The following is a 142,612-nucleotide window of genomic DNA, read 5'->3' as shown; positions in this document are numbered from 1 at the left end:
CCACATGGCTAGGCCCTGGGGGCGTCTTCCCGGCCCCTCCTACAGGCTGTCCCCGACCAGGCTGAGCCAGGCCCTGCACAGTCTGAGGAATGTGCCCGGGATCAACCGGGATTCCATAATTGGACCGTTGTTCTTTCATTTTGCCGCGTCGTAGCATGCGGATTACAGACACCGCACGCTATAGATTTCCTGTCAGACCTCATGAATCAGGCCCCACTGTCTTATTTACCACTGGCCAGCGGCTATGAATATCATCGCCCTCAACACTCACTCACAGGCCCATGCTAGTGCACCACTGCCCACAGAGCTGGCCTGTGCTGGGTCTCCAGCCACCTCGACTGGGGAGGTAGCAGGAGGGAGCCTTTCCCCTTCTGCCTCCCCGCCCCTGCCCCGTTCCCTTTGGAACAAGCTAGAGGCCTGGTCGCCCAGGCAGCAGCCTTGCTCTGGAAGGAGATGGTTTCGTTCAGACTTTATTTTTTCTCATCCAACTTGGGCTTATTGTCTGTGGACTTAGGGAGGGGTCCAGCCTCTAGACTAGCCTGCAGTCAGTCTGTGCCCGTCCATGCAGGCAGTGAGAAAAGATGAACATTGTGCTCGGGCCCTGGGGCCAGAGAGATGGGGCTTAAATCCCAGTGAGGTCCCTCACCACTTATGCAACCCTGCCCTGGTTACATGTTCCCTGAGTCCTAGTTTCCTCATCTGTAAAATGAAGTAATAATAGCACTCATTCATGAATGTGTGTGTGTGTGTGTGTGTGTGTGTGTGTGTGTGTGTGTGTGTGTGAGAGAGAGAGAGAGAGAGAGAGGGAGGAAGAAAGAGAGGAGAGTAGGGTGGGGTAGGGAGAGGGGTAACTAAGAATTCATGTGAAGCACTTAGCACAGTAGCAGGATAGATGCTCTTAGCTATTATTATGGATGCTTAATGCTACTGCAGGCATGTCATAGATACTGAGCCAGCTCACTAATCTGCCCAGCAGCTCTTCTAGGTGGGTATGGCTCCATTTTGCATATAAAGAACTCAAGCCTCGGAGGGGCTAAGTAATTTGTCCAAAGTTGCATAGCTAAAAAACCAAACAAACAAACAAAAACAAAAAATTAAGGGCTTCCCTGGTGGTGCAGTGGTTGAGAGCCCGCCTGCCAATGCAGGGGACACGGGTTCGTGTCCCGGTCCGGGAAGATCCCACATGCCGCGGAGCGGCTGGGCCCGTGAGCCATGGCCACTGAGCCTGCGCGTCCGGAGCCTGTGCTCCGCAACGGGAGAGGCCGCAACAGTGAGAGGCCCATGTACCGCAAAAAAACCAAAAACAAAAACAAAGTTGCATAGCTATTAAATGATGGAGCCCGGACTCAAAGCCAGCTCCATCTGGAGGTGGCTACGTGCCAGGGTATGTCCATTAGGCCCACTTTGAAGTGAAGGACTCCAAGAAAACAGTTCAGAAGCAGTCTCTTTGCCCCACTGAGTCACCACCCACTCAATTGCCAAAGCAGCGGCTCCTTCCCTCCCCTCTCCTGCCCATGCAGGGGCTGTTCAGATGGACGTTTCTCCTCCTTTGGAGCTTAAACCCTGATCTTGTTGCTCAAGGCTAGTGGGGGGTCAGGGGTGGAGCTTATTAGATTTTTGCTTTTTTTGTACAGAGTGTCTATACGACTTATAGCATGTGCATCAGGCTGTGAGCTTCAGAGATTATGCACTATGTGTGTCTAGTTCACTGATCTCCCTACACCTGAAAACTCAGCAGGAAGTATCTGGGTGGTTGGATGGATGGATGGATATGTCCCTACCAGCTTCCTAAGAAAAGCGTCTGGGTACTTTTTAAACTAAATATGTGCCACATTTCCCATTGGATCTTTCTTGTCCGATATCCTTAGTAACAGCCACTTCAAGGTGGCACATACCTGGAAAAATCATCATTAAAATGCAAATTTCTCTGCTTCAATTTATCTTTCTTTCTGGCTGCATTTGGTCTTGGTTGCTGCGCGTGGGATTTTTCTCTAGTTGCGGCGGGCGGGGGCTACTTTTTGTTGTGGTGCGCGGGCTTCTCATTGCAGCGGCTTCTCTTGTTGCGGAGCATGGGCTCTAGAGCGCAGGCTCAGTAGTTGCGGCACACGGGCTTAGTTGCTCCGCGGCATGTGGAATCTTCCCGGAGCAGGGCTTGAACCTGTGTCCCCTGCACTGTCAGGTGAATTCTTAACCACTGTGCCACCAGGGAAGTCCCCTCTGCTTCAATTTAAACAGAGACGCTGGCTCCCGGCAAAGAAAACACCAATGACCTTCTCCGACCCCTCCTCCCTGGCCCGAGTGCAGGGCTGGACTGGCCTCCGGGGAGGGTCTGGATTGCTGGCCCCCAGAGACTTGCAAGGGGCTGGACTTGGAAGACAACAGGAGTCCTCCCAGCAGAACACTGTTCCATCACATCCCCACAGGCTGATTTCTCACTTTTCTCTCCTCATGTCTTCAAAACACAAGTCAGGAAAGGGGACTAAGGCTTCCATTTTTTCTGGGCTGGTCCCCAGTCACCTGTGCTAGACCCCAGAATCATTTTTAGCTAACTTCATTTTTAAAGGCGGTGCGGTTCCTGAGAAAGCAGGTCACTTTGTCTCTCCGAGCCTTGATTTCCTGATCCATAAAATGGGACTAAAAATATCTGTCTCATGGGGACGTTACGGAGCTTGGAGTCCTTGATGCTTCCCCAAGTCTAGGATAAAGGATCATATTCCATGTCTTTTGTGTCTTCCCAGGCACATAGAGTGTATTAAATAAGTACGGGTGATTGATTACGGAGCTGTTAGTTGCCACCTGGAGCTTCGGGAGTTCTAAGCATAGGTGCTTTGGCTGGGGCCTGGATATGACCCCGTCAATGTGTGTATTAGGCCCCTTTTGTCTGGGAAGGTAGACATATTCCTTCCTTCCCCCGAGAAGAGAAACTTCCATGGAGTAATAAGATCGGCCTGGCAGATAATGTTTGAGTGAGAGGCATCCTCACCTCAAGGCCTGTTTGGTGAGTCATCTCCAAACAAGCCCCCTCCCTGCTCCCCCGCAAAAGCTTGTTCTGTGCCCAGAGGAAACGCTTCATCCTCAAATGTAATTGTGTCTGAGGAGGTGTCCTCCTCGACCAGGCGGGTCACGGAGCCCACGAGTGAGTCAGCCCATCCGGGCGGAGTTAATTAAAGCGGGGAGGGCTGGCAGGGGCCGCCAGAGGGGTCTGCTGCAGCAGGAGATGACTCCCAGCAGGCACTGGGCCCAGTGCAGCTGGGCTTTTGGCTGTGGTCTGCTGGGCTCCAAAGGGTGCAAGGGGGCCATGGTAACAATGGGGGTGATCCAAGTCTAGGCAGGGAGATGAATCCAGGGGGCGATGGAGGCCTCCTTGGCTCTCCAAATTAGCTCAACACTTTGGCTTAATATTGGCTGTTTCCACTGTCCTTTGGATTCTGTACACAATATTCACAAATAATCAAGAATTCCCTGTGCGTTCTCTGTGCCCAGAGAGATGGACTGGTCTGGCGGGGAGGGGGTAATTCTCTTCGACTGCTATTCACCCACGGAGGTGTGGCCTCCTGACAGATGCCCAAGATGTCCAGGGCCTAGAATGGTACCCGCACATTGTAGACACTTAATTGACAGCTTTGAATGAATGAATGAGGTTTAGGCTCTCCAGTTGGGGTTTATCTTGGCTGCCAATAGCTGGGTAGGTTGTAAGAGAGGAATGAAAGAAAAGAGTTGTTAGAGGCAAAGAGAGAGACGCATCCTCTAGAATGTAAGTTCCACAAAGGCAGGATGTTTCCTCTGTTTTCTCACCACTGGGTCCCTTAGCACCTAGAACAATACCTGGTTCAGAGTAGAACTCCTTAAAGGTTTGTTAAGTGATGAGTGAACCAAGAAGGAAGGAAGGGAGGGAGGGAGGAAAGAAGGGAAGGAGGGAGGGAGGGAGGGAGGGAAGGAGGGAGGGAGATGGGGGGAAATCCATGCAACAGGGTAGGCCTAATGAAAAGCGGCAAGCTTGGTGAGAGCGGTACCATTCTTCCTCTATACCATCCTTCCATCCTCACCCCATTCCTTGGGCACCTGTTCGTGGGGAAGACAAGTGTTCTCTTAGCAAATGATGTGGAGATTTCTTATCTGCCTCCTTACCCTTGCTGCCACCCACCAACCTGCTCTGATTTCTGAAATATCCACCCCAGGGGAGGTTCCAGCCAAGAGCTGTCCCCAGTCCCAGGCGGACACGTAAATGGAATCTCTGCTCCTTTCCTTCCCACGTAAGGTGGGCGGGACAATTCGGAAGGACCCTCTACTCCTCCCTGAAGCATGTGTTCCCTCAAGCCAGCTGGGGCTGCGGGCAGGGCGGTCCACGTGCCCAGCTTCTGTTGACTGAGGAAGGCATTGTGCTAGGCCAGCCCCACCCTGCGAAGTTAGCTGTCTCCTGGAGCTGCATCTGAAAACCTGTCTGCCCAGAAGGGTTTCGCTGAGCTGCAGGGCTGCAGGGAGATTCAGAGCGAGGGCTGCCGGGGCCCCAGCCTCCCAGGATAGCAGAAGCCACTAGGCCCGTATGTATCGGCAGCTTCACAGTGGGGGACGGGGTCCCTCGTAGTTTTCAGATCTGGCACTTCGTGCGTTTCCAAACCAGAATATTCTAAGCCAAGAGAGTCAATATTCTGCCTCCCAGAACCTGGAGCTCTCAGGTGAACCAGGCACAATGACGGCTGTCTGAAGGCACTTTGTAGGGCGGCTGCTGAGTGAGAGGGTCTGGGCCACATGTGACTCCCCATGAGGCTCGGGCCCTCTGTCTGCCACTGTCGTGGGCCACCTGGACACAGCTGGATGGACTGGCATGATGCCGCCTCTCCCTCTGCCCCTCCCCTCTCCAGGAATCAACGAGCGGTACAGCAGTAACTCGGGGGTTTGGCGATGCTGAGTGAGGCTGGCAGAGCTGGGGCTGGCAGATGAGGTGCGGGCTCCCAGGCACACCTGCCTGCTATCTTCCCTGCTATCTGCCAACTGGAGGCACCTTTGCCATCCTGGTGGGAGCCGTGGGCTAGTTCAGACAGGTAGAGGACAGCAACGCTGAGACCACAGGCTTGGGATTGATGCCATCGCGGCCAGTGAGCTCTATACCAGGAATACCCTGACCCTGATAGTTGTGAGGGTGGAGTGAGGCAAACAGTGGGCGGATAAGCCAGGTTTAACCCCATTAATGGAAAAAAAAAGAGTTAATACTATTATAGTAGTTTCCTAGGGCAGTAACAACGTACCACACACTGGGTGGCTTAAAACAGCAGAAGTTTATTGTCTCACAGTTCTGGAAGCTAGAAGTCTGAAATCAAGGTCTCAGCAGGGCCATGCTCTCTCTGAAACCTAGAGGGGAGAATCTTCCTTGCCTCTTCCTAGCTTCTGGCGATGGCCTGCAATCCTTGGAGTTCCCTGGTTTATAGCTGTAGCGCTTCAGCCTGTGCCCCCCCGTCACATGGCGTTGCCCCCTCATGTGTGTGAATGTGTGTGTCTGACTGTCTCCTCTCTCCTTATAGGGACACGAGTCATATTGGATGAGAGCCCATCCTACTCCACTATGACCTCATCTTAAGTTGATTACATCTGCAAAGGCCATATTTCCAAATGAGGTCACATTCACGATACTGGGGGTTAGACTTTCATATATCATTTTTGGGGACACCATTCTACCCATAATAACCATCCATGCCCTTCATTCCAGGTGAAGGTCAGGAATATTATCTCATATATGGCACCCTATGCAAAAAGCTTGATTTCCTTTCTGTTCAGTTCACAATTCCTCTTCTCATAGGGCATCTAGAAACAAGAACTAAGTTAATGTCACTGGGGACTCCTATAGCTGATGGGGAATGTCAGCTCCAAGAAAGAAAGAGTCTTTATCTGTCCTGTTGCCTATTGAGTCCCCAGCACTTAAACAGTGCCTGGCACAAAGTAGATGCTCAAGAAATGTTTTCTGAATGAATGAATGAATGAATATGGTGGTGGGAAATCCAGAGGCTGTCAGGTTTTAACTGTGTGACCCCACGAAAGTCACTTACCTCCCTGAGTCACATGTAAAATGGAAATAAGAATGAGGACACACAATTCACACATTATTGGGAGTACTGTATGGAACCGATGTAAAGGCATTAATTTGGTTCCTGGCACATAGTAAGTGTTCAATAAATGCTAATTAAATCAGAATCTGTTGGAGGCCATGGTGTGGTCTTTGAGTTTTACAGCTGGAGTGATGCCAACCTGCTGAGTGGAAATGTAGCTACACACTCCTTTTCCACAGGGAAGGGTTGAGCTGCTTTAACCAGTGACCTGCTAGTGAGAAAGTGATTAACCCTCAGGTGGAAGGAGGAGAATGGATTGCTAGGGAGATAATGTGATAGAGTGACCCATTAGGGCACAGGCTCTGTCTGTGGCTGCCCCTGGAGGTTCAAATCCCAGCTTTGGCCTTTGCCAGCTGTGCTGAGACTCAGTCTCTCCAACTCTAATGTGGGGAGGTAATAGCATCTATCTCCTGGGGTTCTAGTGAGGATTGAATTGCAGTGACTGTGGCACACAGTGAGAAGTATGTACAGTTAGTATTATTAGTATCACTTTTGTAAGTACTCTGCCCTGATTGCTCGCGGCTAGATCCTTGGAAAACCTGACCCTCGAGTTCCGGGCTGACTTCTGGGGACACGGGCTGTCTTTCTGCTTTTCCTCACCCCCAGCGCGCGCACGGCATGCACCTGCCCACCCGCGTCAGCGCCCACTCGCGCCTGACAGCTCCGCGCGCTGTGAGATCCAGTGCGCCCTCTGGTGGCGCTCGGCGGCCGCGCTGAGAGTCATCTGTGGGCACGTTCAGGGCTCTGACGCTTCCTGTGCTCTGAGATGCCCTTGACCATGGCTTTCGTCCCTGCGGGGGGTCTGTAGGAAAAGCTATGTCTCTCTGCGGCCTCTTTCACGCACTTGCAGCTGTTCTGGAGGGTCCAGGAGCCGAACCGGCCTGGAGAGCACGGAGGGGGCGGACAGAGGGCACCCTCCTCATCCAGAGAGCAGAGCTAAGGGGCTCTTTTACACTCCCCCATCACACTACTTTTTTCCTTGGTATGATGCTGAAACTGACTGGACAGCTAAAAGGGCCTGATATCTATAAATTTTCCCCTTTGGGGGTTCACCCCATATATCTTGGAATATCCAGCCATCTCCAGCCCCTAAGACTAGGGGATTAGAGTTCCTGCCCTGTTATGTTGGACCTATTTTGGCATCCCAGCCTCAGGATTTCATTGTCATCATCTCTAACGTTATTTGGCACTAAGCCCATGCCAGGTGGGGTTCTAAGTGCTTTATGTGCATAACTCCTTTTTTTTTTTTTTTTTTTGCGGTACGCAGGCCTCACTGCGTGGCCTCTCCCGTCGCGGAGCACAGGCTCCGGACGCGCACGCTCAGCGGCCATGGCTCACGGGCCCAGCCGCTCCGCGGCATGTGGGATCTTCCCGGACCGGGGCACGAACCCGCGTCCCCCGCATCGGCAGGCGGACTCCCAACCACTGCGCCACCAGGGAAGCCCATATGTGCATAACTCCTTTTATCCTGCAAAGAGTCGGACCTAGAGGGACGGTAGCACCTAGGAGGAAACAGGCTCAGAGAGGTTAGTGATTTGTGGAAGATCAAACAGAACAAGGATTTGGATCCTGACAGTCTGGCTCCAAGCTGATGTCACCACCAACCGGTCCTGCTGACCCCCTGATGAATTCTGTGTTGTGGTGCTGCACCCCTACCCTTGTATATGTATGCCCCGACCCCTCTCTCTAGAATTCCCCTCCTCATCTCCAGGATGCCCACTTGGCAAACTCTCCTGTGAGTTCTTCCCTGCCTCTCTGTGGGTCCCCTGGACCCCCACTCCCAGCCCCATCTCTCCATATGCCTGTCACCTGTGTTACTTGTTTGCCTCTGCTACTGGGCTCTGGAGATGCTGACAGCTGGGACTATTTGCTGTTTGTCTTTGCTCTGTCAGCGCCAGGCACACGGCAGGTGCTCATTAGATGAAGCGAGGCTCAAATAGCAGCTGCCTTCTTCCAGGGACACATCTCACCATTGCCTCTGAAGTGGGGAGGAAACGTACATTAGTCCCATTTCAGAGATGGAAATGCTGAGAGGGTAAGGGATTCAGCCAACTGCACAGAGTGAACCAAACAGGAGATGTTCTTACATAGTCCCTTGTTCTGTGCTCAACTTCTCAGGTCAGAGACGAGTGAGAGACAAGGAAAAGGTGAGGGCCTGATGGAGAGTGGAGGTGTTCGTGTGGGGAGGTCCTGGGCTTTATCTGCCTAGGCCAGGGAGGAGAGAATTTAAAATTAGCACTTGTCTTATTCTCCAGGGTCTCGCCTTGAAAGATCTTATCCTTTGGGTCCATCCTCCTCCCTGGCATGTCTCCTTTCCATGTAGACTTCTGTGCAGGCTGAAGCAGGGACCATGTGACCAAGGCAGTGGGGACCCAAGTAGGGGCTGGAGGAGTTGAGAACCCAGGGCAGCTGGGGGCTGGGATGCTGGGTGTTTGCCTGCTGGGCCCTGGCATGTCTCACTCACTCACTCCCTGTTTAATGACTGCAGTGCTTGCCTCACTCCCCTTTCCCCGCATCCAAGCCTCACCATGTCTCTCTTGGCCACATTACTGTTTGTTTCCTCTGCTCCACTCCCATCGCACTCCACTGAGCCATGTCACTGAGCACTGAGTTTGTGTCTGTGTGGACCATGTCAGGGATTTCTGGGCTAGTCTTGTTTCTCCTGTGCCAGTGGATGCTTCTTAAAGAGAAGAACCAGGTCTTCTGTCCTGTTTGCCTCCCTTCAGTGGCCAGCGCAATGCTGAGCACTAGTAGATGCTTAAGAGAAGGCAAGTTGCTTAACTCATCTGAGCCTCAGTCTCCTCCTCTGTAAAATGGGGATAATATATCCATATGTGTGAGACTGGGTATGTCAGTGTACCTAGTACAGGGCCCAGCACACAGGAGGCAAACATTCAATGTCAGTTTCCCATCTTCCCTGTCAAATCAGGCTGGATCAGCCCCCGGCTTCCTGCTCTGACTGGGGGTGAGTAGCACCTTCCACCTTGGGCCCTGGTGGCTGGTGTTCAGAGGTTCAAATGCCTTCTCCTTTGTAGTCTTCTTTGCAACCTTGGGGACTAGAAGGGAAGGGCTGGGGACTCCCTGGCCCCAGCAAAGTGGAGGTTGGGTCTCGGTTGTCGCCCCAGCATCCAGCTGGAACACTGCGGAGCTCAAGGTTGAAGTTGCCAGTGTGACTGTCATTGAGTTGACCTGCTTCAGAGCCCCATCCCGCCTCCACCAGAAATGGCCTAATGAATGAATGGGTGGGGGGAGATGGGGATGGGGCTTGGATTTCTCGCTGGGTTCGTGAGTGATGGCGCGAAGGGCATGACAGACACGTCTTACCCTTCTCCACTGGCTGTGTCTTTAAGCCAAAGCATAGGCTCCCATGGTGTGGACAGGTTTATTGGATGTGTCTGAGTGTTTCCTCATATTAACTCATTTCATCCTCACCATAACCCTGTGAGCTGGGTACTATATTTCTCACATGTTACAGATAAGGAAACTAAGAGAGTCTACCTCTGGAAACTGTGCTCTCTACCACTGTTGTACTGTCTCCGGGTTGACAGGTGAACATTTTAATTTAAACCCCACAGCCTGATTTCTTCTAGTGCCAGCCCACCTTTTTGGCTCATGGCCTGGTACCAGGGCCTGCCAGTGTCTCATGGCCCCTGGCGAGTGCTCTCTGCTCAGACCTCCCAGCCCTAAGCTCCCTTGAGACTCATCCTACCCTCCTGGCACTGCCCAGCTCTCAAGGGGAAGAGGAGAGTCCCCAGGGGATGTGAATAAGCAGCTCATGAATAGGTAACACTCCTGTCCGTCCCCCCCCCCCCCGCACAGCCCTGCGATCGCTCTGGGTGGCTGGAGGACACTCTCTGTGGGCTTAACTTGGCCTTATTCTTTTGTCCAACTTGATACTGCCTCACTGTACCGCCTCCACCATGATTTCTGTCTCTCCTGAGGAGAGGAAAGGGCTTTTTTTGGACCTCTGATGGCCACTAAAAGCTTCCTGTGGGGATCCCCAGGGAAGGCTTCCGCTATCCTTGAAACCCCCCTCCTCCCCGCATGCACGCCGTAGGGGGGGGTGTTGTCCGGGCTCCTGCCTGGTGTCGCTGCCCAGCTGCAGAGCCTCTAATGGGGCCGGGGGGCGGGGGGGGGGGGGGGGGGTGGGGGGGGGTGGCGCACAGCGGACGGTAATTTACTAGCACTCACCACTCCTCTCCAAGGTTACCAAAAGTATTCTTCTGAGTTCACAGGAGGATGGGAGAGAAGGATCTCTATCCAGAAATGTAAGATGCTGGGAGGAGCTCAGAAATGTGCAAAAGTATTACGCAAAATGAAATGGAGTTTGTATTTAAAAAACAGTACAAATAATAAAGAGCCCTAGTAAAACATTCAGGGCCTTTGACTCAGTAATTTCACTTCTGAGAGCTGATTCTAAGGAAATCATTCAGAGAAGAAGGAAACATGAAGCCTAAAGGGGTTCATTACAGAAGTGAAAAATTAGAAACAACCTAAATATGGGAGAATGGTGAAATAAATGGAGACTTTGATGTGATGGTAGCATGTGAGACCCTTTTAAATGATGCTTATGAAGAATATGTAACAACTGGGAACATGTGTACAATACATTGTAACTACATAAAATACAAAACTACGTAAAATGTATGTGCTAAAGGGAATGAGCAAAGCTGTCATAATTCCAGTGTAAGTGAAGTGACTAGGGTGGTCACTTCCTTTAAAATAATTTTCCTTGCTTGAAATACTCCTACAATTGAAAAGAAAAAGAAAGAAATGAAAGACGCAGGGGTAGTGATTGGAAGGGGGACACCTGGGGTGCCGGCAGCGTTCAATGTCTCGATCTGGGTGCTGGGTACGTAGATGTGTTCATTTTATGAACATTTTGTGAACTGTACACTTGGGATATGTGAACATTTCTGTATGTGTGTTACTTCAACGAAAAGTTGAAAATAAAAGAAAAAAATGAGATTTTAAAAACAGAAATGGCGACTACCTCATGTTTTATTGGATACACTCTGAACTGTAGCCTACACAGTTAGTAAGGGTTTTCTTTTTTCCCTAAAAGGCCCTCTTATTAAAAATTAGTAATGACTGTTTGAAAACAATTTTTTTTTATTTTGGAGTATAGTTGATTAACAATGTGTTAGTTTCTTTTGTACAGCAAAGTGATTCATTTACACATATATCTATTCTTCTTCAAATTATTTTCCTATTTAGGTTATCACAGGATATTGAGCAGAGTTCCCTGTACTATACACAGCAGGTCTTTGCTGGTTACCTATTTTAAATATAGCAGTGTGTACATGTCAATCCCAAACTCCCAGTCTTGTCCTCTCCCCCATACTTCCCCCCAACCCCCGGTAATCATAAATTTGTTCTGTAAGTCTGTGAGTCTTTCTGTTTTGTAAATAAGTTCATTTGTATCATTTGTTTTAGATTCTGCATATAAGTGATATCATATGATATTTGTCTTTCTCTGTCTAACTTCACTTAGTATGATAATCTCCAGGTCCATTCCATCCATGTTGCTGCAAATGGTATTATTTCATTCTTTTTAATGGCTGAAGAATATTCCATTTTATATATGTGTATATATATATATATCACATCTTCTTTATCCATTCATCTGTTGACGGACATTTAGGTTGCTTCCATGTCTTGACTATTGTAAACAGTACTACAATGAACATTGGGGTGCATGTATCCTTTTGAACCATGTTTTTCTCTGGATATATGCCCAGGAGTGGGAATGCCAGATCATGTGGTAGCACTATTTTTAGTTTATTAAGGAATGACTGTTTTTAAAAGTCCTTTTCTCTGGGATTGTTTGAAGCTGGGTAGCAAGAAGATAGGCTTAACAACCTACATGCCCATCGACAGACGAATGGATAAAGAAGACGTGGTACATATATATAATGGAATATTACTCAGCCGTAAAACGGAACAAAATTGAGTCATTTGTTGAGACATGGATGGATCTAGAAACTGTCATACAGAGTGAAGTAAGTCAGAAATAGAGAAACAAATATCGTATATTAACGCATGTATGTGGAAACTAGAAAAATGGTACAGGTGAACCCGTTTGCAGGGCAGAAGTTGAGACACAGATGTAGAGAACAAACGTATGGACACCAAGGGGGGAAAGCCGCGGGGGGGTGGGGACGGTGGTGTGATGAATTGGGCGATTGGGATTGACATGTATACACTGATGTGTTTAAAATTGATGACTAATAAGAACCTATGTATAAAAAATAAATAAAATAAAATTCAAAACAACAACAAAAAAGAAGATGGGCTTAAGAACTTACAGTGCCTAATCTCTGTGAAACCTCAGTTTCATGGTTTCCAAACCAGAGCATGCATCTGAACCTTCTGGATGGCTGGACTGCTTGTTAAAACATAGATTGTTAGGTCCACCTAGGTCTGGGGTGGGGTCTGAGAATTTGCATTTCTAACAAGTTCCCAGGTTATGCTGCTGGTTTGTGGAACCCACTTTGAGAATCACTGCCCTAAAATAACCATCTGGAATCCCAAGCTTAGTGGTAGGGGAGGGCTAAGACATAGTCTTTTTAAAAAAATTTTATTTAATTTTATTTTTTTTATACAGCAGGTTCTTATTAGTTATCTATTTTATACATATCAGTGTATACATGTAAATCCCCATCTCCCAATTCATCCCACCACCACCACCACCTCCACTTTCCCCCTTGGTGCCTGTACATTTGTTCTCTACATCTGTGTCTCTATTTCTGTCTTGCAAACCGGTTCATCTGTACCATTTTTCTAGATTCCACATATATGCGTTAATATACGATATTTTTCTCTTTCTGACTTACTTCACTCTGCATGACAGTCTCTTCATCCATCCACATCCCTGCAAATGACCCTACTTCATTCCTTTTCATGGCTGAATAATATTCCATTGTATATATGTACCACATCTTCTTTATCCCTTCATCTGTGGATGGGCATCTAGGTTGCTTCCATGACCTGGCTATTGTAAATAGTGCTGTAGTGAACATTGGGGTACATGTGTCTTTTTGAATTACGGTTTTCTCTGGGTATATGCCCAGTAGTGAGATTGCTGGGTCATCTGGTAATTCTATTTTTAGTTTTTTAAGGGACCTCCATACTGTTCTCCATAGTGGCTGTATCAATTTACATTCCCACCAACAGTGCAAGAGGGTTCCCTTTTCCCCACACCCTCTCCAGCAATTGTTGTTTGTAGATTTTCTGATGATGCCCATTCTAACTGGTGTGAGGTGATACCTCATTGTAGTTTTGATTTGCATTTCTCTAATAATTAGTGATGTTGAGCAGCTTTTCATGTGCTTCTTGGCCATCTGTATGTCTTCTTTGGAGAAATGTCTACTTAGGTCTTCTGCCCATTTTTGGATTGGGTTGTTTGTTTTTTTTAGTACTGAGCTGCATAAGCTGTTTATATATTTTGGAGATTAATCCTTTGTCCATTGATTCATTTGCAAATATTTTCTCCCATTCTGAGAGTTGTAAGACATAGGCTTGAATGTCAAGACATAGTCTTCCTTCTGCAAAACCAAAGCTAGTGTTAGGTCTTGATGATCTTGATTCTACCACCCCAAAAGATGTCAGTGCCTCTGGTCATCGATGCTCTGCTCTGTGCAGAAGGAATTGATTTTGATGGGCCTTACAGATGCCTTCCAAAAATTCTAGCCAAGGCTGGTATTGATGTGAAAGGGACACAGAGTCAAAATCATTCAAGAATGGGGAACAGGGCTTCCCTGGTGGCGCAGTGGTTGAGAGTCCGCCTGCCGATGCAGGGGACACGGGTTCGTGCCCCGGTCTGGGAAGATCCCACATGCCGCGGAGCGGCTGGGCCTGTGAGCCATGGCCGCTGGGCCTGCACGTCCGGAGCCTGTGCTCTGCAACGGGAGAGGCTGCAACAGTGAGAGGCCCGCGTACCGCAAAAAAAAAAAAAAAGAATGGGGAACATACAAATTAGAATGCCTGGCATTGTATCTTTAAACTCAAATGAGTGCCTTTTTAGGGGGTGAAAAAACAGTCAACATTTTTTACTGTTTTTTTTACTGTTATTTTTACTGTTTTTTACTGTTACATTTTTTACTGAGCAATTACCCTAGGCCAGGCACTACGCCGAGAGCTTTATGTTCTGTGTCTCAGTGCATTCTCAGAACCACCCTCCGAGGTCAGTACAATCATTGCCCCCATGGACAGCCCAAAACCGTGGTGTATACATAGATGTGTGGATGGAAGCCCAGGTGCAGAGCGTGTGGCCATGCGCGGGGAGAGCCGGTGGGCACCCAGTAACTCCCCCTTGGGACCACCTGCAGCGGTGGCCAGGGAGGAGGGATGCCTGGCGGCCTGCACGGGCAGATCAGGGAAAGGATGGGTTTTGTAGGAAGGGGTGGTGGAAGAGGTAGGCTCTGGGGAAGCCTGGCCTGAGAAGGCGGGGAGGAGGAGGATACATTGTGCAGGGAAAGATCCAGGAAGCAAGGCACCATGGGCTCGATTTGGGGATGAAAGAAATGCAAGTCAGAGAAGCAGAAGCCCCAAAGGATCACTTATCTGCAGATCCTGCCCTCAGGGGTTGGTGGATCCACCAGGGCTACCAGGACTCCACCTCTCCTTAATTTCTGACTTTTCTACAAGGGACATAATAGGAAAAGAAAAAAGGAGTGGCTACGGTCAGGTGGCCAGGGGTCTAGTTTTAGTGGCCTGAAGGTGCTGCTGAAGTGCTTTGAGGCCTCCTGGTGGGGAGCCCTTCCAGAAGCTACTCTTCCCCCCTCCTCTGGGTGAGCGTGGCGGGCTGAGAGTGCCCTGCTGGCACCCCTGTCGCACTGTCGTGGTGCTCTGCTCTGGATGCAACCTGGTGTGTGAGGGGGGCGAGCCCACCCTGTGCAGCCACTCCCGATGCTTGCATGACTCTGTAGGGCTCTTGTTGGTACCCAGATTTCCCCCCATAGGTGCTTGTTCTTCACCCCTGCTCCCTGCCGCCTCCCCATGGACCCAAGGCACCTGGGTCTCTGCAGCAGACCCTGGCCTTCTCACTTGCAGGCATGGGGAGGGGGCTGAAGGTCTCCCTTTCTCTCTCTCTCTCCTTTTTTAAAAAATAAATTTATTTATTTTTGCCTTCGTTGGGTCTTCGTCGCTGCATGCGGGCTTTCTCTAGTTGCGGCGAGCAGGGGCTACTCTGGGTTGTGGCGCGCGGGCTTCTCATTGCGGTGGCTTCTCTTGTTGCGGAGCATGGGCTCTAGGCGCGTGGGCTTCAGTAGTTGTGGTTCGTGGGCTCTAGAGCGCAGGCTCCATAGTTGTGGCACACGGGCTTAGTTGCTCCGCGGCATGTGACCTCCTGGGCCAGGAATCGAACCCATGTCCCCTGCATTGGCAGGCGGGTTCTTAACCACTGCACCACCCGGGAAGTCTCTCCCTTTCTCTTTAGTGTACAGCATTCTATGAGTTGAGGCACCTCACCAAGTCTACTGCTTTGCAGACCACTTTATCATGAAGCTCTGTTGTGTTGGCTGGCGTTTTTATAACAAGACTTAATAGATGATCAAGATTCACTATTGCTCTGTCTCCCTGATCTCAGATCTGATAGCACCTGCCTGCCTTTCTGGGTTGTTCCATCCTGAACTGTAAGGACATGCTATTCATCTTTAATATCTGTTCATTCCACAATCCACCCACCCCCACACTAGGAAGGGACCCAGGAGTGTCACCCAGAGGGTGGGTTGACTTTATTTATTTCCCCCTCACCAGATGGAAGGTACTGTTCTGCCTCTGATCATGAGCTAACAAGAGCCACGAGACAGTTTCCAGGAGGGGCTTTGAGATGGCAAGGCATCTCTCTCTCTCTCTCTCTCTCTCTCTCTCTCTCTGTCTCACACACACACACACACACACACACAGCTTCCACCATACTTGAAGGGGCTGCTACCTGGCCCTCCTGCAGTCTCTCTCACATTATTGGTCATGGTATCATGAAAGGACACATTTGAGAAGCTATTCCAGTGTTCTCATTACACTGAAACCATCCTTCATTGGAGATGGTCCCAACATATCCCAGATGACTTGGCTACCCAGGACCAGACAGGTAGGATCAGGGTCTCACACATTTCTCTGCCTGGGCTGCTATCTGAGGCCATTCAAGGTGGCTGCGTTGAGAGTTCCCTTGAGATGGGAGGCTGAGGTGTGAGGGGCACCTCAAAGTAGTCAGCTTCTTCTCTGCCACACAGTGAGGTGAAGTGAGTCCAGCCATGGGAGACTAAATAATCCTTGTCTCTTCATTACCTCCAAAAGGTCCTTTAGAGAAGAAATAGCCAGTATTTGGATTTTTACATATTGATGACTCTTCTTCCAAGATTAAGAGATGGGAGTAATATATACGTTTCTGAGGGTTGCCTGGGCAACACCCGATGCTATCAACAGGTGTGTAGGAGGATTTCCAAGCATGGAATAAGCCTCAGAGGCTACAGGAATGGCAGTTCCTTTTACCCTTGTTGGAAGACTCAGATCCCAGTGGAATGTTAGGTCAGCATGAAATTCCATGTTTGAATCACAACAAAGACTCACAACAAAGACCCATCTCTAATGGGTAGTCCTAACTGTGTGGCATTGACCCTGATATTGCATGAGGACCAGGCATTCAACACCTGGGTTACGTGGTTGGCAAGCTCATGGTGAGGTGGGCAGAGGGTGGCCAGGCTAGGAAGAGCTATGCTCCCATCACAGCTGGGGGCTCTGGAGCAGCGATAGAGCAGAGAGGGAAGCTGTCAACAGGACTCTCAGTGAATAAGTTTAGCCACTTCAGTGGTCCTCTTCTCCGGAGGGCTGAACGTAATGTGGACAGTGGATGTGTTATGCAGAAGGTCACTGTGAGAGTGGAGCCAGTGTCTGTTGAACACAGATTCTGTGCCAGCTACTGTGCAAAGAGCTCTACCCACACTACCACGCAACAAACCAGTTTAAAGACTGAGGAAACACGGGCAAGGAGGTTACATGCTGCCCCAGGATCATGGAGCTAATGAAGGGCAGAGTGAGGGTTTGAGCTCAGGTCTGCCAGCCTCCAAAGACAGACCCTTTACTGTGCTTCTTAACTGCTTCCCCCAGACACAGATGGCAGGAGACTTTTACCTGGAGACCGTCTCCCAACAGCATCAGAGTGTTCCTTGTAATTCCCAAAGCATTCGCTGTATCTTGATTCACCCCTTTTGCTCCCACTCAAAAAAAGCACATCCCATGCAAGTGAATGAAAGTGGTATCATTAAATACCATTTGATAGTACTAAGTGCTAAATGAGAAAGAATATTGTGCTTGCAAATTTGGGTGCTTTACCAATATTAACATTCCTAGTAACTGACTTCTTACCATACCCGATTTGAAATCCACCTGTACATCATGACGCTGTTTGAGAATCACCCAGCTATACTACCCATGATGGTGAGTTCAGTCCTCGCTCACGTGTGCTGCAAGGCCAGCCACCTAAATGGGGCTGGTCTCATCCTGAGTGGCAAAGGACATCGATACAAAAAGCAAGGATGTTTAGGCAGGTTGCTACCTTTCAACCAAGTCCTCCTCTAACGTGGCCCCCGGGGTTTCCAAAGGGGCTGCCGTTCTAGGCATGGGTCTGATTTGTAGTAGTGACGCTTCTTATTTTATTTATTTATTTACTGGTTGATTGATTGATTCGATGCTGCTTAGAGAACACTGATTTTAGAGATACTGTTTTGATTTTCATCAGAGCATGCTCCAGTGGGGCTTAGAGGTTCCATAGATATGGTTCACGGACTTCTTGGAGGTGTTGGTGAAGGACCTAGGCTGGGAACGACTTACCAAAGAGAACAGCTACTTTTTTGCGCTTTATGTAACAGAGTTCTACGTACAGTTCCATCTGAAGAAAGACTTTTTGGGGATCTTTTTAAAAGTTCGAAAGCCACTGCTTTAAAATGATGCTTTTGCAATCCCATAGGCAATATCATTCCTGCTTATGGGCGAGTCCCTCTCCTGTGAACCCACTTACCAGCTGGCAGGGAAGAGTTGCTCAGGCACTAAATCTATGTAAAGACCCATCCTCTGGCCTATCCTTTGATAATGGGGCAAGAAGTGAGTCTCCCTTGTGGAGTGGCTGGGCTAGCTAGGATCCAAGGAACAAAAGGAAATGTGCATTGGTGGATGTTGGAAGAAACAGGAAAATAAAACCACCTATTCGGTCTCATGGTGGCCTTTCAGACTGGAAGGGGAAGGAATATGGGGTAAGGAGCCCTCCTTGTTTTATTAGGGAACGTATTCTACCTCCAGAGGGGGCCTCCTAATTTCTCGGGTGTTTGCAGAAACCATTCGCGTGCATCCAGGCTGTTTCAGAATTGCTGCGCGTTTGAACCTGCTCCAACCAAGCAAATTGACCCTAATGGGGAAATTTTCCTTGGCAGTAGATCGTCTTCCTTTTCACCACTCCCTCTGTCGTCTTCCGGCTGCCCTTCATCTTTTCCAAGTCATAGAAAGTTAAAATTCACCCTTTGGCATCATTCCATAAAGTCAGTTGGTTTCTTCCCCAGTGTTATTCTTTCTCTCACACACACCTCCTTCTGATTTGAAAGACCTTCTCTATTATGGATGAACATGTCTTGCTAAATACATGTACAGTGGAAGTAGGTCTGACCCATATTGACTTCCCAGGGCTATGTCCCTAAAGTACTTTTATAAATTGGTTGACTGGACCTAAGCACACATTTTCCCATCCAGCCATTGGCCCTGGGTTCCCAGGCCTGCCCACAGAAGCCTCTTCTCTAGCCATGGGACGCAGCGCAGGTGTGGACTCTCTCAAGGTGACATGGTGGAATGGACAGAGAACACAGGTTTGGGGATGAGCTAGAATTGGGTTCAAATCTCAGATTATCTTCTGGCTTTGAGCCACTTACCCTTAGAGCTACAATTTCCTCCTCAGTAGATAAAATGAGAGTGCTGACACCCACCTCAGATGTAAAGTAGGCTTGATTACCTTGAGTTAGGGCTAACTGGCAGAACAGTTCTGAGTGCCCAGCACAGAGTGGGTGCTAGGTAAATGGTACTTCCCTATCACCCCTCTCCACCGCCATCGTTGAGTCTGAAGAGTCGTACTAGAATTGGCATTCTTCAATGAACAATGAAAAAAGAGGAGAAAATGAAAATGCTACAACATTAGCGATGCACCAAAACAGGGAATCGATCATATCATGAATAAGAAAGAGAGTTTCTGTCTCTATTGCTGGTATTAGGTAACAGGCAGAATTATTCAACTGGAGGAAGATGGAGTAGATGGAGACAAGATGAAGACGCTGAGAGGCTGTCTGGACAGTTTCTGGGCTCAGGGCTGGTTACTGCTGGCCTGTTTGGAGGTGAATTCCCTTAAAAATATCCTAGGGGAATGTGGTCAGTTGTCTTTCTCTGTTTCTCAGGACTGCCAGTCCAGCTGGGGGTAGGAAGAGACAGAACAGCTGGGCAAGAGGAGGGATGGTGGACAGACCCTGAATATTTGATGCCTGGACCCACCCTCCTCTACGACAAATTTCTACTGAGTAATAATCATGTAATGATTAATAGTAATCATTATTTTCCTGATTGTTGATTAATTTAAAAATAAACACTTTGAGGGCTTCCCTGGTGGCGCAGTGGTTGAGAGTGGCCTGCCGATGCAGGAAACGCGGGTTCGTTCCCCGGTCCGGGAAGATCCCACGTGCCGCGGAGCGGCTGGGCCCGTGAGCCATGGCCGCTGAGCCTGCACGTCCGGAGCCTGTGCTCCACAACGGGAGAGGCCACAACAGTGAGAGGCCCGCATACCTCAAAATAAATAAATAAACACTTTGAAACCATGAACAAATTTCAATGTTAAAGATATTATTCAAACTCAGTAAAATTTATCATGTAGGAACTAATATTTGAGCTTACAAATATCCCATCTCACAGTTCTGCTCTGTTTCACTGTTTTAAATTTTAAATGCAAATAAAAATTTCACATAGAATAACAAGATTGAAGTAAGCTGAGTTCTTTCTCTGTCTCTAGGACACCGTGCTATCATTGTTTACTTTGAACCTACCGTTTGAACACAGGGATATGTTTAGTAAGTACCACAGTGACCAAGACACAAACGGGCCATAAGTGAGCTTGAACAATTCTGCATTTTAAGAATGGACTTTTTTTTTTTTTTTTTGAGAGTTATGTTTTATTCGGCAGGAATTTTTAGGACTTCAAGTCTGGGAGGCAGCATCTCAAGTAACGCTGAGAGAACTGCTCCAAGGAGGCCAGGCAGGGCGTCAGGTTATATAGAAGTTTTGCACAAAAGGGCAGGTCGTCTGACCTTCAAAAGATTATTGTTAATTAAAAAAAAAAAACATATCTCCAGTTAAGGAATCTAGTGCTTTTCTATGCATGGGAAGATGCAAGAGTCTGGGCTCACTGAAATCATCCCTTTGATATGCACCTCAGCTATCTGGGGCCAGTATCCTGTGTTTTCACATCCTGAGTTTCCTCAGGGCTACCCGTAGGGAGTAGATGGCAGGTAAAGTATGGACTCTTGAAACACCCAGGGAGCTAAGGGGAGCTAGGTTTGTGTGTGTTTGGCTGACTTCATAACCTCCAGGTGGAATGTGATTTTTATTAAAGAACAGGTAATAAGAACATGCTAATTTGAAGCTTATGTATATTATTAAAACTCAACAACAACTGCAGCAGTCGTTTAGAACTTAGACCAATGAGAGGTTTTCTTGGGGAGGGGTATTTTATCACTGACATTGTTTCGACTTTCTAGAGCAAGACGAGAAAAAAAAGTAGCCTGACTGAGAGTCAGTTTTATTATTGTTTTTACATCCCTACAGACGATGAACCTCTTCTTCTTCCCATCCCATCGGTGGCCTATCGCCACGGCCCTGCCAACGGTAAGGCCCAGGTGTGGCAGGCACTGTTTAGTGCTCACCCACCATCCATTCCTACTTCCTCCTCTAACAGGAGTCCATCTTGTTTGTCACTGAACGTTAAAAAGTGAGCCTCTCCCCCAGCTTCAGGGAGTAAACATATTTTAAACCAATCATGGCAATCCATTTCTCCTCTGACAGTGATTGCTTCGGGGTCAGTATGTTTCTGGATTCTGGCCAAGAAGATGTGAGGATAAGTCTGCTGGAGTGGGAATGGGGAACTTCTGGGAAAGATTGTCCTCCGGAATCATATCAAATCAAAACAAACAAACACTGAAAAACAAACTAGAGACATAAGGGGTGACATTTCTCCCAGCATAAACACACATATGCATACATCCGCTTCCTGGCTTTGGACACACTCGGTGAGGAAGTGGTGCTTACGCCACAAGACGCAACTTCATCCCTGGGGGAACAAGGCGAAGGTGACAGCCAGTATGCTAAGGACGGCCCACCAAAAAGATGAAACCACCTGCCCCCGGAGTCTTTGCCGTGTGAGATCATAGACTCCTATCCCTGAAGCCACTGGACTCTCCTGGTGCTTGAAGCCAAAACCAGCATAGAGTTATCGTTGAGTGGGTGTGCATGTGGGGAAAGACGGTCACCCAAGGAAGTGGCACAGCTCAGTATGGAGAAAAGCAGGGAGAAGGGAGAGCACAGTGTGTACTGGGCCTCCCGTGGTATGGGGGAGAAGGAAAAGAGGGGAGTGGAGAAGAGACATGGGGCCAGGGGCTTCTGATCTTGGCTTTGGATGGTACCACTGGCCTGAACGTCTTGGCAACTGAACCAGAACCAAGGTATCTGAGTGGATGAGCTGGGGGATGGATGGGGCAGGGTGCACATGGGCATTTGTGAGCCAGGGAGGCTGTTACTAGTGCAGTGACCACCCATGTAATCCATCAATCATTGCACTCACTGTGCTTCTCCTTCCCAAACAAGGAAGGCATAGTAAACAATAAAATAGTGTGAACTGAGAGAAAGTCAGTGGCCCTGAGCCATTTGCTGATTCAGTCTTTATCCTAGCCTTGGTCCCCTAGAAAACAGAGCCTGAGGCCAGCTTTGAAATGCTGATACTTCATTGGAGAGGTACAAGGCCAGGGAATGGAGGGTGATGTAAAGGGGAGGTGGGGGGGAGGACAGATGCCAAGCAATATGACATGGTGTGTACTGTGCTGGCCACCACGTCTCATCTGGCCTCAAAGAGACCTAGCAGGTTGCTTGGGGTGCATGTCTCTTCTGGAAGGTTTATAAAGAGAAACCACACCATGAAACAGGGCACAGAGGGCAGAAAAAAAGGGAAGAACTCAGGGAGCTACCCTCCTGAACTTCTGGCGTGCATCGTCCGGCCCCTCAGTAAACCAAACCTCATGCACCAGACGTGGAGGTGAGACTCAGCCTGAGTGGGTGTCGAGCAAGAGAGAGAAAAATGGAGACAGTCGAGGGAACCTGCAATGACACCTACCGTGTGCACGTGTGGCTCGGGCTCTGGAGCCAGGTAATGTCCTTCAGTGTGCAGGAGCAAGCCATCCCACCTTGTCCCACAGTTGTCCCTCTCCTTGTGGGGCTCAGACACCCTTCAGGAGGCCTTGACGTGTTCTCCACCACTCTTCCATTCCTTTCCTCATCACCCTTCCAGTCTGCTTTCGAAGCAAGTCCCTCAGGGCTGAGCATAAAATTCCATCAGTGCCTTTAGTAAGGGAGAGTAAAGAGGAATTATGGCTGTTCTCTGCTCGGCTGGGTTTTGTAGAATTACCCCAAAGCAGTGTTTATCATGCCATTGAGCTGGAGGCCCATGCTTAATGTGCTATCTGTCCTGACCCCAGATGTCTCTCTGCATCGCTGCTCTTCCACCAGCTCTCCTACAGTCTGGCTCATTCTAGGGTCATTGCTGACAAGTGTATTACCCGTGTTTATCCATATTAAATCTTGTATCGTTGACTGCCCTTTACCCATTTCTGTAAACTCTCTTTGGTCCTCCTGCAGTTTCCCTTCCTGCCTTGCCATGTCCTTCTTGGAAAGGCAAACCCTTCTAAGTCAGGAGTTCTAGTGAAGCTTGTTCCTAATTGTTTACGAAGGATAAAGCCGTTAGAGGTGGCCCTGCTACAAGGCTGGAGACTTCACCTGGAATTGGTACTGACCCACTCATAATTACATCATTCAGAGCAGTGGGGACTTCACCGATGGAGCTGGTTTCATTACAATATACATTTGGGAAGCTAACAGTTGGCCAGCACTTTTCTCATGTAAAAACACAGCCGAAAGCTATCATCTTAATCACGTTTTACATAGCTAGAGCATTTGACAGTTTATAAAACACGTTTGACTTTTCCTAAAACCTAAAAGCATTTGCTATTTTTCCCTCTCCATAAAACATTTTACTAGAACAAAAATAAAATGCATTTTATTCTGAAAAATAATGAAATAAGTTTTACCTTAACTGAGCCATTAGGAAATGAAAACACAGTTCAATGTTCCCAGGGTTGACTTTTATGTCATTAATGCTAGGGACACAGGCTCAGCCAACATGTTTCTTTGTTCCCAGTAGATAACAACACCTTACATGTGTTTGGTAGTTTAGAATTAATTTGCCCAAAGTTTCATGTATTTCGTGATTTCTTTAAGATGATTATCCCTGAGAAGAGAAATGAACTAAGAGGCATAATCTGTGAGTTTGCAAAGCAAATTCTTCACTCTTTCTGTAGCTAGTGTTGACTGTGAGATTTTGGCAGTTAAAACCATCATCAAAGAAAAAGTTTGCCTTCTACCAATGACGAGGCCCTAGAAACAAATTGTCTGCTTGGTATTTGAAATCAACTGTTTTATGCTTAAATTGATGCAAAAGCCACAAAAAATTAGATGATAAATTAATATGTGACAGATGAAAATAAGGTCAAATCTCTTTGTTATTAGTTACGGAAAAAACCCACAATCCAGGGCTTCCCTGGTGGCGCAGTGGTTGAGAGTCCGCCTGCCGATGCAGGGGACACGGGTTCGTGCCCCGGTCCGGGAAGATGTCACATGCCGCGGAGCAACTGGGCCCGTGAGCCATGGCCGCTGAGCCTGCGCGTCCAGAGCCTGTGCTCCGCAGCGGGAGAGGCCACAACAGTGAGAGGCCCGCGAACTGAAAAAAAAAAAAAAAAAAAAACCCTACAATCCACTGTAATGGAAAATATTTCATTAGACAGATCATTCATTCAGTTAATCGCTGGTTGTTTAATGCGTCCTAGGTAGCAGGTACTATCAAGGCACATTCTCCTCCCCCCTCCCCCTCCCCACATCCTTCTCCTCCTTCTCTGCCTCTCTTCCTCTCTTTGTACTCCTTCTCTGGATCATCTTTCTTTCTCCCCAAATTTGGCAGGTGACAAAGCTCTTAGAGTCATGATGTGTTCTTATTCTCCTGGTGATGAGGAAGGAAAACGATCTTTGTTTCTATGGAGAGAGATGTCTCACCCTCGTGACCCCACAGCTGGCCCACTCACTGCAGTCCCCATCTTGCACAGGGCAAGGAATCTTTTTGGCCAGCAGAGAACTTCAATATGCCATTCAGCTGTGTTGGTGAGAATGGGATCTTGAGGCTCAGGGAAAAAAAAAAAAATGGAGCTTTGAAATATCTGGAAGTTATTCCAAGGCCCCTGGTAAGGATTTCAGATGATGAAACGGCTGATAGTGGTGGTGGGAGGGAACCCAAGCATTTATCCACTCAAGACGTCATCCCCTTCACATTTTATCTTTGGTGTCATGGCGGCAGCACTAATAGGACACGAGCCTTCTTGCCCCAATAATGGCCCATTACAGCTTCAGGAAAAGCCATCATGTTTCCGCAGCATTTATCTGTCAGCAGGAGACTATTATGGGAGCACAAACTCGCATTGTATTAGCGTTATCAGTTCATTATGATTCTTGGGACGCGTGCCAGCCAGTGGGCTGCCAGTCTGCTGACCAGCGCTCGGGGATATAACTCCACACCCCAAATTCAAGCACTGAGAAGAGAGTGGGCCCACAGGGGTGTGTGGTTGGGACATTGTCTCTGGCCAGGAGTCCATGGAGCCCTGGCCTGATCAGCACAGTATCCAGAGATGTCCAGGTTAGGCTGACTCTCCAGGCTGGGCCCACCTTAGTCCTCATGGACCGTCAATGGTTGTGCTTCCCCGACTCACCTCCCCCAGCGCTTACCCTGGGGTGGAACAGAAACAGGCTTGGACTGTGATTCAGACAGTTTCACGGAGGCATCCTCTCCTTCCTGGGCTGGTGGTAAGAATTAACTATACACCTTGTGTTTCTCAAGGCATCATTCTCACCTGGAAACTTGGTTTGGGGAACATGGATAAGGTTGAGGGACAGGGACGCTGTAACCAAACAAGCAGTGTCCCGCATCCACCATGCTTAGGGGGCACGTGGTGGAATTGCCAGAAATTCTCGTCGCTCTTGTCTTTTAGTGATGAAGCCATTAGGTCCTCCTGCTAGGTTGCCTGGCTTGAAAGATGAGAAAAGCCTCCCCATTGTTGAGCTGGAAGTAGCCCGTCCAGGGAGGGGATTCAAGAACCCGAGAGACACCGCTCGCTGCTGCCTTGCATGTGCAGAAATGAGCAGTGTCAGGGGCAGCGGGGCGCCTCAAGACAGGGACATACACACCAAGACCAGTGCAAGGTGGCGATCTTCACCACACTTGTGGCAAGGGGTGCTGCGCTGGGGTCAGCCGCATAGATCATGGCAAGACAGCTCGAGTGGCCCTCGAGATCCAGGTGCAGGCGTTCGGACAGCCCATTCTAAGGACTTAGCCAGGCTGGGATGGGAAAGAGTGGGTGGCTAGTGTGGACCTGGGTTCAGCTATGCGTGAGATACCTGGTGCTTTTTGTACCCAGAGGAACATAGATTTGGGGGACAGAACACTCCGAGCTGTGTCTGGGTATGTTTTCCTACTTATCTGCCTCCCGGACCCCACCCCAAGGAGACCACTTGGGGAAGGGTGTGGACACAGAAGTCTGGGTCCCCACCATCTCCCAGGTGATGTGTGTGTGGAGTGTTGTTGCCAAGGGCATGGTTCTGGTTTGTCTTCGTATTCCTTAGGAAAGAGCTTGAACTTGGGCAAGCAGGGAGGAGGGAAAGTGAAGAGACTTGTATACAGAGAGTTAGGAGTTGAATAAGTAGAAACCCGTGCTTTGCCAGTTGTTCGCCATGTGACCTTGGGGAGGTCCCTTCACCACACCGGGCCATTTACGCATTTCCGTATTTATAAAGTCTGCTGATGATTCTAAATGATTCCCTGAACCCTCCCCACCCACACTCCCCAGCCGTAAGGTCCTACGAATGTAATAAATATCTATTTAAAGGAATTTGTCACAAGAGAAAGTCAGCTGCTGTCCCCTTCTACCCTCCACAATTACTGTGTCTAATACATTTTGTTCCATTCCCTTTGGGCTGACTCGCCCACCTAGGCATGCCAGTACTGGGACACGGGACAGTGAAGGGGTGGCTTAGAGTTTTTTGCTGGGGTGGATTACCAATAGCCCCTGCTCCAGGGGAGCAGTGGAAGATTGAGATGATGACTGGCTGAATGAATTTCAAGCTTGAGGGAGCACAAGAGCCTTGCCCACCCCATTCTACCCCCTTTGTTTTCTGGAGAAGAGATGACATCAGCAAGGCCACGCGGAGTGGTCAGGACCAGATCCCGGAGTCCTCTGCACGCTCCCACACTACCGCTTCTCCAGCTACAGGTGTGGAACCCACTCTAGCTTCGGGAAGGAAATCCATCCCCCCATGAGCTGGCTGAGGACAGAGAGGGAGAAAAGCTGGTACCATGAATAGTGTGTGTCCTGGCCATGTTTGCCTGGAAAAACCACAGGAGAAGCCTGGGTCTGCCAGGCTGAATCAGGTCGCCAGGATGTCTCCACTGGTGGGTCCTCTTCTCCCCTGCAGTGGAGTCCACAGGCTCACACTTGCCAGGGAGGGAAAGGAGGAAGAACTCTGCCCCAGGGCCATGTGCAAGGGGACTGGACAGGCACCGCTGAGGAAGACGGTCAGAAGAGGACCAGATCTTAGGGACCTCATTCTCGCCCTGGAGGACAATCTGCTTGTGCCCAGGGATGAGGCCCTCAGTTCCTGCATCCCTGTGCCTTGGATGCAGACAGTAGTTGTGTGGGCGTTAGCCTAGCTTTTTTTTTTTTAATTAATTTTTATTAGAGTATAGCTGAGTTACAGTGTTGTGTTAATTTCCACTGTACAGCAAAGTGAATCAGTTATACATATACATATATCCACTCTTTTGTAGATTCTATTCCCGTACAGGTCATTACTGAGTAGAGTTGCCTGTGCTGTACGTATTCTTATTAATTATCTACTTTATATAATATATAGTAGCGTGTGTGTGTCTTGAGCCTGTTTTCCCTCATTCGCCCCCAGTGGCTTTGCACCCACTGCTCCGGGCTGTGAAGTTGTCTTTCTTTTCATGCTCCATCGACTGTGCTCTGTCTCCAGTTTAAAAAAAGGTGCACCCACCCAAAGCAAGGAGCCAACAGATCTCATACAACCTGTCAGGGACTAAGCCCCTCCAGGGTAGCCAGCCTGTGGGCTTTGCCCACTCCCACCCTCCAAACTGCTGTGGTCTAACATTTCATTCAACAAAGTCTTTATCAAGCAACTGCTGTGTGCTAGGCACCGGTAAGCACTGGGGTTTCTCCAGTGAGCAAAGACAGACAAGGTCCCTGCCCTTATGGAGCTTACAATCTAGTGTGTGTGTGCCGGCGTAGGGGGTATTATTCATACCAATATGCGTATAATTGCAAACTAATAAATTACCTGAAGCAAGGCAAATAGCAGAAGGTTCTGGCGTGATCTGGAAGGTGGGGCGTTCTAGGTGGCAGGGGCAGAGCCTGAGGGGGACACGGCACGGACTGAGGAGAGGTGGGGAGACAACAGGAGCCTGTCATCTGGGGCTTGCCTTGTAGACCACAGGGAAGGACTGGGGCCTTTTTCCTGATTGCAACAAATTGCAAAGGAGACTTTGGGTGTGCATCTGACAGTGCACTCCCTGGCTGCTGTGGCTTGGAGAGTGGATTTCCAGGGGCCAGAAAGGATACAGAGAAACCAGTCACTGAAGTCTTGGCAAGAGATGGTGGTTGTGTCTCTGCACCTCTCTTTCCGTCTCCAACGTAACCAAGTACCTATGTGATTAAAACAATCCGGGCTGCCAGGGGTTCTGCTGACAGAGTCGACATCTTCATCCATCTCTCTGTGAGCTATCTGCCAGCGCCCCGAGCCTGGAGAATCCCATGCGTTCCTGCACTTCAGCACATAGGAAAAACCTCAGCTTTGTTTCCCAGCCTGCACGAGCTTCCATTTATCCAAGTCAAGCATCATCTGCTGTCTTGCTGCCCATTCCCCAGCCCCTCCTGAGTGGCCAGCCCCTCCTGGGGTTGCTCACAACCCCCCTGCTTTTATTCCTGAAGTGCTTGGACACTGCCTGCAGTTACACTCCATTTAGACATTATTTGGGTGATAAAATGAAATTCCCCCCCCTTGGGCTCCTTGTCTTTTGCAGAATATAGGAGAATAAGGTGGTGGTCTCTCCTGAGGGCTTTTCCCCCTCTTTAAATAATTCTATACCTGTCCTCTCCCCACACTCATTTGAATCATCAAATTATTATCCCTGTGGCTGTCACATCTCAAAAGATGACAAGCCCCAGAAGAAGGATTGGGGCTCGACGTAAAGCTGGTTTTGGTACAGTGGCAGCCCGTAACATTCAGGTTCATGGAGGGAGCAGCAGACAGGGATTGCAGGTGTGTTTGTAGCTGGGGATTCAGGTGTGTATGTTGAAGTGTCTACTTGTGCCTCGAAGTGGATGTGGCAGGTAAGTTGGTTGTTTAACCACAACTGTGTTTTTCTAAGCAGACAGGAATTTCTTTGCTCGTGTCTGTGTCCTGGGTACCGTTTCTGAGAGTTGCCAGTGAGCATCATTTTTATACATCTAGAGAGCGTCTTATAGAAGCGTGCCCTGCGTCTCACCATATGAGGGCCTTTCAGAACCCACTGGCCCAGGTGATGAGAGCTGGGAAGGGAATCAGTTTCTATCCTGTTCTCTCTTGCTGGGCCTCGCCTGCTGGCCTGACCCTTTGCACTTCTGTGCACCAAACACCAGGTTTGAGGCTATGAATTTCTAAGGCGCTGGCCTCTTCTCCTTGATATGAGGGAGGAGAAATGTGACTCATTTTTAATTTGTAAAACAGACCCCTTCCGAAAGGCTGAGGGGTGAGTTTGCTAAACCTGCCAGTTAAAAGATAGGATGGGGGTGAGAAGATATACAAGGGGCATATCTTTCAACCCCCCAAACCCACCAGCCAGTTGGACAATTTTTTTTTTTCTTTAATGGCGAGAGGACAGGCCTTGCAGCTCTACAGCACAATTCTACTCCTCAGGAGGTGGGGACCTCGCGCGAGCGTCTGATTCCATTGAAGTCTCTCTGGCTCACCCCCCTCCCCCCACCCCAGCTCGATTCTGTCACTTTAAGTCCAGCCCCTGAGAGATAGCCAATAGGAGCCAAACCATACATCAGTCTCCCAGCCTTAAAGCTACAGTAGGGTTAGTGGGCTCCAAGTCTCTGGTGCCCGAGCCTCCTCCACGGCTTCCCATCCCCTCTGCCCGCTCGGAGTGTGTGCATCAGTGGGAGCGCTGGGCTGGGCGCGCAAGGCTCTCTGCCTCCCTCTCGCCCCACCACGGTGCTTCCTTCCACTCTGCCTTCTCCCGCTCACCGTGCCCCTGCCCGGACTCGCACCTCGCCGGTGCCCTTCACTCGCTCTTCCGCGTGATTTCCCCGCCGCCTTTCTCTACCAACTGGGAATGCTAAAAGGGGACTGATGGACGTGTCAGAACTCTGCATCCCGGACCCCCTCGGCTACCACAACCAGTAGGTCCTCTGCTTCTCCGTCTGTGTCTGTCCTTCCGTCTGGGTGTCGCAGTTCTTCTTCTAGGCATTCTTGAAGTGGCAGGGATCCTGGGGGCACTTGGGGGGGTGGGGAGGTTGGAAAGGGAAAACCACCCACTTCCTGGGTTTCCTTCTGGGGATAAACCCGACTCTAACTTTTCCCTCACCCCCTTTTACAAACCCTCACTTTTAGGTAAGAGCGGAGCTTTCTCATTCACTCTTTCTCTCAGACCTTCCCTGCGGGGAGAAAATCTTTGCGTTTCTGTGGGTTGGGGAGGAGCAAGCCTAGAACAGGTGCGGGAGTGTCGCAAGGATACCGGGTCCCATCCGGGAAAGCCTCCCTGCGAGCCCTTTGACTTTAATGTTTATTTCCATACTGGGGACCAAAAACGATCCCGGCAAGGGGACGAAATCGAACGTGCCGCGCAGGTTTGGAAACTGTGGGCGGCCAGCGCCGCCTCGCACCGCAGTCCCAGTGGGGCGCCCCGAGGGCACGCACGCGGCGCAGTGGACTCAAGCCACCCCAGGGGTGCGGGCGGCGCGGCCCGGGCAGACTGCGCCCCGCACGCCCCGCGAGGGGAGCCCGCATCCCGCTGGGAGTGGGGACAGTCGGCTCAGCGCAGCGGCGGAGGCAAAGTTGGTTCGCGGCTTTAGGAGAGGCTGCGCCCTGCGAAACAGACTGGCGTGATTTCCGTGCCCCGGGGCGGCTTAGCGCTCGCCTCCCTGGAACCCGGGGTTGTCTGAGCGGCGTGCGCGTGGGTGACGGCGGGGACTGCAGGAAGCGACTCGCAGTAACCGCGGGTCCCCGAGCTTGGGCAGCGTGCCGAGCGCGCAGAGTGAGGAAGCGGAGAACTGATTCCCTGAACGGTGGGAGGCTGCCCCGCGCGGCCAGCCTGGGCTCTCCGGGGTCCTGCCCCGGCCACCCGCGGTTTCCCTCCCAGGGCCCTCCGCGGTTGTCGTCCCACCTGCCCGGGTACCTGCCCTGGTCTCCCCGCGGGCTCTACGCGTGCCGCCGCGCTCCGGGCTGGTGTCCCGGCGTCGGGGTGTGGGCGCGTGCAAAGTGGTCCCTCGGAAGGCTTCAAACAATAATACAATGAAAACTCTAGGTTCTCGCGGAACTGTTTAACTTCTTCCTCTTCTTCCTCCCCCTTTTTTTTCCTGAAGCAAACAGAACTACCAAAGTCAGTTCTCGTACCGCCATCCTTTCATTTTTGTACCACCCCTTCCTCCCAAGAACCGCGACATCCCTACAACAATACTCTGGATAACGTGGGGTCCCAGGAAGTGTGATTACATCCCCCTCGCTGCACAGAATACCTCCACCCCAGGTGGACCACGCGTGAGAGAGGAGGCAACTTCACAGCAGCATCTCCTGGGGGTGACCGGACTGTCCAGCCTCCACGCTGACCTTTTTGCTTGTAGTTTTGGGGTTTCCCTCGGCAGAGGGTCCTTTAGATGCCGCCAGAATTTAGACAGAGTGTCAGAAGAAGGCGATTGCGCTGGGAGATGAGGGGAATCTTTAATTATAATGGATTCAGATTTCCATCAGTTTGAAAAGTGGCTTTTCATCCTCTTTAAAGGTTACACTGATCCCAGCTTGCGTGGCTGGTGGGGGTGGAGTGAGGGGTAGTTTCACGCTCCTTCCGTAAGAGAGTGGGAGCCCCCAAAGGAACCTCCGGCGTGGGCGAAGCTGTGAACAATGTAGGATGTTTGTGGGGGCATTTCCTCATGTAAAACTACCAAGTACGACAAATATTGGATATTTAAATTATTTAGGTCACTCTCTCCAGAGGTGCCTTCTTCAGTTGAGCTTGAAATATCTATGTATTTGTCCCTGGCTCAAGTCACAGTCAATAAATAGGAAATTTCCTATGGGGAAGTACATCTTTTGATTATGTTGACCAAGAAAGCAAGGAGAGATGGGGGATTTAGCAGTTGGGTAATTCATCGAGTTGACGGCAACCCTGGCTTGAGTTTGAGGAGAAATATGGGCAAAAAAGGAATGTCGGGGAAGCGGCAAAGGGGAGAGAGGGAGCTGAGGTCCTGGGTGTCTGGGAAATGTTTGAAGTGGAAATCAGTTATAAAGTAAGCCTGAGAGTGGTTTGGGCTCCCTAGCCTTCTTGGTTTCTTTGCAAGGAGTTAGCTTCTCACTCCATGGGACAGAGGAAAAGCCAGGAACATGCCTGCTTTTTCTACGGAGGAGCTAAGCATCCCTGTGAGATGCTGTTTCTCAGAGCCCAGGACCTGCTGGGCAACCGCCGAAGCATTAGTGAGCTGGCCCCATATACAGGTGTGTGCCTCCTGGCGAGGGTTTACCTCTGCTGTAGTCACAGGGGTCCAAAATTTCCAAGGACGAGCTTGTGGAGGTCAGAGGCTGGTTTGGGGGGAGGCGTCTTTCTGACCTCAGCCCCGGTGCTTCACAAGCAGCTTTAGAGCCACTGGTAGCAAAGTAACAAGACAGAGGACTGCATTGTTTGGTCTGTTGGAAGGACCATAGAATGAATCCATCCATTACGGTGCCGATGTTTCTTGGGGAACATATACAAGAGTGGGTTCGAGTGCTCTGTACACACAATTTCTACCTCTTTGGCTTAGTTGATATCCCTGGACTGGAAAAAACCCAAGGGTGCAGGGACCACAGTCCAGTGAGAAAGAACTTCCCATACTTCCTTCTCACCTGCTGATACACAGAGAGCATTTTTTTAATGCTTTAGTGTTATTTTCACTTTCCAGGTGAGAAATTAACACACACACACACACACACACACACACACAGATATACCCGGACCTTCGTACCTTTCTCTCCTTCATTTTCATTTTCCTGTAGCCAATCCTGTAGGTGACTCCATTACCAGTTCTAATCAATATTTTATGTACATGTATAATCAGCCAGAGTGGGAGTGAGTGTGCTGGCCTGTGTGGGATTGTGTACAAATGCGTCGGGGACGGACCTGATGGAGACCCTCAGCATAAAATCCAGGGAGCAGGGGGCGCTGCGTCACCCAGCGTCCGATGACCACTTTGCTGATGTTAAAGAAACAGAGAACAAACTGTCCTGAAGGTAAAATATGTGGGTTCACACGTAGGAAAAATGCCACATGGTAATTCAGAATCAGTGACCCAGAGAAAAACAAAGGGGAAAATTAATTTTTAATGGTACATGTAAAAATAAATCAGAGTGAGGACATTAGTCTTGGTTTTCCGAGGGAGGGGCTCTAGGAAATAAACTTTTACGTGCCTGCCACACTTCTGGAGGTGTGGGCTGCCATGGAAGAGGGTGGGCTCGTTCAGGCCTGAGGGTGATAAACTAGGAGGAAACAGTGGGTCAACGCAGAGGGCCCCAGTCCCTGGTAAGGCCCTTTCCAGCTCAGTGAGGTCTTGACATCAACTGGAAATTTCCTCTCGGAGCTTATTTCCCCAACTCCATTTTACAAACAGTCCTTGATTTTACCAATAATTGGGACATATAAAAATATGTTTCTTAAAAAAATATATATGAAGAAACAAACTGACCCACCAAACAAGAACATTTCCATTCTATTGATTTGGAGTAATCAATACCTATTCCATTTAGTCTAAGAGAGGAGGGACAGAGGGGACTTTCGGGGAAAGCTCTGTGAGGGAAGTGGCTGTGATAGAGATTTCATGTCACAACCCTGCCTTCTCAGAGTGCCCCCCCCCACCCCGGCCCTAGCCCAGGGGGCCTTCGTGACCTTGTCCTGTGTGTTTGATCCGTATTCCTGATAATGGGACATTTTGCCAAATGGTTTTTATTTAAGATAATCCATACTCATTGAAAGTTTGTCACCTTCCTCAGTGCTCTGCAAAATGCCTGGTTTCTTTTGAGCAGTTGGAACTGGGAAGCTCTGTACAAGTCTGGCAGCCCCCAAAAAGAGGGGTGGGTTATGAGAGAGACATTGCAAGCGTGTTTGCCTGGCGGGTGGGCGATGGAGCTGGCTGTGTGAGGATTCAAAAGGAAATCAAGTTCAGTTCGGAAGACAGCCGAACAGTTAGATAAGAGGCGGGATGCTTTTGACATGGTTCTGCAGCGCTGTTCCCTAGAACTTGTCTTCGCGGATGCTTTAAGTGGTTTCCTCAAGATGAGTAAGATTATTCGTGGTTCTAATTTAAGGGGAAGGAATAGCAGATACTTAGACCGTAATCCACTCCTTCAAAGTAAAGTCCAGAGCCCACACCCTGCACACCCCAGGCCGGTGCCTTTCCACACCTACTAGCCATCATCTGGCTCTGTCTTTTCTCTCTGCAAGCAAGGCCCTCCCAGTCTCTTCCAGCTTGACCAGGAGGTCTGCCCAGAATTAGTCAGGACTCCTCACAGCTCTTGCTGGGAGCTTCTTTCTTGGTATCGGGTGGCTTTTGGCTGAATGATCCCATGGGGGACCCCAGCATGGCTTGAGGGCTGAGCCTCTGATGTCCTCCGCAGTGGCCGTGGTTCCCAGAGGGAGCGTGGGCCCAGGAGGGGGCTGCTAGTAGGGGGTCCACAGACCATGCCAGGAATCCTGGAAGGGCTCAACTTGGGGATGCTGGGACCAGACAAATCTGAGCCCACCTCCTGCCCTTGAGGTCATTTGCTGATTTCTAGGGATAAATCAAAGGTCTTTTTAACACTGTTAAGTGCTGGTGACCCCTGACTGGGTTTCATCTCTGGTGAGCATCCCCTTTCTCAGTCCCATCAGCCTCAGACCTCCGGGGAAGGGTCACATGCATGGTCATTCCTCGGAGGAGAGGCCCATAGGCTTCTGCTGGCCCCGGTGTCCCGCGTGGCTGGGGTGGCCTGCGGCAGGATCACATCCCGGTTGTCCCATGGGCTGGTATGGCCAGGTCCCTGCGCAGGGAGGTTGCGGTGTTTATAATTGCAAATGTAATTAGCAGACCAGCTCTGGGGGGACTGGGAAGCTCAACTTCTCTGCACATCACAGTGACCCCTGTGCTGGCTGGCCGGCAGATTAACCCTCCCCGGGCCAGCCTGCCCCCGCCCTCCCTCTGGTGAGGCCGCTGACCTTTCACTGATAATGGCAGGGCTGTCCCGGGGGAGGGATGGCAGGGCCAGACCCCTTCCTCGGAGAGGTTGTCAGGGCAATGCCTGGGAGAGGTCAGTCGCTGAGGGTGTAGTTTTTCCCTAGGCCACTGGGCATGTGACCCTTACCACTAGTGACAGTGTGACCCCACATGGCAGGCTGCCCTGGGACATTTCCTCGTGCACTTCCTGGGCCACGCTGGAAGCAGGTCACCAGAAGACTTCGGGTGCGTGCTGGTCTGTGGCTCTGGGCGCCTTGCTGGGGAAAGCAGGGCTCTGGAGGGGGCGTCCTGTGGCTTCGGAAGACTGCTCCTGGGGCTCAGCGAGCAGAGGGGAGTCAGTGCCTGCTGGCCCCCAGGTTCTGCGGGGCTGCCCCCACTCCGGATGTGGCACGGGGAGGCACGCCATAGGACAGCGTGGGCTCAGTTTGTCCCTAGGAGCAGAGAACGCCAAGCAACCATCCAACAAAAGACACTGACAGGGCTTCCCTGGTGGCGCAGTGGTTGAGAGTCCGCCTGTCGATGCAGGGGACACGGGTTCGTGCCCCGGTCCGGGAGGATCCCACATGCCACGGAGCGGCTGGGACCGTGAGCCATGGCCGCTGAGCCTGCGCGTCTGGAGCCTGTGCTCTGCAACGGGAGAGGCCACAGCAGTGAGAGGCCCATACCGCAAAAAAAAAAAAAAAAAAAAAAAAAGACACTGACAAACGAGGTGAGTGGGAAACTTGGAGCCGCCTGGTCCCTAGCCCCAGCTCCTCCTGTGAGTGTACTGGTCTCTGCCCACTTAGAGGGCCTTTCTATACCGATCAGGATTAGAACAGAAAGGATTTTTAATAGCACCTTTAGTTGTAAGCATTGGCTTAAGGGAGTGTCAAGACCTTTCTTGTTGCCGTCAACACCCTTGATATAGAGGATATCTCTGAACCCCGAAACGTCAAGAGCCGCATCTGTTCCTAGGAGAGTGTCTGTGTGTGTACGGGTGTGAGAGCGTGCTGTGGTGGGGTCCCTTTTCAGATGGGCGTCACGGGGGCGACGGGCTCTGCTGTTTAAACACAGCCCCGGCCACCCTGCCTTTTACCCCTTGCCTAGACTGAGGTCAGGCTGTGGCCACATTTCCATGAGGGGCTGCTGAGGCTTGGGGTTTTTCCGTGGTGTGAGAGGGAGCGCAGAGAGACTCAAGGGCTGGCTGTCCCTGCTGCCAGAGGAGTTCAGTCTTTCTTTAGAGGCTCTCTTGAGTTTTCTGGGCCTGGGTAAGGCTGGCAGACCCCAGAGAAGGTGAGCAGGCCGTACTGCCCTTCTCCAGCAGAACAGATGGCCACGCTCAAAGGAGCATTGGGATTTCTGCCCCAGGTCCCCGACTAACCCTTCTCTCCCTGGATAGGGCCATTGACAGTCTATCGCTAAAAAGGTCAAACGTGTTCTTAAGGAAAATCAGACTGGTTTTAATCTGCCCATGGGATGTTCAGTATGGAATTGGACAAGATGGGGGAAAAATCTATTGGCAAAATGTCTTAAATTCAGAGTTGTGTGTGCTTGGGTTAAAATAAGCCCCAAGCAAAAGTTTTCCTGGGGGTTACAGACATAAGTTTTTTCATCTTCATTTTGCCATGCTTTTTAACCTATACACATTGTAGTCCCAAAGAAGTTTTTTTCCCCTTCTTTTCCTCTCTCTCTCCCTTCCCCCCTCTCTCTCCCTCTCTCTCTCTTTAAATTTCTGTCCTCTGTTCCTTGGGACTTTAAAATATCCTATTCAATATTGTCATTTGGTGTCCCCGGGATTGAGCCTTTTCTGGAAATGGTTTTCTGGATAATGTTATTTTGTTTCTCAATGTCATTTCATCCAGAGGTCAAAAGGCAGTTAAACAAACTCCAACAAGCTTTTGTTTTTATCTTCTTGTTTCAAATGTGATCGATTTTCATTTAAAACTGTATCAGAATCCTCTCCTGCCAATTACAGCAGCAGTCAGCCTCACGCCTCATCGGTGTTTACTGAAACACTACATTAAAATTGCACAGATGTGAAGGGCCCAATTAGAGTCAAGCTTTTCTATCTAGGAAGCCGTGAGTTTCAAAACCCCAAATGCTAAGTGTTATTTTAACGTGGCTCTTTATTTTTTTTAATTGCTTGAATTAACTTGAATTCATAAATTTGGGTTTTTTTCTTCTTATTGTTAGAAAATTCTTAAAGTATTATATTTACTTAGATTTATGCTTTCGGTTTTTTCACCTGGCTTGTATGTTTAAAAAGATACCCGGCAAAAGGTTTTTGATCATCACTGGTCTTTTCGTGTGTTCTTGGTTTCTAAAGGGCAAAGAACAAGGAAATACAGTCGTAAGAAAATGCTCTAGGGGAGGGTGGAGGATGTGAAGGGTGATGCTTCAGATGAAATTCTCTCATGTCTTCTACAATTTAACATTTTCCTTTGTCTTATTTTTTTCCCTCTATTTTCATCCCAACTTGCTCTAGTTTGCCTTTGTCCTTTCATCCCTCTTTGGTTTTATACGTTTTGGAGGAAGGAGTGTAGGGTGTGTGCGTCTGTGTGTGTGTGTCTACCTGAGCGTGTGTGCATGTGTGTGTGTCTGAGCGTGAGGGTGTGTTGGAGCCGTTTTGAGCTGCTGCGTGCGATTAGCCGAGACAAGTCCCCAAGCAGAACGGCTATTGTGGGCCACCCTGTTCCGATTCAGCCATCAAGGTCTTGACCCACTGTCAATGGCCTGCTCGCATTTGGTGGGGACACCAAAGAGGGTAAAAACCGTACGTTCCAGGTTGGTTGTCTGTTACCTGAGGAGGTACAGGTGAGAGGGTGTCAGGACGCACCAAACTTTATTCGAAGTCTATTTTTCCATCTCTCTGCTCTCTTATCTCACTTCCTAGCACGTTCAGCTCTAGTTTGGGATCCTGGTGTTGCTGAGTGAATGAGCTAGCGTATGCTTTTGTTTTTGCTCTCCTAATCGATCGGCAGAAAACATTCCCTTTTGATGGTGAGACATGTCTTCAGCATGCATGCAGAGTGCAGTATTTATCCTTTTCCTTTTAGCCTCACTCTTTGTCATTTGTCCCTTGGGTGTGTTGACATTGTCTACCTAAGCAGTCAGGCTAACAAGCTTTGGCAGAAACAACACCGCTTTCACAGAAATAATAGCAAGAATGTGATGGTTGTAATAATTATAACAGTAATAACAGCTTGCAGCTTTTTCTTCCCCAAAAGCGCAAAGCAATTCTCATAACCAGTTTCCTCGTGGTAACTGGATTAGGGTTGCTGTGTCTTGCCTCTGAACATAAATGTTTTTCTGCAAACATAACTTGCACAGGCTTCAGGTTTGCATGTCTAAATTCATCCAAGAGCAAAAAATGCCTGGTGTTTGAAATTTGAACAGACTGATGAAGGAGAATATGGTGTCAGCCACACGGTCCCCCTCAGAAATGCTAGGTGTGTTGCCTTTGAACTGGGAAGGGAGAAATGTTTCTTGTAAAGGACACTGGGTTGGGTCTGACCCTCCTGTCACAAGCATCTGAGGTCCATGCCAGGCTCTGCCTCTCCATGCCCTCAACGTTCCTTGGTTCCTCTGGCTGCAATCTCAGGAGAAGTTTGCAGACCAAAGGCACACAGAGGACAAGAGGGGTTATGACTTGGCACATGTGAATAGCTGGGAAAAGAACTGGGTGAAGAGAGAGGCAAAGTCACCTCACCACCCTTGATCACCTTCTTGGCCATTCAGCGTCTCCCAGGGCTGCTGTCCCTGTTCCTGGGTACCTCAACCTGTTCTCTGGAGGCAGAAATTAGAGGGAGGGCACCAGGGAGCCACCCCCTCTGGATCCCTGAGACCCCTCTTGTGACTTTTCATGCCGATACCCAGGCCTGGACCGGCTCACCTGCAAACTGCTCATCAGCGCATTACTTTTGAAATTGGTGCTGCCTTTGTTATTTCCTCTCTCACCACCACCCCCTATTTTTGTATGTGCGACTTGGAAATAGGAGACAGCCTAATATACCAGCCTAACATAACAGGAGACACCTAATATACCAAGGTCCCACGACTGTATTTTTTTTCTACTTCAGTATTCTTACTCGTGTTCTTACTCAATTTCCCCCCCCAAAATACCCAACAACCTAAATTTTTGGGTTATTAATTGATTATTATCTGATTTAACAAACAAAACATCCTACCCCACAAGGAATCCCAGCAAGGATCTGGCTGTGTTGCTGAGGCTGAGATCTGCTTTTTTCCCCCTCAGTCGGTGAGAAATGTTATAGCTTCAATTCCCTTGCTGGACCCTGAGTAAAAAATTAATTCATGAATAATAAAAACCAATCAGTCTTGTTGAGTTAAGAAGGATTAGGAGAAAGGGTGTTTTTTCTTACAGAGAACATTTGGAATCTGCGTGTCATTGTCACCGAGTGTTCGGGGTGGCTTGAGCGTGCCTTTATTCACAGCAAATGAGCTGTTTATTATCCCGAAGTGTAACACGTCTTCCTCAGTTGTAAGGCCAACTTACTGAAGATCGTTATGGGTTTCCCTCCCAGTTCTCTCCCACGATCCCATACCGCAAGTCAGTGATCATTCATTGAAATTAAGACAGTTCCCTGTGTAAGTGGCACATAACCAAAGAGCAACAGACCCGGCATTGCATTATGAATAAGCCAGTTTGTTGATGGAATGGAGTCTGTCTCTGGATTTCCCTCCCCTTTCTTTACCTGGGAAGTAATTGACTAGAAATTTACATGCCTTTGCAAGAAGTAGAGAAATTAGACTTGTAGATACTCTTTTTAGTTTCCAGAATACTATCTTCCTCCCAGGGTTATTGTGAAGATTAGACAGAGGTAATTCACAAGTGTCAGGCACATAGTGGGTGTACATTAAATGTTTGATGTTCTTGTTAATTTTTTGATGCTATCTTATTGGAAGTTACTTTTCATTCCTTTGATATAACCTCACAATGAAAGTCCTTCCTACTCAGCAGTGAGATTGAGGTGCTTGAACTGATTACTTTGTTTAATGCGATCAATGTGGCTTGGGTTTCCATATGTAACACAAGGGGATTACAGAGGGAATTATGATTTGGGGCCGAGGTGATGAATAGGAAATTTCCTCTGAATGAATCCCTATATCCTTGGACCATGAGTAGAGTTGCCCAATAAAATACAGGACACTCAGTTACATTTGGATTTTAGATAAGCAACAAATAATTTTTTAGTATAAGTATGTCCCATGTGATATTTGCTAAATCTGGCAACCCTACCATGGGTGTTTTTCTTAAATTGGTCTGATTAAAAAACACATTTCCCTTATCTTTTCTACTTTCGACAAAGCCCCAAAAAACAATTATGTGTAGTTTTTTCAAAGTGTTTTTAAAATGACTATCTTTAACTTTTTGCCAAGATTAACTTGTTAGGTTGGCCATGTCCTTAGAAGTTAGTGCGTACAAGTGATTTCTGTCATCCAGATATATCGATAGAGTTGCAATCAGGTAAGCAGATCTGCCGAATGAGGTCTCCTAGCGTAGCACCCAGAGCTTCTGAATTTTGCCTTAGGGAGAAACAGGGTAAGCAGAGTCTTTTCGGGAACCTGCCTCTACGTGATGTTTCCCTGACAAGCAGGTTGAGGGGCTGGATTGTTAGAACCTGACTTCCCAGCAATTGGAAGCTACCCTTGCTGCACCTGGGAGGCCAAAGCAGCGGCCTCTCCCTGCCTTCCCGCACAAGGACAAGAGGCTGACCTTTTGGAGGCATCCCCTAGGGGGCTGTGAGGGAAACGGCCCAAATTAGTGTTAGATGGTGGAGTAGGAAGACCAAGGGGCTGAACCTGATACAGTCAGTTGGGGGCATGGATGAACTGGGGCACACGAGGGACCAGCAAATCCCAGCTTCTCTTCACTCACCTCCCAGAGCAGCATAGTTGCTCAGCCCGGTAAACACAACCCATTGTTTTAAGCGTGGTACCCTCGCAGCCCAGAATATGGGAAATGGAAGAGCTCTAGAGCCCCCTGCAGGCCATCAGTGGCACTGCACCTCGTGGGCGACTCCCACTTACAGAGCCTTATGAGGGTGGGAAGGAATGTGGAGGATCCCAGCAGGTGAGCCTGCAGCAACACAGGATCCTGGAGGAGTGGGTTAGGGTTAGGATCCCGGCTTCAGAAAGTAGCTCTGGTTGCGGAATCGCCTTTCGGAGCCATGCTCCATGCTTTTTAGCACTGCAGTTGCCTCCTTGTGTGGTATGCCAATGCCCTCCCCCCACGCACACATACACACGCAGGACTCTGCCTCCGTGGCTTGCCCTGACCTCCCGACAGGCTGAGCAGTGCTCAGGCCTCACTCAGCTTAAGGAATGCCCTCCAGGCGTCACCGCAGCCGGTGCTATTTTCAGAGCCCAATTGACACTTGTGTCCAGACTGTCTTCTCCAAGACGCCTAACTCCCTGGGGATCATTTAGGGTTTGCTGGAAGAAAAATTTTGGGGAAGACAAGAGAGCTGAAAATAAACTGCAGGGTCAGAGGTGGACAATTGTAATACTACTGATAATAACAGTCGTTAACATTTATCGAGCACTTACTGGGTGCCGGGCTTTGTCCTAAGAACATTTCTTGTATTAACTCACTGCTTTCTCACAATAACCCTATTGGGGTTAATTAGAAAATAGGAACTAGGTCCAATTACTATCCCCATTTTACAGGTAAGGAAACTAAGGCACAGAGATGCTAGGTCACTTGCCCAAGGTCACACAGCTGACAAAGCTGGGATTTGCTCAGGAGCAATCTGGCTGTGTGCCTGCACTCCAGCCAGTGCTATATGTGTTGTATGTCACTCACTGAGTCTAGAATTCTAGCTTTCTAACTCCAGCTTTTACACCACCCCTTCTTAGCTGTGTGGGTCGAACACATAGGTAAAGTTTGGGGTGGAGGTGGAAGGGGAAAATTGGGCCTCGTGTCTTGTTCCTAGAAAAGCAGAGGGAAGAATGGCCACAGCGGGTTGGGCCCTGTTCCCCCTTAGCCTGTGTCATGGGCAGAAGGGAAGGCTGGAGAAAGGAACTTTTAGTCTTCCTGACCTCATCCTCCAAGAGCCCATGGCCAACCTCCAGGGGCACCCCCTTCGTGCCTCCCTCTGAGACTGTCATCAATGTATGTTGAAGCTGTAATTTTCTCTCATCTCACGCCTTCCCCTTGTTTTCTCATCACCCGCTCTCCAACAACTCCTAAGTCTGAATCTCAGGGTTGGACTCTGGTGTCCAGCTTGGGCTCCTGGCTGGACCTCACTCCAGCACTTGCAAAAGAGAATTGCAGCATCGCCCTCCAAACTGCTTCTCCCCGTGTCTCCCTTGTCTCACCCTCCCTTGATGCAGGGGCCCCCAGCTAGGATATGGAGCATCTATCTAAATATACACCTCAGATCTATTTCCTATTCGTGCTATTACATACCTGCAACCCCCAGTCTGCCTGGCGAACTTCTATTTATCCTTTATTTATTTTTTTTTAACTTTAATTTTGTAAGTTTTATTGAACTTTTTGAAATTTTTATTTATTTACTTATTTTATTTACTTATTTTTTTTGGCTGTACCACGCAGCATGCAGGATCTTAGTTCCCTGACCAGGGATCAAACCCGAGACCCCTGCAGTGGAAGTGCACAATCATAACCACTGGACCACCAGGGAAGTCCCCTCTATTCATCCTTTAAACCCCGCTCATGTGTCCCCCTCTGAGTGAAGCCATCCCTGACGCCTCCCAGGGGGAAGTAATCTCGCTCTTTTTGCAGCTACAGTCTGGCCCATGCCCTTGACTGGGTTGTAACCTGTTGGATTTGAATATATGCTTATCTTTTCCCACAACTTCATGAGCCCCTAGAGTACAAGCTAATCTCTGTCCCCACCGCCTAGAACAGCACCTGGTATGGAGAAGGTGCTTAATGCATGTTGGTGGGGCTCACCTAGGGAGATCAGATATGGGTAAAGGGGAATTCTGGAGGCATAAGAGGGAGGTAGAAGGCCATGGAAACAGTGGCCAGGAGGGGCCTGGCTCTGCAGCATCTATTGCCCTGTTGACCAATGAGGGCAGATCTGGCTGGCTAGGTGGTCTCCATGCCCTTCTTGGCGGCAGTATAATGTAATGGTTAGGGGGGAAAGCGCTGGCTCCAGAATGACTGAGTCTAAATCCTGGCCCCAGTGGTGTGCTGGAACCAGCTCAAACTGGCTCGGGAGAACCGACCATTACATTTTCAGGAATTTTGTAGCTGATTGTTAAACACAATCATCATTAAAAGTGAAATTATATAAACTTACTAGTAAATACATTGTCTTAAAAACAAAGGTAGGGCTTCCCTTGTGGCACAGTGGTTGGGAATCCACCTGCCAGTTCAGGGGACACGGGTTTGGGCCCTGGTCCGGGAGGATCCCACATGACACAGAGTGGCTAAGCCCTTGTGCCACAACTGCTGAGACCACGTGCCGCAGCTGCTGAACCCCGCGCACCCTAGAACCCGTGCTCCAAAACGGGAGAGGCCACCGCAGTGAGAAGCCCACGCACCGTGACGGAGAGTGGCCCCTGCTTGCCGCAACTAGAGAAAAGCCCGCATGCAGCAGCAAAGACCCAACACAGCCACAAATAAAAACAAATAAAATAAATAATTTTTTTTAAAAAGCTAAGTAGAAAATAATTGTTTTTACAAAAACAAAACAAAAAAACCCAAAGGTAATAAATACTCAAAACTCACTACTTTAATATTTTATTACCTTTATGTTCTTGAACTAAATTTGCATCTAGTATGTCTGCATGGTAGTAATACTATATGACGGATTGTTAACTGCCCATCTCTTCACAGTAACACGGCATCAGTGATGTCACATTGGTAGCTTGAAGCTGGCCACGATGGTATTTACACTATGGAAGCAGGCAAATCATTCCCCTTCTTCCATCCAGTTCTTAAACATTTACTGTCACACCACTGCCTGGCTGTGTGACATCCCAGCTCTGTGACCCCGGATAAGTTACTTAATCTCTCTGTGCCTCCGATTCCTCATTATCAGTGACGGCCTTCATTTCTGTAAAGATTAAAAATTGATCAATATAAGGTACTTAAAGCAGAGACTGGTACACAGTAAGTGCTCCAGAAATTTTGACTCTTTTCAGTGTTTCTTCCTCACGGTTCCAAGCATGTCCCTATTGAAATTCTATCAAAACTAATGACTTTCCCAGATAGCAGAGTGTGAGTTTTATCCTTAGAGTGTAAGGTTATCGTTTTTCCCTGCTGGACCCTTGTCCATGGGGTTTAACTGTGGTAGCCAAGAGCAGGAAGCAGAAAGCACTAATCTTCCAGGGGGAAAGGCCCCTGTGGAGAGGCACACTCAAGCCTCCGGGCCAAGAGAGGAACTGGGACCACAGCAGCCACCAGTGTGGCTGAGCAGGTGAGGTGGGCACAGGTGAAGTCAGGAGAGAAACAGAGCAGATGCAAAGAATAGCCAAGCGCCAGGGTGAAGGGAGGCTGTGCAGTGGCTGCAATGGGTCCCTTAGATCACATGAGGGGGCAGATCGTCTCCCAGGAAATGCTGGGCAGTGCAGCCATGCCTGCGGAGGCAAGGGCTCCCTTGGTTTGGGAGTTGAAGGAATATTCCAGACCATCCCCAAGTTAGCACACATGCTGTAATCAGCTTGAGCTGGAGTTGCATGGGCCGTGCTGCAGTTGCTGGGGAAGCCGCAGGAAAATCCACAGCTCTCAGCACAGCAGAGGCCCAGGAGAGGCCAGAGTGGGCTAGGCTCTCCTGGACTCTTCCTCGGCTGGATTCTCGGGCCGCGGTCAACTCTGGCCCCAGAGGAGGTCTCTGCACTGGCAGTTCCCTGGAAATTGCTTCTGGCTCAGACCTTTGGCATCAGGAGTTTCAGCTCAATGACTCAGTCACACACGGCCCCCAGGCCAGGCCAGGCCAGCCCGCTTTCAGTGTTGAGTGGCCTGCAAGCCTGCAGACATGGGTAACAGCTAGATCTGCACAGCTTTCCAGGCCAGGGGTGCATCTCATCGCTGGGGGCTCACTTCATTCTCTGAATCCCTGTTCTGTAGAGAAATGCCCTTAGAAGTGGCCTTGTCAAGGAAGAGGCAGCCCTGAGAATCAAACCCTCTTTCCCACATCTCCATGAGTGTTGCCCCATCACCCTGAGCCCCTTAAAGGCCTGGGTCCAATTTATTTGTGAATCTGCAGTGCAGGGCCAGGCATGGAGGAGCCTTCAGTAAATACGAGGTGAAAGCTTGGATACAATTTGAGAAAATTTGTGTGCTGAGTTGAGCTGCTGATGGGCCACCTGTACAGTTGTACAGGTTGTTCACTGACCAAGAGTTCCTGGTTGAGGGTGTGGGTGAGGTCTGAACCTAGTTGTTCTAATTAACCCCAAGATGCACATGGCAGGGAGGAGAGGCAGTGAGTATTCAAGTTCAGGGCCTAGAGGGGCTGAGGAGTCTCAGGCTCTGACACACAATGGGAACAACCCCCCTAACTAGCATATGCCTTGGTTCTCTAAAAGCCGCTGTGTTTTTAGAGCTGCTCAGCACCATCCTTGCAGCCTGAAGTTAGAGCCTGATAAGGTCTTCAGAAAGCTTTCTGTTTTGTCTAACTGCAGTTCTTAGTGGGCCCCCAGAGCTCTCCATAGGCAAGACCAGGAAGGGTCACCCAGGCCCTGTTCTGTTGCTGCCCAACACATTGGGCCCCTGTGTTCCCAGACTCAAGGGGCCGGGTGGTGTGTGGATGTGGGCAGGCGGGGGCCCTGGCTGGCAGGGCATGTTAGAGGGAGAGTCTCACATGGTCCCTGGGCTCCAAGGGCCTCGGTGAGTAGATTTTGGGGAGCGCTGGAGCTTAGTAACTTGAAAGGGAAGGGAACTGCTGTGTTAGCGTTTGATCGGGTGCTCACAGGCATGATCTCTTTAAATTTACAGTGACACCTCAGTAAAGTAGGGGGTCCTATCCCCCTTTATGGGAAGAGAAACTGGAGGTCCAGAGAGATTGAGTGACTTGCCCAAGGTGACATGTGGGTCCACTTTAAAGATCCAGGCTGCAAATCCAAGCCTCCCTGAAACAGTGCAGCACTCCAGACCAGCCCTCCTGACATTTCCCCTGTCACGATAACGTGGTCCCGAGCTGCCCCTGGGCTCAGGAAGGGGGAGCAGAGCCCCTGAGGAGGGCATGTAGCTCTTGAGCTGCCCGGGGCACCTGAGCAGAGGGTCAGGGCATCCGGAAGTGTGGATGTAGGTGCCTGTGGATGTCTGTGCTGGGCTGAGGGAAGTGCCTCTTCTCGCCAAAAAGGGAAGAGGAGGAATGAAGTACCACCCCCTCGTGGCTTCCAGGTCAGCTGCCTTGGAGCTGCTGAGAGCAGAACTCAGGCCTGTGGCTGGTGCCTCCAAGGGCCTCCATGCAGGTCTGTGGGGGAGGGGATGTGCCAGAGGCCAGGGTCCTGTGTGTAGCCTTTAGGGCACAGTGGAGAGGGAGCCTGCATTGGCTTGTCTGTGCTGTGGCCAGTGTTTAGCAGGCCTGGGTTTGGGTTTGAGGTTTTCTCTCTGCTGTATATCCAACCTCCCCATCGCCGCAGCTTCATCCCGACCAGCAGAGCAGTCCCAGGATTGACTTGGGGCGATAGTAGGGGACCCACCCTGCCCTCCCTGGGGACAGGCACCCCTCAGCAAAAAGGCTCTCATCGCCTTGGGAAGGGCCCCAGCTTGGCCCAACTAGACACCCGCACGTGTGCTCATGGCTGTCAGCCTTGCCCACCCCTCCTCCACCCCTGCAACCTCCTAAGTCTTTACTCTGCCAGGTACTTTCCCCCGGTAATAGTAAAAAATATAGTTACAGTGGTCCGCAATGGATCTTTTTTTATTTGGTCTGTAAATATATTTATCTAAAAAATGTTACATGTTGTGACATCTAGATATTGCATGAAATACCTTTATGGCAGAGGTTAAAGTAACCTGAGATCAGAGCAGTCCCAGAAAATAGGGACCCCTGGCAGCCAAGCCAGGCCCACAGGGAGTGCAGAGGTCACGACGGGAGGCAGGGGTCCTGGCAGTGCCAGGTCGTCATCGTGGGTATGGCCGGTGTGGGCCGCTGCTCATGGGTCGGTGGGTCTACAGTGTTGCCGAGCAGGGGCCCAGCCAGCAGCCAGTGGCCATGTGCAGCAGGTACCTGCAGGATCTGAATCAGAGGCCTCTCCACGGGCATGCAGGAGGACCGAGGGGTGTAGAGGTGGGGACTCGGGCAAGGGACGCCATAGCCGCAGTCTTCTCGGCGGGTCACTGGATTCTGGTTTATTCAGTAATCACAACTCCTGGCCATGCAGGTGAGGCCAGAGATGGTGCCCATGACCGGGAGACCCAGCCACTGCAGGCTAAACCACTTTCTCTCCGCGTCTGCAGCTCTTTTCTGTTTCTCCATCATACTTGCCTCCCAGCCCTGTAGTCCTGCCTCTGTTATCCTAGGCTTGTTTCACTGTATTTTTCTCTTCTTGCTGCTCATGGCCACAGTCATCATCACTAACATCTGCTGAATGCCTGCTATGAGTGAGGCACCGTGCAAAGCGCTTCCTGTGGACACTCGCATCTTTTCCGTCCTCTCTTTCCAGACCTTCTGTTCTAAAGACTCAGCCCTGGGAGCCCCTGAGCACCATACATGGGTGGCGTGTGGGACTCCCTACTTCCCAGAGGGAGAAGGCAGAACCTGGGGGCTGGGGAAGACCCAGGAGGCTCATGGGCGCCTCAGCCCTCATTTGACAGATGGGAAACTGAGGCCCTGAGCGGATGAGGGTCTTGTCTGCAGTCCTGCAGCTCGTGTGCAGAATCCAGCCCAGGCCCCACCCAGCGCCTGGTCGTGCACTGCCTATCTTTCTGGATGGAAATCCTCTTTGCCCTCAGCTTCAGGGAGGGCCTCCAGGACCCGAACTGTGAGCCTCAGGGCCGAGCAGTGCTCGTCACCATCTGTCTCTTCCACTGTTACCCTGTGCGTCCACCCTAGCCAGGCCGGGTCAGGCAACAGCAGGAGCCGGTGGGAGCCAGACAGAATCATAGGGGTGCTGGACAGACTGACATGAACAATTCCAATCATTTTAAAACATCGAAGGGTTGAGAGAGTTTCAATAGTTGGAAACTGGCAGGAAGAGAGATGAGCTGGTGGTCCTGGGCAAGGAGGCCCCCCCCTCCTCGTGGTTTCCCTGCCATCCGTCCCCGATGCACGCCTGTGAGCTCCTTCATGTTTCCCTCCCAGGGCATCTTAGACTGGTCTCTGCTCTCGGTGACCAAGGTGGAGACAGCAAGGATCTCCCCATGTGGAGGAGAAGGTGGGAGATTTGAGCCACATGACAGTAATGACCACGTGCTCTGTCTGGCTCACGCTGGCCTTCCTCGTGCCTCACCCCATGGCTGGCACCAAAAAAGAACACATTGCCCTGCTGCCAACACTGTGGGCACTTTCAGGCAGCATCCAAGCTGCCGCAGCCCATGTCCAAGGTCAGCACGTAACTGGCCATCCCTGATCTGAGGTCAGCGTCAGGGTCTGTAATACTGCCGTGTACATAAATGCACCCGGCTGGGCTGGCGAGGATAGAGAAGGGCCCCTTGGAGGAAGGAGAGGGTACCCTTTCCTGACTCCTGACTCACACTAGCAGACATGCAGGAATAGACCAGCCCTGTGTGATGTGCTGGAGAGGGTGGAAACTTTGACGTCAGACCGGTCTGAATTCACCTGGTAATTCTGGCTCCCCTTGCTGTGCAGCCTTGAGAGAGTCATCTAACCTCCCTGTGCCACGCTGGCCTCATCTGAAAAATAGAAATAATAACCCTTCTGGGACTTCCCTGACAGTCTAGTGGTTAAGACTCTGCGCTTCCACTGCAGGGGGCACAGGTTCGATCCCTGGTCGGGGAACTAAGATCCCACATGCCACGCGGTACGGCCAAAAAATAAAAAAGAAATAATAAGCCTTCCCTTAAGGGTTGTGAGAAGCTTTAATGCAATAATGCTTGTAAAATGTTCATACAGGACCTCACAATGTCCATTATGCCCCAAGCATTCTCTGTAAACATTCTGCGGTCATTGAAAGGAAATGTGCAAATTCATTTTAAAGTATGACTGAATTGTGAATTTATTATGTATTTTTCCAACTGATGAAGAATAAAGGTACCAAGATTATGATACAGGGGAATCAGGAAATGTTTTGATATTAAAAAACCATCCTAGGTCCATATGGACTGATGCAGAAATACAGACAGCATAGAGTTAAGTGAAAAAGCAGATGGCTGAGCAGAATATATAGTAAAATTACATTTATGGCTTTTTAAGTTCCAAATGCTGGGCATATGCTTTGGGAATTTTGGGAAGGAGACACAAAAAGCTGTCATTTGAGTTACCTCTGGGGAGTCGGCTTGGAAATCCTGGAATTGGGAAAGATTTTTCTTTTGACCTTACCCTTTTGGTCATATGTGAGTATGGGTTCTATATGAAAACAATTGTAATTTAAAAGTTAAGGAAACCGACTTAAGCAAGCACATTGGCAAATGCTCACAAGAAAAACATCGAAATAAAAAAGGGTCCTCTACAAGCTTGGAAGCCAGCGCTCTGGACAGACAGACTTCCAGAAACGGGGCTCTGTCCTTGCCGGGCTCCCTGCCCCCCTGCTCCCCCTTGGCCCCTGCAGTGCACGCCTCACCACGCAGGGGTGGGTACCTCTGCCCGCAGCAGCCGCAGAGACGAGCCTGGGTGCAGGTCCGCCCGCAGGCTGGGCTCGCAGGCGTGGTGCTGACAGTGGATGAGGCAGCCGGGCTCCCCCGGGTTGGCAAGGGCTGACCTCCTCACCACAGCCTTTCTCCGCTTTACACCTCGCAGAGCCAGGCCGGGGGAGTCGCTGGAGGATCTTGGCTGGATGAGTGGGCGGCTGCCCCACTGCCTCAGAAGCCATTAATCTTGTGTCTCCTCGGCCTCCCACCCCCGCTGCCCTGGCACAGACGGACTCGGGAAAGGACATGAAAGGGGCCCTGGGCTTCTCTCTGTGGTGGACCGTGACCCTGGAACATACCATCTGGCTTTTCTGTGTGTCTTCTGACACGAATTCCCCAGGTCGGGACACATCAAATAGAGCTGTGTCTGGTGACATTTCTCATTGTTATTCCTTTGGCGGGGCCTTCTGATTCAAGGTCACAGGTAGGTGCAGCCTCCAGAGGCTGCCTGCGGGACCAGGGGCCTCCCGTCCTGTGGATGCCTCAGGAGGGGGCAAGACCCTACTCACCGCCCCAGGCAGGCCAGTCCCACGGGGCCAGGCCTGGCCCCAGAACTTCCTGGTGCTACCAGCTCTGGGCTTCCTTCCCTGCAGTCTGACTCTTCCCACACAAAATAGCCAAAGTGCCAGGTACCCAATCTGGGGTGTCAGCAAATGTGTAGAGTTTGACCTTGGCCCTGGGAATATCGGCTTTAGTCTCAGATCCGTATTTGCTTTAGGAAGGCAGAGGTTGCTGGCTTTAGAGTAATTCCAAAACAGAGTGATTTGGGGTAAAGTAATTTTGTGCAAAGGAGAGGGTCTTTTTTTTTTTTTGGCTGCGTTGGGTCTTCGTTGCTGTGTGCGGGCCTTCTCTAGTTGCGGCGAGCAGGAGCTACTCTTCATTGTGGTGCGCGGGCTTCTCATTGTGGTGGCTTCTATGTTGCGGAGCACAGGCTCCAGGCGCGCGGGCTGCAGTAGCTGCATCACGTAGGCTCAGTAGTTGCCGCACCCGGGCTCTAGGGTCTGCAGGCTCTAGAGCGCAGGCTCAGTAGTTGTGGCGCACGGGCTTAGTTGCTCCATGGCATGTGGGATCTTCCCGGACCAGGGATCAAACTCGTGTCCCCTGCATTGGCAGGCAGACTCTTAACCACTGCACCACCAGGGAAGTCCCAAAGGAGAGGGTCTTTGGTTAACCTAGATGTTTGGTACTCAAAGTTGGACTATCTTCTGAGCAGTGAGTTCTCCATCACTAGGAGCATGTAAGTGGAAAGGGGACCTGTTTGGATTGAGCTTGCTGTTGTACACTTTGCTCTTTAGCAAAAACCCCTTCGTTTCATATCGGTGGGGAGGAGACGGTGCACCTGCACGGGGCCACATTGGACAACATCTCACTTTTTTACTTCTGATCTTTCCAGCATGGGGCAGCACCTCCTGAGCTACCTTGCACTTACTGGAAAGTTGGTTCAATAACCCTAATAGCTAACACATATCTATGTGTTTAACTATGTGCCAGGCACAGCACTACATGCTTTTACCTACTTTTCGTCTTTGAATCTCAACAGTACTGCAAGGTAGGCACATATATTTTTCTCATTTGACAGATGAGAAGGCCGGGGCTCAGAGAGGTTGAGTAGCATCCCCAAAGTCACAGAGCTAATAAAAGGCAAAGCCAGGATTTGAACCCAGATCCACCTCGGAGTCCACTCTGCTGGACATACTTGTAGATGACAAATGGCTCCCTCTGTATTCTTTGCTCCCCGTTGGAAATTGTTTGGTTCTCCTTTTTGTCACTGTTTACGCTATCAGAGTTTAAAGTCAGTCAAGAAACTGGGTGGTCTCTGCTTTGCTGCTTCCTGCCTTGGCAGGCCTAATGGCTGGGAGGAGGGCAGGGCTACAGGGGAGGGGGTCTGAGAAGAGGACTCTCTGGGCAGCACTCTTGCCACATGAGGGCATTCACCTGGGGTAGGGGGTGCTTAACGTCAGGCACCTCATTCAGCATCAGCCTTCCCAGGCCCCAGATACACATGCTCATCCAATCGTTGCAATAACGCAGTGGAGCAGAAGCTCTCCCGTGCCTCGCTGCACAGACACTGAGACTGATGCCCAGATTGGCTGCGTGGTTGATCAGCTAGTGGACAGTGGAGTCAGATTCAGATCAGATCAGGATCTACCTGATTCCTAACTCAGTCTCTCCACCGCCATCCTGCATATTATAGAGATCAGTCTCTGCTCTCTTGTTGAGGGGATATATGGGGAAACAGAAGAGATGCAGTTCCATAGGTGAGTGAGGGATTATTCTAATCCTCCTTTTCCAGATCAAGACCGTGAGGCCCCAGAGTGTCTTGTTGAAGTCAGAAGTTGGGGACCAAAGTTACCACCAGGCCCCTCCTTGTCCCCCGTCTCCGGTCTGTTCTCTTTGCAGAGGGGTCCACACAGTAGATGCTGGTCATTTGGAAGGAAATGGTCACATGGCTGTGTGCAAGGGGAGGAAACTGGATGATGTGTTGGCTGGCTGGTTGTTTTTTGCTTGTTTTTAAATCAGTACTCACATCCTGATTTAAACAGGTGGAATGCTTTGGCCAGTCCAACAGGAAGTGCCCTGTGGCGGAGTCTGAGGCCCTAGCTTAGCCCCTTTGGTAGATCTGTCATCTTAACTAGTCAGCCTCTGAGCCTCCATTTTCTCATCTGTATAATGCGGATAATATCACCCCAGCTCACCGGGTACATGTGAGGGTTAGGTGAAATCAAGTCTCCAACAACGGTGAGATTCGACTCCCTGGGAGGTACAGCCTAGCAGTGCCTCCATCCCTCACTCCTCCTTGGTGGGCCCCACAGTCTGCATCATCTCTGAATTTGCCCGCTGGTGGAGAGTCTTCTTCCTACGGGGGTGATGTCATTTTTAATGTAGCCAAGGTCATATGGAGGCAAGTGTAGGGAATTAACTGGGTGACGAAGCGATTCTTGATTACAAGGAAAAGTGAGGATGTGACTCTGTCTCAGGTAATCTAGCTCTCAAGGCAGTTCCCAAGAGGCGTTTTAAAAAGGCTTTGACCAAAGACAGCATCGCTGGGAACTGGGAAGGGATGCCCAAGGTGACCACGTGGAAGGGGACAGCACTCTCCAGGTGTATAAATATCGGTTGGTCTCCTGACTTCACAGTCACACTCCGTTGCTTCTGACGAGCTGCCCCCGTTGGCAGAGCAGACATGGGGCGGGGGGGGGGGGGGACGGGGGGCTCATGCAGGCATCCAGGGGAACTTGGGTAATTGTGGCAGCCACGGGTCAGTCTCAGTCCCTGCTCCATGCAGAATAAGTAACGGCCCAGCAAGATGCCTATAACTTTCTCGTTTTACCAGCCAAACCTGCAAATTACCTAGCAGAACCCATGCTGCTTTGGCCAGGAAGGCCAAATGAGCCGGAGCTTTGGAGAGTCTAGCGGGAGGCAAAAGGGAAAAAGGACACTCAGCCCCTCCCGACCCCCAGTACATCATTTGCTCTTGAGAATTAGCCTGGCAGTGGGAGCCCTAAAAATGGGCACTTAATTCCCCTTTTCTTGTACTGCCATTCCCTGGCATTTTGCTTCTGGGAAAACTTCCAGAGAAACTGTTCTGGGAAACGTAGAAATTCGGAAGTTTTGAATAAGAAAATAGCAAGCCAAGAACATAACTTGGGGAGAAAGGCAGAGTACGGGGGCAGAGAACCCTGAATAGTGGCAGGTGGACCTCAAATGCTGGTCTGAAGACGGTTAGAGATCAGAACAAAATGGGAAAGGAGCAGTACCACGAACCTCCCACTTCAAGGGCAAGATTGTCCTTTATTGTGAGATTATTGCTTTCCTCATTTGGGGTGCTAAAATGGCTTTTCTTTTTTCATTTTTTATTTTTAAATGGCTCTTCTTTTATGAAATGATGGTCATACTAGGTTCTTTTTTTTTTTTTTATTAACATTCTTACCTGACAAAATAGTCAACCTTGTACTGATTCCCAAATTTGGTGGTAGTAGGGTAGAGTGAGGTTCATTCTGTGAGACTGAAAGACGGGGAACCACTGGCCTAGAACACAGAACCCAGACACCAGCTGTCCTCAGGTTGGACCACGGGTTCTGCAGGGAACCTGGGGCAGCAAGTGCAGACACGGGAAACTAGTGCTCGCACCTGATGTTTTTCAAGGGGAGGCTCCTACGAGATGGGGCTCCGTCCACCCAGGAATCTTCTTCCCCCTTGAAGCTCTGCTCTTTGTGCTGTTCAAAGGGCAGCTGACTAGAAGTCACAGAGAGAGGAGATTTCTTCTCGGCTGTGGCCAAGTGCTGCTGAGAACGCTGTCTTCACCCTCCCTGGATTCCACCCGAAGGTCTGGCCTCCTGCGAGGCATCGGCAGCTGTGTGTCTGAGAAGAAAGGCTCCTGTTACCCTTTGTGGTAATGGCAGTTCAGGGCCAGGCCACTGTTGAGGCCAGCATAGCCCCAGATATTCACGTGGGAGGATCGAGAGGAGAAAAGCAAGCAACTCCTTGCGTCAAAGGAGAAGGGAACAATAAAGGAAAATCTGAAACAGACTGGGAATTGTCATCCATGAAAGAGCATGTCTTCTTAATCCCCACTCCAGCCTTTCCAGCTTGGAAGACTTCAGATTAAAGGGCCATGGTGAATAGTGACCACAGTGACACATTACTTCAGAGAGCACCCCAGGATTTAGGTTGGGGGTGGCTCCACTTTCTGGGCAGTGGGTGGGAGCAGATCCTACAGCCCTCTTCGATTCTGACCCTCAGCTACAGCACTCCTTGAAGCATTCGTGGAACTTAGGGACTGCAAGATGCTCTCGGGGAAAAAAAGGTTTCTGTGGCTGTATTAGTCAGGGTTCTCCAGAGAATCAGAACAAATAGTGAGGGTGTATGTGTGTGTGTGTGTGTGTGTGTGTATCACACATATAGATACAAGATACACACACACACACACACACACACATATATATACATATATATGTATATATAAAGAGATTTTAAGGAATTGGCTCATGCAATTACAGATGCTGACAAATCCCAGCAGTCAGCTAGTCCAAAGGCCTGAGAACCAGGAGAGCTGATGGTGTAGTTCCAGTCCAAATGCCGACAGACTGGACACCCGGGAAGAGCTGCTGTTTCAGTTTGAGTTTAAAGGCAGGCAAAAGCTGATGTCCCGGTTTGAAAGCAGTCAGGCAGGAAGAGTTCTCTCGTACTTGGGAGAGGCCCTTTTTGTTCTATGCAGACCTTCAACTGATTGGGCGAGGCCCACCCACATAAGGGAGGACAATCTGCTTTACTCAGTCTACTGATTCAAATGTTAATCTCATCCAGAAACACCCTCACAGAAACAGCCAGAAAAATGTTTGACCAAATATCTGAGCACCTTGTTGTCCAGTCAAGTTGACACATAAAATTAACCATCACGTGGTCAGAAGAACTTGGGATACTCTGTATACTATAGCTGTGTCTTACACCTTCCAGTGTGTGTTAGTATATTAAAGGTTCTGAGAAGTTCTGCAGTTAAAAAAAACCTATTTGACTTGTTCACCCAAGTGTTCTGCTTATTTATTTGACAATGATTTTTTTCTTTCTTTTATTTTTGTGGAGGTGGTGTGGGGAACAGACAAGATACCTGTTAAAATCTCATGTAACTAGATTCTGTGGACCAGGCAGTGGGAAACACTGCCCTGGAGACATTAGTTGAGACATCACTGGTCCTCAGAACTTCCTCTGCCATAACTGCATCCCTGCCAATATTTGATTTTGGCTTCTTGGGCTTCTCTTCCCTGCTCTCCCCCATGCTGTGCTGGCACAAAGGTGGCCTGTCCACGATTGGGGCTATTGTGCATGTAGAAGATTTCACGCACTATCGTGGTCAAACTGCAACCAAAAGTAAAAGGACTTAGGAGAGAACTTTCTGAGAGTTCTTAATTAGGTGGCTTTTCTTAGGTACTTACCAGTGCTGGCTTGCTGCTAAGTGCCTTATTTATATGAATGATCTCATTTAATTGTTCCAACCACCCTTTGAGTTAGGAACTGGTATCTCATTTTACAGATAAAGAAATAGGCACGGTGGGAGTTCCCTGGCAGTCCAGTGGTTAGGGCTCTGCACTTCCACTGCAGGGGGCATGGGTTCAATCCCTGGTTGGAGAACTAAGATACCGTATGCCACGTGGCGCAGACAAAAAAAAGAGAGAAATAGGCACAGAGTTTCCATTACTTTCTAGCAAATGGGAAGTCAGTATTTGAACATGGGTTCTGGAGCCCATGTGCTCCAGAACCATGCCCTTTACCACCGTGCTACCCTGATTTGCAATGTGTGACTGGGAAACCTTTAGGAAAAAAGGAAGCAAAGTTCTCACAGGCATGTAGTTTGAAATCGGTCTATTGATGGCAAAAGAGAAAATTGGAGAGATTAGGGAAGGGGAGGAAGATAATGCCAGTTAGGGAAGAGAGACTGTGTTTGTAAAATGTGCTCATGTTCCAGAGGGAAAGGCAGAAGCGCCGCAGCTTAGAATGTCCTGGCCCACGGTCCCCCTTGCTGGTGACAGACAGACCCTGCTCAGCTGTGTGTTTCACTTGGTGCAGGAACGGCCTGGTGCCCTTGGAGATGATCCCTGAGAGCGCCAGTGGGCTGAGGTGGTAACAGGCAGCAAGGTCCTGCTAACCGGGAGCAGGACTTCTGGTCCAATCATAGGCCTGGCTTGGACAAGCTGGGTGCTCCCAAACATCTGGCGTGCTGTCTGCCTATCTGCTAAGTGAGCAAGGCAGCTGCATCCGATTTGGCACAAGGGTATTCCACGGAGGAGGAGCGGTGTGTGTGCATGCGTGTGTGACCATGTCTGTCTTCAGCAGTCGGTGCCCATCAGGGAGGGGCTGGCTCCTGCCACAGAGGTGCCCACAGGAGTGTGTCTGCATACTTGTGTACACACCACACATAAATGTGTTCCTGCATCACCCGGTACTTTTAAGTTATTTCAATTATATTATAAGTATGTATTATACTGTATTATATCCTTGTTAATCATCTGTCCCTCCCAAGACAATAAAAGCTGCCTGCGGTCACAGACCTTATTTTCACTGCCAGGGAGTATCCAGAGCACTGAAGTACCCAAGAAATATTATGAATGAATGAATGGATGAATGGACAGACCACTAGGTATAATCTTTTAGTAAATTGTCCTGAAATTTACACCTTCATGTGGACTGCGCCCCTTCAGCAGAGCCCTTCGGAAACTTCAGTTAGCTCTCTCAGCCTTCTTCCCCTTCCCCTCTCCTTTCCCCTCCCCACCCCTCCCCTCCCCTCTCCTATCCTCCCTTCCTCCCTTCTGTCTCCCCCCCACCCTCTCCCTCCCTTCCTCCTCCTCCCCTTCCCCTCCTTCTCCCTCCCCTTCCTCCTTCCCTTCCAGTTCTCCCTTCTTCCCCTCCCTCTACCCTTCCCTCTCACCCTCCCCTTCTCCTCTCTTCTGTGCCCCCTCCCTCTCCCTCCTCCTCTCCCCCACCTCCTCCTCTCCTCTCCTCCCCCTGCCACTCCCCCTCCTTTCTCTGTCCCCTCCCTCCCTTCCCCCTCCTTTTCCCCCTCCCCTCCCCCTCCTTCCCTCCCTTCCCCCTCCTTTTCCCCCTCCTTTTCCCCCTCCCCTCCCCTCATCTCCCCTTCCCTCCCCCAACTCCTCCTCCCCCTCCCTCGTCTCCTCTTCCCCCTCCCTCTTGCTCAGTTTCCCCTCCAGGTCCCTGGTGCTCAGAGTCATCTCTGGCTTCAGCCCAGCCTCTTGAATATCCTTAATGACGATTTTTACCTTTTTTTCTAAGAGACAGAAGTCATTTGGAACCAAGCATATGAGCTGGTTTGTTGGCCAAGTTGGTCACTAACCCAGAGATGATAAATGAGTGTAGTAGTAATCAGACTAATATATTTTTGACTCTTAATACCTTTTTGAAGACGGCCCAGCGCCCAGAGGGTGGGATGAACTGCCTTCTAAGTTTCCTCTTGAGGTGGTTTGGGAGCTTGGATGCTGAGTTTATGGGCATGACCAGAAGAGGGTAGAGTCTTCCCAGCAGTTTTTCCTAGTGAACCTGGGGGTGAGGCTCTGTGAACTTCAGCAAACAGATCCCAGAGGGGAGAGGGAAGTGGACAAAGCCCAGAATCTCCAAGGGCCTGCTTTGGTCAGGTTGGTAAACCAAGGTTAATTTAGCTCTTCCTCTCTGCCAAGCCTTCCCTCCGCCTTTGATGTGTCACTGTGGGACCTCGGCAGCGACTCCTCCCACTCTGATTTCCTCTCTCCTGGGCTTGCATCTTATTCCACCCTGTGCTCACTACCTGCCTGGGAGAGCAGCTACCCAGGAAGCCAGGCCCTTCTCCTGTGATGGATGGACCCCCACAGAGGCAGAGGTTGGCCCTGCTACCCCTGGGCATAGTTAGAGTGGGACAGAATGGCTGTGCCCTGCCTCACAGACTACCTCTTGCTGGGCAGGCCCTTCATTCTGTCTACAGCGCTGGCCCTTGAGCTGCATTGCCACTTTCTGCCCAAGCTCCGGGAGCCCTGATCCTGGGGCACTGGGCACTGAGCCTGGTTTGGAGCCATTGCCCCTGCTGCTGCTCTCACAGCTTAGCACAGAGCCTTGCACGCTCCCAGCCAAGGCTGTTTGAGATCTTCACAAATCCATATCAAAGCATCCATATTAAATGCCTCATTAATATAATTTTTATTGTAAAAATTACTTGGAAAGGTTGAAAAACATTTGGAATTTCAGGAATGCAAATAACTCATTGAATTTACAATAGACTCTGATTTCTTGGAAATCATTAAGCCAACTCAGATATTCTTACTAAAAAAAAACAATCTAACCTACCGATTATTTTCAGATGTGATGAAATGTTTATGAATAAATCATTAACGAGGCAAGTTGACACCATGTTATGCTTTGTGGACATTTAATTAAACATTAAAAATTTTTTGATTTTGCATTTTTTTCCTTTTCATATTTGGGGATTAATAATATTTTGCATATTTCAAATATATGAAGGTCTTTGAAAAAATTCACAGGCCAGAGGCTCTGTGTATATAGAGCTGAGTGGACAAACCGACCCTGTTCCACCCTTGGGAGTTACAGGGTAGGGAAGGGGCAGGAGGGGGAGGTGGGGAAGGGGAAGGTGATGGCTGGAGAAGCCCAGGGTCTCTGAGAGCCAACTGGGGTGGAGCTAGGGCTAAGAGTCAGGGCTGTGTTCTGGAGTCTTCTCTGATTGTTAGTTGATCTCATCTGTAAAAAGGCATTGAAGCCTTGTTCTGTTGCCTGGGGTGCTTCTCCTCTGACCTTCCAGACAGCCATTTAACTCCCTCCCTCTCTTCAGTCAAGACCTTACTCAAATGTCATCTTAGTTAAAATGGTACCTCATCCTTCTCCAATATACGATGCAGTGTTAAGAAGCCATTAATACTATGAAGACAAATAAATCAGGACAAGGGAGTAGGGAGTGTCCATTGTCGTGCATTAGTTTATTTACTTGCGTGTGGTCTGTGTGGACCCTTTTCCTGAGTGGGACTGTGTTTTGTTCATGGCGGCGTCTCCAGCTCCTTGGACAGTGTCTGGCACCTAGTAACTCCACATGGTAAATACTTGTTGGCTCCATAAATGAGCGAATGAATGATCTTTGTCTGCCTGCCTCCAGTGGCTGTTAGGAGAATCAGGTGAGAAGAGATGCACTCTTCAAATGATAAACTAATGTACCAGGGGCCCCAGGAGTCAGAGCACATTTTCTGTTTGCAGAGGGCTTTCCAGGTGTTCACTACGTGGCTCACAGGACAGCAGTTCTCAAACTTCCATCTTGGTAACAGTCACTTGGAGAACGTGTTGAAGTGCAGGTTGAAGCCTCACACCCAAAGATTCTGATTCCACGGGTCTGGGGCAGAGCCCTGGCATCTGAATTGAACAAACTTTCTGGGTGATACTGATGCTGCTGGTCACCAGACCACACTGAGAGAAGCCCTCACCGAGCACTAGCTGTAACTTTCGCTTCATTTCGCAGATCAAGACAAGAACCCAGAGCCCCTGGGCTGTCTCAAGCTGGAATGCAGTGTGACTCCAGAGCCCATGGTTCCAAAGTTGTTGGCAGGTGGGAATGGGGCTGCCCCTCTGAAGGTCCCAGGAGCCTGCACTGAGAACCGTGACTCTGGCTTGGTACCCCTGGGTGCTGGAGTTCTAGTTGGCCTATTTCTTCTTTTTAGACCAGAGGATTTGGGAGCTGCCAACCACACAGGCAGCTCAGGGCGTACACCAGGTCCTGCGAGGCCAGCCAGGCCACTGGGCCTGATTCACACTCAGCCTGAACATCGATAGGGGCTGAACTGTCTTGGAGGAGCAGGTCTGGGTGCGCCCAGGAGGTCAGAGGTAACCGGTTGCTGCCTGAAGACCTTGGCACGGGGCACAGAAGTGCTGGCATTAGAAGCTGAACAGCCCAAAGCGAATGAGCCCAGTGTGGATGGAGGCAGCTGATTGGCTGCTTCTCTGAAGCAGGACAGATCCTCCCAGCCTGATCTGCTTGCGCAAAGGGCCCGTGAATTCCTCTGGTGCAGGCCCTGGCTGGGTGACTGTTGACACGGGCCTGTGGGTCCTGGCTGCCCAGCCCTCTCACAGACACCAGGTAGCACGTGGTGTGCAGGTCACAAATGCACCAGTAATCTTCGAGGACAGGGTATCTGGCCACAGTTACTCACATCTGCAGAGCAGACTTGGGACCCCCGAGTCATGAGGCCTGTTTGAGGGGCCATCAGGACTTGGCCCAAAAAGAGTGCAGGTGGCCGTTGCCAGAACTCTGGCCTCACTCATTGATTCGTTCTTTTTTTTTTTTAATAAATTTATTTATTTAATTTATTTTTATTTTTGGCTGCGCTGGGTCTTGGTTGCTACGCCCAGGCTTTCTCTAGTTGCGGCGAGCGGGGGCTACTCTTCGTTGCGGTGTGCGGGCTTCTCATTGCGGTGGTTTCTCTTGTTGTGGAGCAGGGGCTCTAGGCACGCGGGCTCAGTAGTTGTGGCACGCGGGCTCAGTAGTTGTGACGCACGGGCTTAGCTGCTCTGCGACATGTGGGATCTTCCCAGACCAGGGCTCGAACCCGTGTCCCCTGCATTGGCAGGCGGATCCTTAACCACTGCACCACCAAGGAAGCCCCACTGACTCATTCTTTTGTTCATTCCACAAAAATGTATTAGGCACCTTCTATGAGGACACCAAGATGAATAAGACAGTCCCTGTCCTCAGGGAACTTAACCAATAAATGATGCCCCAAGGCACAAGCACTTACAGAGCAGCAAGCAGCCATTGAGTGCACAGTGCTACACGCAGCAGACACCCAGTAAATCTCTGTTGAAGAGAGAGGTGCAGGGGAACATTGAGGAGGGAGTGAGAATGGCGCAAGGGAAGGCTTCTTCTCTAAGGACAAGGGAAAAGGCATTCCAGACAAAGGTGTGAGAGTCATAAAATATTCGGGGAGTGCCAAGAAATTTGGTGTGAGTGTCAGTGTAGAGGAGAGAAGTAAGAGCTAACTTTTATTAAACACTGAGTCCCAACCAGGCAATGTTCTTACACATGCTCTTAACCCTCAGGCGATGCCAATGTATAATGGGAGTGATAGCAATCTCTTTAACCCTTGGAGATTGCTATCACTCCCATTATACAGTTGCATAGCCCGAGGCCCAGAGAGGTTAAGTTAATGCTCCAGGCCATGCCGGGAGTAAGTGGTAGAGCCAGGTGTTAAACCACTCACCAACTGGTACTTAATCAATCTGAGCCTGGATTTCTCCATCTGTAAAATGGGATACCCAGGCTTCTCTTGCAGGTCTCCTGGAGGGATTAAGAAAGCTATGCATGAATGCACATGGAAAATCTGTGAAAAGATACAAGATTCACAAAAAAAACTTGGTAGCAGGGGTTACTGTGGGGAGGCTGTTAGGGGACCAAGAATTAGGAGAGGGGGAATAACATACTAGTCTCTGGATCACTTGTTGGGCTCTAGTGTGTAAAGGTTAAGTGAAAAGGAACCTTAAGGGGAAGGAGTTGGGGTGAGGGTTCAGTCTGGGAGGAGAAAGAGAGTTGAGGCTGGTATCCCTAGAGCAGGGATGGCATTTGTCTGCAGCGGACAATCCCCCTGCACCCCTGCCCCTCTCCTTGAGGGGCAGGACACTGTGGCGACAGGCCTCCTCCTTCGTACAGTGTGTACATTTTATCTCTGCAGACTTCTTGCAGACTTGGTTTAAAGATCTCAGCTCAATACCATTAGTGTATATCTGCAGAGGGCCCTTTGTAAAATTGATTAGAAAGTGGGCTTTTGCATGTGGGGTGGGAGTGGGGGGGACCTAATCGGATTTGAGCACTAGATGGTATCTAATTCCCTGCATCTAGCAACTGGCTTGGGGACCTCCCTGGGAGCCAGGGCCCCTAATTTGGTTTGCGAATACATTAGCCAAACAAGCTGAGGGGGCTCCTTTGGGGAGAGGGTTTGGTGGGGACGAGGCAGGGAGATGGTGGGAAGGCTGAGGAAATGAAAGAGGTGCTTTCTGCGCAGGTCCTGGGTGTAGCTGTACCCAACATTGCCAAGGGTGTGCATTTTTGATGGTTTTAGCCAGTCCGGGAGAATGAAGCCAACTTTTAAAGGGACTTGCATTGCTTGCCAATTTATCTTGTTTTCATTTTACAAATTTTTTTAAAAGTAATATTCACATGTATAAGCAAGAAAGTCAAAGAGTTTGCGAGTATAGGCAATGACTGGTAAGTTATTCTTTCTCCCATAATCCTTGGTTCCACAGACAGCCTTCCCAAAGTAACCACTGTTACCAAGTTTTCTATGAATCTTATATGTTTTCTCAGATTTTCCATGAGCATACAGAGCTTTCTTAACGCTTCCAGCAAACCTGCAAGGGAGCCTGGAGAAATTGAGGCTCAGATTGGTAAAATGCCAGTTGGTGAGTGGCAGGGCCAGGATCCAGATTGTCAATGGTCTGGCTTTAAATCCTGGAGTCTTTTCATGGAATCGTGTACCAGTCCTGAAAAGAGAGGGGACTGCTTAAAGCTAAACCCTTGGATTTTTACTTCTCCAGCTCTTCTCTTGAGTCCACTCATGTGCTGTCATTTGGTCCACTTTTACTCAAGAATCTTCAAAACAGGATGGAAACTTGCAAGGGCATCTTGGTGGGAGACTCCAATTCGACAGCCCTCATGAGACTGCCTTGAGTGAATCCTTGTCTGTTTTATCAGGATATGGTGGGCGGCCTCCTTCTGTCCCCTTCCCTACCAGGCACTTGTGTGTGTGTGGAGGAGGGAAGAAATGTGTGCAAGTGGCAGTGTGGGCTGTAAAGTAAGTGTGGCTTCAGAACCCAGGGTCAGCGCCCAGCTTATTACAGATGGTACTGGTGCCAACCTCATAAGGTTCTTGGGAGGTCTGAATGGTATGATGGCATGGCACCTGGCCCATGGTAATGTCTCAATAAATATTAGCAATTATTAGTAATACTACCTAGGTAAACTTTCATATATTACTCATCTACTCTGTACAAGTTACCCCAACCAAAATATAAGAATAGTACTGTTCTTATACTGTTATTTACTATTACTTAATAGCTAATATTAATTAAATTATAATTCTGTTTACATAATAGAGCTTTTAAAGAACAGAATTAGTGTAATGATAGGCATACAAGAAACGCTCAATAAATGTGATTTTGCATTTTTTTCCCTTCCCTTTACCAGTTTTAAATCGAGATCTTGGTTCTCTTTTATCTCCATTCTGAATCTAATTTCTCTAGGGGAGAATGAGAACAGGGGAGTCAATCGCAGTCCAAGCTGTTTGGGGGGGACTGGGAAGTGCATGGGGTAAGGGGGCTAGGCTCCCTCTCCCCACAGTCTGTAGGGACCAGAAGACCTCAGCCCTGATGCTGAAGTGTAAAACCCAGAAGTATGTAACAGCTGGATTACGGGGCGATTATTAGCTTTGCTTAAAGATTTGCTGCTTACACAAGGATTAGCTGCGGGGTTCCTTTAAATAGCTGGCTTTGCTAATGCATTTGTACTGCAAAGAAAGGGGGTGGGGGAAAAAGGGGGACAGGACTGTGAGGCAGAAGGTCTTCGTTCTACGCCTGCTGCGTGACGGGCATTTTACCTCGTGGAGCCTCAGTTTCCTTGACGGAAATGAGAAGCGTCTGCCCTGAGGTGCCGGCAGGAGGACCGCCAACCGCTGTGTCAAGGCTGCGTTGCACAGCTAAGGCGCCCAGCTCGAACCGCAGCAGGGGGGACAGACCCGCCTCACGCGCTGTGGGTGTGATGCACCAGCCCAGCAGATGCTCCAGAGCCCCGCAGCTACCCCGCAAAAGCTCAGAGGTCCAGACGCCCTAACGTAGCCCCCAGGGATTTTCTGGAACTAGCCGCTGCCCACCTCTCCATCCAGATCTCCTGTCGTGCCCTCATTTGCCCCTGTCCTAGACTTTCCAGATTCCGATTCCTCGATGTATACTGCTGTTTCCCATCTGTGACTTGCACGTGGTGGTCCCGTTACCTAGAGGCCATTCCACACCCGCTTTCCGTATTGGCCTAGCGAACGCCTTACTTGTCCTTCAAGACAGCCTAGAGGACACCGCCTCCAGGAAGGCTTCCCTGACCCCCTTTCCCCTGAGGAAGGTTAGACACCCTTCCTCTCTGTTTCAGGAGTCCCCGTGCATAGGCATGTGTGACTCTATCAGAACATTACTGGACACTTTACTGTCAGCGTTCGCTTGCTTGTAGCTGCTATGAGCTGCTGAGATTAGGGGCAGGGTCCTTGTGTTTGACTCAGTAAGCTTGTAGTAAATGAAATTTTTTTTATGTGAGGTAAATGTGCTTCATCCCCAGGCACCACATCCCCCAGGAAGCATACAGCATGTCCTTAAGAACCAAAGCCTGGTGTTAGACTGTGGGAGTCGAAATTAATCCTGGCTCTACACCAGCTCTGTGACCAAATTACTTTGCCTCTCAGGTTCCCCACCCTTCATGTGGGACTGTAATAGTTCAGACCTCTTAGGGCTGCTGCTAAGATGAAGTAAGTGCTGCACTTAGAACAGGGCCTGGACGTTGTTCTGTGCCGGGCAGTGGATTTCATTCCGGAGGGCTCTGGAATCCTGCCCCTGCGGATCCTCCCAGCCCACCCTCACCCCCTCCCACGCCCCCAAGTTGCTGAGCTTGCCATTTCTCTCTCTCCCCTCGCTCCGGTGAACTTTCTCACTTCCCTCCCCACCACAACCAGTCAGCACGGAAGTAATCCAATTTTACTTGATTATTAGTCATTACTTTCTGCTGCTGTTTTTGTTTATTACTTTTTTAAAGCCTTCGAGATTTAATTGAGTTGATTGATTAGCACAATCACTGATTGGAAGGAGATACTCTGTAACCCTCTCCTCCCCCAGCCTGTACCTTTGCCCAGAGAGGACCTGGGCTGGTTGTTGGGGTCCAGGGCTCCTGCCCTAGGGACGCAGTGGCATGGCTTGGTGGGCTGGGAGCCAGGCACCTGACCCTACCTGGCTGAGTGATCTGCGGTGAGTTCCTTACCCTCTCTGAGCCTGAATTTCTTCCTCTGTAAAAAGGGGATTGAACTCAGTGAGCCTTCTGATCCTTTCCTGCCCAAAAATGCTATAAAAACTCTACATCTAAGTACCACCATCCCCCGCCCCTGCCCCCGCTCCCGCCTTGGTCTGTGAATCATTCATTCATTCAGCATCACTGAGACCCTGTGCCCAGCACTCAGCCAGGTGTTGTGGGATCCAGATGTGAGTGAGACCAGGGCCCTGCCTTCCAGGAGCTGGGGTGGGGATAGCCTGACAAGCAGCAGATTCCAGCATTTATAACTTACCTGTGTTCTAAGTTCAACAGGGTTTTGAGGGGAGTCCCTAACTCTGGAAAGCGGTAGAGGGGGTGACCTCAGTGCAAAGCAAAACAAAACAGACTGTGATGGGGGGCAGTGACCTTTATGGAGGTCACCCCTCTGTGCCAAGTACTGTGCTTAAGCCCTTTCTTCTCATTTCCTCTGTAATCCTCACAGCAAGCCTGTGACTACGGAAATGCAATAGCAATTTTACAGACGGGACACTTGAAGCTTGGTGGGGCTAAATGGCTTGCCTAAAGCCACACACCAAGTAAATGAGGTGCGAATGATATGAAAGCATGTCCTCTTTATATACTTTTCTACCATGTACAGTGTTCAATAGTTTGAGAAAGGGTTTTAAAATGTTCAGCTAATTTCCCCAAATATCACTTCTCTTTTCATTTTTTTGTACATTATCTTCCACGCATACCCTTTTTATGTTGTGAATATATACATCTCTCCAGTGCAAAGGCCCTGAGGTGGTGATGCCCTTGGCGTGTTTGGGGACGAGAAAGGAGGCCAGGATGGCTGCAATATGGGGAGAAGGGTGGAAGGTGAAGTTGGAAAGGCAGCCAGGGCTAGGGCATGAGGGCTTTGTAGACCTTGGTAGGGGCTGGGTTTTATTCCCAACAGGTTTTGCCATTGTCTTCCAGTTCCTGTTGTTTCAAAAGTCAACCCAGTGGATGTGACATTATTTACCAACACTGAGGTTGTTTCCAGGGGGCAGTGTGTGTGCATTGTGTGTGTGTGTGTGCACTCATGTGTGTTTGAAGTGAACACTACAGGTTGCATTTCAGGCATATGGCTATTGGCTTCTGGAACTTTCTTAGTCTAAAGCAGTAGGCATTGAGGTGACTGGTTTGGTGATTGATCATTTGTGTGACTAGACCAGTACGGCCAGGCTGTGACTTGTGGTGCAGAGAGGGGAAGGCACTGCAGCCAGCGGATGTGTGAGTGCAAAGGAGCAGAGCCAAGGAAGAGTAAGTCTTGTCCGGAGGCCTCTGGCCCTGAAGGAGCAGTGGGCGATGGGAAGGTAGATGCCACCTAAGGACAGTCAGCACGCGTGGCTCTTCACCTTCTCTTCAAGAGGCAAAGTTGGAGCTTTTACATTTTTTCCAGTTTTTTTTAAAAAGTAATTTATTTATTTTTGGCCGTGTTGGGTCTTGGTTGCTGCACGCAGGCTTTCTCTAGTTGCGGCGAGCGGGGGCTACTCTTCATGGCCGTGCGCAGGCTCCTCATTACGGTGGCATCTCTTGTTGCAGAGCACAGGCTCTAGGTGTGCGAGCTTCAGTAGTTGTGGCTCGCGGGCTCTAGAGTGCCAGCTCAGTAGCTGTAGCACACGGGCTTAGTTGCTCTGTAGCATGTGGGATCTTCCCGGACCAGGGCTCGAACCCATGTGCCCTACATTGGCAGGCAGATTCTTAACCACTGCGCCACCAGGGAAGTCCCCATTTTTTAAAAAACTTTTTATTAGGATAGTTTTGCTTTTGCAGAAAAATTGCAAAGATAGTGTAGACAGTTCCTGTATACCCCTGTCCAGCTTTCCCCGTCACTAACTTCTTACAACGTTATCATGGTACGTTTGTCACAATGATGAAAATGACATGGGGACACTACTATTAACTAAACACTGAACTTTGTTCAGGTTTCATTCATTTCCCACTGCTGTCCCTTTTCTCTTCCAGGACCCAGCTCACCACCCCACCCTGCATCCAATTGTCATGTCTCCTTAATATCCTCTGGTCTGTGACAGCTTCTCTGACTTTTCTTAGTTTTCATGACCTTGACAGCTTTGAAGCTTGCTGGGGTATTTTGCTTTTGCATTTTTAAACTTTCTATTTCCATCTGAAATCGTGACGTTGGGAATGCAGGAGTTGGAAGGGCCTGGGTTCAAATCCTGGCTGTGCCCCCAACCCAGGAGGTGACTGAGGAACCCTTCTATCCTCCGTTCCTCCCCCCTTACAGTGGGCGTGAGTTGCCTCCCGCTGGGACCTGGTGAGGGTTCACTGGATGGTTGCTTAAGTGCTCAGAAATTCAGGTTTCATTTTCGTTTTCATTTCGATGGACACCTGCTGGGACTGATTGCCCTGAAGACCTTGTTCACTTCCTCTCCAGGAGCCAGGGTTGTGAAATGCCAGAGCGAGCAGGATGGCCGGGAAGGTGTGACAACTTTGTCGGAAGCTGACACTTTGCAAAGCTTTTGAAACTAAGATCCTGACTTGATCCCCACAGTAACTCCATGAGGCAGCAAGATGGGTTAACCCTGTTTTATTTTATTTATTTATTTTTAATTAATTAATTTATTTATTTGTCTGTGTTGGGTTTTCGTTGCGGTGCGCAGGCTTCTCGTTGCGGTGGCTTCTCTTGTTGCAGAGCACGGGCTCTAGGCACGCGGGCTTCAGTAGTTGTGGCGCACAGGCTTACCTGCTCTGTGGCATGTGGGATCTTCCCACACCAGGGCTCGAACCCATGTTCCCTGTATTAGCAGGCGGATTCTTAACCACTGCACCACCAGGGAAGCCCCAGGGAGTGTTTTCATTTTGTAATGCGGGTTTGTTTGTTTTTTTTCTTTAAGTGATTTCATTTTTAACCCTTGAATTACCTGTGAAACTGGGATGAGCCAAAAGCTTGTGACTGGGGCCTGCTTCCTGGGGAAATCTTGGGACCAGTGGCTCCAGCTTCCCCCCAGAGGGCCCACTGTGCTACCTCCTGTGTCATGTGTCTTCAGGCCTCTCCTGCAGATGGCTAGGCTGTCTCCATTTTGCAGAAAGAGAAATGGAGTAACTGAGATCAGACAGGGCAAATGACTGTCTCAAGAACACACAGCCTTGGAGCTGGGGCAGAAGCCTTATTAGTCACTGGGCTCTTTCTACCTGGCATAATAAGAGCTCAGAAGACCCTTGTGCTGTTTACTATTTCTTTAAAAACCTGAAATGTAAACTACAAAATGGCAATTCCACCCTTGAAAAGGGAGCTGGAGGGCGTGTGTGTGTGTGTGTGTGTGTGTGTGTGTGTGTGTACGCACACTATGAAGACAGAGAACAAAGCAATTTTGGCATTTAAGCCTGAGAGCCAAAATGTACCCTCTATTCCACCAAGGCACACAGAGGGTGGAGGGGTGGGCAGTCCTTTCTGAAAGGACCTCTGGGGCCTGTGGCTGCCATTCCCTTGATATTTGAGGTTCCCATTCCATCCTCTTTGAACTTTCTACATTCGGGGCCCACAGGCTGCCCCCACCCCCTTGTAGTTCTGCACAAGGATGACGTGGACCTGGCAATTCTTCTGGTTCTAAGTGACATCTCCTCTGCGTGTCCCCCATCACCAAGGTGTGCCCAGGTTTTCAGATCTCTGAGAAGCTTAGCGTCTCACGGAGCGGGCTGAGTGTTCGCCCGCTCCCTCCTCCTCTTGGCCCTGGTGGTTGGCCTTGGGACATGGGTCACCGTACCTGGGTGATCCAGAGAAGAGTTTCTGCTCAGACCTGCTGTCTTAGTCTGTTTGTGATTCAATAACAAAATACCGTAGACTGGGTGGCTTATGAACAACAGAAATTTATGTCTTACAGCTCTGGAGGCTGGCAAGTCCCAGATCAAGGTGCTGGCAGATTCGGTGTCTGGGGAGGGGCCACTTCCCGGTTCATAGAGAGCTGTCTTTTCCCTATGGCCTCACGTGGTGCAGGGGGAGGGGAGAGAGCTCTCTGTGGTCTCTTTTTTTTTCTTTTTTTGCTGTACTCGGGCCTCTCACTGTTGTGGCCTCTCCCGTTGCGGATCACAGGCTCCGGACGTGCAGGCTCAGCGGCCATGGCTCACGGGCCCAGCCGCTCCGCGGCATGTGGGATCTTCCCGGACCGGGGCACGAACCCGTGTTCCCTGCATCGGCAGGCGGACTCTCAACCACTGCGCCACCAGGGAAGCCCTGTGGTCTCTTTTATAGGAGCACTGATCCCACTTATGAGGGCTCCTCCCTTATGACCCAGTCACCTCCCATAGGCCCCCCAATACCATCACAATGGCGGTTAGTTTTCCACATATGAATGTTGGGCTGAGGACATACACGTTGGGTCTATGACACCTGCTGTCTTCTTTCTGGCTGTCAGTAGCCTCTGCCCCTCTTCCCAGCCAGACCCACTAGGAGGAGGAAAGAGTTTCTCTTCTGCCACCTTTAAAGACCAGACTGGCCAAGAAAGGGAAAAAGTAACTGTTTGGAGTCATCACACTTCTCCAGAGACAGTCCTTAATCTTTGGAAGGGGGCAGGTTGGGCAGAGTGGCTGAACCCCTCACCGTGGGTGTCAGGTTGGATTAACATTCAACCTTCAATGACCCATAGAAGCTGTGTGGCCTGTGAGGCTCACCATCGGTGCCCCCATAGACTTTCCCGTTTTCCCAGTAAAACAGGACTAAAAATCCAGAATTATTGGGAGGATTAAATAAGCTTGTATGCGCAGAACGCTTCGTACATAGTAAATGCCTGCTAAACAAGATAGGAAATTTAGTATAATTACTGCGTTAAATAATACAGCAGCATTATTATTATTTTTTCCCTTAAAGGGCTTCCACGTCTATTTTCTTACTGAGTCTTTACAACCACCCAGGAAAGTAGGGTGGTTTTTCTTGGATCCAGTTTACCAGTGCAGTACCTGAGATGCAGGGAGTATAGTGACTTGTCCAAGGCCACTCAACAAGGCAGTGGAGGCACTGAGGCCTGACCCTGAGGTCCCTAGGGGTATCCCAGTCTGGCATACCTGCAGCCCCAAGGGCCTTTCCTGTCCGGAATGACAGCAGCCCCTGCCCCTCCGGGGCTCCCCTCATGAAGGAAAAGGACAATTTCCTGTCATCCTCCTGTCTCGCCTTCCTGGAGCAGCTGTCTTCCCCACCCCGGCTGTGACTTCCCAGGGAGAAGGGCCCTAATCCTTGCTTAGTACTGGCAGGGGGTGGCTCCACCTCTCAAGCCAGTGGCAGGGCTGGTGTCATTGCCAGCAGCATCTTGGCGGGATGAAGGTTGCATTAGCGAGCAGTAATTGGAATGCAAAATAACATTTTGATCGAGCCAGCAGGCTGTTTATTTATCAGATCAATAGTCAAAATGCCCCATCTGGAGAAGTCCGCCTGATAAGTGACAGCATTTCCAAGGGCAAGCCTGGTGAATCCAGCCCCTCACTCCCAAAGGTTTAGATTAAGGAGAGCCAAGGAGCCTGGGAGTGACCCACCACTGCTTCCCCCTTTCCTCATTTTCTTCTTATATCCAGTTTATAGAGGAGACGACTGAGAGCCAAATTGTCAGACCATACCTGCCATGGCTGGAAGGACCTGCATCCCAGAGACCTGAGGAATCATAGTAACAGCTCACGTTTATTGAGCACTTACTATGTGCAGGCACTGGTGTCAGTGCTTCCCATTTATTGTGTCATTTAATCCTCAGAACACTTCTCAGAGGTAGGTATCTTTATATTACCCATTTCGCACATGAAGGAACTGAGGCATGGAGAGGAAAAGCAGCCAGTTGTACAGCCCGTAGGTGACAAAGCCAGGATTTGAACCCAGGTGATCTGGGCCCAGAACCCTTGTGCCTGGGCCTGGTTCTGTCCCCTCTAGAGGGCAGGGAGAGGCAGTGGCTTTTTTTTTCACTTATACAGAGTCGGGGTCCTGGCTCTGAAGTCAAGGCAAGCTTTTTCCAACCTCACTTCCCACAGGTTTTCATTAATTACATTGCCTTTTGTGTTAAAATATCTTCTTTAACGTTTCAAAACTAGATTTCTTGATAAGTGGGTCTGAGACGCTAGCTTCTCTAAGTTCCTTCCAAACACATGACAGGCATTCGGGTGCTTAAAAAAATAAATAAATAAAAGTAAGAAAAATCCATACATCATAAGCAAAGCTTTTTCCACCAGGATTGGTGGAATTTGATGGGAACTGGGGGCAGGTTTCAGTGGGACTGTTGGCTGGGCCTCTGCTCTTGAGGTGCTGGCTGACTCCCTTGCCCTGACTCTGGCCCTGTCTTGTGGCTCAGGCCTGTGACTGTCACAGCCCAAGGCGGGGGCAGGCCTTGGGGCCTCGTATCCCACCCAAATCTCAGACCTCCTGCTTCATTTGTTCACTCGACAAATCTTTTCTGAGCATCTGTCGTGTCTGGTAGCGTCCTAGACAGTGGAGAGCAACAGAGAAGAAAGCAGAGGCAGCCTCTGCCTCCTGTGCGGCGGGCAGAGGCCCCGAGGTGGAAGCATGCGGTCTAGTCCAGAAACAGCCAGGAGGCCGGTGTGGCCGGCCCGGAGTGACCCCGTGGGGGAGTGGGCAGCTGCGGAAAGGACTCCTGCTTTCCTGGGGGTGTGATGGGAAGTCCCTGGCTGTCTGGAGCAGGGAAGTGTTGTGACTTACTCCCCTTTGCTTTGTAACTCACTCCAGCACTTTCTGGCAGTGAGACCCCTGCCAAGATATTTAGCCCCTCTGGCCTCTGTTTCTTCATCTGCAAAATGACGACAGGTTGTTGAAAGGAATCGCTGACCTCGTGCGTATAGTTTCGTGCCCAGTGCAGAGTGAGCCCTCTGTCGTCACCATTATGGAGCTCAGAAGCAGGTTCCCAGTTGGCTGCAGTGTCAGGTCCCCACCTGTTCACCCGAGTTAAGATGTATCTTTGTCATCTGCCCAGGCTGCCCATTGGCACAAAGACTGAAAAACTGGGTCAGGAAGAGAAATGGATTCTGGGAGCCCCAAGCTTCCTGTGTCATCCCTGCCGTGCATAAGGCCACATGGAAAGGGCCACTGCTGTGACCAGGTGATATATGAAAGTGTGGTTCCTCTCACTGGGTTTGCACACTGCCCTGCAGGAACGCACATAAGAAGCGGGTGGTGACACCCAGGAACAGCACACATGAAAGAGACTCAGGTGTGTGATTGCATAAGGAGCCGAGGGGAAGTTAGCAGTGTGAACCAAGGGCCTTAAACGCTGATCCCGTCTAGGGTTGCATCAACAGAGGTACAGTATCAAAAAAAAAATTTTTTTTTTTTTTAAAACAAACTTAGCTTTAGAGGATAAAAAAAAAAACCAGAAGTATAGTATCTAGGACGAGAGAGGTGTCAGAACTGCTCTGCACTGGTCAGAACTCACCTGGAAGGCTGTGCTGTATTCTGATGCTTCTTTCTGTGAGGAGTAAACAGAGCAGATGGACTGTTCTCAAAGGAGGGCAAAATGTTTGCGGGAGTGATTCTAGGTCCAGGAGATGTGCTCCTGGTGAAGACGGGGCTCAGCAGGGAGCAGGAAGCTGCCTTCAGCAATCTAGAGGGCTGTCAGATGGAAGTGGGGGGTTAGACTTGTTCTGTAGGTCTTGAGGGAGAGAGCTGTATAAACTATAACTGAAAGTTCCAGAAAGAAGAAATATTTTGGCTCTTGATAAAGAACTTAAAAAAAAAAAAAAGGGCTTCCCTGGTGGCACAGTGGTTGGGAGTCCGCCTGCCGATGCAGGGGACACGGGTTCGTGCCCCGGTCCGGGAAGATCCCACATGCCGCGGAGCGGCTGGGCCCGTGAGCCATGGCCGCTGAGCCTGCACGTCTAGGGCCTGTGCTCCGCGGCGGGAGAGGCCACAGCAATGAGAGGCCCGCGTACCGCAAAAAAAAAAAAAAAAATCTAAGTTGTCCAAAGATGGAAACAGCTGCTGCCTGAACTAGTGATCTCCTTATCACTGGGGTCTTTAGCAAAGGCAGGCAGCCTATGGGACAGACCAGGAGCCCTTTGAGGTCCTGGCCTGGTCCGAGTGCCCCTGGCTGGGACAGGGCCCTGCCCGCCTACCTCTCCCTGTCTCTCTGCTATTCCTTCAACACGGAGCTCTCCCTGCATGCCTCCTTATCTGTTTTTCCTCGGGCTTCTGCTTAAATGTCACGCCTTCAGAGAAGCCTTTCCTGGCCACTGTGTCTGGACACTCCTCCACTCTGCCGTCTGTCCGCAGCCCTGATCTTTCTTAATAGTGCTCATCACTAACTGAACTTATACTATTTGGTTGTTTGCTTATCGTATTCGTTAGGGTGGGTCACACTAGCTATTGTTACATACAACCTCAGTTTTTCAGTGGCTTAGCATGACAGGTTACATCTTGCTCACATAACATTTTGGTGAAGGTACTTGGCAGATCACCTTTCATGAGGTTTTTCATGGGCCCGGGCTCCTTCCAACTTGTGGCTCTGCCATCCCCCAGGGCCTTGGAGGGCCCTCCTGGAGCCTCTGCATGGATCTTGTGTGGCCTGCAGATGGGGGAGGACAGAGAGAGGGAGGAAGTGGGGGCGGGGAGGGCCATGGGAGATTTTTATGGGCCAGAGGGAAGACTGCCTTACATCCTTTTGCCCACATTCCATTGGTCAGGACCCAGTTGATGCACACAGCTCACTGCAAGGGAGACTGGGAAATGTGGTTTTCCTGGGTCTAGAAAGAACACGGAACTGCTTTTGACGACCTCGTGGCAGTCTCAGCTCTACTCATTATCATATTTCATTGAATCTTTGACATCATAGACACCATTATTTTTGGAACCACTAATTAAATTAAACTATGGCAAGCCATCCACTCAAGATGCATTCTGATTGCCAAGATGTTAAAAAGTGAAAAAAAGGGTGTAGTTTAGAGTCAATGAAATATGGTGCTGTCACTCCTTGAGGAAAGGCACGTGTCCACCTTGGGCACCAACCATCCCCAGGGCTAGAACGGTATCTGGCACACCGAGGGTACTCAAGGAATAGTAATGGGATGAATGAGGGAGGGAAGGAGCGAGTGGATGAACGAATGAGAGGGCGTGTCAGTTGGTTAGCTGCCAGAACCCCCTTGTGTGAGCTGCCACACCGGGGAGTCAGGCCTCGTCGCTCACCCGAGCAGAGGTGCTGCCGCATTGCCGAGCAGCTGCCAACTAAGGCTCCCGGGCCCCTGCCCCTGGCTGGCACCCTTCTCTGCTGCCAGCTTCCGTACTCTTCTTTCTTGGTGTGAAGTATGACCTCGCTCACACTTGAGCTGTCCGTCTTACTGCCTCTGTCCCTGGAGAGGCAGCCACGACACCAAGGTCTCATGGGGGAGACTCACTGCCCAGCCTGGGTCAGTTGCGCAGCCCTGGGTGACGCTGCTGGGTAGCAGGTGGAGATACATGCGAATGTGGCGATTCCTGGGGGAGCTTGGCGTGCACACAGGAATAAGAGAGAAAGGAGGCTGGAGTCGGTTGTCAGCTCCTAGAAGAGAGGCTAGTTAGTTTTAATAGTTGGTTCTAGTAGTGCCTGAATAAGGAACCCCTTTGTCTGAAAAGGGACTTCCTCAGTGGATGTTCCAGCATGCAGAGAGGCACACAAATGCATGATTAAATGGTGGATGGACGGATGCACGGATGGATGAATGATGGGAAGGAGAGAGGGAGCAAGACAGTCTTGCTTGCTGTGGGAATGGACTTTTTAGAGACTGAATGGAAGCCATCTCCTCATTACCAAAAAGGGTGCTAGTAACAACTGCTAACGTATTCATTGAGCACTTTTGCCAGGCACAGTTCTAAGCTCTTTTCTGTATTAACTCGCTAACCCTCAAGACCACCCTATAAGATGAATACAATAATTATTATCATCCCTATTGTACAGATGAGGAAACTGAGGCTCAGAAAGGTTAAATAACTTGTAAGAGACAGAACTGGAATTCGGACTCAGGCAGTCCAGCTCCAACCACTCAGCTCTACGGCCCAGCATCTCAGCTCCTCCAGGACTGAATGCCATCTGGAAACTGCTGAATTTGTTCAGTGACAGTAGGTGGTATGTTTATGCTGTATCACTGCTTGATATGGGGTAAAAATAAAACAGATTCAAGTAGAGTTAAGATAAATTCACAGATGTCAGATCTCCAAGAGATATTGAAAGGAAGATCGCTAGAGGTGTGTTTGGGGGCATCTTCTGAAATTGTGAGCTGTCCTTCCTCCAGACACACCCCTTTGTGGTGTCAGAGGCTAGAGTTGGCCATATGGGCTAAAGTAAGAGCCATCAAGTACCTTTGGCTCCTGCATGAGGACACTCCCTTGAGAGGACCGAGGTGAGGGCTGAAGTTTTGAATTGGTCTCCCCAGAGGGGGCCCCTCTTTCTAATCCACACACAGCCACAGAATGAGCCAGCAGCGGCTGCCCATTGTGGGCTGGAGCTTTGCGGGGGGGCTGGGCCCTCCCAGCTGTCCCGTGGCAGCCACTTCGCTTCCAGTGGTCTCCTCCTGCTTTGGCGAGCCTCTCACTTCTCATGATGATGGATGCAGCCTGGGACATCATGGATAAAAAGCCCCGATTGAAAGGCACTAATTACCCATCATTATTTTCCATGCTGTAATTTGTATGGAACGAGATTTCAATCAGTTGTCTGGGATCAACCTGGTTTTGACTAATCTTTCTAACGACAAGATGCTTAATTACAGATTTTTGCCTGAGTTCTGGCGTACAGGGGGAGGCAGCTCTCACTGAAGCCAGTTTGCTATCAGGTCATTTTGTAGTCTTAAGTCCCAGAGGGTCCCCTGAGGGGAGAGAGAGAAAGAAAGAATGAGGAAAGTATTCCTGAGGAGACCAGACAAAATCGAACCAGCACAGGACCGGTGCTGTGGTAGTGACGTGGTGATGGAGGGTAGCAGGTGGGCTGAGTCAACCTGCTCCCCTGCGCAGGTCACCTACCCACCGTGTCTCTACACCCCCAGCCAGCCCCCAGCCAGCCCCCAGCCAGCCTGGCTCTCTAGTGAGTGTCTCTGAGTGAGTCACGACTTCTAGGGCCTTCAGCTCCTCATCTGAAAGCCACCAGGCCAGGCAGGAGAATCTCTGAGCACTTATGATTCACTGACTCCCTCTGTGCTCTGTCTGTCCAGAAAAATAGATCCACTGATGAAAGATACTCATTGCAGGATTTCACAAGGAGTGATAAAAACACTGTTTATTAAAACAGGTGATTCAGACCACTCCGAGGGAAGGTCAATTTGAATTAAAGAAATATCTGTGTTTAAGGAAAGAATATATAACGAATAGACTCAGATGCATGGAAGTGGATTAATTATAATCCTTGGTTCGTAATACTTTTCATCACTGGCTTCCCATTTCCACTCCTTCCTTCCCCCTCCCTTCCCTTCCTCCTTCCCTCCTCTCTTCCCTCCCTCCCGTGTAATAAGTACCCATGGATCCGTGTCCCAACAGGAATACTGGGACCTTGTCAATTTAGCCATGCGGTCCCCCCCATCCTATACGTCCATTGAAGACCCATTGTGCATTATCTACTAATATTTTTAAAGGAAGTTTAGCTGTGTTACTTTCAGGTGCCTGAGGGTCTGAAGGTCTGCTTTAATGAATAGCTCAGTGACCCCTGGTTAGCAAATGAATCATGGAAATGTACACAAGAGTTTTTCAAGTGTTCCAAAACCATTTTTCTTCTGTAGAGTGGATTCCCATTTCAGGCTTATTTATCCTCTTAATTCACCTAACCTGCTACTTTCTTTCCTGGTAAATGGCAAGTTCCTCGTGGAATTATTATACTTGGCTGAGCGAAGAACTTTGCTAGGTTTAACCACAGGCCGCCGCCAGCTGCTGGATTTTCTGGAAGGGGCTTCCTGGGAGAATCACAACAGCAGCCACTGTCCCCTGAGAGCTTGCTGGGCTCTAGCACGTTCTAAACGTTTTGCTTGCATTAGCCTCTGCTCGCCCAGAACAACCTAGGAAAGAGGTGCTGTGGTGGAGCCCATTTTACAGATGAGGACCCTGAGGCCCAGAGATGGTGACCTGTTTAACGCAAAGTCAGCAGCTACTGTGAACTGCAGTGCTCATCTGACGTCAGAGTGATGGCTCTTAACCGTTAAGTGACTCAGTGGCTTGTTTCTGCTGTTACAGGGGCAACCCCAGCACAGAGCCAAAAGGCGGCTGTGAGGGCAGCCCCTCTGCATGTGATCTGGCTTCTGGCGTGTTGTAGGGTGGACTCTACTCAGTAGACGACAACAAGCCAGGCCCTAATCAGACCATCACATCCCTCTTCCCTCCAGGAGCCTCTGTTCCTCCAGAAGCTTCTCTTCTGCTGCCTGCCCACCAGTAGGTAGCCTTGAGGGGGGTAGATCCCTGGGATTCCAGCTCAGATTTTTATAATTTTTTATAAATTTATTTTTAAATTTTTTAATTTCTTTTTATTAAAAAATATTTATTGCAGTATAGTTGTTCCAACCTAAAGATTTATGACTGTCTCTTGCTGATATCCTGGAGTTTCTCTTCCTCTAGAGGTCCGTGGCTAAATAGCTGAAGAGTTTGGGTTTCCTTCAGAACTTCCAAGATTCTGTTGTATTCGGAAAAACTTCAACCCACTTCACTGGCCAGCAAGGGGATGTCCAGCAGAGGCAGAGAGTCCCCAGTAAGCTCAGGAGGTCAGGCCGCTCTGGGGTAAGGGTCCCACACTGGACGCTAAGAGGGGCAGGCCTAGGTGGGGGAGGGGACTCACATTAATCAGATGGTGACATTGAGGCCAGAGCAGCTCTGGCTGTGCTCCTGTTACGAGATGGATCAGAGGGAAAATGATGCCTCGAGGGGCTTCGACCACTGACTACTGCTCTTTCAAAGGCGGCTCAGATGGGGCAGCGGTCCCCTCCTGTAAAGTCAATAGTCATCGACCAGTTGGGAACTGGGACCCAGCCAACCACAGATGATGGACTCGACATGACCCTCTCCTCCCCAGAGCGCAAGTGTTAGCCACCTCCCCTTCACCCCTAGGCTGTGCTCTCCCTGCTGCCCATCCTAGCCACCTACCCAGTGGCCACATCCTCCTGGGCCTTGGCATCCAGGCTCCACCTCTGAGATCTTCCCTGACCCAATCTCCCATCCCTGCAGCTGTCCTGCTCCTTCCTCCTGCCGTACTTCAGCCTCCCCCGCCTGGAAACCCCCATGCTCTTGGGCGCTCCGTTTTCCCCCAATTCCTCTCTTTGTGACATCACTCTAGCCCCAAACTACACCATGTGCCCACGCTTCAGCTCCCGGGCCCTGTGCCTACCCCTTTCCCGCCAACGTCCAAGTCAGTGGTTCTCAACTGGCAGTGATTTTGCCCCCCGGGGAGCATCTGGCAGTGTCTGGAGAAGGTTTGGGTTGTCATATCTGGGGCTGGGGGTGCTACTGGCTTCTAGTGGGTAAAGGGCAGGGGTGCTGCTAAATGTCCTGCAGCGCACAGGACCCACAGTGAAGAATCACTGGCCCCAAATGTCAGCCGTGCTCGGGCTGAGAAACGCAGATCAAAGCTCCCCTGTGTTGCTGCCCCTGCAGAGTGAGTTAAGGGGCCTGGTAAAGCTTTATGCCCCTGATTTGTGTTCTCTCCTCCTCCCACAGTTGCTGTTGCAAACTTCCTTCCTTTTCCTAGATCTCCTGACCTCACCTCCCATTTCACAGAGTGAGGAGAGGCCATGTGGTGGGCAAGGGAGGCCACCTCCAAACTTCCCCTCTGCACAGCCAACCCTCCCTCCCCCTCTTACTGCTTTGGTTCGTTTCTCTTCTCTTCCAGGGCATCCAGATGCCTTGCAAACTCCCACCAGGTCCCCTGACTGCATGTGTTATTCCTGTAGGATTCAAACTTGACTCCCCTAAGATTCACATCTGGGGTGCTGAAAGCAAAGCAATAAGCAAAACCAAAAATGCAGGGGCTTCCCTGGTGGCGCAGTGGTTGAGAATCTACCTGCCAATGCAGGGGACACGGGTTCGAGCCCTGGTCTGGGAAGATCCCCCATGCCGTGGAGCAACTAAGCCCGTGCGCCACAACTACTGAGCCTGCGCTCTAGAGCCCGTGAGTCACAACTACTGAAGCCCACGCGCCTAGAGCCCGTGCTCCTCAACAAGAGAAGCCACCGCAATGAGAAGCCCGCGCACAGCAACGAAGACCCAACACAGCCTAAAATAAATAAATTTTTAAAAAAATTTTTAATGCAGATTTCTGGGCCCCTCCTGCAGGGCTGAATGTCCAGAATATGACTGGGGTGAGGTTGGGTCCAGGAAGCTACCTGTTCAACCAGCACGTTGGCTGACTCTGATGAAGATTGCACTGGAATTTGAGAAAAATCTTTTGTAACTGCAATCTTTCCATCTTGATTTGCTCTTTACCATTAGCATGTAACATGGAGTCACCATAGAATTCATTGCCTCCTCTGGGGAGTAATGGGGAGTGATGGGTAATAATACGGGGTCAGTAGGTGGGATCATGATTGCCCAGGGCAAACTGGAAAGTAATTTTTAAATTCCTTACATTCTTGACACACCCCCTCCTCATCAAAGAGGCTGATAAATTACGGACAATAACAACAAAAACATTCCTTCCCTGCCACCACCGCCCCTAAGTTCAAGTGGATGGTGCTGCCTACAGGTGAGCAAGGAGGACGCCACCCCTACTCCCTCCTCTGCCCGGCTCGGCCAGACATGGCCAAACTCCCTGAAAGGATTGTCTGCTGTTCAATGCCTCCTGCAGACCCGGCCCTGTGGCTCCCATCCCCCCATGCATGATACTGCTCTGACCAGCCGCATCCTGACTGTTCACTGCCGGGGACACTGCACTCCTGACTTCACCTGACTTCGTGGCTGCACGTGACATGCCGCCACCTCCCTCTCGATGGCTCTCCTCACTGCATGTCCACGACTCTCTCTCTTCTCCTCCAGCTCCTCTGGCCACTTCTTCTCTGCCCTCTTCTTGGACTTCTTTCCCTCTGTCCTTCCTTTAAATTTTGCTTTTGAATAAAGGAACAATGTCCAGGAGGTCAAGGATGGGTGGAGGGAAGGGTAGGTTTCCTGGAGGGAAAATGAAGGCAAATATGAATGAATGAGTGAATGAATGAAGCCAGACCAAAGGGGCATGGCGGGGGGTGCGGAGGGAGCCCTGTCTGTGTTGTGTTCCACACCCCCAGCCCCTGCCTCGCTGGCGCTCTGCACACGTGTGTTTCTTTCGTGTCTGTCCTTCCGGTGAGAGGATGAGCTTCTTGACATCATGGGCTGCGCTGGTCACGTCCTGCTGTCTGGCCAGCACTTGGCACATGGCAGGTGCCCGAAGTACCTGTTGACTCACCCTGGAAAAGACATTCTAGGGGCCAAAATAATGGTCACAAAGCGAGACGCCTAGAGGGATGAAATCATCAGACCCTCCTCAGCTGGGGCTCAGGCACTAAACCAGTAGGTGGATTTCTGTGCCAACGCTGAGGCCAGGGTCAAGTTTGCTTCCTTCTCAGTCCTAGAGTCTCTGACCAGGACCTGGGGGCAGCGGTCACTAAAGAAGGCTTTGAACCAATAAGGAGAGAGACAGGAGGGGAGACCTGTGGCTTAGGGTATGAAACCACTGCCTGCCCTGAGTGTCCTTCAGGGCTGGCTGAGCCATGAGTCTGGGGAAGACAGCTGGGGAAACTGTGGCCTGCTGTCCACCAGGCATGGCTGTAGGGCTCCCCAGCTGCGTCTCTCAGGGCACAAGCTTCTCATCCATCCAAGGGACAGATCTGAAGCGGGTGGCATATAACACGTGCTCACTAAATAGCAGTGCTATAATTACTGCTTATATCAAGCGTATCTCCTGAAATCTCTGGGGTGCTCACAGCCTGGGAGAGGAGTGGGATGGGGGGCTTGGGTCTGGGAGCTGCCTTGTCCTGCAGTGTTTGTCACAGTGGGCCTGGGATGTTCCTGGGCACTGCAGAGCCTAAAGCAGCAGTAGGAGGGGATTACAAATGTAAGAGCACCTGGTCCGCTCTCCCTGCAGGCCCAGCACAAGGCACTGTGGGGAGTTAACCCACAGGTGCATTTGTGTTTCTCAGGCCAATGGCATTTCCTGAGAACACACCAGGGAGCCTCTGGTGGATGGAGGGGTGGCAGGTAGCCTTGTGGAGGCTGGGGACATGACAGGGCACCAGCCAGAGATGTAAAAAAAAAAAAAATAAACCACCAGAGAAGACTTTCAGTGTGGTACCCTCTGCCAATGTAAGGGATGGGCTAGTAGGAGAGGTGTCTCAGAAGACTCAGGAATATTCAGTTTGGAACAGAACAGACCTGGGAGCCTCTTTCTTCAAACAGTACATTCCAGTAGATAATAAACTTCTTGACAGTAGGCTCCTTATAGGTATCTTTTATCTTTTTATCAGAAGCAGCTCCCAGCTTCTGATTAGAACTGTCTGCGGGGCAATGTGTTCCCTGCCTCTGGACATGTTCAAGTGTAGATGGATGGGACAGTGCCCTGGGAGGGGTATTGACTATGAAATCACTGGTGGGACCAGGGACAGTGGAGGCCCCTCCCCATCATAAGATTGCTTTTGGTGGTGCAAGTGTGTGGCCAAGGTTTTCTTGGGAGGGTGGGCTTTGTGGGTGTGATAAGACAGGCCTTTCCCCACATGGTGAATAATCCTTTCCCCAGTGATCTGCTCAGAAAACAGGGGCTACCTCTGAGCATCGTTGGACTGTGGCTGCTTCCCCAGTGGGCCCTCCAGCACTGGGACACTCCCTCCCTCCCCACTGGGGCCATCTTTCGACGAATGGGGCTGTACTGCCACCCTCTCCAGCCCTTTTCGTTCTCCAGGACACTTTCCTCTCTTTTTTTTTTTTTTTAAACAATCAATTTTATTTATTTATTTATTTTTGGTTGTGTTGGGTCTTCGTTGCTGCACGCGGGCTTTCTCTAGTTGTGGCGAGTGGGGGCTACTCTTTGTTGCGGTGCTCGGACTTCTCATTGCGGTGGCTTCTCTTGTTGCAGAGCACGGGCTCTAGCCACGCGGGCTTCAGTAGTTGTGGCACACAGGCTCAGTAGTGGCGCACGGGCTTAGTTGCTCCGCGGCATGTGGGATCTTGCCGGACCAGGGATCGAACCTGTGCAGGACCCTTCCCTCTTAACTTTCACCTGCTTCTTAGGCATCCACCTTGGCCTCCTCTTTACCTCCACCCAGCCAGGCCAGGACATGGACAGATGAACCCTGACCCAGCCTCCCGACTCCAGGGCCTGGCTGGCCCAGAGCTCTTGAGCATATGGACTGCAGCTGGGCTTTCCTGAATGCATTTCCCGGCCCTTCACTCTCCTTGCTCACGTGGGAGAGAAGCCCCTCCCCTCATCCTGGGAGCTAGGATGTGTGAGGGTCGCACTTTGCCTTCTTACCCTCTCAGCATGGTTCTGGGAGGAGGGGTTTTCGTTTTGGGAAACGTCTTATGACCCTTCCTCGTGATCCTGCCTCACTGTTAATGCTCCCTTGACTCTACAGTGAGGCAGGGGCCCTAGAGGTTGAAGTTTAAGGTTAAGAAACAGCTGGGGGATGCGCGGAGTTGGGGTTGGAAGGCCTCCTCATGCTGCATGATTGAGGCAGTCTCTTGAGGGGGAGGCCAGCCTGATGGGGCTATGAAGAGGAATGAAAGAGGGGGCCTGGGGGCCACCCACCAGATGTGCCTTGGGCCACAGGCAAAACCCGGAGGGCAGCCACAAGCCCTGCCTCTTGCCCTGGCCAGGTGACTTGGCATCTCTGGTCCCAATCTCAGCGATGGTGGCATTTGTGGGAAGCTCCAAGCTCGGGCTTACCTGCTGCCCCCGGGGCTCAGGTGAAGTGGGTCATCAGGTCATTGTACTGAGGGTGTCTGGTCCAGGAGCTGGCACCCCTGGACTTTCAAATGTATTATGGTTGTGCCGGAAGGTTGGCCAAATATTTTGGCTGAATTATTACCACTTTTGTCACCCTCAGACCAGCAATTTGCAAAGGACTGGGGGGCCTCATCTGAAGTTTACTGATCGATCAAAATGTAGTTTTTGTTTGGAGGACTTAGAAGGTTCTGGTGGGTAATGCCAGAAACTTGCTCTGGGCTGTGCCGTTTTTCAGCCCAATTGACCTTCTCGGCCAGCATTTTATCTCACCAATGCCTTAATGTAGGGCCCCTCCCAGCCACCCCGCCCACCCGGTGCCCGGAGCCCAAAGCTAATTCCTGGGGACAGCGTCACACCCACCGCACCCTCTCCGAGCTGACTCCTGCGCTCTGTGTCCCCAGGCTGCTGAACAGAATGTCCGCAGACGACCGGCACCTGGTCTCCAGCTGCGGCTCCTTCATCAAGACCGAGCCATCCAGCCCGTCCTCGGGCATCGATGCCCTCAGCCACCACAGCCCCAGCGGCTCGTCCGACGCCAGCGGCGGCTTCGGCTTGGCCCTGAGCGCCCACGCCAACGGTCTGGACTCGCCGCCCATGTTCGCGGGCGCCGGGCTGGGAGGCACCCCCTGCCGCAAGGGCTACGAGGACTGTGCCGGCGGCATCATGGAGGATTCGGCCATCAAGTGCGAGTACATGCTCAACGCCATCCCCAAGCGCCTGTGCCTCGTGTGCGGGGACATCGCCTCCGGCTACCATTACGGTGTGGCCTCCTGCGAGGCCTGCAAGGCTTTCTTCAAGAGGACCATCCAAGGTGCGTGGCAGCAGGGTGGGCCCAGGCAGGGTGCGGGCCCGGCAGGGAACCGGGTGATTCTCGCGAGCTGCCAGCTTGGGTCTGGGAGCCACTGGAGCCCAAGTTCTGGAGGCTCCCTTCTCTGTATCCCAGGTTTTCTCATTTTGGGATTCTGGACAAGGGTTCTAAGTCCCAGGCTTTTGTTGAAATGGCATGCACCCCCATAGGGAGCCCCAGAAGACCCAAAGAAAATCCACACAAATGCCTTAGCACAGGTGTCTCTCTCGCTAGGATGGGGAACGCTGTCAAATGAGTGTCCCTAGAAAGCTGAATTTTTTGGAGAAAAAGCCCTATTTGCCCTGCAACTCCAGACCTCTTGAACTGTAATGGATCTCTCCTTTTGGTTTTATCTTTTTTAATTGCACAAATGGAATGTGACTATTTTCTTCATCGTGAAACGGTCAGGGCCACAGAGCAAGGGAAATCTCCCCCTGACTACTAATCCTGTCCCATCCCCGTGGGGCTGCTCTTTGAGGGCATGTGCATATCAGCTGAGTCATGTTCCAAAGGCCATGAGGTGGCTGTCTCTCTCGGTGGGTACTCACTCTGAGGAAGTCAGTCCTGCGCAAATTGGGGATAACAACGGGTCGGCCCTCACAGGGCTGTTATGAAGGTCACGACACAGGGCCCAGCGCAGAGGAATGGCTGGACATGCCAGCCAAGATTCTTTCTACAGTAGGTCACGCGTGGGGCGCTTGCTTCATGCGTTCCCTCCCGTCCAGCCTGACGCTAGGATAGACCAAAAGCCCTGCTTGTGGAGGTAACTGAGATGAGCAGATGCCGACCCCTGGGGACAGAAACTGCAAACCAGACTGGAGGAAACCCAGGAGTGCCAATCCTGTCCCCGTCCTGCCCGGCAGTCCGAGGGGGTCCTCCCTTCCGCCACTCCCCTATTTCACTTTTGGAAGAGGCAGGCTGAGCTTCCCTGGGGTGATTCTTGGCCTGTTCATTCAGCGAATATTTGTTTCAATTTCTTGTGACGAGTTATTTATTAAACTAATTGAGGGCGCTAGGATTGGCTATGTTTCCAGTTCTATGTGTTAGTTGAGATGGTGTGGTGTCCTGGCCAACCGCCAGGCGGGCTCCTGGGTCACACAGCTCCATCCCTTACCTTATACCTCAATGCCTTTGGGGCCTGCCTCAGTTTCTCTCTCTGCTTCAGTTTGCTCTTAGGTAAGGTGCGATGATGTCACGCCTACCTCACATAGAGCTGCTAAAACAGGCTTAAGTGCATTAATGGCTATAAAGCACTCATACTTTTGCCTGGCACTTAGTAAGCGCTAAATAAATGTTTGCAATTATTATTTTCACTTTTGCAATATCACTTAGGACATATTATTAAGACAACAGATCAAATTTGTTTTATCTTCCAGAGCAGGCCTTTGTAATTAACATACATTTAAATGAAACAGTACAATCACTATTTTGACTTAACAGGATTTAAATTATTTTAGCTACTTTAGTTATAGATAAATTTATTCATTAAGTGAACCCTTTAAAAAAATATAAACATGGTAAAAATTCAAACAGTACGAAGGAATAAGACAGTAAAGAGTAAGTTTTCCTAAAACCCTAGGCCCCAGTTCCCTAGACCTTTCCCCAAAGGAGTCATGATACCAACTTCTCTCAGCAAACATTGATTGAGCACTTTTGTATCAGGCACCGTGCTAGCCTTCAGCACAGTGAACGGATGCATCCTGGTCCCTGCCAGCTTCACATTCCCCAGTCTGGGAGGAGGCCCTGGAATCTCTAGATGTCAAAAGCACTGCATTATTTCTCAGTATCCTGCCTCAACCAGGGTTGAAAACCTCCAGTCCAATATCCAATCAGTATCATTGGATGTTTGACAAATAAACATGAGATGTTTAAACCAATTTAAGCTACTGAAATAACAGTGTTTTTCTTTCCAAATTGGGAAGTAATCTTGGTAAGATTGCCACCATTTTAGACTCTCGGAGGGCGGTTTTTGAAAAATTGCTTTTTAAGAGACAGTTACATTTTCTTCTGTCCATATTCTTAAATGTGCTGGAGAGTTCTGGATTAAATTTTCTGAAAGCAGAGCCTGGTGTAGACTCAGGAACCTTACTATACCCTCAACAGCGGCCTGGGTGCTGACAACATCCTCTGCAAGTCAAGAGCCCACAGGAAGGGACTTCCCTTGCAGCGCAGTGGTTAAGAATCCGCCTGCCAATGCAGGGGACACGGGTTCAAGTCCTGGTCTGGGAAGATCCCACATGCCGTGGAACAACTAAGCTCTGCGCCACAGCTACTGAGCCTGCACTCTAGAGCCCGCGAGCCACGACTACTGAGCCCACATGCCACAACTACTGAAGCCCGCGTGCCTAGAGCCCGTGCTCCGCAACAAGAGAAGCCACCGCAATGAGACGCCTGCACACCGCAACCAGGAGTAGCCCCCACTCGCCGCAGCTAGAGAAAGCCCGCACACAGCAACAAAGATCCAACACAGCCAAAAAAAATTTTTTTTAAATAAATATATAAAGAGCCCAGAGGAAGGATTTGTAAATAGTCTTAGTTATTTGCTACCCCGTAAAGGATAAAGATCTCTTCCTAGAAGTCCAAAGACAAACAGCAGGCTTTATTGCGATCAGAACTGAAGTACTCTCGTTTCTTTGTCACAAGAAGAGTAACTCATTTCCAACCAGAAAGGTTTCTATCTGAAACAGGGACCAGTGAACTCTAAGGCTGATGGATTGCTCTGGTTATCTTATCAATTATTTGGTTTTCTTCTAACAAAGATTTTGATTTTGTTGTTTCTGAGCATAATAGTTGTAGGAAATTTGGAAAAATATAAAGAGGAAACAAATGGTCTACAATTGGACAACCCCAGAGTCAGTTTAGTACCGAGAGAGCATTAATTTAGTCCCTGCGCTGAGTAAGGTGCTTCAGGGAGAGAAAGAGACAGGGTACCTGCCCTCAAGAAGCTGGAATCTAAGGCTTAGAGCACACGAGGCTGCAGGCAGAGCCTTAGCCCAGCCAGGGCAGTCTCCTAAGCACCTCCCCGATTAAGGAGGGTATGTAGGCCATCTTTAAAAAGGCCTTTAGTCACAGAATGATCCATTCACAAAGTAAACGCCTGGACAGCTCTGAAAATCATGCTAGCTCACAACCCGCCCTTCCCTCCTTAGATCCCTTCCATCTGCCCAATTCGATGGTTACATCAACATGAGAAGAAATTTATGGAAACAAAGAAGTCACGATAGACTTAGGGAGAAAGCCCTCAGACCACCATTCCTTGCCTACAAATATTTATGGAGCACTCTGTGTGCTTGTCTGTGGGGGGGGGGGGGGGCGGCTAGCGCTGTGTGGATGGGGAGAGGGGACGGGAGTGGTGGGCAAAGTACAGTTTGCCGGAGGCTTCCTGCTTTTGTAACTCAAGTTGTATTAGAACAGGGCCACACCTATTTGTTTACATATTGTCTGTTTTGGTGCTTTGGTGGAGTAGTTGTCAGAGACCTTCTGGCCACACGCAGAAAGCACTGACACTTTTCTGGCTTTTCACAGTAAAAACTTGTACCACCCACCCACCTACCCCCCGCCGCCCTGCACTTCAGCATTGAACAAGGTAGATGCAGCCCACCAGCCCTCAATGCCTAGTAATGCATGTTAAGTCTTCATTACACTTTGTCCAATTCTATGCTGTCAGTGCTGGGGCTTATGACACTCACCCAGAGTAGATGAGCTCGGAGGTAGACAAAAAGGCACAGTCCTGAAGGGACAGAAAGGCTCCAAGGCAAAGGAACCACCCTCAACCTGATTGAATTTACTAGCATATCTATAGAAAAAAAAGAGGATGGATCAGCCCTGGAGGCACAGAAAAAGAAAGCTGACTTTGGCAAAGTCCCCGCCCGAGGTAAAGGGAGTCAGCCTGGGACAGCCTATTGTGATTAAACATTCAATGGATTTGATTAACATCTTTCTGATTATAATCTGGGTACCCTGTTGGTCTTCTGCTTGGAGCCACCTTGCTGGTTAGACAGAATGCTGGCTGGGTAGATCAATTTCTTATCATACTTGAGTGTGCAGGCATCCTGGGCTTATACATCTGGTCCCTGAATTTGGGCAATGGGAGTCAGCCCCTGAGAGATGGAGCCCTTTTCTGTGGCTGGCACAGTCAGGCTTTTGGATCATAGGGCTAAGTGCCAGCTTCTGGACTGTGACGCTGACCCACAGTAATGAAAACCTTTGTCATGAGTACCGCAGTGATGAGGGAGCCCTTCGGGGAGCCACCTGGGGGATCTCTGCTAAGCTATACCCCCAAACTCTGACCCTCTCTCAGCAACCACCCTGCCTCCTCTCCTGTTCCATGGAGAAAGTGGAGGCCCTCAGATGGGAACTCCCTCAGCCTGTTGCCACCAGCCCTACCCACTCTCGGCAGCATCTCTCATTCACTGATGGCACACATCTTCATTGCTACCCACTCATGCGGGGAGAGGTGGCTCCCACCCCAGGCTCAGCTTTTCTCAGGCTTGGAATCCATCTCCTCACCACTTCCCAGAGACCTTCCTACCCATCATCTCCTCTCTTTCATCATCTCACTCCCTATGGGCTCCTTTCCATCAGCATTTAAATACTGTTAGTATCTCCAGTCTTAAAAGAAAGTCCCTTCCGGGACTTCCCTGGAGGTCCAGTGGTTAAGACTGTGCTTCCACTGCAGGGGGCATGGGTTTGATCCCTGTTTGGGGAGCTAAGATCCTGCAAGCTGCGTGGCCCAAAACAAAACAAAACCCACAACAATATGCCCTTTTGTTAAACTTGCATATTTTCAGTCATATTATGTAAGACCATGTATTATTTTTTGAAAAACTTTTTCTTAACATTTTGGAAGGCAAGGTTTATCAAATGTTTCACATGACTCTTTGATGAAAGTGTCTTTGCCACTTTCCGCATCATTTGGTGCCGTGTTCCAGAGCACACCACCTTCACTTCATCTTGGTTATGGGAGATTATGTGAGCATGTATGTGCTGCTGTCCCTCAGATTTTTATTTTGAGCACTAAGTACATTTCATAGACCATTAGGATAGTTCTTTTTTAGTTGTGTCAGTATTTTTTAATTGAAGTTTGATTAATTTACAGTGTTGTGTTAGTTTCAAGCGTACAGCAAAGTGATTCAGTTATACATATATATGTGTGTGTGTATATATATATATATATTCTTTTTCAGATCCTTTTTCTTTATAGGTTATTACAAGATATTGAGTATAGTTCCCCGTGCTACACAGTAGATCTTTGTTGTTTACCTGTAGTTGTAGTTGGGTCAATTTATAGTCATGGTTTCCACAACATACCAGGTACCATACTGCTTCTTTTTTTTTTTTGCAGTACGCGGGCCTCTCACTGTTGTGGCCTCTCCCGTTGCGGAGCACAGGCTCCGGACGCGCAGGCTCAGCGGCCATGGCTCACAGGCCCAGCCGCTCCGCGGCATGTGGGATCCTCCCGGACCGGGGCACGAACCCGTGTCCCCTGCATCAGCAGGCGGACTCTCAACCACTGCACCACCAGGGAAGCCCCCATACTGCTTTTGACTCTCAGTGTTTGTTAATTATGGTTCATATCCCCAGCAATAACTAAATTTGGGCTAAATTTCTTTCTGCCTTTGTTACTGATTCAGTCTGTGACGAGCCTTGATTGGGGTCTTCTCAGGGCACTGAGTCTCCCCAAAAGGCAGTTGTTCAATATGAAGGGACTGACACAGCACCTCTGATAAGAGACTTCACAAAGATAAAGATATTAAGCAACTTCCTCTTCTTTCTTTCTTTTTTTTAAAATTAATTAATTCATTCATTCATTTTTGGCTGCGTTGGGTCTTCGTTGCTGCGCGCGGGCTTTCTCTAATTGTGGCGAGCGGGGCTACTCTTCGTTGCAGTGCGCGGGCTTCTCATTGCGGTGGCTTCTCTTGTTGTGGAGCATGGGCTCTAGATGCGCAGGCTTCAGTAGTTGTGGCTCACAGGTTTAGTTGCTCCGCGGCATGTGGGATCTTCCCAGACCAGGGCTCGAACCCGTGTCCCCTGCATTGGCAGGCAGATTCTTAACTGTGCCACCAGGGAAGCCCACTTCCTCTTTTCTAAAGGACAGTGTTGGGGGAAAACTCCTGCCTTACATCTGAGCTTAGGAAGCACTTGTTCAGTTCTTTGGTGATACTTTACTGAGTCCCAACCATTGTGCTGGCAGCTGAAGACAGAACAATGGACCCTACTCTGTGGTCTTGTATTCTCGGGGGTAAGGCAGACAGTATACACGATAACAAAGAGGCATAATGACAGACCCAGGTGAGTACTGTGAAAGAGAAAAACCAGTGATGAGAGCAAAGGTGGCTGAGAGAGGGGGTCTAATTTAGTCTGAGGATTAGGTAAGGCCGTGCTAAGAACTTTCAAGGTAAGGGGAAGTTCGGGCGTTCCAGGCAGGGGAAACAGCGGATCTGTTTCAGGACCAGAAGGAGGGCCATTGTGGCTGTTATGAGTGAGTAAAGGCCAAGTGGAAGGAGACGGGGCTGAGAGGCTGATAAAACTCAGGCCGTGGTGAATGCAGCACTTGGATTTTCTTCTAGGTGGGATGGAAGCCGTTGACAACACATGCTGCGTGGCCATGAGGGGCTGTGCGGAGGGTAAAACTGCCCTGTCCCCTTCCCTGTGTTCCCAGGGCAAGTGGCCAACTTTGCAGGTCACCAGGAGGCCCCTTGAGTAGCTCCTTAAGATGAAGAGGAACAAGCAAGAAAGAGGCCCTGGCACCGAGCTCCCTCTGTTCACATGGGGCCCCGATGCAGGCTTGGAAGGAAACTCCCCAAGGAGAGGGGCAGGGGGATGATTGATGGGTTATCCTGCCTTGGACCACCTCCAGGCCTTTTGTCCTGGTGAATGAGGCCTGGGATCCCAGGGGACAGAGACTATGACAGGGATGCAGAGACAAGCCAGGAGTAAGTGGGAGCCCGGAGTGGAGTGCTGTCCCAGCCCTGCCACTCGCCAGCCAGCTGACCTTGAGCAGGGCCTAGGATCCTCTGGCCTCAGTTTCCTCGTCTGTACAAATGCATAAAAAGAGTCAATTAAACCCACAAAACATTGCTGTCTGCCAGGCACTGAGGCAATGAGAGGAAGAACAAATCACAGTTCCTCTTTTCAGAGGCACAGCCAGGGTGAAAGTCAGGTGAGACACAGCCAGACAGAGCAGGGAGGGCTTCCCGGAGGAAGGGGCATTTAAGCTGGAGTGGAAAGTGAACATCCTTGGTAGAAAGAACAGCAGGAAGAGGCCCACAGGAGTTGAGTGTGCTCTGCTCAGCAAGAGGGGACCAGTGGTAGGTGAGGGGCTGGAATAGAAGCTGGGACCGGATGTCAAAGGTTTTCACAGGCCCTTGGTAGGAAAAGTATAGAGTAATATTTCTGCTTGAGCTGCTTCACCTGGCTTAGGATCCCAACTTTACAATTTCGTAGTTGTGTCAAGTTGGGCAAGTTACAACTTTACAATTTCGTAGTTGTGTCAAGTTGGGCAAGTTACTTCGTTTCTCTGGTCCTTCATTTCCTTGTCAGTAAAAGGGGACTGATGGGGCTAATAAATAGTTCCTGCTCCCAGGATATTCTTGCAGAAATTAAATGAGACATGAATGTAGAGTGTTTAGCTTAGTGCCTGGACTATGATAACCATTAGATAAATAGGATTTGTTATTTGTTATTTATACTTGGCAACGAGAAGCCATTGAAGATTTTTGAGCAGGGAATTAATCACATCTCCTTTTAGCAAGATAATTCTGGCAGTGATAGGGAAGATGGGCTGGAGATGGGAGAGTCTAGGGGCCGGCAGACTAGGTGGCGATTTTAACAGTCCAGTTCAGAGATCTAGTTAACAGTCCACTTAGAAGCATCCAAACCCCAACAGTGGCAGAAAGGTTAAAAGGAGAGGTTAGGATTTTGAAAGTGATTTCAGTATAAAAAAATAGTAACTGGATTGTGAGACTGGCTCTTAGATTTCTAATTTAGGCTACTAGAGGATGGTCAGGCCATTGGCGGGGGAGAAACCTAGAAAGAATAATTTTGCTGGTGGAAGGAGGGTGAGCAGGGAGGAGAGGTTGGGATAATGGATGAAGTCTGAGGCATGTTGAGTTTGATCAGTTCACAGGCCTTAACCTGGGCAGTTGGAAATGCAGGGCTAGACCCCAAGAGTAAAATCCGAGTGGGGTTTTGGGTCCAATGAGATCCTCTAGGGCAGGGGTTCTCAAAGTATGGTCCCCAGACCTCAGCACAGGCTCCACTAGGGGGCCGGTTAGAAATGCAGATTTCAGGACTGCAGAATCTGAGGCTCTGATTTAACAGGCCCTCTGGGAGAGCTTGTTCTAGGGAAAGCTGCTCTGAAGGAGAGGGTGAAGGGATAAGGCGCCAGGAAGAGGGACCCTGGTGAAAGGAAGGGGTCAGAGCCTTGAAAGGAGACTGAGAAATACCATATTTTGTCAGTTGTAAGATGCACGTTTCCCCCATGTAACATCTCTGAATTGGGCCGATTACTGTCTGCTAGGTGACAGATGTATGTGGTTATCACTGCCCTCACAAGCACATTAAAACTTGCAGAAGGGGGCCAGTGACCTGGAAGGAGACCCCTACGAGAACAAGGGACACTCAAGAAGCACAGCGTCCTCAGCTCCTTTGTTAGCAAAGAGGACCGAACTGTAGAAAAACACAAAAACAATGACTTTGATCAAAAAGGATTAAGAAGAGTCACACTCTGAGAAATTTTAGCAATATCTTCAATTTATTTTTCTTATGTTTTCCCTTTCATGTATCCACAAGAATGCGTATGATCAAATCTGTATCTATCAATAAGTCTCAAAGAGCTCTTTTAATAAGAAAAAAAAAAAAGAAAATACTAGTGTCAAGGAAGCACAGCCATACTTTGATTGGCAGATGTTTTTCCTCTCTTGGTGGTATATAAAATAATGGTGCAATCTTACCATCAAAAGCATCTTAGATTCTATGCAATAAATATAGATGCGATCAGAGACGTTACAAGAGTCCCTGGAGAGAAGGGAGATGAAATCTAACAGAGTGGGTTTTAAGAGGTGTGATGGGTGTCTGCTGCTTCAGGAAGGACCAGGTTGGGGAAGGCCCAAGGGAGGGGATTGCACTTGACAACTGGAAGGTCATTGTTGAATTCTAGGTTTCTCTGGGTGGGAACTCCTGCTTTCAATTTATTTGCCTTGATCAACGGGTGCTTCAGGGGGCAGACACTGTACTTGAGATACAGAAATGAAAGACCTAACAATCTCTATCCCCAGTAAGCGCGCACTTCAGAAGGGAGGACAGCATGCAAAATCCTGATTATGAAACATTAAGCTAGTTGCTTTCAGTGTGTGTATGTGTGTGGCAGGCGGGGTGATGGATGAGGCCTATGGGGGCAAACAGGAAGGGACATGTAAGCCTACCTGGGACAGAAGGGAAGAGGGCGTCACTGAAAAGGCCACATGCGCGCTGAGGCTCCAAGGATGTGGAAGAGTTTGCCGGGAGGGGTTTCAGCTAGAGGGAGGTATGAGAGGGCCCAGAGGCTCCATGTGGTTTTCTGGAGCCTACAAACCGGGGGCCTAGGTGGAGGGAGGTTACAGTGGACTGGTCAGAGGTGGCCAGATCATAAAGGGCCCGATGTGCTTTTCCCTGGAGGTTAGATTTCATCTTTACACAATGAACAAATTAATTTTAAATTAATTTTTAACTTTTACCAAAGTAATGTATGCACATAGTTTACAAAGATCCAAAGTATAACTCTTATAATGAAAAATAAGGGTCCCTGACCCTATCCATTCTCTCCCTTTCCCTCCGTGATCTAGAGTTAGCCATTTAAGAAAATCTTTCTGCTAGCCCTTTGTCTTCTTAATTACGACTATGATTTTATAGCTATACTTACTGACAGCAATTTTACATTATTTCTTGACTTCCTGTTATGGAAGATAACATTATACAAACCATCCCAACACACATACATTTCCCGTCTTCCCATTGTCTGAATATGGTTATATCACAATTTTTGGTTAAATCTCTTTGTCTATTGCCAATTCCTCCTGGATGTCCCCTTGACTTTTCTCCTGGTAGGATCCTCTGTCTTCTTCCCCTTTTGGGTCCTTCCTTTTTGGGGTGGGGCGTGGGGGAGAAGCTCATGCTAGAAAGGCACAGGAGAGGTAAAATTGTTGACATCTTGGATGTGTGGAAATGTCTTTACTCAATCCTTCAACCCATACATTAGACGCTAGTTGAAAATAATTTCTCCCCAGAATTTGGACACCATTGCTGCTTTGTCTTCTAGCTTCTAGTGCTGCTGTCCAGAAGTTTGATTCATTCACTTAGAAAATGTATACTGAGGCCTCACTCTTTCCCAGACATGGTTCTAGGTGTTGGAAAACAGCAATGAACAAAGCAGATAATAAACAAGCTAAATAAACAAAAGTCAGGTGATGAGTGCTAAGAAGAAAAAAGAGTGGCGAGTATATGCACTAGTTTTGTGTATTTGTGTGTGTACAGAGAAGGTTTTTTCCCTTATGGTTTGAGATATGGTGGCCAATCTTATTCTTGATCCTTTGTATTTGACTTTTTTTTTTTTTTGCGGTATGTGGGCCTCTCACCGCTGCGGCTTCTCCCGCTGCGGAGCACAGGCTCCGGACGTGCAGGCCCAGCGGCCATGGCTCACGGGCCCAGCCGCTCCGTGGCACGCAGAATCCTCCCAGACCGGGGCACGAACCCACGCCCCCTGCATCAGCAGGCGGACCCCCAGCCACTGTGCCACCAGGGAAGCCCTTGACTTGTTTTTAACACTCTTGCTGAAAGTTTTTAGGATCTTTTTTTGGTCTTCCATGATAAAAAAATCTATGTTGTGTGTATAGGTCTTTATATTATTATTTTTTTTTAGTACCTTCAGATACTTTTTAAAAAATGTATGTATTTTATTTATTTTTGGCTGCATTGGGTCTTCGTTGTTGTGCGTGAGCTTTCTCTAGTTGCGGCAAGCGGGGGCTACTCTTTATTGCAGCGTGCGGGCTTCTCATTGTGGTGGCTCCTCTTGTTGCAGAGCACAGGCCCTAGAGCGCGCAGGCTTCAGTAGTTGTGGTGCACCGGCTTAGTTGCTCCGTAGCATGTGGGATCTTCCTGGACCAGGGCTCGAACTGTGTCCCCTGCATTGGCAGGCAGATTCTTAACCACTGCGCCACCAGGGAAGGCCCTATATTATTATTATTATTATTATTATATTTTTGTTTTGAGGTAATTGTAGATTCCCATGCAGTTATAAGAAATATTACAGAGAGATTCCATGTACATAGATCCCATACATTTCACCCAGCTTCCTTCAGTGGTAACATCTTACATAACAATGTAGCATATATAACTATATGTAGCTATATGACATAACACATATGGGCTATATAACATAAGTATATATAGCAAGATACCACAAGCAGGAAAATGGCATTGATATCCATCAGCCTTACTCAGATTTTACTAGTTGTACACTCTCATCTGTGTGTGTGTGATGTTCTGTGCAGTTTTATCACTGCAAATTCCTGTGAGCACCACCACAGTCAAGATACAGAACGGTTCCATCACACAGGACTCCTGGTGCTACCCTTTTACAGCCACACCACCTCCCTGTCTCTTCCCTCCCTGACCCTGGCAGCCACTGATCTGTTCTCCACCTCTATAATGCTGTCCAGGTCATTTTCATTCATTCTTCTGGACTCTCAGCAGGCCTTTTGACCTGGAAACTCATATTCTTCTGGTCTTAGACATTTTCGTCCCTCCCCTCTTCTCGCCTTCCCATTCTCCCTTGGCGATAACTTCCTCTCCACTGTTTTCTCTTTCAAAAACTCCTCAGGGTTGGATATTGAGTTTCCAGGACCAATCTTCTAGTTCTTACCTCTTTTCTGGCTTATTGTCCATCTCTTTGATTTTTTGTTCTATTTTAGAGTAGCTGCTTAGTTGATTCTTTGGAATTTTTTTGTATTTTTAATTTCTATGAGCTCCATTTTTTAAAAAATAAATTTATTTATTTCTTTTTGGCTGCATTGGTCTTTGTTGCTGCACACGGGCTTTCTCTAGTTGTGGTGAGCGGGGGCTACTCTTGGTTGAGGTGTGCGGGCTTCTCATTGCTGTGGCTTCTCTTGCTGTGGAGCACGGGCTCTAGGTGCACGGGCTTCAGCAGTTGTGGCGTGCAGGCTTCAGTAGTTGTGGCTTGCAGGCTCTAGAGCACAGGCTCAGTAGTTGTGGCGCACGGGTTTAGTTGCTCCACGGCATGTGGGATCTTCCCGGACTGGGTCTCAAACCCATGTCCCCTGCATTGGCAGGTGGATTCTTAACCACTGCACCACAAGAGAAGTCCCTGAGCTCCATTTTATACTTTATTTTTATTGCATGCTGTTCTTGTTTCATGAATGCAGTATTTTTATCTTCTCAAGTCAACAGTATACTGAGTATTGCTTGTGGAGGTTTATTTCTCCTTCTTGCTTTGTCCTGGTTTCTTCCCACATAATTTTCCCCCTGTTTATCTTGGTTAGTTTTTATATTGAAGCTTTTCACAGATGTAGTGATAATCCTTGGCTGTCTTAAATGCAAACAGGGATAAAAAGCATAGAAGGAGCTTTCCTTTGGCTTATTTTTTATCTGCTGGTCTTTTTTTTTTTTAACATTTTTACTGGAGTATAATTGCTTTACAATGGTGTGTTAGCTTCTGCTTTATAACAAAGTGAATCAGCTATACATATACATACATCCCCATATCTCTTCCCTCTTGCGTCTCCCTCCCTCCCTCCCACCCTCCCTATCCCACCCCTCTAGGTGGTCACAAACCACCTAGCTGATCTCCCTGTGCTATGTGGCTGCTTCCCACGAGCTATCTTTTTTACATTTGGTGGTGTATATATGCCCATGTCACTCTCTCACTTCGTCCCAGCTTACCCTTCCCCCTCCCCCGTGTCCTCAAGTCCATTCTCTACGTCTGTGTCTTTATTCCTGTCCTGCCCCTATACCTGCTGGTCTTTTCTCTGATGCCATTTGTTTTTCCAGAGAAGATTGCTACAAATTCCCATCTTCGGGCTAGGGGAGTGGAGAGTGGAGGGTGGGAGTGAGGGTGTGGAGTAGATGTCTGCCTGCTAGAATTTGGGGAGTGAGCTTGGGGAGTGGGGCTGGGCGGTCTCACTCTTTGGTGTGCAGTATTCGGAAACTTCAGCTTCCCTTCTGCCCTCAGCTAAGCCTGGGGCCCCTGAGTCCGGATTCACTTGCTTATACTCTCCAGAGATTAAGTTGGCTTCTCTTGTGCAGGCTGTGGGGAGATCCTTGGTGGCCACCTGTAGTGGCAGCTAAGTACTCCTTAAATACAGACTTCCAGCAAATTCCTATTTTTACTCCCATACCTCACTCCATCTTCTACTGTGTCTTCAACACCTGAGGCTTTTTGAGGTTCTGCGGTACAAGGGCTTATTTCTTATCTGGAATCCCCTCTGGTTACTTTGGTTTTGACTTCCTTCATTCTTCCGTGACTGTTCTCACTCCCTTGCTGCCCTTTAGTGGGCTCCTGGGAAGGCATGCAGACATAAGTGGGTGATCCATCGAGGCATTTTGCACAGGAGTTATTCATGTCTCTCCAGGGGCGGTGTGGAGGGTAGACTGATTGGAAAGGGCAGTGGTGACAAGAGGAAGCAAGTGCATTAGAGGAGAGGGAAGAGACGACGGGCGTGGGAACTAGCTGCGGCAGGAGGGGAAGGAGGGTGGAAATATCAGGCAGGTGGGATGAAAAGGACCTTAGAAGTAAAGGAGAGGCATGAGTCTACGATGCCACCTCAGTTTCTGACCCAGGTGGCGGGTGGCTTAGTGTTGGCTTTGCTGAGACAAGGAACACAGTAAGAGAAAGTCTGGGTGAGGATGGGTTCAAGTGGAGGAAGTATGAAGAACCCAAGGGAATTCCAGGTGGAAGTAGCCAACAGGCAGATGGATATAAGGGTTTGAAGCACAGACAGTGCCTCTTGCTGCCCTTCCTTGCCAGTTACATAAGCTGAAGCCAGTGGCATGAATGAGATCATCAGCTGGAGGGTAAGGAGGAGGGAAGGGTGGAGAGCTGAGGACAGTGGACCGTGCAGAGATGAAAGGGAGAGTCTCTCTCCTCCAGGAGTGAGATAAATAAGGGAGTGGAACCAAGTGACTCCCAGCCCAGCCCTATCACTCCAGAGCTAAAAATGGTGGCCATTCAGGCTCTGATGTTAGCCAGCAGCCCCTGAGCCCATAAATTCCTCAAGAGCTGTTTATCTAAGCTCTGCAGCCCCCATCCCTGAGCCCCAGGGAGGGGACTGCCCACTTTCCTGCAGCTGTTTCAGGACAGCTGATGGGGATGCCCCTGGGCTTTCCTTCTCCTGGGGCACAGGATTGAAGAGAGTTGATGGTGGGGAGTTCCCCTGTGCCTTGAGGTCACACTGAAATCCAGATCATTCCTGACTCCCTCCCTCCCACAGGCAGCATCAGCTCTGAGGTCTATCTATGGGAGGCCTGGTCCTAATGTTCTTAAATGGCAGAATGGGTGGCTGGCCTCAGGTCTGACACCTGGAAAGGACTTACCCTGGGGTCTTCTGGCTATATGTACCCTGGCAGCCCTGATGCATGTAAAAATAAGCATGTTCAGTTTGATTGCTTGCCACCCAGTGCATGCACTTCACTAAGCCCTTTATGTGCTGAATCCGCAGGACTGTACAGTTGGGAACATATTGTGCCCATTTTACAGATGAGGAAGCTGGGGCCCAGAGAAGTTGGGTGATTTGCCTGAGGTAGAGTCTGCATATGTCTATACTGGGCACACTCCCAGGTTAGAACTCTGAATTTATGCTAGATGTTGGCTGTGTCCTTGTCCTGTGAGAGCCCATCCCCAACCCTGCCACCCCTCAGCCCCTGGTGAGTGAGTGTGTGTGTGTATACACGCCCCTCCCTGCTCCTGTGCTCTCCTAGACTGCCCTCCAGAGACCACAGGAATTCTGATGAATTAATCTCATCACTTTATCAAGAAGGCACTTACAGAAATTACAAGGCAAGGCCACCAGCCTGGCTTTGCTGGCAGTCAGCCGCTGGGGCCATAAAACAAATTGAAAGGAACAAAAATAAATAAATAAAAATTAGATCTCTCTCCCTCTCACACACACACACACAGCCACACCCACAGAGTCAAGAACATCCCTAGGTTCTTGTTAATGCTCAGTCTCTTGTTCTGGGAGAGCAGCAGTGCCAAATCAACAGATACTTATGGACCCCTTGCTGGAGTGACAACCTAAGATCTGTCCTTCAAGGGATTGACAGGCTGGCTGGGGGGCTGAGGCCAGTGAACGTGAAGAGTTAGCCACCTGCAAGTGGCATCCCAAGGCGGCCCGAGTCCCCATGCCCCAGGCCCTGTAAACTCACCGCCCAGGGGAGCAGAGCAGAGCCAGACCCCCTGGTTTCAAGTCCTTGCTCTGCCTCATCCTGGACTCTGCTCACCTTTCTCATCTGTAAGACGGAGAGGAAGATGTTTACCTCCAGTGCTGTTGGGAAAATTAAAGATTCGACATAAGAAAAGTAGGACCGCAGCTGCTTCATAACAAGCTCTCGTCAGTGTTAGCTCTCAGTGTGTATTGAGCACCTACTGTGTGCCAGGCACTGGGACTACAGAGAAAAGCTGATTTGGGAGGAAGAGACACACAGTGGCGACCGGGTGATGGAGAGAAGGGTCACCTTCCCAAGGGGGACCAGGAGGTGTGGGCAGGCCAGGCCAGGAGGCGGAGGGAGCAGAGTGGCCTTGTCCTAAGCAGCAAAGGCCTGGGAGCCTGGGAGGTCACTGAGTTCCAGGAACTGGTAGTTACGCAGAGCAATGGGGAAGGCGAGGCTGGAGAGAGAGGAGGGGAGTGGGGTGGAGGCCGGGGCCAAATCCTACAGAACCTTCTAAGCCGGGATAGACCTGGATGGACTAGCTTATGTATGGGATTTCTTCCTTTCTGTTTCTCTCTCTCTCTCTCTCTCTCTCTCTCTCTCTCTCTCTCTCTCTCTCTCTTTACAATGTTGTGTTAGTTTCTGGTGTACAGCAAAGTGATTCAGTTATATATATATATCTATTCTTTTTCAGATTCTTTTCTATAATAGATTATTACAGGGTATTGAATATAGTTCCCTCTAGGTTCTCGTTGTTTATCTTTTTTTTTTTGCGGTACACGGGCCTCTCACTGTTGCGGCATCTCCCGTTGCGGAGCACAGGCTCAGTGGCCATGGCTCACGGGCCCAGCCGCTCTGCGGCATGTGGGATCTCCCCGGACCGGGGCACGAACCCGCGTCCCCTGCATCGGCAGGTGGACTCTCAACCACTGCGCCACCAGGGAAGCCCCTGTTTATCTATTTTATATATAATAGTGTTTATTTGTACGTCCCAAGCTCCTAATTTATCCCTCCCCTGTTTCTCTTTTTAATCTTACCGTGCTTATGTGAATATTGAAATTATTTCCCAAGAAGTCACAAAGAGAGTGACCTAAGAAATGGTTAGGGTCAGGTAATGGAAGGGAGGGGCACACGGAATCTTTATTCCTCCCCTTTCCTCTTACCTCCCATCCTCCAGCACAGAGGATGGCTTCTGGCCCCCCTCCCCACAGAAGCATGGTGCCGGCTGGACTTGAGAGAGAGAGAGAGAGAGAGAGAGATCTATAAGATGCTCCAGCCAAATCGACCTCTGTGAGCCTCAGTTTTCTCACCTGTACAAAATGAGGATCGGAATCCTCACTGGGACGTTGTGAGTGCTCAGTGTACTTAGGCATCTTGTAATCGGGGCTCAATGATTTCAGTACTTCAAAACACTTTTGTCAGTGGTGGAACCTGGTTCATGCTTGTTCTCAGAAAATCCAAATGCTACCTGGGGAGGCTGAGGCACGGGGACACCTGAGGACAGCCCCTCTCCCCTTCCTCTAGACCACCTCAGTAGCTGGGTTAGCATAGGGGCCTGTCTGAAGTCCCCAAGCTTCTTGTGGGGTGCAGGGGTGGCACAGCGGCTCTGTGTGGCCTCGGGTAACTCACTTCAGCTCCCTGACTCTCAGTTTCTTGGTCTGTAAAATGGGGCGCTGGTGGGTCCCAGAGGGTTGCCGTGAGGATGGAGGGATCTGAGGCAGGTCACGCTCATAGCAGGTGCACAATGAAGGTGGCTTTTATTGCTGCTAAAGTGGATGGGTTGTGTGTGTGTGGTGGGGGGCGGGGTTCTGGGCACAGGCAGGCCTGGAGCTGCCCTTTCTAGCACGGTGCAGGGCTGGGAGTGGCCTTTTGGAGGCTGCTCCGTGCCAGGCAGTGTCCTTGTTGGGTGAGCTGGGCCCAGGAGGGGAATCTGGGCAAGCGGCTTGCTGGGCATCACTTGTCCCTGCTCCCTGAGAAGGTGGCAGCTGGATGGGTGTTGGGATGAAAGGTTTGCAGTAGTTCAGAGTCTGTTCTCTGAAAACCACAGACTCAAGCAGACTGCACTGGCTGGGACGGGGGCCGAGGAGACATGATCAAATCCAAAACGGCACAGTGGTCCGCTGTCCTGCACTTGTATCTTTCTATTGCCTGTCTCTCCGCCCACCCCCAACAATTCCAGTCCCTTTCCCCCTCCCATTGCCTTTCCTTTGGCCTCCAGGCTTGTTATAGCTGCACAGTGCACATCTGTGACATGAGTGCAGACACGTAAGAGCACTCAGGGCAGATGCTGTGCCCCTACGTTAGAAAGGCAGCTGCAGCCTCTCCCGACCATGCTGTCAGCCCTCCCAGGATGAGGCCCTGCAAAGGGACAATGGCCTCCCCAGAGCATTCGAAGATCAGCTCATCCTGAATAAGACTGTAAACCACTCTGTAAGCCTCAGGTTTCTCATCTGTAAAATGGGGATGGTATCAGTACCTACGTCATGGAGTTGCTATGAGGATTCGGTAGATTTTTTATTCAGCAGGCTGGTCTTGCACGCCTTCTGGGCAGCAGGGGTTGATCTCAGTGCAATAGAGATGACGTGATGAACAGCACACCTCTTGCCTTCGTGGTGCTCACAGCCTACTAGGAGCATGGGGTCAGGTTCACGGAAGCCATTATTATCACCCAGTTAAGGGGTGACATGGAAAATTAATCACAGTTTCCCTCTGCAGTGATGAACTGTGCTTAAAATCACCAGCTCCCTTCAAATCGCGCTTTACGATCTTTAAGGCAGTCTTCTGCACCTGGTCCCGCTCAGTCCTTCATTTAGCAGATACCAGACTATTTTGCAGACGAGGAAACTGCAACTCAGTGAGAGGAAAGTGACTTTCTCAAGGTCAGCCAAGCTGGGTGGCCTGGGCCTCTGCCGTGGGATGTGGGATGCAGGCCCCGGTCCCTGCGGGCTCAGAGCTGCCAAGAGGTTTTTCCCATGAGTTGGGGCCCAGGCTGGAGGGCATAGGGCCGGTGGGCCACACTGATGTTTTGGTCAGCAGTGGGATAAAATTTCTCTGCTTGGGATAAAATGTCAGCTCAGTGAGTTTTGATGTCCCAGTTCAGTGGTGGCTTCAAAACTGTGGGTGACCATTCTTCAAAGCTGTGGCTGCCTGGCCGACCTGACCTCTGGTACCGGGATCTCTGTATTTAAGAGAGTAGGAAACACCCTGGCACGTGTCTCGGAGCACCTCCTACTTTGAGAACCACTGCCCTGTGGGAACCTCGGGGCTGGAGAGTAGTGATTTGGTCGGTGAATCCCCATCCAGCCTGTGGCTGGCAGATGGGGGCAGTACCTGGCAACCCTTCTGTGTCTGCTTACAGGGAACATTGAGTACAGCTGCCCGGCCACCAACGAGTGTGAGATCACGAAACGGAGGCGCAAGTCCTGCCAGGCCTGTCGCTTCATGAAATGCCTCAAAGTGGGGATGCTGAAGGAAGGTAAGAGGCCCCGCTTGGCCATGCAAGGCGGAACCGAAGCCTGGGTCCTGGGCAAGCTCTTCTTCCCACGGGAAGTCTCAGACCCCCGGGAAATGCCAGCAAGCTCAGGACCTTCTCCCTGAGCGGCGCACGAGAACAGGTCTCTCCCTGTAGCCCGGGTGAAGGCCCTGCCCCCCAGGCTGCCTGTCTCACACACCCTGCAGGCAGGTGTGCAGCCTCCAAAGCTCTCCGTGCTCTCGGGACGCTTCTGGGCAACAGGAGTTGGAAGTTCTCCATTAAAGATCCTTTGGGGAATCATGACCCCACTTGGGCCTTAGAAAAGCTGGCTTGGCGCTCTGGGGAAGGCCCTCGTCGGGGCCAAGAACCCTCTCCACCCTGGGAAGGAAGGCTTGGGATGCTTTATTACCTCTCGGTGGCCCATGGAGTGTGGGCATGCAGAGAGCAGAGACATTGAGGCCCAGAATGACACGTCACGTACCCTTCACCTGCCAAGGTCAACCTCTGTTTCCCAGCAGGTGCACAGGACATGGCTGTCAGCTGGCCAGTGTTTTCCTCCTCCTGTCCCCTGCCCCCACCCCCATCCTCTCTCTTCCCTTTCCTTTCTCTGCCTCTTGCCTCTCTTTCTCCTCTAGAGCCCTGCCATCCAAAACGGCAGCGTGAGCCACGTCTTCTAAGTGTAAAATACACACCAGATTTTGAAGACTTACTAGGATGATAAAAAGGAGTGTAAAATATTGTGGTAATAAGTTTTTAAATGATCACATGTTGAGATGATGATATTCTGGACATATTGGATTAAACAAAACATATTATGACATTGATATCACAGCTTCTTTTTACCTTCTTTAGTGTGGCTACTAGAGAATTGTAAGTGACCTGTGGCTCTCGTTATTAGGACAGCACGGCTCTCGGTCTCCCGCACCACCTTCCCTGTTGATCTGCTCACGCCGACGAGGCTCGTTTAGTGCCATTTTTGGAGACGGGTAGTGTGTGTGTGTGTGTGTGTGTGTGTTTCTCCCCTTCCCCTGCTTTCAAGGGGAGCCAGTGACAATTTCTACAGATCAGCTTTTATGATTCTGGGCCCTGGGATCCTTGCAGAAATGAGAGGAGTCAGGAAAAGAGGTGTGTGCTGGTGATCAGATTATCCAATCCAGAGGGGCTGGGAGAGGAGAGGAAGGGGCAGGACTGGAATGCAGGCCTTCACTGGGAGGGGCTTCTGGAGCCCAGCCCAGCCTTTACCAGCCTTTAAGAGCCCGAGGCCCTCCTCCCATCCTGGCTTCCAGGCGCCCTCTGGGAAGAGGGCCTGAATCTAAGGTGCTTTGTTAGTAGGACGACTTGGACGTTGTTGTGATGTGGAAATCGGGGACTCCCTCCGTTTTCCATTCCAGGCGCTCCCTCCACCTCAGCTGAGCCCGGTTCCTCCACCACCCCTGTGTCAACATGGCACATCGACCTTTAAACTGCGTTTCTTACTAGTTGTTTCATGCAACCCATTTGACGTGGAGGAGGCCCCTCAGCTCTTATTCGCATGCCAGCTGCTCCACCCGGGGAACCAACTGAAGAAGCAGTTCTCTTTCTAGATTAGAAACAGGCTGTGCTGGACCTGCTGAAAGACTGTGTCTGTTCATTTTGATTCTCCCCAATTTTGGTCTACCCCTGTGTGGGGTGTGACCCCAGCTAGTGGCTGAACCAGGTCCTCTGTACCTCCTCCAGAGCATCCTGGGGTGCACAGATGAGGAAACTGAGGCGCAGAGGCCCTCAGAAGCGTGCCTCCGCGCTGGTCTCCTGGCTCCCCCCTCTGCATGCTGCTGAGAAGCAACCGAAGGCTTTGTCAGCCTTGGAGAGACTCTGCTCTTAAGTCTGTGAGGATGTTCTGGGAAGCCAGGTGTGAGGGGCCTGACTCGGGCAGGGGCCAGCTGTCCAACAGCCTTTCCTAGTTGGAGCGTGTAGCCTTCTTGGCTTACTTCACAGCGTCTGAGGAGCTTGGAACAGAAGAAGCTGATTGCTATCAATATACTCCTGCATTTGAAGGGAGACAAAATTGAGTCCGGCAGCGACTCACGCTGGTTTGAGGGGAGCTGGTCCCAGAGCCTGGAGCTTCTCTCTGTTCTGCTGTGTCTGCTCCGCATGGCCCAGGTCAGGGGCGGGGAGGCTTCCAATCCCAGGCCACCTCGCCGCCCCCCCAGGATTATGAGCAGGGAGGGAGAGATAAGGAAAAAGTGGGGACCGCCACTTGAAATCCCTGGACCACCTTGCAACCTTTGAGCAGAGTCTCTTGAGGGGTTACCCGGTGCCGGGAAGAGAGCAGGGGTACTTCCCAGTGGTGCCCCAGAAAGGCAGAATGATGAGGGGATCCACAGAGGCAGGGAAGCAGGTGGCCGGGGGCGCAATCCATCGGCAACAGCAGGCCAGGCACCCCGCCAGCTACTTAAAAGGAGTGAGATGGACGCTGTGTGTCCCAGGATGATGGTGTGGGCTGCTGGGGGAACGAGAGCCTCAGGTGGGGAGCACACGCGTGGTGGGCATCTGAGGCTGTTGGCGGGAGCCGGGCAGGTGTGCTGAGGTGAACTTCCCGGGGGCTCAGCCCTCAGGAGCTCTGCCCCAGGAGAAGGGCAGTCACCAGAACGCTCCCTCCGCCCCCCCCTGCCCTGCCCCCGCTGCTGACGGGGGAAGATGACACAAAGGCTCTGAGCGCCTTCGTTCAGCTCTTCTCCGCAGTACAGAGCCTTGGCAAGATCCTGGGCTCTGAAGCTCCACGGGGACCGGCCCCTTAAGAGGAGCGCGCCTCCTCGAGAAGCCTGTGTCCCTGCCAGGGAGCTGCCCTGGCTTCTGCTTTTGTTTAGGTGCCCGTCCCCCCACCCCCCATCATGTGCAGGCACCCAGCCTCCCTCTGTCTCCCTCAGACTCTGACCTGACTCTGAAATGCAGACCCCAGCCTTCCCCAGGTGCCCCCCCCCCCCCGCCCCATCTTCAAGGCTCCTCGACATCGGGGAGCCAGGGGCTGGGGTCCTGGGTCTTCTGGGGGAGGGGGATGGAGAAGGGGAGAATGGAAGACCAGCCTCCCCCTCCTCTGCATCTCACCTGCACATCAGAACGCTGCTTCCCTCTTCTGTCCAGAAGCTCTGGATGCCTTATTCAGTCTTTCCTTTCTTAAGTAAAATAACCTGAGAGAGCGCCACGTGATTTGGGGGCCCAGCAGCTGCCAGGGAAAAGGTCAGAAGTGGGACTTTCTTTGGCTCAGCCTCTGCCTCGAGGCTGCTGTCAGTTCTGGAAGCGTCGGCTGTGGAGCACAGGTGATGTCCAAGGGTCTGTCTTGCTTCAAGCAAATCCCGTGTATGAAAATCTGTATTTTCAGAGAAAAGAGTGATGATTCTCTTTATAGGAAACTGAATACAAAATATGCTCTGGGCTGGGTGTCAGTGCCTGTGTCCCCTCCTGGCTCTTAGGTATCCTTGCTTTGTCTATGATTTCTCACTTACGAGCCTGGGCCTGCATTTCTTCACCTGTCTATCACTAGGTCAAGGTGAGGACCAGATGGGACGACTCCTTGGTAAGATCTGCTGTGGGACCGCTTTAAAATGTCAGCTTCCTGGGCGTGTTAAAGTAATACTGGGTTCAAAGATATTCTGCTTTGTGCCCATTGTGTTAGGTGGGGCATACTAGTGTCCAGCTGCCTTGAGTTTCCTCCTGGATTGGCTGGTGGGAGACTTAGAGGTGGCATCGCCTTAGGCTGACCCCGTCTGGGGTCTAAAATGAGAATGAGAGGGTCCCTTGGGAGGACCATGGAGACGCCCTCCCCAGATAGGTGAGGGTGTGGCCTGATGGCCTCTAAGCCAGGAGAACCTGGAAAACCATTTGCTGCATGTCACAGGGGGCACCCGTACATCCGGGAATTCTGCAAATCTTCCCGCACAGACTCTCCCCGCAAACTTCTTCTGCTCACCTCACTTTACCTCCCTCAGGCCACCAGCCTCCCGGGCCCGCTTCATTTCCTCCTCCCCTCAGCCCCTGGTCTGCCTTTCCCCAAGTGTTTTCTAAAAGATATTTGATTTCAGTGAAAGCTGGGCTGACATCCATGCAATACGCTCTCAATCTCTTTGTGCTTGTTGGGAAGGCAGAGGGCTCCTCCGGGGATTCTGGGTAATTGGGTTAGTGGCCAGCTCATGTCAGGAAATTAAAAGGAGGCCCTGATCAGGTTCCCGCTGCATGGGATTTAATGGCTTTGTATTTATAGAGTATCCCGCCTCTAGCCCATGCCAGAAATACCACTTTTCTGGCCCTGTGAATGAAGAAAGAGGATGAGAGATGACTTGCCTTTAAAAATTCTTTTTCTTTTCCAAAATACATTAGTGTTCTGAAACAAAACAACTCTCGAGCACTTCAAAGAATAGTTTTGAACTAGAGCCCAAGAACTCTGATGGCTGTTTGTATCCCCTGAACCACCTTCCACCCTACACACACACATGCTCACACACACACATCTGACGCCTCACAAGATCTTCCCATGTGGCCTCACGCCTTGGGCCACTCAGGCACGATGACCTGATGACCTCTGGTTGGGGAAGTGTTAATTGAATGAAGTCACAGGAGATGGTCTTGTCTGTGCTGAGCCCTTATTACTGTTCATTCAGGGCTTCTGGCTCGTCAGACATTGGATAACAGGTTCAGTGGTCATACAGACCCGGTAAAAGCCCAGCGGCACCATTTATCAGCTCCTTGGGTGATTTACTAATTTCTTGAAGCCTCCCCTTTCCTCCTCTGTAAAATGGGAATGATAGTAGTTAGTTGCTGTTTCATCTTGCTCCTGATTCACCAGGGAAAACCCCTAGAGTTGTACCGCAGAGTAAAATGTTAGTCACTGATTTAAGATACTCTGCATCATGTTACATCACTGGTTTCTTCCGTGTTTCAGAAGGCAGTTGTGAATCTCCCGTAGCTTCTTTCCCTGCTCCTTGGCCGATGACCTTGCTTGATATTTGCTTGAGAAAATAGAAACAGTCAAGTGGGGAATTTCTAAACTTCCTGCTGTTGAATCCGCAAACCTACCTACTTGTTTTCTGTCTTCACTCTTGGTAGAGGTATTTCTGTTCCTATCAAAAGCCAGTCTCCCCATCTCTGCACTGAATCGCATTCCTCTTTCTTTATTAGGGACTTCACTCCTATAGTATCATGTCTGCTTCCAACCCCATCAAACCCTTCCTCACTGCTGGATCATTTTCATCAGCACCCAAACAGAATTTAATTTAAAACACCCACAAGTGTATTTTGATCCAAACTTGATCTCTGTTCAGCTGCTGCTACCTTACCCTGCTCCCTTTCTCAACAAAACTTTCCTGAAGGGTTGACAGCCCTTACTATATATCTATCCACTCTAAAAATAAAAATGAAAACAAGCATAACACTTCCTTAAAAAGTAAGCATTGAGGGACTTCCCTGGTGGCCCAGTCGGTAGGATTTCGTGCTCCCAATGCGGGGGGCCCAGGTTCAATCCCTGGTCAGAGAACTAGATCCCACATGCGTGCCGCAACTAAGAGCCCGCATGCCGCAACTAAGAGATCCTGCGTGCCACAACTAAGACCCAGCGCAGCCAAAATAAATAAATAAATAATTTTTTTAAAAAAGTAAGCATCAAGTAGATCCAGAAAAATATTTATAGTATGTTATATTAGTTAGGGTAAGGCTAAACTTCTGTACAAAGAGACTCCCTCCCTCAAAGCAAAAAACTCAAACCTAAGCAAGATAGAACTTTAATTCTCTCTCATCTCTCATATAACAGTCCAATATGTCTAAGGTGATCCAGGACTGGTTGGCGGCTTTGCCATCCTTAACAAGTGGTTTCCACTTGTGGACCCATCTCCGAGACAGCCAAAAGGAAGAAAAGCCTGTATCCGATCCCTCGAAGGGCAAGACCCAGAGTAGTACAAGTTCCTTCCATTCACAGCCCATTGGTGGAATCTAGTCACTCGGCCACACGTCTTTGCAAGGATGTCTGGGAATTGTAGTCTTTAGCTGGGATGCCATGTGTCCAGCTAAAACTATGTTGGGATGGGAAAAGAATAACATATTTTAAAGGGCAGGCATTGTCATTTGCCAAAAACGTATGTGAAGTAGGAAGAATATTGATAACGTTCCACCCAGTCTAAGAAAAAGAAACTTTATCCTTACTTTTGAGCTTCCCTCTGCCTGAGCCGCATTCATTACTTTCAGGGGCAGCTATCATCCTGATTCCACATTATTTTCCCTTGCCTTTCTTTATGGTTTTATCATATATTTGTATCTCAAATCATATCATGTTTTTCAGTTTTAAATGAAATTATACTATACATATTCTTCTGCATCTTAATTATTTTAATCAGTATTTCTGAGGTGAATGCTTCTTGTTGCATGGCGCTATCATTCATTTATTTTCATTTCTGTATTACAGGAGTCAGCCGGATACATATTTTAGGCTTTGTGGGCCAAAAGGTCTCTGTCTTAACTATTTAAATCTGCTGTTGTAATGTGAAAGTAGCCACAGACAGTATGTAGAGGAGTAAACAGAGTTGTATTCTGTGAGGTACTTGTCTGAGGCTTTCCTCAAATTTTCTGCTTTATTTAGAAATCTTTATATATTCTGGTCATTTTTATGAGTCATTTTTTCAGTAGCTGGTGGTGTAAAAATCTCATTTGTAGCTTTCTTCTCTTTATGGCATCCTTTGATGAACAGAAGTTAATAATTCTAATAAATTGAATGTATCAGTCTTCTCCTTTATGGTTTGCACTTCTGTGTCATTAAAATATATATTATTTATTTACTTAACCTGCTACTGTAAAGATGCTTTCCTAATCTGCCTTACCCATGTTGGTCTTGGATCCTGCTGGACTTGACTTTTGAGTACAATGAGCTGGCTCCAGGATGGCAAATTGCTTTTAGCTGGACTGTCAACTGTAGGGTGGGGACCAGCTGCCTAGAATGCACGATTGGAAGGCTTCTTAGGCAGTGCCTGGGATCAGTCACAGCAAGAGTGCTGTGACTGATTAGCAATGTCTGCCACAGACTAGGAAATGGAGGGTGGTGGCACAGCTGACAGCTTTTTGCCATGACTGATCTAGTGCAACTGAGTTTAAGTGATTTGCCCAAGGCCACGCAGCTAGTAAATAACAGAGCTGGGTGGAATCTAGTCTCCTTGGTTATACAAGAATTCCTTCTAAGAAGCCCAGTCCAACTCATTGAGATGCCTTGGCCAGTAGCAAAGCCTGTAGCCCTTCCTCAAAGTGGGAAAAAGAGGAAGGGAGTGGAAAGGGAGGCTGGGCTGAAATAGTCTTTCCTGGTTAGGTGTTCAGTTCTAGAGACTTTTTGGCAGCTGGGAATGCAAGGATAGGACAGCCCTACTGAAACGTCCTTGGGGACACGGTGCCCTGGGTGAGAAGGGTCCAGAGGAGAGAGCAGCAGGAGAGCGGACACTTCCTTAATAAGCCGAAGGCCAGGGTCTCATCACCCAGTACCATCTTACCCATCCTGGAGCAGCTGGCACAAGCCCTGGAATATTAGGTGGCATGTGTGTTTATCCACCCGCAAGGCTCTCTGGGCTTATAGTGAGTCAGGAGTGAGGCACTCTTCACCATTATGATATGGCACCAGATAAGGGGCAGCCCGAGATAGCTGTCCTGTCGGAGGCAGCAAGGTGAGCTCACCTGTCACCCAGGACCTCCTGCCAGACAGGGTGGCTGAAGGGAGCTCAGATCGTGCGGGGGGTGTAGATGAGTGTTTAGGCAGGGCATTCTGCTGGGCTGGGGTATCCATCAGTGTGTCCACGTGACCCACAGCCCCTGGGCCCTCAGGAGCCCAGAGTACTCCTATCACCTTTTGTGTGATTTGTTCCTCTTTCTGGAGATGAGTCAGCTATAGTTTGGTAGAACTTATAGGTAGAAAGTCAACACCTAAGTCTCCTGGAAGGAACACTGGTTAGACAAAAGTACTGCATAAAATAGGTTTAGTGCATGCTCCCCAGACCTGGTAGGTAGTCAGAATCATTAGAGGAGCATTGCAAAATTATCCATTCCTGTACATCTCCCCTATTGACTTAGAACCTCGAAGTGGGTAAGTCCTTAAGGTCTGCGTAGTTCAAAGGCTTTCGGGGCATTCTGACAATCATACAGGGTAGGTGGTCTCAAGTTCAGGGCAAAGGAGATAAGACTTAGAGATTAAGGTTCAGATCCTCCCTCAGACCTTTCCTGGCTGTGTGGCCCTGAGAAAGTCACCTGACCTTTCTGAGCCTCAGTTTTCACATGGGAATAATAATAACCATCATGTGTTCTCCCTCCCTCAATTTTGGTACACAGATCAAATGACATATGGAAATAGCTTTGTAAACTCTAAAGCATTGCACACATCCTTAATAAACCAAGGACATTAAATTGTGTGTGTGTGTGGGGGGGGAGGGTTTCTAGGTAAGGGGAAGAGAAGAGTCTTGACCATGACAGCTTTGCAGTGTCAGGACGGCAGCTCTGCAGAGGAGGCAGAAGAAGGACACAGGTTCAGAGCCTCTCCCTCTCTGCCTTGTCTGAGCCTTTCCTGTGGGAAGAGAAATGTGATGGGGCAGCGCCTGGGACAGGCTGGGGGCCAGGTGCAGGGCCAGGCTTTTCTGAGCTTTAACCGGTTATTTTTAGTGCCTGGGATAAAAGAAAGAAACTTAAAACTGCCCCCACGCTGCTGCCGCCCTGGCACACTCTGCTATTTTTACTTCGGAAAGGCTGGGATCTCATCCAGCGTCGGGGTGGGGGGCGACCGAGGGGAAGGGGGGGAGTCGGAGGGAAGCAGGAATTATTTTACTTCCATTAAGAAAAAAGTCAGAAGCCTCATCTTATCAAGTCAGCAAGTGGACATGTGATCCAGGACACGGCAGCCGCGGGCTCCGGCTGCTCTGACGTGCCTGCAGTGTGGATAGGTCAGTAGATGGGGCAGAGGCTTGGGGGAGCCCCACTCCCCTCCCCACAGGCAGTTTCTTCCTCAGAGCAGCCCAGCAGCTTCTTTGCTCTTTCCTGTGCCCTGAGCTGGGAAGTGGGATTGGACGCTGTAGCTATAGGGCCACCAGCCTAGTGATGGTACCGCTGGGGGTTGGGGACTATATGGCTGCAGCCGAGCATATCCAAGAGAGTACCTGTGTTGGCGCTGTGTGCCCCTGGGCACAATATTCAACCTCTCTGAACCTTAGTTTCTTGAGAGTTTTAAAACATCTGACCCACGGTAGTTATAACTAAAGGGGTATGTTTCTCTCTCTTCCCATGAAGAAAGCTAGCAGTTTAAGGCAGACACTACCACTTTCACAGGCAGATGAGAGGAAAGAGATGACTATTGAGGGCCTACTGTGTACTGAGCACATTACTATGTTTCACACATTTTATGTTATTTAATTCCACTAATCAGAGAAAAGTGAAGTATTTTTAAAAATCTTTTAATAGCTTTATTGAGATATAATTCACCCATTTAAACTGTACAATTCAGTGGTTTTAGGTATATTACATTGTTTTTTTAATTGTGGCAAAACATATTCAACAAAATTTGCCTTTTAAAAACTTTTTATTTTTCCCGGCCAAGCTGTGTGACTGTGGGATCCTAGTTCCCCAATCAGGGATTGAACCTGGGCCATGGCAGTGAAAGTGCTGAGTCCTAATCACTGGACCACCAAGGAATTCCCTAAAAATCATTTTTAAGTGTACATAAAATTCAGTGGCATTAAGCACGTTCAGTGTTTTGCAACCATCACCACTACCTGTTTCCAACACTTCTTCATCATCCCGAATAGAAACTATACTATAACTCCCATTTCTCCCCCACCCCCACCCCTGGGATCCTCCAATCTACTTTCTGTCTATTCGAGTTATTTCTTATAAATGAAATCCTACAACATCTCTCCTTTTGTGTCTGGCTTATTTCACTTAGCATAATGTTTTCAAGGTTCATCCATGCCATAGCATGTATCAGAACTTCATTCTTTTTTCATGACTCAATAATATTCCATTGTGTGTATAATTCCACATTGTGTGTCAGTGGATACTTAGGTTGAGGAATTCCCTGGCAGTCCAGTGGTTAGGACTTGGCACTTTCACTGCCAGGGCCTGGGTTCAATCCCTGGTCGGGAAACTAAGATCCCACAAGCCACACAGCTCAGCCAAAAAGAAACTTAAAATTAAAAAAAATTTTAAAAGGACCTTTGAAAAAAAAAGAAAGGATACTTGGGTTGCTTCTACCTTTTGGCTATTGTGAATAATACTGCCATGAACATTTGCAGATGAGTATCTGTTCGAGGTCCTGATTTCAGTTCTTTTGAGTATAGACCTAGGAGTGGAATCGCTGGGTTACATTTCCACAAGTAGTTAAACAAAATTTTAATTAACCTTTTAAATTTTGATATAATTGTAGATTCATATGCAGTTGTAAGAAGTAATACAGAGAGATCTCATGTACCCTTTACCCAGTTACTCCCAATGGTAACATCTTGCTAAGCTATAGTACAATATCACAGCCAGAATATTTGCTTTGATACAGTCAAGATACAGAACAGTTTCAAGGGTGAAGTATTGATATTTTTAATAATAATTACATTGGCTAACATTTGTTGAGCACTCACTACATATTCATGACACACTTATGAATATTTAAATTTTGGCCTGCACATGTTAAAAGATGACACAGTGTTGAACTGTAGTTAAAACAAAGGATAAGTATTTATTATAGTATTTGGAGCTCTGGTATACTTTACATGAGAATATTATTGATGCTTTTTTAAATTCAGAAAGTATCAATAAGATGATATAATCTAATAATTCTGGACAGCAATTTTAAGTTAATTAGTATTTTAATATGCTCCCTGAGCCTACTTTTTTAGATATTTCACTAACATAAGAACACAAACAATAAGGCAACTCTTATTTCAGGTTCAAGTCCCCGCCTTTATTTTTTTCCATTTGCTGTTTGTAAGACTTAAGCATCCTAATTTAAAAAGTAATTGCCCATTTTATCAGTGAAAATTGCTTTCTGCTACAAGTTACGGAGAACTTGACTGCTAGTGGCTTAAGCATCGATAAATGAGATTGATCGCCCCACCTAAGAAGACCAGAAATGGCCAATTGCACAGGCTTCTCAGCCACAGCATCAAGGGCTCAGGCTCTGCCTTTCTTCTCCGGTATCCTCACATGGCTGCCTCATTGTTACAAGGTGGTTGCCACAGCTCTAGGCTTCATCTTCCAGGTCAGGGCAGTAGAAGGGCAAAAAGAGCTGCACCAACTATGTCTGTCTCTTTTTTTTTTTTTTTTTTTTTATGTCTGTCTCTTTTATCAGAAAAACAAAACCATTCCCAGAAGCCCCCACCATGGACTTCACCTTACATCCCATTGGCCAGAACCAGGTCATATGACCAGCCTTGGTTACCAGAGAAACTGGGAAAGTGGGCAACAGGAATGCTGGGACTGGCTAGGGCTCTCTATGAAGAAAGCCCTATGTGCCTATGAAGAAAATCCAGTCTCTGTTAGCATGGAAGAGGGGGAATGGAATGAAATTGGGTGGGAAACTAATAATGTCTGCCAGATCCAACTGTTAGTATTTGGTGATCCACTTCTAAAGGATTCATGATACAACATCTTGCTGTATTACCTCTTGGGGAGGGGCTGTTTCTTTCTTTCTTTCTTTCTTTTTTTTTTTTTTGATAAATTTATTTATTTATTTTTGGCTGCTTTAGGTCTTCGTTGCTGCGCACAGGATTTCTCTAGTTGCAACAAGCGGGGGCTACTCTTTGCTGCGGTGTGCGGGCTTCTCATTGTGGTGGTTTCTCTTGTTGTGGAGCACGGGCTCTAGGCACACGGGCTTCAGTAGCTGTGGCACGCAGGCTCAGTAGTTGTGGCTCGTGGGCTCTAGAGCAGAGGCTCAGTTGTTGTGGCGCACGAGATTGGTTGTTCCGTGGCATGTGGGATCTTCCCGGACCAGGGCTCGAACCCGTGTCCCCTGCATGGGCAGGCGGATTCTTAACCACTGTGCCACCAGGGAAGTCCCCCAATAAACACACATTGGCAGATAATAAGTATAAACATAGACCAATGTCTGTTTAGGCAGAGCGCAAAGGAATTCAGACCTCTGTCCACTGTCTCTGCCCTTGAGGGGCTGACCTTTCTCGCATCAGGTCGCATCAGTACAGACAAATGTGTGGAAGGCGAGGAGGTGGCTGGCCTAAAACACTGTATAAAATGTAGAACATAAAGGGTACTTGAGCATAGAAGGTGGATGCCCAAGGATGTTCAAGTCCATAAAGCGTTGTCTTATGGAAGGGAGGTGGCCTTGTTGGATGGGATGCAGGGTAAGGAGTGATCTGGAGAAAGAATTATCTCAATACAAGGAGGAAGTTTCATGAGGAATAGGCTGCCTTGAGAGCATGAATTTCTGGAGGCTGGAGAGACAAATGGAAGCTGGGGCAAGGATCAGACCCTGAGATTCTTTTGTTTCTTAACTCTGAAGAGCTTCATTTTAACTGGGCACGTCATTTTACTCAGACACTTGGTTACTGACCGCAGGCTGTGTGCTGAGCTTGGGCTGCAACGATAAATGAAAGTCCTTGTCCAGAAGTTGCCCACAGTCCGCCAGGGAGATGGGCACACAGTGCGTGATGGTGAAGAGTTGTTTTGACCTTAGTTGCTGTACAGAGAAAGAACAAAGGGAGCCCAAGAATGGCGTGGCCAGCTCTGCCAGGGGAGTCTGGAAAGGTTTCCCAGTAGAGATAATAGTTGAACGGGGCCTTCAAGGGTACCTTTGATGGTATGGGCAGGTCACTTAGGTGGGGGCCCATCTGCCCAACCCCAGCCTGGGTCTATGCCCCAGGACCCCTCTACCCTAAATGGTCTTTGATAAACCCTGACTGTGGGGCAGTGTAGGTGGGGGGGAGGGAGAACTCAGAAAATGGGGCAGACCTGGGCCCTGTCCTCCAAGAACCCACTGAATTGGAGGTGGCATGTGAAGTGCCAGGTGGGTGTCAGAGCACAGAGCCATGGGAGTGATGGCCTCACCTGGCTACTGAAACCAATTCCCAATTTACCAATAATTTTCCCACTATGATGTCATTTGTCACAACAGCCACATGCGGTGAGCAGAGTTGTTACTACCATTGCCCCCTCCCCTGTATCCCAGACCAAGGCCACGAGCGCCAGCTTGGCTAAGGCCACACAACTCATAAGGGACCTTGATCGCTGGATCCCGTGGGCTTGAGTGACTTGGGTTTGTGTTCAGAGTAGGACTTGGAAAGCAGACAGGAAGCAAGGAGAACACACACACCTCATACCAGGGATCAATCCGTGCATAATCAAACACAACAGGCTACTTTTTTTTTAAACAGAATAACATGTTAATTGATACACTTATTGATTGGAGCTATTGACCATTGTGCTATAAAGATCTGTGGAGAAAATTTAGAGAGTTTATACCTGCTGTGCCCTGGGAAGTCATACACTGGAATGGCAAAGAGCTTGGATATTGGCTCATTTATTGGGCACATTGCTAAATCTCTGGGAGTCTCAGTTTTTCTCGTTTGTAAAATGGGGATAATAGCACCTGCTTTATATGCTGTGGCTTAAATAGGGCAACACATACAGAAAGTCCTCCATAAGTTAGGCTGTTCTCATTATCATTATCAATGTGACTTACCAGAGGGTTGTACACAGCACAGGGGAAGAGTAATAATAATGATGACAGCGGTGATCATAGTAACAGCTCACATTTTCTAAGCATACACGTGGCACATTGGGTGCCACGACAGTCCCTGGAGTAGCATAGTGAGCAGCCTCTGGCTGTCAGGGGCGCCTAGTCGTTCGGGGAAGCCCGGTGTGTTATTGGAGCCCAGGAAGAAGCACCCAGCCTGGGTGGAGGCATATCCATTCCTGTATGTGTCAAGACTTTCTTGAACACCCACGAAGAGCCAGGCCCTGTATCAGGACAGAGAGTATTTCACACGGATGCTGCGACAGAGGTGGCATCTGCCCATCTTCTCGCCTTGCTGAGGGATGGGCGCCTCTTTTTACTTTTGTGGAACAGTTCACTCTCCTGCTGACATCTGTCTGGGATCAGGCAGCCTGGGTGGGAGGGGGAAGCTCATGAGACTGGCATCTAGCAGACAAAGTCAGTGAAGCGGGGAAGGGGTTCATCTTGGACTCCAAGTCAGACCCTGGCACATAGTAGGTGCTCAGGAAACTGGGGTCCTCACAGTCCTTTATGCCTGACGCTTGGCATTTTCACTCTTGGTCTTGCCAGCTTTCCAGGGGGAGAAGCTTGGTGGAGGGTTTGACTCGCCTCGGGTGTATTAGGCAGGGCTGAGCTGCTTTGTGACTGTGTCACAGGATGGGGTCAAGAAGACTCTTCCAAACAGGGAACTTCTCCCCAAAAACCTTTTCCCCAAAGGGAGGAACCGTCCTCCTTCCTGCCCTTATGTGCCTGCTCCTTCTACCCTCACAGAAGGGGCCGGGAGGGGTGAGCCAGAGTCCCATCAGCACATGAGTTTGGTCTTGTGCTGGATGGGATTCGGCTGCCCCTTCAAGGTCCGAGGTACTGATGGATGTGGATTATACAGCCACATCCGCTAGGAAGCTGCGGTCGTTATTGACTTTCTTCCTGAGAACGCCTCCAAAATAAACTTGCCTACATTCATGTCCTTATCGCAGTGTCTTGTCCCAGAGAACCCACTGTAGAGGTGGTCAGTTGCAACCCATTCTGACTCTCGAAGCAGAAGGGGAGTTCATTGCACACCCGTCAGGAGGCTCAAGGACCACACTTAGCCAGACAAGGACCAAGGGAAGCCCCTGAGAGCCCAGGCACGGGAGATGCAGTAATCAGGAGAGTCTGGCCCAGGGCTGCCCACACCCCTGCGGCTGACAGCACTACTGCTACCCTCCCCAGTAAGATGACTCACAACAGGGGAATTGCCTTGAAATAGGAAGCAGGGGTGGGATGCTGGGTAGACCCTTTCCTGGGGAAAAGAGTTCACTACAGCCATGTTCAGCATCAAACACAAAAGTGCCAGGTTGTGGGGTAAAAAGGATGCTGCTGGTGAAAGGGCGAGCACTGATTGGCCCCCAAAAGACAGTCCCCTCAGGCAGTCTGGCTGGGTGTGCTTACAGCATCCTCCTGGTCCTCCGAGCACCCCCGTGCGCTAGGAAGATGGAAGAAGGTAGGACAGGCAGGAGGAAGTGCCGGGGAAAGACAGGGCCCTGAAGATCACCTGACTGGGGCCCTGTGCCCATGACACTCTTGACCTTTGGGGAAAGGAGGAGGAGTTGAAGCCACTGAGCTTGCTTCCTCTGGGGACGCTGGCTCTGTCTCTGACTTCTTATGTGTGTTAGTCAAGGTCCATTTCATGGTAAGGAAAGGAGAGCCGCTCTGCTTTCTGTGTTCGTTCTCACTTGGAGCTCAGTTGATGTGTCCCATCCATCTTTTCATGTCAGGTCACATAGGTTGGTGGCCACACACAGGCTTGTGTAGCCTTGGGTGAGGAGCCCCCTGGAGGTCCTGTCCGCCCCGCCTGCTGGTGGGGCTGTCAAATGGTACCAACAGCTCTGTCCAGACAGCAGGAGCTGTGGGTGGGCAGCACTCTTGAAGGTGGTATGGACCCAGTGACAATAAGGGGTCTGTCTCCCGAGGATAGGGCCTCACTCCTGGAAAGGGACGTCAGGGTGGAATGGCCACAGCTGCTTCTGTACATGCTGTTGAGAGCCTTCCGGGCACCGGTGTTCCCGGTGTGGCCAGGACAGACAGCATGCTCATCCCGTGGGGCGTTTGTATAGACAGACAGAACTGAATCCTAGAATCTCTGAGGGAGGGATCCAGAAACTGACATCTGTAACGAGTGCCCATCTAGATGCTTTTTATGTGAGCAGTTTGCAAATCTTTGTTATAGCTCTTTGGAGGGGCCGCGCATGGCAGGGATTCCTTTCCTCTCTTGGTAAAGCTAACTCAGTCCTGCCTGGCTTCACGGCAGATCTAAAATGATGTGTCTTCTTTCCCCAGCTGTTGGAGGAGTGTGTTTGTTGTGCTTTGTCTTTTGGAGACAGAAAGACTCAAGAGCTGAAAGTTGCTTGGGATGGATTTCAGGAGGATGTTGACTCCAGAGAGGCAGGACCAGGCCTAGGGCAACCCGGATGGGCCATTATTACTGTGAAGACAATTATCTTAGGATTGTCCAATCACCTGGCCTGAGGCTGGCCATGTGGCAGCTGTAAAAAAAAAAGCCATCGGCACGTAGCCCTGAAGATTTAGCCATTGCTGAAATTCCAAAGTCAGCGCTAACACCCCTGGTGATGTTGAACAACTCTGAGACCTTCTCCCTTTCCTCCCCAAAAGGTGTGCGCCTTGATCGAGTGCGTGGAGGCCGCCAGAAATACAAGCGACGGCTGGACTCAGAGAGCAGCCCATACCTGAGCTTACAGATTTCTCCTCCTGCTAAAAAGCCATGTGAGTGCAGGGCAGTCCCTGCCCCTCTCGCCAGCATCTGTTCCTGGAACATCTGGCGTCCCTTTGGGGAAATGCCATCTTCACACTGCTGGGTTATGGGGCACAGAGGGTCACGGGGAGGGGCATCAGTGTCTGGCATTGGTATCGGGTACTTCAGGCTTCATTCAGAAGACCTTTCTTTCCTGTGGCATTTACAGAATGTAGCTCCAAATGCAGCATGATCCTAAGAGGGCACAGGCCCAGCATCCCTCACCTCCCACTCGAACCACGTTCATCTCAAGAGAATTCACCAGGCAACTTCCCTTGTTGGGATATTTCCCAAGAGCCCAAATCATCACTGCCGGCAGCTCTGTGGAGTCAGAAAGGGATGGACTGGGAGTTTTGGGTTAGCAGATGCAAACTATTACATATAGAATGGACGGACACCAAGGTCCTACTGTATAGCACAGGGAACTATAGTCAATGTTCTGGGATAAACCATAATGGAAAAGAATATAAAAAAGAATGTATATATGTATAACTGAGTCACTTTGCTGTATAGCAGAAATTAACACATCGTAAATCAACTATCACCAATAAAATAGAAGGAAAGAAAGAAAGAGAGAGAAAGAAAGAGAGAAAGAAAGAGGGAGGGAGGGAGGAATGGAGGGGTGTTTTTAGCCATGTTTGAGCTTCCTGGGGCTCCTCGGAACCCGACTTTTCTTCCTGAGCCATCTCAGATTCCACCTTGGCCCCTTTCCTCTTTTCCCAGGCATTTACATTCTCCCTTTTGTTGTTGCAGTGACTAAAATCGTCTCCTACCTGCTGGTGGCTGAGCCGGACAAACTCTACGCCATGCCACCCCCTGGCATGCCAGAGGGCGACATCAAGGCTCTGACCACTCTCTGTGATCTGGCAGACAGGGAGCTCGTGGTCATTATTGGCTGGGCCAAGCACATCCCAGGTGAGTCCCATAGGACTGGGGGAGAGTGTAGTCAGAGGCTCACAGCCGCTCTCTCCGTGGCTCTGGTTCTGATGCATGGGAACCCGTGACCCAGGAGCCCTGTGGAATCTTGGCAAAACTATTTTTCTCTGGCCTCCTTTCTCTCTTTGTGGGATTGGAGGTGAGCAGTTGTTTGGAAGGTCCAGTGATGTTCCTGAACTGCTGGGGGCTCTTCAGAACGGATTATCATTCTAGCAGGGGTATGATTGCTTCTACAATAGGTAATAATCAGAGCAGGTTCTTTGAATCCTTAAAGGCCAAAGAACAGGGTCTTATCCTAAATCTTATTGGCAATATACTGGAAAACAACACAGAAGAGGGATTGACTCTTGTTTCCTACTAGAGGCAGGTGAAGTGGAGTGGTTAAGTTAAGAACATGCACTTTGGAATCAGACTGAGATTCAGGTTCTGGGTCTGCAACTTGCTAGCTGTGTAACCCAAGGCAGGTCGCCCGACCTCTCTGCAAACGGGAAATACCAGCAGTGCCCCCTTCATGGGCTTGGATGTGGGGATGAAAGGCGAGCGTGTGTGTGATGCTTTGGCACATCCTGACGTCAGCTGCCTGCTCGCTCTTGCCATTTGCCTGATCCTAAGGGAGGCCTGTCTCTCAGTTTGGATTCTATGATTTTTAAGATCATTTCTGGCATGAAAAGTACATGTTACAAATGTGTTTTGGCTGATCCGGACTTGTCTTCGTTGCATGTGGCCCCAAACCCCTCTTTCAGTCTTTTTCATCCTGGATAAAGGGAGGGCGCTGATTTTTAATTTGTTTTTGTAGACTCCGATAGCCACATATTCTGCATCACACCCTTCTTGGGGGGCTTTCTAAAGTCTGCACAGCTTATCCCTTTGCGGTCCTAACAGCTTGGCTCGTACCGTCGGGGAGACGTCCTGTTCTTCTCTGGCAGTGGCCTGCCACGGACTCAGATTCTTCCTAGCTTTGTGATGTGGGACAGTTTATCTTCCTGTCTCTAGATCCTTTTTGTGTTTGCCACCGGCTCTGAAAGATGAATACAGCATGCATGGTTATGTAGCAAAGGTGTCCGAAACTTTAGATGCCAAGGCCCACAGTTGATTGGGGCAAGTCAGAAAGTCCTCATGTAAGATGTTATGGGCACAGCTTACAGGAAGGAGCCTTCCTGCGGACAACGGCTCAGAGGGGGTGCTGGTGTCACTTAGCTGGCAGGAAGCCTAGAATTCCTTCCACAGGGACTCCCTGACTCACGGGTGGGCTCCCTGGGGATCTGGGCTGGAGCGCCCTCACTAAGGAGCTCAGCCTCTTGGGATTACACACTCAGTAGTTTTTGAATCTGCCCTGCGCTGATTCAGCACCACTGTGGGGTCAGGCCACTGCTTAAGACACCTCAGCCTGGATTGCTCCACTAACCCAGGGCCAGGTTAGGCACCACTCCCCCTGCACACACCCCCTTCCCATCACACACTCCTCTTCCAGGCTGAGCAGGTACTGCATCGCAGCCACGGCTCAGGAGTGGCTCCTGGCGGGCCCGTGGGTCACTGCCTGCTTCTTCTACCACCTCGTGCCCACAGTTAACCCCCAGGGGGTAGAGTAGAACCAGGAGGCAGTGCCTCCCTTGCACCCATTTTCCTTCTCATCTCCCAGCCCCACCTCCCGTCTCTGCCCAACCGAGAGGGCAGTGGGCAGAGCAGAATGGCTGCTGAGGGCACAGACTTTGGATTCAGGCAGACCTGGCCTCTCATCCCAGCTCTGTCCTTACTGGCTCTGTGCGAGCTGCTTCATTTTTCTGTGCGTCAGGGTCCCCACCTGTGAGTAGTAGAGCCTCCCTCACTGGGTTGCTGGGAGGACCTGGCTCGCTTAGCCCAGGCCCCGCACAGAGTGGGCACCTGATAAATGGCAGAGACTGTGACCATTGTCGTTGCTAATAGTATGAAAAGCCTCCTTTCACATCATCATTTCTCCTTGTCCAAAGCTGAATTCTTTTTGCTTAAAAAATAAAATAAGCATAGGGGCTTATTTGTCTGTCTCAAATGCTAATTTGCCTATTTTGCATACATTTGCATGCTGAATTATTTGGGCCTGACCTTCTAGTGTTTAAGGTAAAATTAATTAATAGGGTCTCCTGCTACTGCATGTAAACCTCATATTAAGGGTGATGACGTAATCCAGTGCCTGATATAGTTAAACTAATTGACTTAATCCCATCTCAGGTTAGATGGAAAACTTATCTGAAGACCTGGTCAGAGAATGAGAATGAGAAACAGGGCAGGTTGAGTAGGGAGGATACAAGCCAGGGCCCCACCCTGGGACTTCTGTCAGCAACTGTCCATCTTGGTCCCTGGACAGACAGAAGGACTGGCTTGTGTTCTTTAGACGGCTCAGGTTAGAGCTCTGGAGAGGAGCCCAAGCCGCTGCCCTGAATTAAGCATAGGATACCACATTTCATGCGTCAGTATCGTCTAATCCAGAGCCTGGCACACAGAGGGTGCTTCCTACTTGCTTTTGCATGCATTTATTGAGCACTAACTGTATTTAAACTCTCTTGCTAGGAGTTGTGGCCCATCTAAAGAATTAGGTTAATTGCTGCCCTAAGGGTCTCATTTGGGAATAAGTTAGATAATTAAAAACAAACAAAACAAAAAACTTTTTTCATGGAAAATTTCAAACAGAGGTAGACCAAAGAGTATGATGAGCCTCCCCATTACCCTGCTTCAACAGTTATCCCCTCAACGGCCAATCTTGTTTCCTCTCTACCCACCCATTTCCCACCTCCTGTATCTCAGACGTGAGAAGGCAGATGCTTAGTTAGAATGCAGCAGGAAGAACCACAGGATGGAGTGCAGAGGCAGGAGGGATGCCACGGGCTTGTGGGGAGAGAGTTGAACAAGAGTGAGGCCTTCAGGATTGATGGGCAAGTGGCCATGGAGGAAAAGTCCAGAGGGACATTAAGTGCTGTGCACAGAAGCGGACATATTCATGCGGGCACTGAGTGGCCAGCTTAGCCGGAAGGAAGCCTCATTTGAGCACGGACTCATTCCCAGCACTCCCCTCCCTTTTCCCCATATTACTGAACACACAGGATACTTTTGCAAGGGTGAGTTCCGTGGGAAAGCTGGGGCTGCTGTGATTCCCCCAGAGCAGCAGCCACTCTTTCGTTTGAGTCAGTCTGAAGTTGCCCACCCCAGCACAGGCTTTTCCCTTGAGTTGAATTTTCCAAGTATTGGGCTGCCCAGAGAACAAGCCCAAGTCTTTAGAGTGTCCGCCTCTTATTCCCCATGAGCGAGAGATTAGAACAAGAGGCACCAAACATTCACAGGCAGTGGGTATCACTTGATGAATTGCAGCCTGCAGATGTTATTAGGTGTTATCCTCCCAGCCCAGGCAGCCCCGAGGGTGCCCCAGCCAGGACAGCTTCCTCCAGCTGGCCCTGCCCAGCCCAGGCTGACACGTGCACGGCCTCTGCAGGGGACACCCCCCAGGGACCTCCTAGCGGAGGGTCCCTCAGAGACCCTGCTACCAGGAAGCCACTGTCTGGCTCACACTGGGGAGAGAAGAACACCAGCGGCCGATGAAATATGGGCTGACGAGTGACAGCAGCTGTGTCTGGAGTGGCCTCAGATCCTATAATTACATCTCCCTTTATTACCTCTGCTAATGGCCCTCCAGGTCGACAGAAACGATAATAAATTAACAGATTATGAACTCCACTTGCCACAAATTATGTGCTCTTTTTTTTTTTTTTTTTTTAAATTCTAGAAGCTCATGCTGTCAAATCACTGGGGGATGGGGGCTTGGGAAGAGCCTGAATGTTATTAGATCAGTTGATGCAGATAAAGCAACTTTCCGGGGGCAGCAGAGCTCAGGGTGGGAGAGGTGGGAGTAGGCAGCCAGCTGGGAGAGCCCCAGGGGCACGGGCCACACGTAGCCTCTCCCAGCAGCCCCTCTGCCCCAGAATTGCTGATCAGTTGATGGAGGAGCCTCAGCCCAGCACAGGAACGCAGAAGTGAAGGGTGCATTGCTGAAGGGCAGGGAGGAGTGCTTCAGCTCCTTTGTTTGGGTTTAATAAAAGAAAGAATATGTGCTTCCAGTAAAGATGTGGCAGAGGGGTGGAAGTGATGTGTTCCAAATACCCATCTTTCTTAAGTCTCATTCTGGGAATTTGTGTATGTGTACAGCCACTGTGTGTGTGTCCCCTCCCTGCCATCGTTCATACTATGACACTGCTTTACACTCTGCTTTTCTCATTTAGTTATATGAAATAGTAGCGTTTACTATATGCTAAGCCGTGTTCTAAGCGGTCCACACGTTAGCTCATTTAATCCAAACAACCCAATGAGGTAAGTACTATTATTATTCCCATTTTACAGATGAGGAAACTGGGGCATAGAAAATGTGCCCAGGGTCACAGCCAGTGGTCAGCAGAGCTAGGATTCCAACAGACAGGCTGGCTCTGGCATCTGTGCCCTTAATAGTTAACGTCTTTCTTGGGCAGTGAGTATCTTTCTACATCCACATTCATGGTTCTTCCTTATTCTCTCTAGTGGCTTCTACTGTTCCATTCACCTAGCTAATAATTACATTTTATTACATTTATATAATAAGTACATATAGTACATTGGTTACATTCAGGTTGTCGCCTGCTTTGGGTCGTTACAAACAGATCTGACCAACAGCCTTTTCACATTTATCTTTTTATGTTTATGCGTACTTTTCTTTCTAGGAGAAATTCCTAGCAGTGAGATTGCTAGGTTGGAGGGAGAATGCCTTTTGTGTTATGCTTGATTTAATGTCACTTCTTCAACACGGACAGGTTCAAAAGCCAAAACTAGACAAAAACGCGTAGGCAGAACTCTCACCTCCATCCCCATCCCCTCTCCCTCCTTTCTCCTAGAGATAATTTTTATTTCTCATTTTTCCTTCTTGTGTTTCTTTTGTCAAACATTAGAAAATATTTGAGCTATTTCAAATATTAGAAAATATCCAATATTTCCCCCCTGACCTTGCACAAAACCAAGCAGCCTCTATCCACTGTGCAGCACTTTGGGGTGTGCACCTGGATTTTCAAAGCTATTTCTAGATCCTTCTGAAGAAGCTCAAGGAAGAAGAGAAGAGTCAGGGGCTGAGTCACTCCTCAAACCAGCCTAGCAAGGGGTGTGCACACGGGCCTCAGGACACCCTCAGGTGGTGGTCCCACATCCCCAAGTTGCTCCATCCCCCCCTCCACCGCACCCTCTGCCACTGACCTGCCCTGTAGGCCTGCCTCTGACTCAGGCATGATAAGCAAAGGCAGCTAAATCCAGACTCATGTCTAGAGGACTAAGAGGGTCCATCTATGTTCTTCTGGCCCATCTTCTCGTCACCCAGGAGTCGAGGCCCGGTGGCATCTGTCCATTCTTGCCTCTGTGCCAGGAATGTTTGTGGGGCCCCTTTGCACCAGGCTGGCACTTGGCAGTGGGGCTCGGAAGGTGAGCGGCTTGGTGCCCGTGCTCCCGGGAGCCCGGGGCACAGGAGTGACAGCGGTCCGTGCAGACACACCCCTTCAGGGCTCCACCTCGCCCCTCAGAGCTCAGCCCCAAAGTCTCCTCTTCTGCAGAGTCCCCCGGACTCTCTCATTTGGGCCACATTCCCCCGTTGCATGTTCTCAGCCCTTCATCTCACTGGAGCTCTTCTTACAGCTGTAACCTCATGGGGACACGCCGTGACTTGGGGTGTGGCTTTCCCTCTTGACTGAGCTCTGGAAGTCAGGGATCGGCTCTGGTTCCAGCTGGCCATTTTGTCCCTGGTGCCTGGCACTTAGTAGGTGCTCAGAAAGTATGTGGGGCGTGAACAAGGGGGCAGAGCGTGTCGCTCATGTTCTCCTAGCCCTGAACCTCTCGTGAATCTTTTGTCTTTCGTTTCCAGAAGCCTAGCTCCTACCTCACCCTCCCTCTCTGCCACCTTCCAGTTCAATTGTCTATTAATTTTGCCCCGTCCACCTCCTACATCTTCCCTCCCAGTCTGTCTGCCTTCAGACCCGCACCCCCAGTGCAGTCCCACACGTCCCTACGTACACACACCCCCCGTGCTGGCTGATTGGTATCTGTTAATTAATGTCGCCCCAGGCCTCTCCTGCTCAGAGGCCCGATAAGGGAAATTGGATGTCCATTTCTATCTATCTTTCATTACCACCCGGCTCTCCCCGCCACCACGGGCAGCCCACACCCGCTCCCACTCTGGGATCTGGACGACAACACACGAGCACCTGACCCCTCTGTGCCACAGCCTCTCCCCCGAGAAGGCGCATCAATCCACGCTCACCCCGTGTCGGCAGTATAATCGCTCCAGCTCTGTGGGCGATCACCCGGGGATGCCAGCAGCCGGGTGGTGATCCCAGGTCCGGGTTGTACAGATCGGCCTGCGAACTGTGATAGTCAGACTAAAAAGGGTGTTTACTGGGAAAGGGGTACCTGCTGAGCGAAGGGGGGCTTCCTCCCCGGGATGCCCCTTACAGTTGGACACTGGTTGTTGCGCTGGTTGGAAAACAGGGAGGGACAGTGGCTTTTAGAGACAGAGGACAGCAGATGAGGGTGGAATAGACTCCAAGAAATCCAGAGGCTTGGGACCGCCCCTGGGCCTCCAGTCTGGGGGCGGGGGAGAAGAATCACGTCAGTAGCGTGCTAACAACAACAGCAACAGTAATAGTACCTACCTTCCTCGTTCACATGTACTGAGCACCAGTTGTGTGCAGGGGGAGGTGTTAGGTGCTTCCCGCGGCCATCTCTTTTCATCCTCACTGCACCCTGAGTCAGAACACTGCATCTAAGTGGGGTTAGGTTCTAGGTCAGCAAGTAAAGAGTCCTACATAAGCAAAATTACCCGTGGAGCTCCCTTAATTTCAGTTGTCCATGACGGGTGCATAGTGCAGTGGCTTTGTGGATACCTTTCCTTTTTGGTACATCGGGTGTGGTCAGTCCTGGAACCCATCACTGAGTTTCTGGTTGAAGTTACTGCCTTGTGTTTAGTGACCAAGGTATTTGAAAATCAACTCTCCTCCTCCCTCCCTGCTTCCCTCGCTGCTCCCTTCCTTCCTTCCTTTTTTTTTCTTTCTCTTAAATCAAGATGTGAAGTGACTTTACCTAAGTTAAGTGCATATATAATACAGTTCCAGGGCGTCATTCTCATTTTGCAGATGAAGACTTTCTTCTCATCATTAATAATAATAGTAAGAGCTCAGTAAATGTATGTTTTGTAATCATGGTCTCATTTAGACCTCACAGTGACTCTCTGAAGCAGGCACTACTGTTATACCCATTTCATAGATGGGGAAGCTGAGGTTTGGGGAAGTAGCACAGCTCTTACAAGGTCAGCCTACAGGTAGTAAATGCAGAGTCGGGATTCAAGCCCAGGCAATCTCCAGAGCACACTGAACAAGACAGTGTCATAACTCTGGAGCCGCCCCTGCCCCCATCCTTCTTTCACTCTGAACTCAGCCTCCTTGCTAGTAGGGAGGGGGAAATGCCCATGATCCAAGCTCACAGAATACAGGACTGCTTGGGTCATTGTTAGGTGGAGAGTGATGGCCAGGCCAATGGGGGTCTGACCTCTGGGAGGACAGGCTGCCTGTGAGAAAGTGCCCCCTGACCCTGGGCGCTCTTGAGCTCTTAGCAGCCCCAGGCTGTGGTCACTGGCCGGGGACAGCTGATTCCTCCTCCTTCCTGGTTGGACCCCTGGGTCTCAGCACAGCTGAGACTCTGCATTGAGGTCAGGCGTCACTCGAAAGCACTAAAGCCTCCCCTGCGCTGAGCAGAGAGGGGGGATATGGAAACTCCTCTGAGTGGAAGGCACCCTATACTGCCACCTCCTGATTCTACTATGAATTCAATAACTCCTTAAATTACAAATACTTTTAATCAAAAAGCCTCTCTGCACATTCGAAAAATGCCATAGAACTAATAATGATAATAACAACCGTCAGCATTGACTGAGCTCTTGTTTTGTTAAGTCTTTTCCGTGAATTCCATGTCTGACTCATTCACCAAGGGAAGGACAATGAGACCAGCAGGTAAAAGGGAGGGGCAGGGTCCAGAGGTTCCCCACGAGCGCCAGGGAGGCCCCCTGACCTCTGCTGCCCTGCTTGCCCCCTCTTCCTGCAGGCTTCTCCAGCCTCTCTCTGGGGGACCAGATGAGTCTGCTGCAGAGTGCCTGGATGGAGATCCTCATCCTGGGCATCGTGTACCGCTCACTGCCCTACGATGACAAGCTGGTGTACGCTGAGGACTACATCATGGATGAGGAACGCTCCCGCCTCGCGGGACTGCTGGAGCTCTACCGGGCCATCCTGCAGCTGGTGCGCAGGTATAAGAAGCTCAAGGTGGAGAAGGAGGAGTTTGTGACGCTCAAGGCCCTGGCCCTGGCCAACTCAGGTACGGGCGGGTATGCGGCGTCCAGGGGGAGCCGCAAGAGGTCTTCTGGGCCTGGGGAGCACAGCTCTGGGGCCTGTGAGCAGGACCTCTGTAAGGGGCAGGAATGGTGTGAGAACGCCAGAGCTTCTTGTCACCAAAGATTGTGCAAGGGGTGGCCTGGAGTCGAAGAGATGGTGATGAAGACTGGCATTGGCTGAGTATTTCCTAAGGCCTTGATTTGCAGAGCATCCTCCTGGGCCCTTGCCATGAAGATCAGCACAGGGTTAAGGGCACAGATTTGGGAGGCAGGTTGCTAAGAGTCAAATCCTGCTCCTGCCACTTGGGCAAGTCTGTGCCGCACTTCACCCTGTGCCTCAGTTTCTTCATCAGTAAAATGGGAACAACAAACAGTCCAGAAGACTATGGAAGGGATTTATTTATATATAGGTACGCTTACACTATGCTTGGCATATAATAAGTGCTCGGTCTGTTAAATCAATTAGCCCTGAACTGATTTCATCTTACAGTCAACCCTATGAGCAAAGTTATTATTTTAACCCCATTTTACAAATGGGGAAACTGGGGCTTGGAAAGGTGAAGCAAATTGCCCAGGGTCACACAGTTAAAGAGTGTCAGACAGAGCTAGGACCCAAACCAAGGTCCTCTGATTCCAAAATCAACTCCAAGCTTATACACACTCCTTGAATCTCCCACTCAAATTGCTCAGGCCCAAGAGAGAAAACTTTCCTGGCATTAAAAAGGAGGCTTCACTCCATTTCTTTTAGCGCCCACCAACTTCTAGCTAGACTATCTGGGGAGAGGGACCGGGCATTGGTAACTCAGGTGAGTGAGCTTCAATGTAACCTGTGTCCACACTCTGCAGGTACCAGGCCAGGTGGAGATTGCAGAAGAAGGAGAAAGGCGGGGTCCCTGTCCTAAAGAGAGAGTGTCAGGCACGCAGATACATAATTCTGCTGCTGGGTGCATGCAGTAGTCAATTGCTCAGATCTCAGTCAAGTTCAAAGTGGACCCAAGTTCAAATTCTAGCTCTGATACTTCGTAGCAGTGTGACCTTGGGCAAGTTGGCAACCTTCCGTAGCTCTCCTGTGTGTAAAGTTGGGATGTCCCCATCCCTCCTCCAAGCACTTTTTTAAATGATTGACTGAAGATAACGCGCTTAGCCCAGTGCCTGGCCTAGGGGAAATGTTCAATAAGTATTAATTATTATCATTATTATTAATATTAGAGAAAACAAGTGTAATCAGTGTATGGAAGAGAGAGAGCTGGTTCCAGATGGAGACAGTACAAATACGGGAACCAGCCAGTTTGCTTAATGCTGTCACACTTTCACTGGAAGTTCCATGTCCTGGGAAACCTCAATCCCTGTAAAACTGAGACAGTTGGTCCCCTAACAAATGGCTTCACAGAGAATACAGGGGATGCTGTCACTGCCCCACTCAGACCCCCTTTACTGGGTTAGTGCATCCGTGCCCCAGCTGCTGAATTTTGCTGCTGGTAGCACACACCTGCCCCCTTCGCCAGAGACCTACCCTCACCTGCCTTGCTTGGAGGGTTACATATCCAACCCCCCGCCCCCTTCTCACCTTCAGCCAAAAGCGGACCCACACAGGGGAGCCAAAGGCTGGACTCCTGGAGTGGGATCAGGCACAAGCCAGGCTGCGTGCATCCTTACCGTGCTTGCCCCGCCCTCGCCCTATCCCGCCTCCTCACCTTCCTTTCTCCTGAAAGCACGCTCGCCACAAATCCCATGCACCTGAACCCCCATCTCAGGCTCTGCTTCCAGGGAATGTGACCTAATAGACAGAAGGAAGCTTTTTTTTTTTTTTTTCAGTTCAAATCCCTTTTATTAAAAAACTAATGCAAAAAAAAGAGTTAAACATTTTACATACTTCTGTAGAGACCATTTACACACACCTTGATTCCAAAATTGTAATGTAGTCTGTTAGAGAATGTTAACGCTGTTGGTTTCTTTTTGGTACAGTTTCAGATTGACAGAATAACTGAGCAGATAGTATATAGAGTGCCATACACCATCCCACCTTCATTCCCCAGCCCCTATACACAATTCCCATTAACATCTTGCGTTAGTCTGGTAATTTGTTGCAATTAATGAGCCAATTTTTTTTTTTAATCTGACGGCTTTTTTTTTTTTTAAGTTTTGTTTATTTATTTTTGGCTGCATTGGGTCTTCATTGCTGCGTGCTGGCTTTCTCTAGTTGCAGCGAGCGGAGGCTGCTCTTTGCTGTGGCGCGCGGGCTTCTCACTGCAGTGGCTTCTCTTGTTGCGGAGCACGGGCTCTAGGTGCGCGGGCTTCAGTAGTTGTGGTGCACGGGCTTAGTTGCTCCGCGGCATGTGCGATCTTCCCAGACCAAGGCTCGAACCCATGTCCTCTGCATTGGCAGGCAGATTCTTAACCACTGAGCCAGCATGGAAGCCCAATGAGCCGATACTGATACATTATTATTAACAAAAGTCCACAGTTGCCTTCAGAGCTTACTCTTTGTGTTGTCTGGTTCTATCAGTTTTGACAAATGCACAACGACAAATCTCCATCATCACATATCATGCAGAATAGTTTCACACCGTCACAGTTCCCTGCGCTCTCCTATTCCAAGGGAAGCATTGTCATCAGCGGTTGTAGAGGGGCTGGGGGTTTGGGTGGGCCGAGGAGGAAAGGGAACAAGTGAAATCAGAGGACACAGGGCAAGCACAGCGAGATGCAGCGAGGCCGCCCAGATCCTGGAGGGCACCTCCTGGATGTTGGACTCTCCTGACCACTTCTCACAAGAACCGGAGCTCACGCTTGCCCAGACCAGGAGAGGAACGTGAGGAGGTAGGAGGCCACTCATCTGTCGCCTCCACCCACTCCTCAACGCCAAGCTTTCAGAGGACTCTTTAGCTCTGCCAGCTGCTCTGGCCTTAGGTCTCAGTACATACAGACACGCGCGCACACACAGACATACACACATACAAATATAAAACACCTGAGGACCGACGGAGCCCGGCAGGAGCTGCCGCTAGCATCAAGCTTTGCCGGAGTAGGTGCTTTGCCATGAGAGACAAAGTGCCGGGAACCTGGACTTCTTGCCCCAGTGGCATTTACCAGGCCATCCTGCAGCTCTGTGCAGGTTCAAGAGCTCCAAGTGGAAAAAGAGGAGTTTGTGATGCCTCAGGCCTTGGCTGCGTCATGGAGCGATCAGGTGCAGGCAGGAAACAGAGAAAGAGCAGACCTGTTTGGAGGTATGGCTAGAAGAGCTGTTGGTGTCAGAGCAGAGGCTCCAGGACTCTGAAGGGAGTGGGGTGGAATAGGGTCAGTATAGGGAGCCGTGAAAGGTTGTGGAGGAGCGACCTGTCCCCAGCAGTGAGGTAGGACAGTCACCCAGGCAGACAGCGTGTTAGCTGGAGGAGAGACAGGGGCTAGGAGATCACTGGAGTGGTGCTGGTGGCAGCCCCCAGGGCCACCGCAGGTGCCACTGCGGAGGCTGAGTGGGTGGTAGCAGGTCAGAGGCTTTGGCCCCAAACCACGCCCCCTCGGAGCCTGCTGGCTGTCTTTCACCCCACCTCCCGGCCTCTCCAAGGCTCCCTGACAGCAGAAAGAATTCATAGCCATTGATTTTGTAATTAACAGTTTATCAATGCCATCGATACAGACTCGCTGATGGATTGCACAGGAATTAATCTTCCAATGTTATTTTATTTCATTTTTGGTCGAAGCCAGCTGCCAATTTTGGCCTCCTTGGGGAGCGTGGGGTGGTGGGGAGAGGAAACCGGCAGGAAGGAAAGGAATCTGGATGGCCAGGTCCCAGCCTTACAGGGACTAGTGCATCTTGGCTGCACGCTCTGGAATCAGCCAAGAGTGTAGGAATGGAGCCACGCTTCATCCCCAGCTGGCAAAGGAAGAGTCCTCACCCCCTTGGTAACAAGGAGCAGAAAAATGTGGAGGAGTCTTAGGTATGGGGCCGGCCCTGCAGGAGCACTCTCCTGCAGTCTGAGTTTTCACAGTAATGATAATAACAGCATTTATTAGTGCCTGATGACGTGCTAGTTCATTTAACCCTCACCACTACCCTGTGAGGTAGGCACTCTCATTTGCTCTGTTTCACAGACAGGAAACAATCTCAGAGAGCCTAAGTAACTTGGCCAAAGTCACACAGCATCTGAGACTCCAGAGTCTTATCCACCTCATTCTACTGCTATTCTCCTAAGAAAAAGAGACAGGACCCTTGGAGGCATGGGCTGAGTATGGATCCAAAACGTCAGAGGGAATTACTGGGGTTAGCCAGTTGGTACAACTGCCCTTGGCAGTCTGGTATCTAAACCAACCCAGCAATGCAAAGGAATTGCCCTGCTTTTTTTTGAAGAATTCAGGAAACTTGCCCAGTCTTCCTTGACAACCCACGCAGAGCTTCAAGTTCCCTTGCTTCACATGCACCCATACCCTCCCACCTTTGGCAGGCCCTGGGGGCTGCAGTTCAGGGTGGTGGCTCCATATCTTTCAGGCACATCAGCAGAGGGCTGGTTATTTTCCCCAAGGCCATGAAGTGGGTTCTACTTTGCTTCTGCTCAGACCCAGCTGTCAGCAGGCACCTCCCTGCCCCTCTGGGATTTAGGTAAATTTCATTTGAAGTTCATGGCCTGAGCCCGAAGCCTTCTCCAGGATTCTGTAGAACTCCCAAGAGCATCTTCCGTCACTGTGCCCCGTGTGTCCAGCCATGCTTAGTCCCCCCGTATCCCCCACCACATGGCACGCAGACACAGAGCTCAGCCCCTTTATCTGTGTGTGTGTACTGTAACAGCTATTTTGTAAGGTTAGTGAATGCGCTGAAGACTTGAGCTGGTGCCTCCTGGCAGCAGTAACAATAATAATCATGATGAAGGTCGTCACGGTCATGACGGTTATGCTGGTGGCGATGGCGATGATGATGAAGGTGATGGTGGCGATGGCGATGATGATTGACGGTTATGCTGGTGGCGATGGCGATGATGATGAAGGTGATGGTGGCGATGGCGATGATGATTGACGGTTATGCTGGTGGCGATAGCGATGATGATGAAGGTGATGGTGGCGATGGCGATGATGATTGACGGTTATGCTGGTGGCGATGGCGATGATGATGAAGGTGATGGTGGCGATGGCGATGATTGACGGTTATGCTGGTGGCGATGGCGATGATGATGAAGGTGATGGTGGCGATGGCGATGATGATTGACGGTTATGCTGGTGGCGATGGCGATGATGATGAAGGTGATGGTGGCGATGGCGATGATTGACGGTTATGCTGGTGGCGATGGCGATGATGATGAAGGTGATGGTGGCGATGGCGATGATGATTGACGGTTATGCTGGTGGCGATAGCGATGATGATGAAGGTGATGGTGGCGATGGCGATGATGATTGACGGTTATGCTGGTGGCGATGGCGATGATGATGAAGGTGATGGTGGCGATGGCGATGATGATTGACGGTGATGATGGTGGTACTAAGATGATGGTGGTGATGGTGTTAACGATGATGCTGGTGGTGGTGGTGGTGATGATGATTGACGGTTATGCTGGTGGTGATGGCGATGATGATGAATGTGATGGTGGCGATGGCGATGATTGACGGTTATGCTGGTGGCGATGGCGATGATGATGAAGGTGATGGTGGTGGTGGTACTGATGATTGACGGTTATGCTGGTGGCGATAGCGATGATGATGAAGGTGATGGTGGCGATGGCGATGATGATTGACGGTTATGCTGGTGGCGATAGCGATGATGATGAAGGTGATGGTGGCGATGGCGATGATGATGAAGGTGATGGTGGTGGTGGTACTGATGATTGACGGTGATGATGGTGGTACTAAGATGATGGTGGTGATGGTGTTAATGATGATGCTGGTGGTGGTGGTGGTGATGGTGATGATGATACCACCAGCTGGGCACTTATTTTGTGACAAGTACTGTTTTAAGCCCTTGATCTGTATTAACTCACTTAACCTCTTGAGGTGTAGGTATGGCTATTATCTCTTTTCAAAAATTAGGACAATGAGGCACAGAGAAATTAAATAACTTGCCTAAAGTCACAGAGCTAGCAGGTGAGGGACACAAGATTACAATTCCACCAGTTTGGGTCCAGAGTCCACCTGACACCTCCAGGACAATGACAGGTCTGCTCGTGTTTAAGCCCTTCAGGGTCTCCACTGCCACCTCTTGGTGGGTTCTCAAGAAAAGTCCCCAGTGGATACAGATCTCTCCTTGGGTGTGAACCACAGCTCCGTCATTGGCCTCTGTGACTTCAGACTGGCAACTTAACCTCTCTGAGCCTGGGTTTCTCTCTCTGTAAAGTGAGGATTTGGAAGCCTCCAAAGCAGAGATCAAGGACCCTGGGGTGGCCCCCACGCCCAGGGCAGTGCTCTCCGGCCACGCCCACTGATGCTCTGCCTTGTGTCCACAGATTCCATGTACATCGAGGATCTGGAGGCGGTCCAGAAGCTGCAGGACCTGCTGCATGAGGCGCTGCAGGACTACGAGCTGAGCCAGCGCCACGAGGAGCCGCGGAGGACGGGCAAGTTGCTGCTGACGCTGCCTCTGCTTCGGCAGACGGCTGCCAAGGCCGTGCAGCACTTCTACAGCCTCAAACTGCAAGGCAAGGTGCCCATGCACAAACTCTTCCTGGAGATGCTGGAGGCCAAGGTCTGATGGCCTAGCCCAAGGACCGACTCCCACCCAAGGACAGACAAACCGACGGGGAGACCTCCACAGCCACCAGCCTCAACATTCAAGTCCTGTATCATGGCCACGAGCAGTCCCAGAGGAAGGGGCTCCTGGCCTCCTGGCTGTGTGCAGAGCCCTGGGTGCTGTGGGGTAGGGAACGGGGATGGGAGGGCAGGGCACGGGGCTCATCTGTAACTGGCTTTTTCTTTGGTATGTTTTTCCTCCGCCACGGGCAACGCTGAGGCCTGGGCCAGAGCTGACTCCCCTGAGGCTGGAGACCACCAAGGAAGTGCCCCCTCTCCCTGCCAAATCACCAAGAGGCAGCACGAACAGAACACGTTTCCTAACCCCATGCCCGACCCCCTGTCCTCTGTCCATGGCCTGGGTGGGCAGCGCTTAGCGCCCAGCATACTCAAGTGGGGTACCTTCTGGAGGTTTCCCTCTCCCAGAGTGCAGTTACTTTCTTGCAGGGGTGCTGCCTACTCTGGGCTTCTGTGGGGCCCCTCAAGAGGCCCTACGCCTTCCACAGTCCAGACGGCTCCCTCCCTCCATCCTTCCTCTAAGCTCCCAGGCCCGGTTCACCATCAGGAGAGTAGCGCCAGAAGTCATGCGTTTCCCTGGTGACCCCAACCCTCGGTGCGCCCCCCTGCCTGCCTGTCACCGCGGCCCCAGGGCCTGTCCTCCCCCTCTCTCCCCCAGGAGTCCTGCTGCTACTTCCTGCCCTACCTCAGAGCTCACTCCCACAGTGGGTTCAGCCAGCCAAGACCTCAGGGCCCGTGGGTGGGACTGGTGCTGGTTCAGAGAAGAGCAGGGGCCAGGTAACACTCCCCAGCGCTCCGCCTTCTTCTGGCTTCTCCCACTCCCCGGGGGCAGGTCCAGAGCAGGTAGGCCTTGGGAAGTCAGGGAGATGCAGGGGCCTGACCCCGTCTGAAGGCACCCTGTGCACTTGATTCTGGCAGCCCTGGGAGGACCGGGTCAGGATAGTAGGGAGAGCCCAAACCAATCTTTGCCGAGCACAGAAAGTCCCAGAAGCAGAGATGAGCAGGCGGGGGAACCCTGAAGACAGAGGCTCGCTGGAGGTCACCAGCCCACCTGATCTTTCCTGGTATCCAGGGGCAGTGGACACCGAAGCCCCCTCCCCTGCATCCCAAGGGCTGGGTGAATCAGTGCCACAGGAGGGGTTGCTCCTGCCATCCTTGGCCTAAGGAGGTGTAGCATAGCTCCCTGGGTGCACTTAGAAGACCAGCTTTCTGGCAGGACAACCACTCCAGCCCCCCATCAGTCCTCCAGGCTGCTGTGTAAGGTGACAACCACCCCAGTTGGCCCAGGACCGGTTCTGGCACTGAAAGTCCATTTCCCAGGAAACCCCTCAGTCCTGCCCAAATAGGGACAGTTGGTCACCCATTTCTGCGAGTGGCTCTGAAAGTTTGTTCTCACCCACTTGTGGTAAGTCTGGGGCAGCCTTGAACATGCCATCTGGTGCTCACGGGGTTGGCTGAGGGCCGCTCGGGGGATCGCCCGAGGATGAATGGTTTTGAGCATTCTGGAGAAGCTGCTTCCAATCAGCTGCCTTCTAAAGCAGGGATAAGAGCATCCCCGCTGGGCACATCCCTGGGGAATCCACACACACATTCTAACCCGACCTCTAGTCACTTGGAGAGACAGGCAGATCCCACCCACCCGTCGCTAGGACCAGGAGGCCAGGCGCCCTCCGCCAGTCTCGCAGCTTTCCAAGGGGAGCAGCTACCGCTGGCTCCACCTCTCCAACCCCAGACACCGCTCCTTCTGAACTTTTGCTGGGACGTGCTGAGGTCACCCCAGGCAGGAGGGTTGGCTAAATCCTAGCAGCTGCTCTCAGATACCTTCACATAGAAAATGTCAGGGGTTCCAAGAGACTTCACAGACCAGCAAAGTGTGCCCCCCCTCCCTTTTGCCTGTGGAGATGGCCACAGTCACTTGTCAGTCAGCATTGGAATGATCCGGGATGCTTCAGCCCTAGCTCTCTGTGCAGTCTCCAATCTGGGAGGACAGGCACACAGGTGCCTCTAAGGGACCAGGGGTAGAACCCAGGCCTAACCTAGCCACTGGGGGCCATGCCATGAAGTCTGGACTAGGGAGATGGCACGGTGCGAGAACTTGGGGTCTGCCGTGCGGGAGCCTCCCCTAGCCCCTCACTGTGCCGTGCGCTCGAGGAGGTGGGGCAGAGAGTCGCACCTCATCACCCCGCTGTCTGTAGCGTCACTGCTCAAGCACGAGGACCCAAGCTGTGAGCTGCGGCCGGGGCTTGTGCGCAACTGGCCTTTGCAGTCCATCTTTTCTAGAAAAAGCGTCTCTGGCCAACAGTGCAACAGCTGGTTTGCGGTGGGTGGGTGTTCTGTACGCAGGGCAGCTTTGCCTCGCCGGATCACGCACATCTGCAAGTGTCCCGGCATCAGAGCCCCTTTAAAGCAAAGAGGGGGCAGTGGTCCTGATGGCTTGGTGCTAACGAGATGGATCCCCCTGCTGCTGCTTTTACACTTAAAAAGCGCCAATGGCAAAAGGAAATGTATCAGTAATGATGAGAATTCTGTCCAATGGGAAAGGCCCTGGTGTGTACTTGATGGATCCATTGGCATTCAGAGAAAAAGTTTAGGAGCCAGCTTCTTAGGTGGAAGTCTAGCCAGCTTTGGGACCTCCCTGGGAAGAGGGGGGGCCCTGACTTAGTGGAAGACAGTGGAGCAAGGAGAGTTTAGGACACCCCATCCCCCCAATCAGAGCAAAACTGAAGTTTACCCACAAATCCGCTCTTCCTGGAAAATCTGTAAAAAGGAAATAGCCCTTCTCAGTTGTACTCTCATGATACAGGTCATTGAAATGAACCAAGAAATAAAATGAAAAAAATCCAACCGTGGAGAAGGTGGTATTGGCTGGGTTTTGTTTGGTCCCCATGTCCCCACCCTTTCTAAAGATTCTAGACTGGTTTTGTCTCATGTGAACCTTGATGGTGGCTCCCAGTTTGGATATAGAGGAAACTTCAGTGATTTCCCAGGGCACAATTTAAGAACCGAGTAGGAAGACCAGAGTAGGATGTTGGGTGGGAGGTCATGGCAGGGCCTTAGAGGAGCCAGAATCTGCACCCACCCCTGTGTCAGGGGTCTCCCTTCCCTCCAGACTCTCCCCTCCCCCTGCGCAGTTGGCGAAGGTGGAGGGGGGTTGTGGCGAGGGGAGGTAGTGACAAACTCGTGACCAGAAGACAGAGGGGCCCGTGCCCACGGAAGAGCACCAAAGAAAAGCACTATGTGGAGATTGTTTTATTTTCTAATAATGATAATATGGCTGGAATGGCTTCTTAAGATGTATATATTTTTTAAAATGGCGGTCCCTCATTGCATCACCCACCTGTACGTACTTCCACGTCTGTATATGTTCTCCCAAACACCCTAGGATGCTTCCATCCGGGTCCCGTGTATCTGGAATCTAATAAATAAGGAACGGCCTATCGGAGAGTTTCTTCACACATTATCTTTGCTGGCTGGCTGTCCCCTGGACAGCACTGCCCTCAGGTCTCAGGTGGATGCTAGAAGAGACCGTCAGGAGAACCACCTCAGCCTCAGAGCCCTCTGGGGATTCAAGTGAGCATTAAAATGTGTATTCAGCTGCAAAACTCAGGAACGTAACTTGAGCAGTGTGATACAGGTCTGAGAACCACTTCTACTTCTTTTCAGACTTCTAGTGTTAGTGGTGAGGCCCTTTATTATTTTCATTAATGTCAGAGAAATGGAGCGTCAAGTATATGTGAACCAAAAACATTTCATTGCCTTAGGATTTTGAAATGCATCTGTGTATGCATGCACATGACACAGACAGTGCAGAAAGCCCACGTGTTGTACCAGGACACACTAAGGACCTGTGAGAGGCAGAAGGGAGGGCCTGAAAGAAATCGAGAGGACTGTATCAGGATTTTTTTTGTTGCAAGTTAAAGACACCACAGCTTATAAGGCTTACTGGGCTTATTGCCTTGGATATATGTGAAGTCTAAAAGTGGATCAGGCTTCAGGCAGGGTTTGATCCAGAGGTTCACAAAATCAGTAGGGCTCTGGCTCTACATTTGTGATTCTCTCAGTTCTGCCCTCTTCTGTCTGTATGCTTTGTCCTCAAACTAGCCTCTTTCATAGTAGCAAGAAGGCTGCCAGATTTTTATTTAGCATCATGGGGAGAGAGAAAAAAATCTCTTCCTACAACCATGGAAAATATCTGAGAGCTTCATTCTAAATCCCAGCAGCTTTTGTGCCTATCCGTTAATGGACCACTGTGACCACCCGGGGGTGGGACCAGTCCCACACATCAGTCTAGCTGCTACACAAAAAGGGTTAGGTTGAAAGTCTAGGAGGTGACCAACCAATCATTATGCCCACAGAACCCACACACCTAGACAACTCAAGGTCTGCTCAACTTTCAGTGGGCTCTTTGTAAGTTTCCTGAAGCTCTTGAAAGAGAAGATCCACGTGGCAGTCTTTGAACTCAATACCTAGCAAGTCTTGTGCATTTGATACATAAACTGTTTGTGGGAATGAAAGTACCTGATCTGTGGATTATTTTAGGTAAATTCCCAATTCACCTATATCTGGTGCATGTGTACATGTGTGTACACAAACACACAGCTGGTATTCATGCTACTACCTTAAGAAAAAATAATTAGGAAAGAGTTAACCAGAGCATCATATAATGCAATCAAAACAGAAATTCTTATTGGACTATTTTAGGATTTTCTGTACTACGTCTTCGATTTGTCTAGATAATTGTGATCAGACTAGCTAATAGCTTATTTTTTCAAAGACTTAACCCTTATCCATTTCTTTATCTCTCTTTGTTCGTTCTCCAAATATTCCCCCCTTCATGTTAGCAAAAGAATTGAAGCTTCAAAGAAAGGGGAAAAAACACAACTGAGGGTCATTCATTCATTCAACAAATATTTACTGAGGGTCTGCCCTGTGCCAGGGCAGAGAGACTATATCAGTAAAGAGAACAAGCACAGTCTCTGTCTTCATGGACACACAGTCTAGTGGGAGAAAGAGAGAGACAATGAGCACAATAAAGAACCAGATTATATAGTTTGTTAGAATGTGATAAGTTCCATGAGGGGAGAAAAGCAGGATCAAGAATGGGGGGGTTGGGATATAATTTTAAAAGGAGGGACTTCCCTGGCGGTCTAGTGGTTAAGACTCCATGCTCCCAGTGCAGGGGGCCCAGGTTCAATCCCTGGTCAGGGAAATAGATCCAGCATGCTGCAACTAAAGATTCCACCCCAGCGCAGCCAAATAAATTAATTAAAAAAACAATTTTTAGGGCTTCCCTGGTGGCGCAGTGGTTGAGAGTCCGCCTGCCGATGCAGGCGACACGGGTTCGTGCCCCGGTCCGGGAGGATCCCACGCGCCGCGGAGCAGCTGGGCCCGTGAGCCATGGCCGCTGAGCCTGCGTGTCCGGAGCCTGTGCTCCGCAGCGGGAGAGGCCGCAACAGTGAGAGGCCCGCGTACCGCAAAAACAAACAAAAACAATTTTTAAAGGAGTGGTCAGAGCAGCCTCAATGAGGATGTTTCATTGAACAGTAAGTTGAAAAAGTGAGGGTCATGTGAGTGTCTGGAGGAAAAATTCTCCAAGTAGAGGGATCAGCCCGTACAAAGTCCCTGAGGTAGGAGTATGCCTGGTGCGTTCAGTGAACATCAAGGGAACAAGTGTGGCCGAAGTGGAATTGGTAACGCGAGAGGGAGTGGGGAAATCACGAGGGGGCTTGAGGCCACAGTAAGTGTGGCTTTCACTTTAAGTGGAAGATTTTGAATAAAGGAGTCCTATGATCTCATGTCTCAATGGGAGCCTTTGGCTGATGTGTTAATAACAGGCCATAGAAGGGCAAGGATGAGAGCAGGAAGACCAATTAGGAGACCATAGGTAAGGTGACAGTGGGTTAGACCGGGGTCAGGGAAGAGCAGGGGTTAAGAAGTGCTTGAGTCCTGGATCAGTTTCAAAACCACCAGGATCTGCTGATAGATTGGATGTGGAATGTGAGGGAAAAAAGGAGACATACGGGATTTCAAAGATTTTGGCCCCAACAACTAGTCTAGGGTTGTCATCCACTGAGGTGGGAAGACTCAGAGAAGGTAGCTCTGGGAGCCAGAGGCGGGGAATCAACTGTGTTACGTTTGAGAAGCTATTGAAAGTCCAGAGGAGACACCAAGAAGACAGCAGGTGTGGGGCCTGCTAAATGGGGACCAGGGAATGAGAGAGCATCCCTAGAGAGCAGATGTTAGCACTGACCATCTTCAGCGGCTGTGGATTCCTTCTCACATCCAGCCAACAGCAGCCGTTGCTCTCTAAGCCAGTAAAGTAGAATTCATCTTAGAAACACAGATTTTTGGATCAGAAGGGGCTTAGCAACTACCGTTTTATATCCCTATTTGACAGTTGTGAGAAATGAGCCTAAACTCTAACCTCACCCTTGATTCTCAAAAACAGTGCGGGGTGCTGGACTCAGGCATGCACAGCTACTTGACTTGATTTAGACCAGAAGTTCTCAAATGGGGACGACTTTGTCCCCAGGGGTACACTGGCAACGTCTGGAGACATCTTTTGCTGTCACAAAGGGGGGCTCTACCGGCCTCTGGTGGGTGGAGGCCAGGCCCCACAACAAAGGATAATCTGACCTCAAATGCCAACAGCGCTGAGGTTGAAAAACCCTGATTTACACACATTCTGGGCATTATCAAGGAAACCCCCCACTCTGAGTTCCAGGGAACAGATTTTGGGGGTGTCAACTCACCTTACCAAGCCCCTCCCACCACTAGATGCCACCTCTGCCTCACCTGGTGTCGCTCTGACCCCAACACATCTGTCGGGCAGACGTCCTACGCTCTACGTGAACAATTCCTACTTAGACTCGACCTAGCGGTACGAGCAGAGAGGGTCCGGTCCTGCAGTCAGGCTGATCTGGTTTCCTTTTACATGTAAACTTTTGGTTTGGGGAAGCAAGGTCACACCTGTGGCTTCCTGTCTGGAGGAAGTGGAGCGCCTTGCTGGCAAACCCTGTGCTCCCTGTCTGAGGTGCTGAGAATGAAGTTGCCTCCAGCTCCTCTAGGCCTCCAGCGGCCCTCCCATGACTGTCCCTACAAGTTCAGCTCCATCTGTGAGTTTTTTCTGATCATTTCCCTCGCTGGCCTGGGATG

General features: G+C 49.9%; 1 protein-coding gene across 4 annotated transcripts; it reads left to right on the top strand.

Moving 5' to 3' along the window:
- Positions 1-29,897: 29,897 nt before the first annotated feature.
- On the top strand, positions 29,898-135,401 carry ESRRB (estrogen related receptor beta). Of its 4 annotated transcripts, XM_065872935.1 has the most exons (7): positions 29,898-29,947; positions 83,555-83,964; positions 102,779-102,895; positions 119,247-119,357; positions 120,139-120,300; positions 128,449-128,718; positions 135,157-135,401. In XM_065872935.1, the coding sequence occupies exons 1-7, from the start codon at positions 29,898-29,900 to the stop codon at positions 135,399-135,401; spliced, it is 1,365 nt and encodes a 454-aa protein (XP_065729007.1). The 4 variants fall into 4 exon arrangements, with proteins under 4 accessions (XP_065729007.1, XP_065729008.1, XP_065729009.1 ...); XM_065872936.1 differs by lacking the exon at positions 29,898-29,947 and having other exon boundaries at positions 83,568-83,964; positions 120,109-120,300; XM_065872938.1 differs by lacking the exon at positions 29,898-29,947 and having other exon boundaries at positions 83,847-83,964; positions 119,247-119,295; positions 120,077-120,300.
- The last annotated feature ends 7,211 nt before the right edge of the window (positions 135,402-142,612 follow it).

Source organism: Phocoena phocoena, chromosome 2, assembly GCF_963924675.1.
Source record: "Phocoena phocoena chromosome 2, mPhoPho1.1, whole genome shotgun sequence".
NCBI classification, from domain to species: domain Eukaryota; kingdom Metazoa; phylum Chordata; class Mammalia; order Artiodactyla; family Phocoenidae; genus Phocoena; species Phocoena phocoena.
The sequence above is the reverse complement of the archived record's forward strand: the minus strand, read 5'-3'. Positions and strand labels throughout refer to the sequence as shown.

What these genes read in the sequence shown, in the direction of transcription:
- ESRRB (XM_065872935.1), top strand. Translation starts at nt 29,898, where the DNA reads ATGGACGTGTCAGAACTCTGCATCCCGGACCCCCTCGGCTACCACAAC. An exon ending in AGTGGGGATGCTGAAGGAAG is followed by an intron (nt 102,896 to 119,246) that starts GTAAGAGGCCCC and finishes CCTCCCCAAAAG; the next exon opens with GTGTGCGCCTTGATCGAGTG. An exon ending in TCCTCCTGCTAAAAAGCCAT is followed by an intron (nt 119,358 to 120,138) that starts GTGAGTGCAGGG and finishes TTGTTGTTGCAG; the next exon opens with TGACTAAAATCGTCTCCTAC.